This window comes from Abramis brama, assembly GCF_963993115.1.
Source record: "Abramis brama genome assembly, chromosome: 25".
NCBI lineage: Eukaryota > Metazoa > Chordata > Actinopteri > Cypriniformes > Leuciscidae > Abramis > Abramis brama.
Window position 1 is genome coordinate 16,579,828 of NC_139987.1, and position 121,284 is coordinate 16,701,111.

The 121,284-nt window shown below is 37.4% G+C and overlaps 3 protein-coding genes across 5 annotated transcripts; 1 reads left to right on the forward strand and 2 right to left on the reverse strand.

The window, feature by feature from the left end:
* Nucleotides 1–26,885: 26,885 nt before the first annotated feature.
* On the reverse strand, nt 26,886–32,296 carry LOC311076669 (pannexin-3-like). The gene is made up of 6 exons (XM_084105040.1): nt 32,206–32,296; nt 30,988–31,179; nt 29,345–29,487; nt 28,571–28,785; nt 27,726–28,459; nt 26,886–27,318 (listed from the first exon to the last, which is right to left on the reverse strand). The coding sequence occupies exons 2-6, from the start codon at nt 31,169–31,171 to the stop codon at nt 27,260–27,262; spliced, it is 1,335 nt and encodes a 444-aa protein (XP_083961166.1). The 5' UTR covers nt 31,172–31,179; nt 32,206–32,296; the 3' UTR covers nt 26,886–27,259.
* A 1,537-nt stretch (nt 32,297–33,833) lies between these two features.
* Nucleotides 33,834–111,140, reverse strand: LOC311076668 (homeobox protein PKNOX2-like). Of its 2 annotated transcripts, none has more exons than XM_084105038.1 (12): nt 111,064–111,140; nt 95,447–95,518; nt 62,382–62,490; nt 57,898–58,034; nt 43,716–43,887; nt 41,371–41,556; nt 39,760–39,895; nt 39,310–39,407; nt 37,158–37,277; nt 36,864–36,940; nt 36,510–36,688; nt 33,834–35,187 (listed from the first exon to the last, which is right to left on the reverse strand). In XM_084105038.1, exons 3-12 carry the CDS (start codon nt 62,466–62,468, stop codon nt 34,946–34,948), a joined length of 1,434 nt encoding a protein of 477 aa, XP_083961164.1. In that variant the 5' UTR covers nt 62,469–62,490; nt 95,447–95,518; nt 111,064–111,140; the 3' UTR covers nt 33,834–34,945. The 2 variants fall into 2 exon arrangements, with proteins under 2 accessions (XP_083961164.1, XP_083961165.1); XM_084105039.1 differs by lacking the exon at nt 111,064–111,140 and adding an exon at nt 110,716–110,787.
* Nucleotides 111,141–112,009: 869 nt separating this feature from the next.
* On the forward strand, nt 112,010–116,064 carry tmem218 (transmembrane protein 218). Of its 2 annotated transcripts, none has more exons than XM_084105467.1 (4): nt 112,010–112,139; nt 112,439–112,577; nt 112,677–112,779; nt 115,582–116,064. In XM_084105467.1, the coding sequence occupies exons 2-4, from the start codon at nt 112,468–112,470 to the stop codon at nt 115,714–115,716; spliced, it is 348 nt and encodes a 115-aa protein (XP_083961593.1). In that variant the 5' UTR covers nt 112,010–112,139; nt 112,439–112,467; the 3' UTR covers nt 115,717–116,064. The 2 variants fall into 2 exon arrangements, with proteins under 2 accessions (XP_083961593.1, XP_083961594.1); XM_084105468.1 differs by having other exon boundaries at nt 112,023–112,139; nt 112,444–112,577.
* The last annotated feature ends 5,220 nt before the right edge of the window (nt 116,065–121,284 follow it).

Consider the following 121,284-nt stretch of genomic DNA (forward strand, 5'->3'; position numbering starts at 1 on the left):
TCTTCTTCTTCTTCTTCTTCTTCTTCTTCTTCTTCTTCTTCTTCTTCTTCTTCTTCTTCTTCTTCTTCTTCTTCTTCTTCTTCTTCTTCTTCCCCCCATAGAACCGCTTGCGGGAAATTTGGCACACTGATAGAGGACAGTCTGAACAGTCACCATAGCAAATTTGGAGTCTCTAACTCAATCCCTCTAGCACCACCAACTGTCCAAAGTTTCACTCATGTTTATGCTAATAACTTTAGAACCGTAAAGGCTAAGACAAAAATCTTTCCGCCATTTTGAATTCTCAGAAAAAAATATAACTCATCCTAGACGGTTGCTCCGATTTTCACAAAAATTGAACCAGATCATCTCCAGACCATGCCGACAAAAAGTTATGGAATTCATGTTGATTCGTCAAACCGTTCTCGAATACTGCGCCAACTAATTTTACGTAACGCTTGCAAAAACAGACGTAAGGCTGTATCTCCGCAACGCTTTACCGTATTCAGACCAAACTTGGTATGTGTCATCACAAGCATGACCCGAGGCTACATGCTGCGTTTCGGCGCAGCGCCACCAACTGGTCTGGAGATACGAAAAATGGCTAGTTTTGCTAATAACTTCTGAACAGTTTGTCCAAAAACCCTAAAAGTGGTCTCGTTAGATTCAGGACGTCATGCCGAGTCGACTAATATCCAATTTTTCAATATCGACCATTTTAGGCGTCGGCCATTTTTAATTTTGTACCAAAATGCTGTATTTTATGAACGCATGATCGTATCGTTACGAAACTCGGTATGGGTCATCAGTACGATGCCCTGAAGGAGCCTGAGAAGTTTTGAACCAGCGCCACCTAGTGGTTAAATTAAATTTTCAAATGCTTATAACTCTGGGTGTGGTTGACTGATTTTCACGGGAGTCATCTCATTAGGTTCCTGAATCCTTGCCGAGACCAAACATGCTAGGTTTCGCCTTACAGTTTGTGTAGCGTTGTGATTTAGTGCTTAAAAAACATTTGCCAATATCTTCGAAACTGTTAGACCGATCAAGACGAAACCACCACCACAAGTTTGGAAACATAGGTCATTGGCTAAATATTAAAGCCTAAATGTCAAAATATTAATAGTAAGTGGGATAAAAATGCAAAGTCAGGTGTGGGTAATTTTGTATGTGTTTATACATATAAATGTCTATAACTCCAAAACGAAATGAGATATTTTCACCAAATTTGACACACAACTGTATGGGCTCACTATGAGGACACATAATAAAAATGGTAGGACTGTGCCACTTGTTGGCGCTATAATAGAACAAAACATGAAATTGCCAAAATAACTTCAGGCTTTATATCTGCAATGCCTTGACATATAAACACCAAACTTTGTATGTGTCATTGTCCCTTCACTCTGACCACATCACATTGATTTCATAACTGCGAAATTGATCGAAAATGATAAACCATTAAATCATATTTTTAGTTACTGTATGTGATTTTTCTGCCATTTTGCCTAAATTCATCTATAAATGTCTTTAATTGCTCCTTGCTGCAGTTGGTCTGACACTCAAAGCCATGTTGGCATGTCTTGTCGTCTGCTTGCGCTTGGCCCTGATAATTGCTGCTTGCAGCTATATTTCTCATTGCTACACTTATTTTTAATTAAAAACACCTAATATTAGGGGTGGAAAGAGTACTGAAAAAATATATATACTCAGGTAAAAGTACCATTACTTTCCAAAAAATGTAGTGTGAGTAGAGTAAAAAACTACTTGAGTAAGAGTAAAAAAGCAGCTTATTTAAAAGTACTCACAAGTAGCGAGTACTGAGCTGCGGATTCTACCCCTTATAATAAACACTGTACACTGCAATGCAAAAATGTCTAAAAGTATATATACAGTAATTCACATTATATTTTGTTGTTTGTCAGAAAGAATGAAGAATATCAATCATCCAACTGTTTTAATTTTGACCGCCAACTTTTTAAAATACATCAAAACAACACGGAAATACTATTACAGAGATGAAAAGATGAAAGAGATTTTCTCAGGACACTCATCACCATTTAAATCATAATGTAAGTAAAATTGATTTAGAATCAGTTGTAAGGCCACTGAGCCTGAGCATGCTATTGTTGCACATAAAATATCAATGTTCAAAACTGTACAAAGAATACAAAAACCTTTAGAAACTCATAAGTTTTCTTATGACACATTTTCTTTCTTTTATTTTGTGGATTAGGGCAGTTAGAGGTATATACAAATTATTTATTTTGTTAATTATTTGGGCTCTGTTGGCTCTGTTAAAACCCCAATTGTTTATAAATCTGTTATTTTCATTAAACCACTGTTTTTCTGCTTTCCAAAAGAACCTAACCATTTTGTTTTCAATGGGTTTTTTATGTTACGTCCATTGACCTAGATGGGGCATAACGCAAGGGATGGGATAAAAAGAGCCAATTTATCTCCAAAACTGTGCCAGTTTGGGCATTTAGTGATAAAGAAATGAGAAACTAATATTATCATAGAGTTATCTCACCTAATGCACATAACATGATCTACACTGTAATTCCATTCCATTGAATGTGCTACAATTTAAACGTAAATGTACCTTTTACACAGCATTTACTCAAATTGTTATGCTGATAATATAATTTGTAAGGAAGAAATTTAATTCAAAAGTATTTCTGGGGAAACTTTTTCTAAAGAAAAAAAACACAGAAACGCCCATCAAGAGTCAACGAGCTGCCGATTTCGACTGCTGCAGGACGCGCACAAGTCTCTCTATATACTGAAGTAAATGGGAGTGGGAATAGAGAAGTGCAGATATGAAGTCACTTTGTAGGCCAAAACATTAAAACAGCATTTTAGCACTTCTGGTTCCATAATTCCAAGGTCAGTGGGTTTTTTTGATGGGATTTTGGTTAAATGGCTGAAATAAGGTCCTTGGTTAACACAAGCTCAAGACACTTTCACGTTTTATTCTACGACATAAAATACATCAGTATTTCCCAACTGAACCATTCACATAACAGCTTAAAAAAAAATAAAAAAAAAAATTTTTGAAGCTGTTACATGAATGGTTCGAATAGAATGGTTCGGTAGCTCTTGGCACTGACGCCCATCAAGCACAGTAGGGAATGCCATGATATTGCAGCCCAAACCATCACTGATCCACCCCTGTGACTCGTTCACATCGTCCACAGCCCAAGATTTGCACTGTTGGCACCATTGAAACCGGTATTTGGCATTGTAACAAGTGACCAAAGTTTTGGCTATAGCAGCCCGACCATGTCATGAATATTGAGAGTTGAATTGTGCATTCAATTCTGATGTTAGTTGGGCAGCTGTGGTTTTAGGGTTAGTACATGGACATCCATTTCAGACAGCTCCCACTTGCATCGACAGTTATTCCTGTTGGATGTGGTTCGTCTTTTGTGGAGGTATGCCGATATTACCCTGAATACCATAGCTCTCAATACACCACAAAGACTTGCTGTCCTTGTCACAGATGAGCCAGTAAGACACGCACCAACAATTTGTCCTCTTTTGAACTATAATTTTTTTTTTCCATTATGTTGTGTGGAATGCAATATTTTACGTACAGCTGTGCTATTGCTCAGCTAATTCAACCTTCAGACTCTGTTCTTACTGATGAAATGTAAAATCAGTGAAGATTGGCCACCAAGCCATCCATATGTAGGCGTGAAATCTCCAACACTATATTAGCCAGTGTTTCAGTTTCATTGTCCAAGCCCTGTATATGTATGCATGACTCATCTAGTACTCAGAAACCCTGAAGTAGCCTCAAAGCCTAATTTTTTCTGTCGAGTTAAAGAAAAGAAAACATTTCGACAGTGTCTCTGTGATCTATACAGTGTGCCATACATTAATGAGATGATTGATTGTCTCCATTCAGAACAGTCCTTCAATACTCTAAAAAAATAACCAACCATGTTTTTACATTTCTTCATGTGTGCTGATCTAAGAAGAAAGGGTAGACCTAATGTAGAATGACAGAAATAGTTTCAGGGTCTTGACAACAGCACATTTGTCTCTTGAATTCAGACCACTGACTTTGAGTTTAATGGAGAAGGGGGAATAGTGTTCACAAATACACAAATTTGAGGGACACAAACACTGTCTGTTAAATCTCTTTTCTTTTTGAAAAGTGAAAACTTGAGATGAAAAGTGAAACTTGAGATTTCCTCAAAATGTATGATTTTGTTTGCCCAGAGAAACTGCTCAGAGTACCAGAGTATGATCTTAAAATAAAGAGTATTATAATATATTTATAGACTACTGCCATATAGGAAGAGCTAATCAAAAATGTTAGATAACTTATCACCATTATCCATACAATCACAAGAGCAGAAGTCTTATGTTCTCAAGTAAAGGTCACCAACTAAAGGTTTAATGTTTTGCTGCAAAACGTGTTTTACAAAGGAACAGATTCAGGATCCTAACTGGGTTTTGAACTTCAGGTGGACCTTTCTGCTGTCTCAAGATATTAGATCAAAAGATAAGACCCATCCGATGTCTCTGTGATGTGAAGGTCAGGGCTGAAGTCTACAATTTCCAGCATAATTTTCCAGAAAAACAAGACTTGTTGACCTGGAATAACAAAATGTTTGGGCAGACCTATTGTTGTTCTGTTTACGAGACTTTCATAATGCAATATTCGCTTCAATAACTTTCAGCACAATAGTTTTAGGATGCAAAATCAATCAAATAGGCTAATAGTTTAATTACACTGTTTATAATTACAAAAAAAATTCCAACTTCAGCAAGAAAACAGTCTTAATGATTTGTAATGAACATTGAGCCTAACGAAATCAAACCATTGTGCCTCCCAAACCTTTTCAAATACATTACATCATTTGGGAATTTAAAGACAAATTGAAAATTACTTTTTAAACTTGTTACAGGTATTTGAAGTTTCTGTGGAAGGAGCAGCTAAGCCTGCTGACAGGGAGACAGATGAGGCTTTCGAATCGAGCTGTAATGACATTTTCTGCTTGCTTAGTTTGCTCCCTATTGGCAAGAGTTCATCATGCCCACCCGGTGGGGAAGCTGTCATCCAATTTAGAAGAACATCCCGAGTAGAACAATTATTTTATAAGAACATGCGGAAAAGATTATCAAGTTTAACAAATCAAGCTGTGGATATGTAATCGTCCCAAACAATATTATAGACGAGAACATTTGGCTATGTGGCGAAGTGTCAGACAGGTACACAATTTGTCGTCTAGATAAATGGAAACGTGTAACTTCAGGCTGTGAATTTATATCTGTCTGCACAGTCAGACCTTTTTTGAGAAGTTTTTATTCAAACCTCTTCGTTTTTACTTGTCAGAATTGCACATTTATTTTTAAAGGGTTCAATTGCCTCACAGCATTTTTTGCAAAAACGCGTGTTTTATAACAAGAATGTGTTGACAATTATGAACCTGTGCAATGCAAGGAAACATGCCTGGAACAAAAATGCCTGGAATCAAAGCTTGTTATTTTCCCAGGTAAAAATGAGTTGAGATCTAAACTAAAGAATTATGAATCCCGCAGGGATCATAAAACATAAACAACTGATTTATATGCGTTATTTAGTCTGCACAAGATTTGCAATCCTTTAACCTGAATTAACATGCCTGACTTCAAGAGTTTGTTTTTGCAATAAAAAGTCAGCGTACATCAACTGCAAGTTAACATTAAAAAAAATAGGTCACCATTTCATTAACGCTGGTACATGATTGACAGACTGATTAGCATTTGCGTTCAAGGACGTATAACAAATGACAGCAGAAAAACATGTCGCAATAATAACAGTAACACTGATAATGACATTATTTTCATTATTATTAAAGGCACAAACATGGAAACATGAAGCTGCGGTGTCAGTGAAAGGTGAAACAATTGTCTGTGAAACAATCAACTTCTATTTTCCAGGACCAACAAAACACAAACGCTATTTTTGCCAGATATCATCTACTGTCATTCTCTTGAGAAATCTCACCTCATTTTCTGGACATGTGAAACAGGAAAAGAACAACAGAAAATTTAATTCAGATGGCTATAGGTTGGTTCACACTAACAGAGAGGTTTTATTGGTAGAACTGATGCTTGTCCTCTGGAGAAAAGGAGCTGAAAAAAAAAAACAGGAGCTGAAAACAAGAAAATTACTACAAGCTGTATGTCTGAGCTGAACAAGATGCTCTTTTGCCCTTTAGGGTGAGCTTAACAAAAATAGGACAAATATATTCATGATTAATTGCCTTTTAAATATCAGAATTTATTTATAGTGAAAAATATTTTATTTGCATGCCATCCTCATATTGGATGATTCAATAAATAGCAACTGTATGGTTAATAGTAACAAACCATACAATTGTTATTTAACTGTGATAATAATACAAGTTTCTTGAGCACCAAATCAGCATATTAAATAACTTCTGAAATCATTTGACACAGACTGAAGCTTTCCGATCAGGAATAAATTACATTTTAAAATAGAAATCTGCTATTTTAAAATTGAAGTAATATTACACATTTTTTGTCACGATCACCAGCTGGAGTGCCCTTGATAGTCACCAGACTATTGCCACTCAATCAACAACTACACTTCCCATAACCCACTGCCTGGATTCATTATTGTTTGATCACTTCCACTTGTGTGTGTCATTACCCTGGATAACTCGGTCTATATACCTGGTTTATTCAGTCATTCTCTACGAAGTCTTGTGTCATACTGCAATTCTGAGCATTCCCATGGATTCCTGTATCTTGTCTTCTGCCTGTTATTATTGGATTTCTGGTTTTGCCTGTGCCCTTTTGACCCTGTTATTATTTGGACTGTTTGCCATGTGTTTTGACCTATTGCCTGTCTTTGGATTATGTTTTTGGATTGCCCTTCATTAAAACTGCACTTGGATCCTCAACCCATGTGTCTCGGAGCAGTTCAATATTACTGTTTTACTGTATTTTTGAGAAAATAAAAGCAGCCTTGGTGAGCATAAGAGACTTCTTTCAAAAACTTTTTTTTTTAAACCTGCCGACCCGAAACTTATGTATTATTATTTAGGAGGGTTGTGGTATCATAATAAAAACAAAAGGCTGAGAAAGCTTTTATCAGTGCTCCATCACAAATGTTGTTAACTTGCAAACACTGGTAAACCACTATTTATCCAACTAATCAAAAACAATGGTTCTGTTTCCAATCTCATATATCGACAAAAAATACATAACTTGGTTAAAGAAAATGGCCCAATACTGTTGCGGTTCCAGTCTGTTGCTGTGTAAAATATCCTGACGCCCAGCATAACTTGTGTTCAACATTGTTTTTTACAGTTACTGGGTGACTGAGGAAATTCCGTTAAATTAAGTGGGGCGGGTGGAGGAAAAAGCAGCAAGATACATTGAGAGGCATTGGAAATTGTATAACCATTCCAAGTTGGAAAACAAAATTGCATTATTGGATGCTTTTCTCAGTTTCTGCACAGCTGGCTGATTGGGATTCAGTTTTTTGTGGCACACTTCCTCTTATATGCATAATTCACAAATAAATTTGCTCAGTTGTGCAGCCCTTCAGTTTGGGGCACTATCTGCTCGTACTCTCTCCAGATGAGCTTGGTGACATGCCACACATGCTCATTGACACCTGAGCACACCCAAAGTCTCTCCAAATCAGCGCTACCTCGGATGAATCATGAACGCGCTGAGCCATTCTCCAATTTTGGAGAGGAGAACAAAGTAGGAGACTGGAGCAGTGTGACAAACTCAATTTCTCTGAAGTTTCCTCTGGTTGAAGTATCTGAAAGTTTGAGCTAGCGAATTAAAAAAAAGAAAAAAACGTAAAACGTGATACGCTTTGATCCACCCTCAATGGCTAGGTTCAATGACACACCAGCACAGAGACATGTGACGTTGCGCTTTCAGGTTGGACAGATATAATCAACAGTGTCTAACCTACTAATTAAGAGCACAATAGGCAAAACTCAGAATGTGGTGTGATTACACTGAATGTCACTTTGGGTAAAGACGACTCGAATAATCATGTGTTCCAGGCTACAAAAAGCAGCAATGAGCACACAAGCACACACAAGAGACCCCCCATGAAAGCCAGCATTGCTAATAGATTTTTCAACGTGTGTTATGTTGAAAACTCCTGCTGTGATATCTCTAATGTACCATACTTGCTCTGCAGTTACAGTGCCTTTTTGCCACAGGGGAACATTGTAGGCTTAGGTAAATCAAAAGCAAAGAAAAAGTTGCACATATCTACAAATGCTCTACACCCTTACACAAGTAACATATTTTGTCAGTTGCTTATATTTCTGCAATGCCACGCTAGGTAGCCCCGCCCACACTGAAGACTCACTGGACCAAAATCCTGTTGCTCATGTTTATTATTACTTAATCATCAAATACGGACAAGGAGATATTGATGGTATGAAGCTGAGAATCACTGGATTATATATGATAAAAATATCAGGTTCACATCAATAAACAAGTTTGCAGTGGCATAACTAGTCTGTCCACAAGGAAAGCGAAGAGAAACAATCTCGACCAATCAGATGCTTGTCACGTCTTATCTGGGTTTGAGTTGTGTTTGATTTGCACTGTTTTCTGTTCAGTTTTCTGTGTTAGTTCATGTTTCCTTTGTCTTAGTTGCCAAGGTTTTTGATTTGCCCTCATGTGTTACACCTGTGTCTTGTTCATTCTTGTTTAGTCCCTACTAGTGTTTCCCTGTGTATTCATAGCCCTTTGTTTGTTACTTTCTTTGTCAGATCTCGTCTCATAATAGTGGTTGTTCTGTTTACTGTGTTTTTGTTAGTGATGGGAGAAATTAAGCTTTTCAAAGCTTCTAATAAATTTAACCAACTGCTTCGCAGAATGATTCACTGTTTCAAAGCATTCAAAACACCACACGCTGGTGCAAATGTTTTATTGAAAGTATTGTTGCTATCAAATGCAATTAACTAATCATCTAATAAGATTAAATATCAAGTGTCTGTGTAATATGTGTTCTTTCATCCATTTTCAGGGCTTGTTTTGTTTGTTTGGCTGTGATGCAATCGGCCTTTGAATGTGCCCTTCGAAGGATGCAGCCTCTGAATTGGGACGCAGCAAAGGTGTGGTTATGGAGTACATCAGATGAGTTTTCACCTGCATTTGGAACTCACAATAATGCTGATGCTTAGAAAATGTAAAAACAAGGGCTTTCCAACTGGCCTTGTTTTATGTTTATTTTACTTCATTAAGAAACTGGACCCTTTCACACAGCAGAGAATTTAAATGCTAAGTGAATTTGCAAACTTAGTTTAATGGATGTTCGGTAGATATTAGCATTCCTGTCAAAGAAACAGCAAGGAATGTGTTAGTCCCATAGATGAGATATTGATTTAAATTAATGCCAGTACTTTTGGGAACAAACCATAAAACAGCCCATCACAGAAGGTAATTGCTCATTAAAAATGTTAGATTTCTATCCTGTGGCCAGCACAAAAGTATCTGTAATACATTCAAGACTCAGATTTATGAACAGCTCAGCAAGCCAAAGGTCTTCCAGGGTGCTAGCGTAAATTAAAGAGGCATTTTAATTATAACAAGACATCCTGCTTCTGATGTACTGTTTTATGAATGCTAGAGTCAGTGGGAGTTTTACATATTTAAAGCCAACTGTTTTCCTTTCTCTTAAGTCCATCTTAAAGTTGAAGTGGGATTTTCTGTGCCATAACCAACACCAAATTGGACTACTAAATTGAGCCAATGTTGAGTCGTTACAGACTGGGATGTGCAAAAAAACAGCGTAATGTTTTCAATCTATAGTTCAATCCATATAGAATAGTTCACTCCAAAATAAAATCTATTACTCTCCAATATGTCGTTCCAAAATTCAAAAGGAGATCATTTAATAAATATCTGGTTGAGTTGAAGTCAATACATTTGCAGAATATCTTGACTCAAATGTATCAGCAAAAAGTGCATGCAGCTCGCTTCTGGGTGGTTGCTAGGCAGTTCTATGGTAATCTAGGGGTTGCTAGGGTGTTTCTAAGTGTTTGATGTTCAGACGGGCTGCTAGGGTGTTACTATGAATAGATCAATATAATAATACTTCAAAGTTTGCATTCTGCTTGGATTGATCAGGTGTAACCAGTTATTTTACAGATTAAAGCAACATTAAAAGGCACAGACTTACCTTGAAAATGGCAACTACAAGAGAGAGACTACAGGTGGTAGATCAGACAGTCTCAGCTCATCATTAGCCCAAACTGAAAGTTTCACAGCATGCCAAAAGGCACTCCTGAGCAGAAATCACTTCCTAAAACAAAACAAGAAAAGAAAATGATTAACAGTCCTGCAGTTAGAAAAAAATCAGACACAAATAAAATAAGCCCACAACATCAAGAAGCATGCCAACTGTCAAAAAGCAACAACAGGGGAATACAAGCATTTCACAGACTAATCTGTGATACTGCACAGCATTTTACAGTTCGTCCACAACCCCACAAAACACTCCAAGGCCGAAAATCGATTCGGCCAAATCGATTAATCGCGATTAATCACATCTAACATAAAAGTTTGTGTTTATATAATATGTATGTGTGGGTGTCTGTAGCCTATATGAAGAGTTCAGATGCAAAAGCCGCTAAACCCCACCTCGGTCAAAAATGATATAATTGTATTGATAAAATGCTCTCCACACATAGTATACATTCATCAAATGCTCTCTTACAAATCCGCTAAATCTTGGCGTCATCCCATTATGAAATACCGATTCGTTTGCAGAAACCGCTAGACGCCACTTCCCTTTGCCCGCGAAATCTTTTAAATCAACAGAAACCAATCAGAAGACGCAAATCGAATCATATGATTTCAAGATGAATGACAGTGTGCGTATGAGCCGGCTTTCAATTGCCGAGCTGCAAGTTATTATCATGTTTTGTCCATCGTTACAGTGACAATGACAGGATTTCGTGAGTAGCAACTTAAGTAAACACAACAGTGTAATTTGTGCTGTAAAACTCTTGACAGAAACGGATGCAGTCATTTCATTACAGCGGTCACTTCATCACAGCTCCCCCTACTGTGTGGATCAGTTTCTTCATTGTTACATTTTGAATTCTGCACTGTTTCCAGTTTCATCTTTATTGGTTTTGTAACCAATGTCTGTTTACCATTGTCTTGTTGTCCAAAGGTGGACTTAGATGTTTTTGCACAAAAAAAAAAAAACACACATGGACTTACACAAAAGACAGTTAAATTTGTTTAAACAGTGAATTGACTAAAGTGACATTTTTGAAAATAAGGCATTTCAATAACTGACTAATAACCTTTTCATTGCAATTAAAGTGAAATTACTGAACCTAAACATAGGAGCCTGATAAAAAAAACAAAAAAAAAAAACAAGCTAATTTAAAAGAAAACATGTCAAACGGACTTAGAGGTATATATATATATATTGAAGGGGGTGGACTGGAATCCACTGCTGCTTCAATGTATATGTAATGAGTGATTATAATCAAGGGATTAATCAATATTTTTCCTTCTAAATATCAAATGAGTTGAATGACTTCTCTGGAGATTTTACTTTGTTATAGAAGTTACCAGTGTGATTACTGAAATGTTCTTTTCATGTATTCTTTAATGTCTGTATTTGATATCTGAATGCAGTAACGGCGCTTGCTTATTTAGCCCGGCTTCCAGAAATGAAATAGGGACTTGTTTTGTGTTTGAGATAGACTTGTAGTCAAGACCGCCTAAACCGAGACCAAGACACTACCAAGACCAGAGGGTATCGAGACCAAGACAAGACCAAGACCAAGACCAAGACAGACCAAGTCAAGACCAAGACCAAGTCGAGACCAGGACAGAGACCAAGTCGAGACCGGAGGGGAAAAAAAACAGACTAGTGTTGAAGCTAAACAATAACTTGTATGAATTCAAGAACAGCAGCATACTAGGGTTCAGCCGCAGTTTACATTCAATACTAGACGGTATTAATTCAACTACACAGGCAGAACAATAGAGACAGACCATGTCATGTGTGTTACATGTGAGCTCACTGTAAATGTTTTTGCAGACTGGGTGAGATCAACTATGTGTAGCAATTGCATGATGGCTGTTACTGCACTCTTAGAGGATTGAGACTCCCTTAACTTTTGTGTACTGTTGAAGACTGACATGACTGGTACTGACTGGTTCATCTGACAAAACATCAAACACCTCCAACACCATCTTGCTCCTCCAACAACTGTCTAAAGAATGAGAAATATGTAACCAATTGAAATTATACTTAAAGGCACACTGTGGAGAAATTGTGTTTTTGTCAAACAGCGACCCCTAGAGTCGCTGTGGAATACTTGCACTGTCGTAAATACCCCTCCACCCCCCAACCCCCCAACCCAACCTCTACGTTAGACTTATTTATGTCTTGATATTTATGTGAGATATTGAAAACTGTTCTCATGATAATCGCAAGAATCAACGTCAACAGCGTCGTCTGATATCCCTCAGGACTACGTGATAAATACACCTCACAACACCTGAGTTCAGCTGGCAAACTAGTTTGTGATGCAAGCTAGGCAATAAAACATAACGCAAAAAACACGTAAGAGAAACGAGTGTTTGTTAGCAAGTCTGTTAACAGCTCTGATAATCGAAAGCTAGCTAGACATATGTGGAAATTATTGGACTGGTCTAATTATCAGCAATAAATGAATGAACAGCATGTAAAAAAATGACATACTACAAGCAAGCGCAACAACATACAACATAGAATGCAAACAAGTTTACAAATAAGAGATTTATTTACTGGCCACTTCATGCGTTTTCTCAGATCGGATTTCTGATTTATCAAAACGATTCCATTTACACCTGGTCACATAAATGTGTTTTTGCGAAACGGATTTAAATCCGATCTTCAATTCCCGCGCTATATGCAGATTTAATGGAGTGCACGTCACCGAAAGCAACAGATATGAGCTGCATTTTATTGATCATCAGCTAAAATTTCAAAATCAAAGACAGCAATAAGAGAGAGCAATAACAGCCCTGGTAAGATCATTTCGTTTCTTTACTTTTAATGATGATGATTGTGTGATAAGCGTCTGCGACTTACTTTCACTTTGATTTGCGATAGTTTGCACGTTGTCTTGATGAATCGATGCTCAGCTTCTCTGCGTGTTCCAGTAGCGTCGTCATATCTGGCAATAACATATAGCCTAGACTATAACACGCTCTCACACGTTTTTTTATTTATTTTTTTAACATTTTTGGGAGGGGTACAATTTACATATGTGGTTTCAACAACCAGATGCACACTTGTCCAGTTTCGTCTGGAATGCGGCACAGACCTCCTCCTGAAGTGGTTTGAGCGGTCGGATTCAAATCCGTCTTGAATGCGTTTTGTAGGACATTTACACCTGGTCTTTTCACGATCAGATAGCAGTATATAAACGCTCACGTCCAAATTTGAGGAAGTGTGGGGGAAGTGACGTATGCCGTAAAGCAGTCGAATTTTGTAGTTCTTTTTGTGCTCGGGTTACTACCCGAACCCCGAAGTTACGTAGTGGCAGTACAAGCGATACAGACCCCGTCAGGCTATGTCAGGCCCCGTCAGACGTGTCATTCAACCTATTGTAAGTCGATGTACCATCACAAGGGTCTTGGAAATATATTATGAAGGTTGAAAAGCTACATAGCGTTCCTTTAATGTGTAGATGAAATCGTAACATCAAATTAAAGATACACAATTATAAACTTGGATTAGGCCTAATGTTTAGTTAACACAACGGAGATATGCAGATGATATTTAAAAGACCATTTATTTAGTCTAACACCATCTTAAATACAATACTGAAATCAAACAACACACACACACACAGAGAGAGAAAGACAGAGAGATATCAAAGACACAAATTCATCTAAGCAAATGCCTGCCTATCTCTGCCGATTTCGGAGTCTCCAAATGAATCCATTCTGCAACTTTTAAACACATAATAAAATGTTTAAAAACAAAATTATAGGCTTAAGTGCAGGATCCGAAAGTTGGTCGTTTTGTCGCTATGGTTACACACACACACACACACACACACCATTGGCGGTGTGCTCAAAGTCATCTGTCAGTTGTGCAGTTACCCAAAATCTCCTGAATGAAGTTAAAACCAATCATGTCACTGATATGTGTTTTTTAATTCAAGTGATCAAAGTGCTCGTTGCCGCTGCGATCAGTGGCGCGGATAAAGTGTTTTCTCATGTGGCTCGCGCACACGCCGCACTGTCTTCACTCGGACGCGCGCTTCAATCCGTTCCGTTGCGGATAATAATGTTGCATTATCGAACGTTGTGTCGTCGTGGATATTGTAGTATTGTATTGCTAAATCCCCCGACCACTATGTCGGTCTGAGACAGCGAGACCTAGACAAGACCGAGAGGTCCGAGACCAAGACAAGACCAAGACCAAAGACCGTCAAGGCCGTGACAAGACGCGAGACCACCGGTCTCGAGACATACATCACTAGTTTGAGAAAGGTCTTCAACGTGTTAAAACATATAGGGGTCATTGAAGCCAATAGTTTAAGGGACCATTTCTTTGTTAAAGCCTTACTTTCCAGTTAGATTAAAGTGTTGCTCTCCTTGAGAGAAAGAACATTATCTTGATGTTTTGAGACGACTCTCCTGTTTATAGTTAGAGCCTGGCCAAATCCAAACTAGGAGAAGCTGTGTGTCGGTGTGTGTGTGCAAGTCTTCTTGGTTACAGGTTAAGGAACCACTGGCATTATTGGAGATTGACTGAGTTGTTGTTCTGGACATACTGGAGCTCAGCAACCCAAATTTGCGACCTGGAAGGTCACGATGTGCCTAACTTCAGGGTCTGAGTGTCAGCCGTATAATCGATGGAGATAGACCTCAGTCTATCTCCTCAGTCTAGATAGACCTCAGTCTATCTGCATATGTGTGGAAAATTACTATGTTTATCTATTTCTTAGCCAATCAGAAACTGCAACCTGAAGCAAGGACGTAACTTAGACCTTGGTGTAGGGTATAACTGCTGTGATCTTTGTAACTGTAAGCGGGGCGGCCTACGAACTGAGTCTTGAAGCTGACTTCTGCTGATGACACTACAAATTATATTAAGTAAATATTTCTTTAATATTATAATTCTATTATAATATTATAATAATAATATATATATATATTATTTGTAAGGGGTTTTACAGTCAAAGACCCAGAACCAGATATGATGAATGAAGACCCGGATATATATATATATATATATTCCTATTCAATCATCACAAGACAATTTGGACAGCACACAGCACAGAACATGTACATAATAGCTCAAGGTAAAACTGTTATTGATGACCATACATTATGTCCTCTTGCTCGTTAAAACACTTAATTAAAGATTACACTGCATGGCTGGCTCTTGCTGTTATTACTTATTGTGGTTTCACACAGCAGAACAAAATCAGTGCATATTTATATTGATTATGGAATATTTTCTTGAGAGGTCTGGGCACACAAAAAATTGACTGAGAAACAAATTGAATCAGCCCATTCTGTTCTGCCCTACTGAGCACAGTCTGGTGTTTTGTTAACTACAGAGAAGTTCCTAGCTGCTGTACATTTCAAACATTTAACACTCAGTCATAAGTTTTTCCCAACCTTTTTTGCCGTATGTACCCCCCCCATTTCATCAATAGGCTCAAGTAGCCTTTTATCAACACCAAATCAGAAATGTGATCCTGTTAACTCACATTAATACTATTACTGGCATTAATCACATTAAAGCCAAAAACAAGACTTACAAAGGAGCTTCCAATCAGACTCAAGAGAATTGAGGAATTTAGAATCTGTAATATACTGTAACTGCATTAAGTTTGACATTTATTTGAATGGCTGAGATGATTAAAATAAAGGGGGGAAACAATCCATGGTTGTGGAGAAGTGCAAATTAGATGTCTAAGTGTTATCCTGACTTCAGAACCCAACACTTTCACATCTTATATTGTTTTGTTTTCTTGAAAGTGTATTAAACTGAATGTGTGAATTAAAAAATAATTGAAATCTTTTGACAGCCCTAAAGTCGTAATTTCTGTTTTAGTTTGCTTTGGTAAAACAAACTAACAAACACGTTTGGGAATCATGGTCATATTAGGTCCTGATATCTCGCAGTTTCATCATAATATATTTGAAACTGACACAAATATTTAAAAAAAACTGCCTTGTGACTGACATCATTTATGAATAAATTTGAATTGTCATCCAATAGCTCCACTGTTCTACCTGACACGGCCTTGCAGTCTCACCTACTTACTTTCCCTGTTTTCCTAGTATGGATCTCATCTAGAATGTCTGCACACTGTTACCAAGGAGACTGCACACCCACATCCTATTGTATTTTGGGGAGCAATTAACGTACCAAAGACTTGTTATTCTGTTTTTTCTGTCTTGTCTTTTTTATTTTCTACATGATTTGATGTATTTACTGTGAGGGCAAAAGGTCTCAAACAAATAAGACTCAAAGCTTGTATCTACAAATTAAATAAACCATATGCAAGTTTTTCCACTATTTCGACTGTTTATACTAAAACAGGATGTTCTGTCTTAGCAAATACACTATCATTTGAGCAACTGCTCTGTCTGGTGGCTATTTCTGGTACTACAAGTGAAGATTATCCTGTTAAGCCATTTAAAGAGTGACCTAATGTGAACGTGTTGTTTTAGTGTTCACAGCACTATAGTTTGAGGTGGACATGTTTTATCTATCTTTATTCTTTTATCAGCATTAAGTCACGGACACACACACATACACACAAAACTCTACAGGCACTAGAAGTATATTGCCAAGCCTTATCTAACACGAGTGTGACACGTTTGACCCGCTTGACTGCATTTGGCCAGTCTGGGATTACCGCTTGGAGAAAAAATCAAATTTATATTTATGAATGTGTGTAGATAGTCAGTAAACAGTTTAAGGCCATAATAATGGAATCCTTTAAATGCATTCACTTCTTGATATACTGAATTTTCAAATGACATTATCCAAAACCATTTCTGACTTTTCAGAGAAAAGTCATTTATTTATAAATGCCACTTTAGGGAAATATTATTATCAAAGGACATCAAAACATGACATGCAGGTGCTTTTCTGCAGTTGCTGTGGTCGACTGGCCAATACTTTTAAGCGTAACTGCTTCAAGGGCTTACTGGCATTGCGGATTCAGTCCTTAACTAGTTTTCTAGAAAGAAAGAAAAAAGAAAGAAAGAAAGGCATTCCAAAAATTCAGCAAGGACACATTAAATTGATAAAAATACATTTGTAATGTTTCAAAGTATTTCTATTTCAGATAATTGATGGTCTTTTGAACTTTCTGTTCAAAAGCAGCACAGCTGTTTTTTAACATTGACAATAATAAGAAATCAAATCAGCATATTCGAATGATTTCTGACAGATCATGTGACACTGAAGACTGCAGTAATGATGCTGAAAAGTCAGCTTTTTGTCATCACAAAATATATTAAAATAGAAAACAATTATTTTAAATTGTAATAATTTTTCACAATATTACTATTTTACTGTATTTATTACGGCCATTTAAATGCATGAGACTTCTCAAGAATTTCTTCTTTTGTGTCCCACCAAAAATTACTATAATTATTTAATAACTATATATTACTATTATAATTATACTAACTATTTACAATTAAAGTATGAACAAGCAATGCTTGTTATTTTTCTACAAAAGAAAAAAAGGCATATCTGTGTTAATTGGGGCGTAACAATATATCGCAATAGAAAAATGCAACATGTATCGTGGATAATACTGTATATTGTTTATGAAAATGAAAATTACTGTGAGAAAAAAATAAAGTTTCAGTGTCAGTACTACAATAAACTGCTATATATACAATGTTGAATGTAATGTATAATAATGCAATGGGGGAATATTTGTGGGTCCTGATAATGCCAAATGTCTTATGTTACCAGTAAAAAGTGACCAACATTATTTTAAATATATCTAGTCAGTGACAGAGTGCAAGCATATTCATCTAAAATAATTCTGTTTTCAGCTTCAGAATCATTAATATTTTTATTCTGGTGTCACCATTGTCCTGTGAATTGTGTTATTATCAGCACCAAGTCCAAGCCTATTCATTTACACCCACAATGTCAAATTTAGCATTTTAATCAACTGTAAATTTTTTGTTAACCTTTTACCAAATGTCTTGGAGAATTGCAATAATATCGTATCGTGAGTTCAGTATCGTGATGTGTAGTGAATCATGACATGAGGGTATCATTACATCCCTAGTGTTAATACTTTTTTTTTTTTTTTTTTTACAGTATTTTAACCCTGGAAACATGATGTAGACTAAATATGAATTCTGTGAAATCTCAGAACCTTCCAGTTAGTGCTTTTGGTGATGACAGCTGTTCGCCACTTGTTGTTTTTTTTACCCAGCTGTACAGCACAAGGTTTTGCAGACGTGTTTTGTAAATCACAAGTGTATGCCTCTGAGCCCAGAGCAGCTGCTTTCTTCCAGGTGTCTGCTGGATATATGACCACATAAATATTCAGCTTTTATATATATATATATATATATATATATATATATATATATATATTAGGGGTGGGAATCTTTTACCATCTCACGATTCGATTCGATTCCGATTCTTGAGGCCACGATTCGATTCAAAATCGATTTTCGATTCAAAAAGATTTTCGATTCAAAACAATTCGATTTTATTCATAATGATTTCTAATCAGGTTTCTGATCATGATCTACTCTCATCTGCTTTGCTATACAGAATGACAAACATAATGACAGACATTAAAGTGTCTTTTTCACATTTATTAAGTTCAATTCTCAGGGAAGTGCCTTTTATCAAAAACATTGAAAAAATGTTTTTACTTGGTACTTTTAAAGCAAAGTATTTATGATGACCCATAACGAACTTACTTCCAATACTTCCTATATTAATTTTATTAATAAAACAAATGGAAGTGATTTGGCAAGTCAACTGTAAGGTTACATTTGCCAGCATATGTCCCAACATTGCTGAGAACCAACAGGAAAATAAATGTGTGCTTGTACTAGCAGCATTCTTGTAGTAAATTAATACAAACTTCAGCATATTCTGAATCTCTAGCATAGTAGCATTTAATAATAGACTTCTAACCAACATCCTCTTGTTATTTCCAATGAGCAATATAATCCTTCAGAGAAAAAAAAAAAAAAAACATTTTGCTGTAGCAAATTCACAAACAGTTTTCGTTCAAAAATATAGAATTATGTACCAGAAGCTATCATAACGTATAATGCTTGTGGACTTATGCATATTCTGAATAATTAGTAACATACAAAGTCGCTCTTGACTTATACACAACTAAATAATAAAGAGTTATGACTTGAAATGTTTGCTGTATACCACAATCAAAAACAGCTTATACAAAGAAAGTGAATGAACATCTGCAGAGAGTAACTTACAGTCAAAATGTAACTTTTTGTGACTGGCATTGCACATTTGGCGCTCAGCCATCATGCGTCCGTTATGTGCGCGTCTCTGTTATGTGCACGCCACAGACTGTCCGCGCACTGCACGTCCGCTTCAGAGTTCCGCCTTTTGCGTTCCGTCAATGTTACGTTATTAGAATTTTTTTTTTTTTTTGAAAATCGATTTTTGACATTTGTGAATCGATTCAGAATCGTCCACGTCCCGAATCGCGATTCATCTAAGAATCGATTTTTTCCCCCACCCCTAATATATATATATATATATATATATATTTACAGTCACGCTCATTAGCACACACTTGCAGAATCTCTTTGAGAACTATTGTGACTGCTGAGAGTCGGGCACTTGGCCAATCTCTCAACATGCACACTGCATCACAGCAACATCCTGCAGCTCTTGCAAAGTCGTCAGTTTCATTTCTGTTCTGCATTTGCAGCGAAATAGTGATGGAGGGCGAACAAGGACAACTTAGAAACATTACAGCATTGAAAATATGTGGTTCACTTCATTGAAAACTGTGTGGTTTGAAAAATGATAAGAGGAAATGTAACGGTTCTGCTTATTGTCTGCAGTTGAATGTCAAAAATGATAATTTTACACCTTCATGGTTCTATAAAAGTGAATTGTATTCTTATTAAACTTCTGTAAACGTTTGTTCCTGAGAAAATAAGAGTAATGCTATAGTGTTTTGTTTTCAGATCATTGGAAAGACATTTACTGTATATACTTTCCATCTCTGAGATAACACCTCAAAACCTGCTACACTGTAAAAGAAAATTACATGATCAATAAGTTATGACAAAATGTGGGGGTTTTTTTTACATTGCTTTAACTCATCAAAATAAGTTAAGCAATTTTCAAAAAGAAATATTTAAGTTATACAAGATAGTCATTTTTTAAAGTCAGTTTAATGTAATTTAAGTTTAAATGACTTAAACATCAAAGTTTATTGTATTTAATTTAAATAAAAAAATAAATAAAAAAATATATAGTGTAGAGAATATCAGTGATTTTATTGGGTCAATGACAAAAAGTATTTTGCAATAATGTTCTATATGTTTATTTTTTTATTTAACTAAATGGTTCATCAAAAACAATTTTTTACATTTATTAATCTTGGTTAATGATTATGAAAATGATGATAGTTCATAATATATATATTAGCAAATGCTAATATTTAATGGTAAAATTATATAGAAATCAAGGTAGATAATTAAAAAAGATTAATAAATGCTTTACATCAATACTGTAAAGCGTTACTGTTGTTTTTATTACAAATAACATTATATAATATATATCCTAACAAAAATATTTTAGCTTAAAAATTTATATATTCAACTGTAAAATGTATTTTTCATATTTTATGGTGCATAAATTAAAAACATTTATTACAAATAATAAATAGTGAAGAATATTTTATTATAAAAGTATTATTGTTTAAACAAATATAATCACTATTTAATATTTTAAGAAATATCAAAAAAATGTCACTTTATGTCCCATAAAAAATCTAATTTTGATTCATGTACTGAAAACATGGACATGTACAAGTGTTTTTTTTTTTTAGGTTTTTTTTTTTTTTTTTTTTTTTTTATTATCATCATTTAAATGAGCATCATGTCACATGGACATATGGTATACTGATACCACATCATATTGTGCTGTAGACTGAACAGGGTCTGCCAGGACCCCGATTATGCATTTTCAGCAGTTCTCAATGATTACCAGTTATGACTTTGGACCCAACCTTGCTCCTTCCTCTAGCTTTCACGTGACTCATGTGAACAGGTGTTCCTCTTCCCTGCCTATTATCAGCCTCCACACAGATGTGAGGCCGCTGGGAATAAACAGGGAATATCTTCACCTCGTACACAGCTCTAAGCAGCCTGTCATTCACCTTCCATTCTGCTTTGTTGAATGACTGCAAGGTCAGCTTCTCCCACCATGCAGGTTGACATTACACCACTCAGATAACACACATTCTTTGCGCTGTCACAGCTCAGAGGCTGGAATACACTGTTAACTTCTGGGTCTGTGTTTGAATTAAACTGCTATTTTCTTTCACTTTTCTTTTAGAAAAGACACTTTTAAGCTTTGATGTGGGCATCTGAACTGAGATGCTTGAAAAGATACTTGCTATGGGCATATTTATAGGGAGAGTGAGTGTGAGAGTGAGAGTGAGAGAGTGAGAGAGTGAAAGAGAGAGAGAGAGTGTGTGTGTGTGTGTGTGTGTGTGTGTGTGTGTGTGTGTGTGTGTGTGTGTGTGTACGATCTCCTTAGGAACATTTTGGGTGAATAGACTTTCAATGGAGGGACATTTGTGTTTTGAAGATGAACAAAAATCGTATGAGTTCGGAACAACATAAGAGGGAGTAACTGATGAGAGAATTTTCATTTTTAGGTGAACTATCCCTTTCAGGCAGCAGTTGTTAAAAACAAGGTCTGAGTTATCGATCTTGTCATCAGCTCATGCAGAGACCCAATAATGTGCGTCGTGCTACGGTCTAGTTACTTTTCACCTTTTATTTCAGCTGTGGCGAGCAGCTTTTAACAACAGTAATCAAGGTTTCCCAGGCAGCAGCAGAGCATGACAAAGGTCCTTGCTTATTGTTTTTTCTCTCAGCCTCTTTTCCCCCACAGCTCTCCTCTCTCAACAAGATTAGAGATCCATTACCGAATCATGTTGGGCCTAAACAAACAGAGTCCGGCTTCCAGCTCATCCCACATGGCATGCACAGCATCCATCATCACACCAGTTCACTTCCCTTGATACAGGCACAAAAAGCCCACATCAGTCTTAATTGGACATTAGCTAGAAATCACTAGCAACGGTCGACCTTTGGTTCAGAACGACAACAACAGATACAGGAAACAAACGAGCTGACGAAAGGAATAATTGGCTGTCGTTTTCCATCCCACCGTCTGTTTTCACCAAGCTCTCTGGAGAGAATAAATAAATAAATAAAAAATATCACTGAAACTAATGTCAGTAGACCACAAACGCAAGGAGTGAGAAAGATGGGAATTTGAAAGCCATAATGTGTCGGGCCTTAATTGGATAATGGGAACGAATCACTCAAGAAAGGTTTCAGATAAATGACTGCAAGTCTTAAGAAATTCTGTGTAATTAGAGGTGGGATGTCACTCGTCTTCTGTTTGACAAAAAAAGAGTAAAGGTGACATACTCAGTAATACTCTATTTTCACAGTGTTCCTCGTCATTTATCACACATTAAGTAGGCTAAGCGTTACATTTCTACACCACTAGCATCACCAAACCAAATAGGAAAAATTAAGGCTGTATCCGAAATTGCACCATATACCCTCATTCTCACTTGACATTATCGAGTGCACTCAATCCATCCCATAATGCACCTTAAAAACAAGTGTATAACTGATATAACTGTATAACTGAGCGTACAATCAAACACTATTGCCGCTAGAATAGCCTGTGAAGCATCAAAAGATGGCGTCCGCAGCACTTCTGGTGCATTCAGTGTCCAGATTCACTCAAACCTTATTTGTGACCCTGGATCACAAAACCAGTCACAAGTCGCACAGGTATATTTGTGGCAATAGCCATTGTATGGGTCAAAATAATCGATTTTTCTTTTAAGCCAAAAATCATTAGGATATTAAGTAAAGATCATGTTCCATGAAGATATTTTGTAAATTTCCAATCGTAAATATATAAAACAGTGAACTCAGCACAATCGCAAACATAAATGGAAAACTGTAAAGGTGATTTTCTCAATGTTTCGATTTTTTTGCACCCTCAGATTCCAGACTTTAGTTGCATAGCTGTATCTCGACCAAATACTTGTCCTAACAAACCATACATCAATGAAAAGCTTACTTATTCAGCTTTCAGATGATGTATACATCTCAATATTAAAAAAAAATGACCCATGTGACTGGTTTTGTGGTCCAGGGTCACATTTGTGGTCAAGTATGTTACTGGATCAACATTTTTGATGATCCTGGAACAACATTCCAATCAACCAATCAGATTTAAGGGACAAGTTAACAGTTTATGTCAAGTTTAGGTTTTAAACCAGGGTTGGGTGCTTCTACCTTAGTGTTAACAACAAAATATGTTGATCCAGGAACATACTTGGTGAAAACACGTTATTATATCATATTATTATACACCAAGTATGTTCCTGGATCAACATATTTTGTTGATAACACTGATGTAGAGTGTAGCCTACGTTCAATTATAATATGTTTTACGTTTTTATGTTTTTAGTAGGCTACATAAATTAGGAGTTTGCTTTTCTTTCAAGCAGTTTTGCTAAACACCATTTTCTACCAGTGGATGAACAACAAACGCATAGTAGGCTACCAACCCAAACTCAGCATAGGCCTAGCCCTAGTCTTTCTTGCTACTGAGTGTGCATCCAATATCCGTGTTCACATCCGCGATATTATGAATAAAATAACGATAATTAACATTTTTAATAAACTAAATAAGGTTTGTACAGTTTACTTAATGTACAGTTTACTTAACATATTCTCTAATTTTCCTTTTTTTCGTTTTAAGTCGTTAAAAACAGATGAACTTTCTAAAAAAGTGTCTTCAGCACGCACTCTTTATATGCGCCTTACCTTGAAGACGAAGCCCATAACGACTCCACGACTTTGCACCTCCAGACCTTCACTAGTCTTTCGATAACACAACTTGCGCAAACAAGCCATTTTAGAGCAGACGAACGATAACACGACTTGAAGCTTCTGACGCGAGCAGCGCCCTCTATGGGTCAAAACTAGTGATCAAAACTGCGATAGGACAAAATATACAACAACAATATAAAAATTTACAAATTTAATAATAATGCAGTGTACATAACCATTCATCAATCAAAACTATTCATGAAAAATATTACAAATCTTCTTTTCCAAGTATACTGTTCTTCAAACAGGCATGCTAGAAATAAATGGAATTTGGCTTGGACCCTGACAATCTTTTCTTGTGTACAGTATGTGGAATTTTCCCAAAACAATATGTATATATATATATATATATATATATATATACACATACATTGATTTAAATGAGTTATTATTTAAATGGAATAAAACTTAAAAACCAAATTATTCATATTGAATGTAATGGAACGTTCTTTTACGTTCTTTAATCATTATATAACATTTATTAGGCCTACATCTGGCTTTAAAGAGTTTATGAACAATGTTTAAAAAGTATAGTTTTTAGATAATGATGATATGCATATTCAATGATAGTTAAAGCAATAAATGTTTCCACGTCTAAGCAATCACTATGCTTCTCCATAAGCTATTTCTTCTCTATAGGTTCTGCCTTGAAATTGGTAATCTTCATTTGATATATAACTAAATTCTGCCCTCATGTGGACATAGTCGAAATGGTTTTTACTTTTACTGGGTGACATTGCCGAGTGAGTTTTCTCCTAAAATCCCTTTTAGAGTAGGCCTACATAATATCAACATCAATTATCAAGGTCTGATGAATCAAGGTCTTTTATGCTTTCCAGTCTTATCTGTTTCATATTAATGAGTGGGCTACAAATATACTTGTAGCATAAAGGCTACAGCATAATGGCTTTCTCCAGTTAGTGTTTTTGTATTTTTGCCCTTTCAGGCTTCTCTTCTCTAGAGCTGATTTACTATTTGCAGTTTCGTCCTCACCTCTGAGAAGACCATTATGAAATCCTCTGGGCAGATCTCCGCTTCAGTACTCCATCAAACTAATCGAGTTTCTCCTGGCTTTTAGCAGGCTCATTAACTCAACCCTGATCACAGGGCAAACCGGCTTGTGTCACAAAACATGCTATTGATGGTGTGTTACTTGAGTGACCCCTCCTCTCCGTCGGTACCACGGTAAATAACAAGTCCTCAAATTGTTGTACGAGTATATGATGCTGCAAAAATAGCATATCATGTAAGTCGTCGTTACTCATGATTGTGCGGACCTCTTGTTTATGCTACTGAGTGTGAGGAAAATATGAGCAGCTGTGACCCCCTTTCATGGTTGAGTTGAAATTGTTTATTAGATTTAAATGACCAGCATCTAATTTTCACTTGCTCAATAAGATCCAGACTGTTTTGCCTATTGCCCTCCTCGGGTTCTGTCTGCGGCCATACTGTGAGAATAAAGTGTCTTTGAGATCAAACATTGGTGCTGAGCAAATGGATCTCACGCAGAGAGGGCAGCAGATGGACTGGGCATGGGAACAAGGTAGCATCTCTCCAAACAGACTTTCAATGAGCCACAGAAAACAGGAAGAGGCCGTTGATAGTAAATGATATGAGGGACACTGGGCCTTTTCTCCACTGAATAAGTAGGGCTATTTTTGTGAAGTCAATGTCTATATATTTCTATAAGTGTGATAACTTACCCCAACCTGACATTTTTTAACAATACCCTCATCCTGATAACAAAGTTCAGCATTTTGGTTAAAATCTGCCTTTGTTTTATAACTCCTGTGTGGTTTTAATGTTTACTCCGGAGCTGTAGCAAAAATATCACACTGGAATTTTAGTTTGGAAGAAAGAGTTCACTAAAATGAGCTTTGTGACAACTTACCCATGTGACAACTAGCCCCAGTCATGTTTACTATAAAATACTGGATAATGGTGATTTGCTATAAATATTGTTCTAAAAAAAAAAAAAAAAAAAAAATGCTGTTGTCCTATATCTCCAAAATCTTGACTGGAATGTCTCGCAAACTTATTGTTATGTAGATGGATGTAGTTTTATTTTAGTGCTCCCAATATGTCAGGCCATCATTTCCAGTGCTTGGATGTGTGAAACTTTAAGTATGTAAAACTTCAAGTAGGGGGAAAGTAACATCTTTAAAACATAAGATACGGAGCTATGGTCCACTGATAGCTCTCATGGGAACAAAAACTTCAGAAAGTCTGGCAATTATGGGACAAGTTAATTCTCATAGGAGGAGGTGATATTTCTCTCTAAGGGACAGGATAAGCTGTACTATTCTGCAGGTATAAACACTTAAAATATGTTCACTTTATGTAGTCTTATTTAATTTTATGAAAGTTAATTATTTTAGAATATATATGCTACCATTTAAAAGTTTGGTGGTCGGTAAGATTTTTTAAAAATGTTTATATTACTGTTTTTGTAAAACAGCGATATTGTGAAATATTATTACAATATAAAATAACTTTTCTGTTTTAATATTTTTTTAAAATGTAATTTATTTTTGTAATGGGAATGCTGCATTTTCAGCAGTCATATTTTTATCACTGTTGAAAACAGCTGATTACCAGTAGTGCAATTTTTTAGTGTAAACTAAAGTACATTTTTTCCCTGCTGAATAAAGATCAAACTTTTGAATGTTAGTCTATACATCTGTGTATGTGTATAATGTAGAAATTAACAAAGAAAACACAAATATAAACAATTTTTATTTCGCCTACTTACAAAAGAAAACAAAAAGTCAAGTAAAGAATCCAGTTTTCAAAGAAGTATAGAATGCACTCACATCAGATAATCAGAATGAAAAGAATAAATTATAAAAAAAATCAAGTTTATGAAGGCTAGCTATTGGAGGCTTTTCAAATTGTCAATACAGACTTTGGGTTTTTATTCCTGAGGTGATTTGTTTAAGAGATCCATAGGGATTATATTAATGGACTATAAAAGAGGAGTTGTAGCTATTGGATGTTCTTGCACTGTCTTCATCTTTATTTGACCTCAGAGGTTTAGCTGTTCTACAGGGGCTCGAATATGACAGTGCTCATGGTTCAGTCCATTGCTGGTGCTTTAGGCAAAACAACATGTTGTAGTCTCCTTCAACTCATGGTACCCCTGGTGGTTAGGCTCTGTAAAGAGACAGAGAGTGCTGTTAGGGGCATCAATTTTGGGATGTTAAGTGCCAAAACATCTTTTGTCTAAAAATAAAGTGCACAATACGGATGCTAAAACTTTTGTTTTTCATTAAAGCCTCCTTTAGAACGAATAAAATAGTTTCATAAGTACAATTTTTGTAATAGACTTTCAAGAAAGTGGTATGTATTAGGCCTTTTTTTCACTTTTTTACCACATTATCTTCAGTTCACACAACATATAATGATGTTCGTAGACACAGTGGACACACAAATGTTCGGTGTCCAACATCCTATATAACATATTTATGTCACTTTGATGAATTTCTGAACGTCCCATATGACAGCCACGAAAATGCCAATGAGCACGATGCGTTTAAGGATATAGATGAGAGTGACTGTACCAAGCGTCATGTCTTGTTCCACAAGAGGGCGCTGCTCTGGACAGTTCACTGCGTTTCCTCTGGCTGCTCCCAGCACAGTCATGATGTCTACAAGATTGAGCTTTCCCTCCTCTCTGGCCTCTCTCATCTCCTCCTCGAGCTCCTCTCTGGCCTCCGCCACCTCCTCCGCCTGCTCCTCTGTCAGCCCACCCTTAGACCCCTTTAACCGAGGAGGCGCGAGGGAGCACACAGCCCTCAGGCGGCCGTACGATTGCAGCTGCGCTACGTTGGCGCGTAGAAAGAGGAGCAGCACGTTGAGATCGTTCAGTGGGCAGCCCAGTTTCTGACCGCTCATGAGCCCCAGTCCGGGCAGCACCTCGTAAAGAGAGAGGAAGGTTGTGTCCCAGCAGAACAAACGCAGCAGGCTAAAGAGAACAATAGGAGCTAGCAGCACATACACGGCACCGTTAGCTACGCTAATGACCTGGAACACAAGTAGGCCAGTCATTTTACACTGAACTAGCTCAGGCACCCAGGGCTGGTCACGGAGGAGGCCGGTGCGCACGTAGCAACTGAATTCGTCTTGCAGAAAGGCGGAGAGGTGGAAGTAGATTAGGTACAGGCACGAGGTGGACATGAAGGTCAGGAGCAGGAAGCCTCGCAGGAAGAGCATGCTGACCAGGAAGTAGGAGCCATGCTTGCACTGCATGTATCTCTCCAGCAGGGGGTACTCAAAGTACCGCTTGCGCTTGGCTCTAAGAAGACAAAAAATAAAATGATTTTTTGGTTTAATCTTTGGAAACACCAACAACAGAAAACAAAGAAAAGTGGAAATTATACACTTCACACTAAAAAACTGCATATACCTCTCAAGCTCAGCCTGAAACTGCAGTGGGTTTTCTGATTGTTCTTTTAGGTCCAGGATGCTCTGGGCCAGGCGGACAGAGCGGTTGTAAGACTTGTCCAGTTCGTCGATGATGAAAAACAGGTCAGAGGTCAGACTGGGCACGGCTAGATACCGCCATATCACAGCTGGCAGGTACATCATCATGGCCATGACCAATAAGGAGTATGGAAACATCTGCACAAGCAAGAGAACAATTGAGTACAGTAGAATCTATCTATCTATCTATCTATCTATCTATCTATCTATCTATCTATCTATCTATCTATCTATCTATCTATCTATCTAAAATCTGTCTGTCTGTCTGTGTGTCTGTCTATCTATATGTCTGTCTGTCATCTATTAATTTATTTGTAATATTAATATGTATTTACTTATTGTACTTATGCATTTTATTAACTTATTTAATACAAATAATGCATTTATTTATTAAAAATACATTTTCTCAGATTTATAATAGAATTAAAATGGACACAAAATAAAATTGTTGACAAAGTAAATATCAGATCTATAAACTACATTTAGGAAAATCAGTGATTTTGTTTGAGACAATGAGATATCTTCTGTAACTCCATATAAAATCACTTGTCTCTTGTTCAGGAGAAAAAGCAAGAGACTTGAGAAAATGTTTCTATTTGCTCTGAATTTGATATGACGTTTGTGGGTCTCATTTGTGATGTACTAAGATATTTAAAAGGTCTCATTTGTGATGTACTTTCTGAATGTTTTTACTCACTTTATGTACCCACAGTGAACGTTCCTCAAAGTTCCCATCTGTGTCAAACTCATGGTGCATGAGAGAGTCCCAGCAGTACGTATCCACATATGCTGCCTGCTTTACTGTGAAGTTGTTGGGAGGAAAGCAGCTAATCTGTGGGCCTGGGAGGGAAACCAGAGAAATGAACATGCTGAGATATAAATGACAGTGTGTTCTACAGAAGCATCACTTGTTGCTGTGTAAGTGGAGAGGCTGGGCAAGAGCTGGGTGGCAGCATGTCTGTAATAATGCTAGATCTTGTCCAGGGACACAGATGGTGAAACCACCGAGGCTGCCAGGAAACACCCTTCTGCGGGGAGTTTTGCTGCCTGGGTGAGAGGGTGTGACCCAGCTACTGAGAGGAGGCCTACTTTATATGGACCACTTAAACATCTGTGTCACTCTCCAAAACCTACAGTCAACCTCCAATTTACTGACTGAACACAACATGCCCCACACCCACGGGCCACGGCTATTATGGATAACTGAGCTCCACAGAACATCTCTGCAAATTATATGATATCAAAGTTCTTCAAACCAGGAGAGATATTAATAGACATCTGAGTTTCCTAAAAGTTTCAATCTTAATCTATTTATGTAGATATACACTGCCATTCAAAAGTTTTGGATCGGTAAGATTTGTAATGTTTTTAAAAGTCTCTTCTGCTCACCAAGGCTGCATTTATTTGATTAAATATAAAAATAAATAATAATAATAATCTTTTGTAACATTATAAATGTCTTTACTGTAACTTTTGATCAATTTAATTCATCTTGGATGAATAAAAGTATTGATTTCTTTTATTTCTTTCCCCCTTTCTATTTTAGAGCAGAAGAGACTTCTTTTAAAAACATAAAAAATCTTACCGATCCAAAACGTTTGTGTATATATATAATCCTGCATTCTTTTTTGCAACTGGCATGTGATGTAATTTTCTTTCCACTGTAAAGTTTGTGTTGATGTATCCTAACCAAATAACTTGAGTGTTGTCAGACCACGTTCAGAGCCAGAGAGGATCAGTCTGCTTGCCTTGCACGTCTCAGTTTAATTAGCATATCTTCTCGTTAGTCTGAAATAGAGAGCTGGGAAAGAGCAGACTGACTGTAATTACAGGCCCTTGTCATCTCTACACGTCTCTCTTAATCATCCTCATGCCAATTAACATCTGTGTGAGCTGATTGCAGACCAGCTCCAGAGGAACTGATTGCAACCTCAAAGTCAACTGCCTACACAAAACAGACAGTTCTCTCCAAAGCACTGTTGGCAGGAAAGCTCAAGTTGGTGGCATTTACAGCCAGCAATTGGCACCCATACCGTTCAAGTCACTAAAGATATCTCCCCTGAAAGCAATTCCAGTTGGTTTGCAATGTCATATAAATTGATAATAATCATTAGCAGATGCTTAATTCTCATATTTCACCAGTTTCCCTTCCCGAGCAGTGCAGATAGCGCTGTCACCTCAGATGAACACTAATTACATCCAGAGTTCCATCAGCCCAGCCCTCAAGCTAATGGTCAGTCAATTAACTCAAGGGTCTGGGAAATTACTGCAGTGCCAGTGTCGCTCTGATGTCCTGTGATTTGCGCACGGAACACTAGGGAGAGAAAAAGAGCTGCTAACCAATAGAAATCTCTCTGGCAAAAGCCATGGACACCAGGAGGAGCGGCAGGCCCACGGAAATGAACTTGATGACTTTATCCAATGGCAAATCCAGCTCCAGGTGTCGGATGCGACTGTCCCCATTACTATCCCTCAGCAGGGCATCAGAGAGCATCGCTTGGGCGGCCGCATTGGCGATAGACATCCTGCCAACTGTGGACGACAACAGAAAATCAAAAGGATATTTCTGGTAGGCCTAAGCAATTTCTTGGTTTAATTTATCACATGTGCTTTCATTCACACAAAACAAGTCTATTAACATCAATATGAATGCATAAGGGACAACTTAAGTTATCAAGAAGCACTTTGACTTTGATGATGTGGTTTAATAGCAAATGTGATACAAGAACACATGATGAGCCTTACTTGCATGATAAAGTATCAAATTAAGCCTTCCATGAAATTATTCCATTAAACAGTAATTATGTCTTCCATTAAATTCGTTAGCAGCTATCCTAGTTCTTATTAACCAAAACCTTTGATGCACTGCCACTTTAACACACAAGTGTTAACGATTATTAGATTGGGCTGTTGGCGCACAACCCAGCATTGTCGACTTTTTAAACAAGTTTTAACCCAGGTTAAGCGCCGTTTTTAGTCCTGAGATATGAAAAAATGCTGGAGCAATAAACAATCATAAGTGGAAATAGCGTGTAGCCTAACTCAGTAAATAGTGATGAGCTTTGTGGTCACAAAAATTGTCACGCGCCTTATTTTGATCGTTTGACGGGGGAAAAACAAACGGAAAACAAGTTATTTTGAGTGAAGAAGAGTTGTATTTTTACTTTTGTGGTCCGAAAGGTCAATTCAGTAGAAAAATGTTATGAACTTCTACTTTTAGGAATATAAGCGCAACAAGAGCGAGACACGCAGTTATTTAAACAAGTCACGTGCTGTATTAGCGCAAATGACACCGATGTCTCGAATATGCAAACAACTAGACTAATACGAACGTTAAACGGGTAGCGTCACATATTCGTCCAATCAATGATACAGACACGTTTGTGAAATGTGAAAAAAACATAATATGCAAATAAGATTAATTTTTAATTATTTAAATTAATTATGAAACCTGATTAATTTCTAACTCAGTATTAATGCTTTAGAATGACCTGGGATAAAAAATAAAAAAAAGAAGTGTGAAAAGCCCTTATTTGTGTACAGTTGCTCTTACAGTACCTTATGAGTTCTTGTCCAGTAGAGGAATGTATTGTGGATCAATCCAACAGTAAACTGGTCCTGAGACTGGAGAGGAGGGATGCTGGCGTGGATCTTAAATACTGGAGGAGGTCTGAGCAAAATGAGAGGCTGTACTGGGCTGGGTTACTGGGTAATTAAAAGAGCCAGAGAGGACCTTTTGAGCCTGCTGTGCTGGGGTAAAAGCAGAGAGAGAGGGTGGAGATGGCCTGCAGGTTTACTGAATTCCCTAACATGCTCATCAGCCCAGTGGCACCAATCCACTTCAAATGCACCCGGCTATGTGGTTTTTCTTGCCTCTGTCATTTCCCGGGTTATTAATACTCTCCGGCCCTGAACAGCCCTGCCTGTGCAGCCATGCTCAAGAGTGTGTACTGGACTGTCACAAACACTGCTATTTCAGATGCATACAGACCTTCACGACGTTTAGAGCTCACTGGAAGGCTGTTTAACCCATTCATGCCCAATAATGTTAAATTGAACACACTGTACAGCTTTTAAGTGGAACTTATTAGAAACAAAGATTTCGATGATTGAGATTGAGGTTGTTGGAAATCTGAGTAAACATTCTGAAATGGCAACATGAATTAAAAACTTCCATAGGACAGAATCCAGCAAGTTGTCTACGCCTATGGAAGGTGTTTAATAACATCTCAAGTCAGCCAAAAATATTGACCAATGAAATAAGAGCTGTATTTGCCAGTGGCCATGAATGGGTTTAAAAAAAAAGGTTTTAATTTTATTCCTTGTTTGGCAGCTAGAGATTTTTATAAAGCCTAACTTTGCCTTTTAGGTTATAGTTATTTAGGTTACAAAAACATAGCGATTTGAGGAACTTTACAGGAGGTCTTAAAGCTGAAATCTTTGTATTACTTCTACAGACCAAAAATACACTTTATTATTTATTAACATTATGATGCTTAAATTAAACAACAGTAAGCATTTCCAGAAATAAATAGTTCCAAGCAATACAATCCTACTGTGGGACTGTTTATCTTTTGTAAAAAAAAAGTTTAAAAAAAAATTAAAACAAATTTGTCACAACAAATGAGTATTTTCACGTTTATAGTTTTTATTAATATTTTCAGTTAGCTTTTTATTTAATTTTGTATGTGCTTTTGATATCAATATTTGTAAATAGCCTATCCTATCCTATTTCTTTTTTTCAGTTAGTAATTTAAGTGATTCAACTTGCCAAGGAAACATTTATAATTTTCTTTTTGTTTAAGTTTGTCTAATATTTCTAGTTTACTTTATTTCAGTTAACAAAAATGTTGGTAACACTTTACAATAAGGTCTTACTTGTTAACATTAGGTAATGTATTAACTAACATGAAATAACTATATCAATACATTTGTTACAGTATTTATTATTCTTCGCTAATGTTAGTTAATAAAAATACAGCTGTTCACTGTTTGCTCATGTAAGAACAAAGAATAATACATGCTGTAGAAGTCACCTTATTGTAAAGTGTTACCAACATGTTTTAATATGTTTAGCTTTAGGTCACAATAACAATCCAACAAAATGCTGAATATTATAATTTAGCAATAATTTGTGTGTGTTCATTTGTACTAGTAATACATTCGGTTCCAAAATGACACCCAGGTCCAGTAGAGTCATAGTTTTTAATTATCAAAAATGGTCTACTGAAACACAATAGATTATGACAACAATGTATACAAACAAATAATTAAAAAGCTCCCCTATCATCACTTGCTCTGGAAGAACAATTAAAAAAAACAACCAAGAAAAGGATAATGAGAAACATGTACTTCACAAAGACCAACTGCAATAACATTCAGAAACATCCTCTGTCTTTTCTAAACATCACATCAGACACAGGTGATTAAATCTGTAGACACAGTTAGCAGAAAAGCTCAGAAATATCTTCACAGTTTTTTGTTTCGTCCTTCACATAAAATAAAGAGGGGCGTTTCAGCCAGGGTGTGATACGCACCTGTAAATATGTCTTTTTTTTCCTGCAGTGTTCTTCAGTAAACTTCATTTGTAGGTCCTATACGGTTTCAGAAGGGCACGAGAGTTTTGTTCCTTGCGTGGAAGAGATGCTTGGCACTGAGTCTTTCAACATGCGTTTGTCTTAAACAAGGCTGATGTTTATTTGCTCAGCCGGCGAATCCAGCGGACAGCATCCTTGTTGATTGTGCCACTGCCTTTTGACAGTTTATAAAATAAATATGAAGTGTCCAGGTAAAATGCATCACTATCAAATGTACATACATTGTGCTGTCAGGCATTTAGATTGTTTGTTTCTTTTTTTTAAACCTCAAAGATTGAATATTTTTTGTTAAATCTACAAAAAGGAAAAAAAACATGCCTAAAACATCCACTCATTGCATGGTTATCAATATGACTGTAAGAGGGTAGACATTATGTCATGCTAAGACACCTGAGAACCAAAGAGACATAATAAACAAAGTAAGGCTTAAATGCATTATATGAATGTGAGTAGCATGACCAGTTGCTTGACGGCCCAATGTACAGTACGTTCTTTGCACAATGTTCTGTCCTCCCTCAAATTCTCACTTTAACATGAATTTTAGCTATTCATCAAGTCCATAGCAGTCCTCCTCTTCATTCCGATTGGATGATCCATGGCACTTAGTGTCCACTGGAAACCATTCAGGCAGTGTTGAGATGTGTTGCCATGGGGATGAGTAAGAGTTAAGTCAATTATGTCGTTTTCGTCGGTCTGATCCTTTATTCGAGTCCTTCGTTGTGATTGAGGCCCAGGTCTCTCCGAACCATCTGTCTGCCTCCCTCGCTTTCTTCATCCTCTTCTTCATCTTCCTCCTCATCGATTCCCTCTTCTTCCTCCTCTTCTTCGTCGTCCTCTTCCGTGCCGTCCATGGAGTCGTCAGTTCCTCCCAGCATGGCTTGCTGCATCGCCAGTGTGGCGGAATCAGAGGACAGAGGCTGCAGGCCGTCCATGCCCAGAGAATCTAACAAACACACGTAGAAACACAAAGAGTCAATTGCAAAAACGTATTACATATAGCTCGAGTTTCACAGACAAGACTTAAGTTAGTCTGATTTAAAACCGATCTGTTTTAATATGTCAATACATGTTAATAAAATATGTCATATGTAATATTTTTTTCTAATGAACGTTTATAAAAACTACTTAAATGTCCTAATTGAACTAAGGCCTAATCCTGGCATAATGTCAGCAACACACTTCCATATATACACAACTGTTCAAAAGTTTGGGATCGGTAAGATTTTTAAAATGTATTTAAAATAAGTATCTTATGTTCACCAAGGCTGCATTTATTTGATCCTGAATACAGTAACAACAGTAATAAAATTGTACAGTAATTAAATTTACAATTTAAAATAACTTTTCTATTTTAATATATTTTAAAATGTAATTTATTCCTGTGATGGCAAAGCTGATCCTTTAGAAATCACATGATCCTTCAGAAATTGATGGTGCTCAATAAACATTTGTTATAATTATCAGGGTTGAAACAGTTGTGCTGCTTAATATTTTCAGGATTATTTGATGAATAGAAAGTTTTAAAGAACAGCATTTAAAAAAACATATTTTATAAACATTATAAAGGCATTATAAACATAATTAGAAATGAAATAGAAATGATAAATATCTTTAACTTTACTGTCACTTTTGATCAATTTAATGCATCCTTGTTTTTATATATATATAAAAATACACTGTATTATTTGTATACATATACACACGCATATATTTATTTATTATGCATCATATACATGCATATGTATACAGTATATATATATATGATAAATTATACAAAATACAAAGATTTATATATATATATATGAAGAGTGCCATCTGAAATTTTCTTCTAGAATGATCATTTTTATAAAGCTTGTATATTTAAGTTAAGTAATTTCACTTAAATGACAATTGATAGGTAATTTGCATTGCCATTTAAGTGAAATTATTGAACTTAAATAAACAAGCTTGATAAAAATGGCACTTAGAGGCTTTTGCATCTGCACTCTTCATATATATATATATATGATTAATTATACAAAATACAAAGATATATATACTGTACATATAATTTCCATAGCTGCAGTGGGACACAGTGGGGATTTTAAGTCTGAGGATATACTCAACTCAGACAGAAATATAATAAACTAATTTCGTAAAATCACTAAATGTGTCCTTTAATGATTCATATTCTGTCATTTTTAATGTTTAGTATTCAGTTCAGTATATATAATATCTAGTATGTTCATAATATCTGCCATGAGATAATATGTTGATATTACTGACTGTCTGAATTGTTTGCCGAGTGGGATCCGTGTGTCTGCAGGACTCCAGCTACAATGGAGTCGGGCCAGAAGCGCTGTGTGGGTCTGTGCTGAGATTTCATCTTCTTGGCTTTGGGGGCAGGGTCAGGATTACTGGCATCCAACATGGGTTGCAGTATACGCCTGCGGGCATTGATAAACCTTTCAAAGAGAGATGAGAGAGAGAGAAAAAACGACACTGTTATAAGACATGTACCAGGATTTTTATTAGATACTATTTGCAAATCATAAACAAGGTTTGTGATTTTGTTCGTGACCATTAGATGGCGCCATTTTGCTGTGTATTACACTAATGCAACAAACTAGCCATTCTTACCAGTTGTTCACCTGTAATAAGGTAAGATTTGTTTGTGCTGCGATTTGTCTTTTCTCATCTTCTGTAGGATAAGGATGCTGGAAAACAAAATTGAGATACAAAAATGTTATACGGTAATATTTAAATGGTGTGCCTTTATTTTTAGTTTTCTGAGGTAACTGTATATGTTTGTCTTTATCTCTTTGGAGTGAGATCATGAAATCAAGAACCAGATATGATTGAAATGCAGTGCATTTTAAACTCCTCTTTGGCTTGTAGGGCAATAATGGGAGAGGAAAACTTCCTTTTTCTCACCATGAGATGCTGGAAGAGCCAGGAACGCATAATGTTTGTGGCATGTTTGGGAAGGACGCCTCGTTTGTTTTTTGATTTCTTGTCATCGGCGTCCAAGAGTGAGGACAAGTCCAGGTTCACCTTGGAAGAAAGAGAGAAGAGAGACGAGAAAGTGAGTGGGGGAGAGAAAGGGATAGTTGCCACGGAAACAAAGAGAGTCGCCAGTCACCATTTCTTTGGCAAGGGCAGGAATGCCTTCAGTCACCATAGCAACGCAATGGGTAATGATACCTAAAATTAAAGCCAAGGAGGGTGCATTTACAGAAGCCTTTCATCAACTCAAAGAGCTGCAGAAAATGTCGTCAATGTTTTTTCTTTTCATCAAACTTATGAAGTACGATTAATGTAAGGCGAGCGAAAATGCAAGAGTTTGAGAGTGACTATTTAAAGGATGCGTGCTAAATTAACTATTTATTTTCCTTTGGTTTACGGCATTCTGAGACTGGCACATTAACATTTCAGAGACGTTTAAGATGCATAATCTACGAGAGCTCTGTGTGCGAATAAATAAATTAATAAAAGAAGAAAAGGAAAAATTAACATTTCCACTTTGAAAATAGGGATAATTAATTTCATGCTACCATTGCCACTGAAAGCCATAAAAAGCAGCAGCTCCCCACTGATTTTAAATTTTTTAAATAAATAAATAATAATCAAGCTCTAAAAACAACCTCCTCATTACATTTGCAGCTGGGTGTCATGTGGTTCTTCCCCCATTCCTCTACTCAAAATACACACACACACAGACACATTGGGGGAGAGTGTGTGATTCAGGAAGCAGGGTGAATTAATTGGAGGCTTCATGCAGGGGTATTATTACTGAAAGCTTGTCGGAGAAGTAGCTACGGGCAGAACTCTATTCCCAGCTTGCGTGTAGTGAAGCACCTCGGCCCAATGTTGGGGATCCGCACAGGCTCCAGCTGTCTGTCAAACCCTGACTAACCTGACTCGTACTTGACAGCAAAGAAAATACTAACTAACAGCTCTAGATTTGCTAAATAAACTGCATCATGTCTATACTTGAAGCAACCAATGCATCATGAGGTTATCTATGAGCGTTAATGTGACACATCACCTTAGGGGTTTTGCTAACAAATGGACCAATCGGGTTTAGCTCTGACTAAGGCAACAGTTAAATGAAAATAACATTAATCATGAAAAGTCCATGCAAAAAAATCATGCAAAGTCCATTATTAATTTACATTGTGGGATAAATATATAAATTATATAATTAATTACTATATACATATTAGTAATTAATTATGGTTAATATGATTACTCTGATTTATTTAAAAAATATTTAATTATTTAATTTGTTTTAATTATATACAGAGTGTATGTATATATATATATATATATATATATATATTATAATTTAAATATATATATATATATATATATTAATATAAAATATAAAAATATAGGTAATGTATAAAACTTTATATATATATATATATATACATTTTTAAATAAAATGTTTATTTTAATTAATAATTAAATAATGTTTGACAAATAAGTTTTAAATTAATAAAACTTTTTTTATTAATTTAATAAACCCCCCCCCCCCCCCCCGCTTTTCTGGGTCTTATTTGTGAAGAGAAAGGCCAACTAAAAATCTGCATAATCTTATGTAAAACAATTATGTAAAACAATTTATAAATTGCATCCACTTCAATGGGGTTGAACGTATGAATGGAGTTATTAATTATTTACACCGAAATTTGTTCTGCTTGTGTTTTATGAATAAGGGCCAATGTTAAATTTAAATTAGTAGGCCATAGACATCATAAGCAGACATCAAAAATGATCAAAATATGCCACTGCAACTGTCTGAAGCCATGTAAATGCATAACAAATAATATTTATGTGTACATTTGTAAATAATTTAGTAATATTTCATATAGACAGACAAAAATATGAATGGAGTAGAATGTAAAAAAAAACTGAAAGGATCAGGCTATAGAATGCTTCTTTGCAACAGCAGTGATTCCGCGTAGACATGGTGTTGTAGTCTAGAAATAATTCACCAGAATTAGTTGTGAAGATACAGCCCTGCAGTTTCTCTGCATCAAAGCAGAACAGCAAGCGTTGTCTGTCAAGCGGTTTCCCTCACCTGATTGTTTTGGATTTGGATGGTTCCCTGTGGTAACCCCTGGGTTAACACCTGCCCCTGTGAGGTAAGCATTGCCACCGGTTGATACAGCGTCCCACCTGTGGGAATCAGTCACAGACACAGGACTGAGGTTATCACAGACTCTACCTGCCTGTTGTTGAAATACTGTAATGCCAATTCACCTCCCGTTCACTGCGCCAAATTAAAACAAAAGGGTATTCGGAACGGATCAAGAAGAGAACAAGGAGTTCTTGTTTTACTGCTAATTAGCTCGATTTCACAGTAATTAGACATTCTGTACTCACAATGGGAGTCAAATTAGTCAAAGAAAAAGCTATACAAATGAAGATAATGTGCATTACTTTCACGAATTTGGAAAGGAAAGCTGTTCCGAAAGCTGAGATCTCTGATTTTGGAGCGGGCAAACGGACTGATGATTGGCCTCCTCACCTGAGACCACCTGAGAGTTGATAGTGGTCATGGCAACGTTGTTCTGTTGCAGCGAACCGGCAGGGACTACGATCCCAGAGGGGTTTATCGTGCTGGAGACAGAGGTGAGGGATGGGGATGAGTTTTGAAGCAGGTCCTGTAAGAGGAGGAGGAAATAGAAATTAGCGTCCACATGTGAATTTCTTGGGGAATATGACTTTGGAAGAAATGTTGTGAACATTGTAAACATAATATTATTTAATATGTCATTATAATATGTTATTTATTATTTAAATATTATTTAAAAGAACCCAATATAAATGAACACACAATAAGTATGCCTGTAAATTCCATAATAAGGCATCAATGATATAACATGGAAATAAAACAAACAAAATATAATGGCCTAAATTATCTTCATTTGGGGGCTTTTCTCAAAAAATACAATACCATTTAACAGCTTGGGGTTGGTAAGATTGATATTAATGTTTCTGAAAAAAGTCTCTCTATTATACAGAACCCTGCACATGACATATATATAAAAATATGTATATCGTGGCCATGAATTAACCATTTGTTCCCACAAATTACTAATACGCCAGCAAGTTTTACTAATTCTTTCCCTCGTTTTAAGTAAATCATGCACACAATATAATAATTAATTGCCTTGTTTTACTAAATCTCGGCCATGTTCTAATAATTTGTTCCCTTTTTTTAGTTCAGTCAAAACGAGAGAACGAATTAGTTCAATATAGCTGGGATTTGCTAAAACAAGGAGATTAATTAAAACAAGGAAACGAAAGGCGCGTTCACACCAAGGATGATAACTATAAAGATATAGTTCTAAATTTTAAAGATTATCCCAAAGTCCACCCCACAGCTATAACGATAACGGCACAGAGAAACGATATCGCTGGAATCAATTTCAGAATGATTTCATCTAGCTGATGAACGATAAAAACATTAACAGCCAATCAGAATCCATCCTGCTGTAACACGCTCGAGCATTTAAAGTGACAGACAAGCATGCACTATTACTCTAGATTCTAGATAAAGTTTCATGCTTAAGAAACATTCATTATTAACATCTATTATGAAAACTGTTGTGCAGCTTAATATTGTTTTAATATAATTTTTTCAGGATTCTATAATGAATAGAAGTTCAAAAAACAGCATTTATTTGAAATAGAAATCTTTTGTAACATTATAAATGTCTTCAATGCTATTGTCTTTCGATCGGTTTAATGTATCCGAATTGTAAGTGTATACTTGTATTTTTGCTGAATAAAAGTATTCATTTCTTTTATTTTATTTTATCACTGACCCCAAACTTTTGAACAGTAGTGCGTATGTGATTAATTCCGATTGCCATTTTAATTCAGTTATAATTGATTGACAGTCCTAGATAAAACATCCAAAAGTGTGTGCTTTAAGTCTTCTCACGCAGAGGTCAGCAAAGTTCAGCAGGAGCAGCAAGGGCAAGCCAGATGTGACCTTTTGCATCCCCGGGAGAAGAGCTTGTGTTCGTGCAAGTGTAAATGTTACTGCTGTGAGAGTGTGTGCATTCATATGGCACTGTGTTTATGTGTTAGAAACAAGCTTTAGCCTTTAAACTGAAGGTCTGTCAGTCACCTGCTGCAGACCGAGGTTGGTCTGTGATGGTGAATACGGGCCGCCCAGGTCGTTCCGTAGCAGATTGTCACTGTGCATCTTGGTCTTGAGGCAGGTGATGTAACGGTTGCAGAAGTCTTTACAGAGCTCGTTCACCTTCTCCAGCTCCAGCAGGTGGATCCGCAACACCTGGATCGCCTTCACCATCTGTGTCACAGTTTTGGGGGTAACACATTACAAGTAACGTGAGTTATGTAATCAGATTACTGTTTTCAAGTAACTAGTAAAGTCCTTGTGTTGAAAGAAATGTTGTGTGCGCTTTGTAAACAAAGGGTTATTGTAGTTCTAGACTAAATGTGAGCATTTACTCATCTCACTTGCACAAAAACATATTCAGTATTTCTCAAAATAAATTAAAACTGTAATGCAAACTCGGGATATAACACAAAACTGCAATAATTTTGTTTTATATGTGTTAGGTAATAAAAATATACTTTATATAATATACTAATTTTGCTTTTCCTTCAGCCTGAGGTTTATTCATTTCACTTTTTCTAATGAGGGGCCTTTACATTAGCCAAAAACAGAACTTTTTTATTTTTATTTTAAAAAAACAAACAACCAAGCCAATCCCAGGTTAGAAAAAGTAACGCAAAAGTAAGGCAACGCATTTCTTTCCATGAAAAGTAACTAAGTAATCCAAAAAAGTAACACATTACTTTTAATAAAAGTAACTTTCCCCAATATTGCTATGTCAACACACAAAAATTGATACAGGAAGCAGTTTACAAAGGTGGTCTAAACCAGTGTTACAGGTATTTTACTGATATTTATGTATATACAGTACATACTATTATAGTATTTATTTGTGACTATTTTAAATTAGCTATTAATTTTATATTTTTAGTTTTCATTTTAAATTTTAGTTTAAGTTTTAGCTTAAATCTTTTGACTTTTTATTAGTTTTTTATTATATTTAGCTATAATTTATAATTATTTCAGTTTTAGTTCTTCAAATTCAACCTCAACATTTCAATTTTTTAATCAGTTTTTAATCAAATATTTATATTTAATTAATTTAATTTAGCAAGATGCCAGTACTGAAAATGAAATTTAAGATACAGCATCTAAACAGACAAAATGAGATGATACAACCTGAAATAAATAAATAAATGTAATAAATGTAAATAAATGTATTATTTTATTTATTTATTCATTCATTCATTTAAATACCAAAGGGAGGATTTTGGACTTGAAGTAACATCTGTTCCTCAAACTAAGCTATAATAGGAATTCAGGACACTTTGAATATACAGTATTGTCAAGTAACATTTATTTATATTGCGCTTTTTACAATACAGATTGTTTCAAAGCAGCTCAAACAATTTTGCACTATGATATGGGTCACTTTTTTACATTTTATGGATATTTTTTTTTACCATTTATTAAAAATAAAAATAAAAAAAGAGCAGCCAGGACACTCTGGAAAACAGATAAGTAAATAATAAAGGAATTTCATTTATTAAGGAAATTATTTGCATAACCTTTGAAAAAAAAAAAAATAATAATCTGAGCTAGCCAGGCCTCCCTGCCACTGCTTGCCTGGTTGCGTTGTTTAATGCTACAAACACTTACGAGTTCTGCTGATACAGTTGGACGGCACTGAACTTTCAGTTCCAACTACCCGGCATTCAAATAGTCACCGCCCAAAGTCAGAACTCAAGGACGACCAAATGGGCTAAAAAATGCTTTGCCAAGGAGGAGATAAATCTGCCAATTACTGCAGCTCGTTTAATCAGGGCTCAGTGCCATCTCTCTGAGGCGAGAACGAAGCGCAGCGCGGGCGCTATAACTGTCGCAATGAAGAGTTAGTGAACGGAAGACTCGTGTGTGTGACCAGTGTGTCGTAAAGCACACAGATGCAGAGTTAATTGACTGAGCAGCGCTAGTCGGCCGAGTGCCCCGGTAATGATGAACAGTGACCTTTTTCTTCCTCCTTCCCTTAATTTCTAATTACTGTTAACTGTCTTGCAGGGCACAGAAAAGAAGAGATGATGAATATGAGGGAGAGAGTTAGAGGAAACGAGAACAATAGAGGGGGAAAAAAGAGCTACGGACTAGAGGGGGGCGAGTGTCATTGTGACTAACACCCCTGACTTTATTTTCAGTAAAACATTGTTTATTCCTATTCGTTTTAATGATATTTTAAGCAACAAACTACCTCAGAATTTAAAGTACACAGTGCTAATATGCCAGCAGAGGGCAGTGCAAATATGACATTTAGGTACAGGAAGTAAACAAGTTTTTAAGAGCAGGTAACAGCTGAACTTGACACAGATAAAGCAACAAGAGACATGAGTGTTTACCAGGTTGTCTAGTTCAGGGTCCTCACTGAAGAAAGGCTTGTGGTCCTGCTCTTGCTGGTGGACGAAGTTCTCGATGTCGACGTCAAAGCTGGCGGAGGTGATGCATTCTGAGCCCTGTGTTGCTTGCTCACACTTCTCAAACAGCAACGCCAGAAGAGGGAAAAGAGGATGTCTGCCGGACACAGAAAGAGATCTTATTTAATTATATTACGGTATTTTTTATAGTATTCATCATTTACTGTATCATGCGTAAATTAATGCAGCCTTATGAGCATAATAATTCTTATTAACCCTAATCCTATCCTATTTTATTGTGTATATCTCTCTCCACAGATCATGTTTCACATATTCTGAAGGAATTAAAGAGTATATACTGTGGATTACACAGTAAGCCATACACCAGTATTTAATATAATAACCAGTTAAGAAGAAAATAACCAGTTTAATTGGTTCAGTCAGGACAGATGACATTACACAGCAGAATATATAATCTTTGTCATCTTCATTTGATTGTAGGCATAAGCTCTGTCTAAAGGTTTCTTCTAGCAAGTTGACATTTGTCATGTTAACAGCATTAACATTTCCTGTATCATCAGAGGATGAATATGTTTGCACTGGTTTAAGCCTGTCCAGAGAGAGGCTTCTGCTGAAGAGCAGACCTAATGAAAGCTCAAATTCACTCAGCTCAGCCTCTTGAAAGCTAAGCCTAGCCTGACACGCAGATTCAATTAAAAAGAAAACAACATCACCACAACAAATGATTAAGGGTCACGCTTTAAGTCAATAAGGACAGCATAAAAAAAAACAGTAGGGAGCAGTAGGATCCCAAAATGAAACATTTAGGAGATGCTTTAGTTGGCAAATTACAGAATTGTTCAGTGGTTTAAAAGTGGTTATGGTCCCATTTGATGTTGTCATTGTAGTGATCCTGATTGCATTTGTGTCTTATAAACTTATGTCACTGTTTCGGAACAATATTTATATATGCATGGTATTTTTTTTTAATGTATCTTTTAATACAAGTTTTTTTGGGGGGGAAATACTTTTTATACTCACCAAGGCTGCATTTATTTGAGCATAAATACAGTAAAAAATATTATTATGAAATATTATAAAATTTTTAAATATATTAAAACAGAAAAGTTATTTTAAATGTCATTTATTCCTGTGATGTCAAAGCTAAATTTTCGGCATCATTACTCGTCTTCAGTGTCACTTGATCCTTCAGAAATTATTATAATATGCTGATTTGCTGCTCAAGAAACATTTATTATTATTATCAATGTTGAAAATATTCCATACATTTTTTTCAAGATTGTTCAATGAACATTTTAGAAGATAAATATTTTATAAATCCTGATATCTGATGCTTTGTCTGTAAATTATGGTTTTATATGTATTTAAAAAATAACATTTCCAAAACACTTTCTCGCGTGCAATAGCGAGGGGGCGTTGATACTTTTTCCTATGCATTGACGTTAGCCAATCATAACAGTGGTTTATGGACAGCACTAAAAGGAGTCGCCCCTTAAAATTGGATCTTTCCAGACAGAGCCTCAGAATGAGGGTTAAAATAATAATTTTCCGCATATATATTCATAAGAATAATTTGCTCACAAATCGGACATCATAGCTTGTGTTCTGTTCGTTGTTGCATGCAAGAAACACTATGTCAAAATAGCATCCTATCCTGTCCTGTTCTGTTCCTATCCTATCCTGTCATATTCTATTCTATTCTATCCTATCCTATCCTTCCTATCCTATCCTACCCTCTCCTATCCTATCCTACATCCTATATCATATCCTATTCTATCCTAATTTGTACACAAATCGGACATCATAGCTTGTGCTCTATTTGTTGTTCCATGCAAGAAACACTATGTCAAAATATCCTATCCTGTTCTGTTCCTATCCTATCCTGTCCTATCCTATCCTATCCTATCCTATCCTATCCTATCCTATCCTATCCTATCCTGTCATATTCTATTCTATTCTATCATATCCTATCCTACCCTCTCCTACCCTCTCCTATCCTATCCTATCCTATCCTATCCTATCCTATCCTATCCTATCCTTCCTATCCTATCCTACCCTCTCCTATCCTATCCTACATCCTATATCATATCCTATTCTATCCTAATTTGTACACAAATCGGACATCATAGCTTGTGCTCTATTTGTTGTTCCATGCAAGAAACACTATGTCAAAATATCCTATCCTGTTCTGTTCCTATCCTATCCTGTCCTGTCCTATCCTATCCTATCCTATCCTATCCTATCCTATCCTATCCTATCCTGTCATATTCTATTCTATTCTATCATATCCTATCCTACTCTCTCCTACCCTCTCCTATCCTATCCTATCCTATCCTATCCTATCCTATCCTATCCTACATCCTATATCCTATATCCTATCCCACATCCTATCCTAATTTGTACACAAATCGGACATCATAGCTTGTGCTCTATTTGTTGTTGCCTGCAAGAAACACAATGTCAAAATAGCATCCTATCCTATCCTATCCTATCCCATATCCTATCCTATCTCATATCCTATCCTATCCTATCCATGTTCTTGCGTGTGTATATTTTTTTTCCCTCGCGGAGCCTGTTTGAGAGACTGAGAGAAGCTGTGAGACTGGGTGAGGGGCCCAGGCTCCGGCTGTAACCCACCACTCTCATTTGCAGCCTTTAATAGCTGGCTATATTAGACTCTAATCTGCCTGATCCCAATTTAATGCCGCTCCCTCCAGCTGACGTGACAGGAATACTAAACAGACTCGCAATGCTGAGCAGCGAGGCGATCTGCGCTCCCTCCGGGCTCGTCCCGCTCCCCTCCGCCGTGCCAGTCCCTCTTCCTCTCTCCCCTCCCCAGTCACAGTAAATCCTGGAGGGCATTGCTGGGTTATCTCTCTCCTTCTCTCTCTTCGCAGGCCTGGATCATAACCCGGACACAGCCCGAAAGGCCCAAAGCCAAAGGATGCTATCAATTTAGCTCTCTGAGGATTTGGCAAGTAGGCTGAGGAACAAACTACCCAGAAATTAGAGCATAAAATCGAATTGGGAAGTTAAGCCACAAGGTACAGGTTCATCTGAACACTCACATTCCCTGAAGTCTAATAAGGCTGCATTACCTTCATTAGGAGGTTACATTTCATAACATTTATCTGCAGCAGAAACTGTGAGCTTTTTGGAAACTTCAGTCAAGTCTTGAATACAAATGCGATGACGAGTAGCAGTAGCAGCTCTTATTCTGAAAAGAACATTGCATTATCTCAGATGACATGCCAATCGCAGTAAAATCTTTGTTACTAAAGATGGACAGAACACTTAGAGCAGTTACTCTATAAACTAATTGCCTCACTTGTTTCGAAGGCTAAATGAGGGTAGAAAAACTTTTAAATGTAATCTGATCTCTCTGAGCAACTCCAGACTTTTAAATCTCTTCATCTATGCGGTCTGGATGAGGCAGTGTGCCGCAAAGTGCAGAGCTAATCGGTTAATCTTTCAAAATGTGCCGGTTAAAATGAAACACTTAATGCTATTTGTCTTTAACCTTTAGTTATCACCTCTCAACTCTTGCGGGAGAGACTGTCCAGGCAGCCATCCTTCAAACGTAAAAGTGTTGGCTCATATAGTTGGAAACAGAGGGGCCATTAGAAGGACTTTTACATTCTATGATGGGCAAACTACTGATGTACTGATGTCATTAAAAAAGTAGCCAAAGCCTCTTTGAATTCAGATAATCCAGATCAAGACGTCTTTCTTTTGCATCCTTTGCTCTTCTGGCTAGGCATAAAAACAAATGATTGTACTAATGTAATTCAAATAACAAACAAATTATTCTCATGAGCAGGTTCTTGTAATGAAATACTGTTTTGGTTCCCACTGACTTCCATTGTATGGACGAAAAATACAATGGAAGTCAATGGGAACAGAAACTGTTATATTGTACAATGTATTCTGCAGAAAAAAATGAAAGTCAAACCAGTTTGGAATGACATGAGGGTGAGCAAATAATAACAGAATTTTCGTTTTTGGATGGACTATCACTTTAAGGTTTGAAAAAACAAACAAACAGAAAACAAAAGAAAAGCCTAACTTTAGCCACTCTGTGTTTAAGACCACTCCAAATCATGACGTCTTTCTTTTGCATATTCTGCTTTTGATGGCTAAGCATAAAAACAAACTAGTGTAATTCAATTCACAAACAAATGATTCGTATGAGCAGGATTTTATAATGAAATGAATTAGTAAAAAAGACTGACAAACTCCAAAGTTGACTAATTGAATCGCTGAATCTGTGAGTGGAAATTGAATTAACATCTCACTTATTTACTGAACTGTATGGCCTCAAAATATACAGAGAACTGCATAATTAATGTTGGTTTAAAATTATAAATTTGCAAAAACAAACACACCAGTAGTCTGATTCACAAACAAATGACTCTTTTGAAAAGGTGGTTTTAATGAAAAAAGAAAAACCAAACGTTAGCCATTTTAGACCTCTCATTAGATAATAAAAATCATGACGTGTCTTTTTTTTTTTTTGCATCTTTTGCTCTTCGGTGGCTAAGCATAAAAACTAAAGTAATTAAGTTCACAATGATTCGTATGAGCAGCTTATAATGAAATGAATCAGTCAATCGAGTTGTCTAATAATAATTGAGTTGCTGAACTCTTCCGCTGACTCTTATGACCAGGTGCTATAAATCAAATGAATCGTTAATGAAGTCTCACAAACTCCAGACTTTAAAAAAATAAACGCTACATTTATATAGCCAGATTTACAAATCCTGTAATCCTGCTAACGTATGTTGATACAGTCATCTTATATAGCACTGCGTCTGTACCTCCTCAAACATCATGAGGCACCTAGAGCTGGTAACGTGCCAGAACAGTGAGACGTTATCTGCAGTGCAGAGGTCTCAGGATGAATGCAGTTGGGGAACTATTAACCCATAAAAGTGTCATTTACTGAGGTAAGAGTCAGCAGAACTGACCCTGCGAACTGATGATTAAAGTCGGATATGGCGTTTTTATTTCCATTCAATGAATGGATTTCATCGTCTTAGCTAATGAGACATTTACGGCTTAGTCTAATTGGGCTTATACCTGTTTTTTGATACCAAGCTCAATATTTTAGCATAGAGGTTTCAAAGATTTAAGCCCTCGAAGATTAAAAAAATAAGTAAATAGCAAATAAATAAATCTTTTCCAAGAAACAAAAAAAAGCACATCAAAGCAATTCCGAGTCCAAAACTAAAGCTGGACACATTTTCATGCTAGCTCTAGCTGCATTTGTTTTGGTATCGTGGTGGGCCACCCACGGGCTGCTGGGGAGATGGGGGTGTGCTCTCTGTGTGCTCACCCAGTATGTTTGCCATCCTAATCAGGGCGAGCCAGTGGCTGCTGGCTTTATTAAACCCAGTCTGGGGTGCTCCCACGCTGAGACCGCTCCTCACACACACACACACACACACACACACACACACACACACACGTTCACATGAACACACACTCCCTCCTCCAGGCTGCATGTCTGGAGCTCAACCTGTATTGGGGGTGCGCACACACAAACATACCACTCGCCATCAGGGTTTATATGGGACCCCTACTGCTGCATTTCAATGAGTGGCGCTGCTCTTTTTCAACTGTTTTCCCCTCTCTCTCTCTCTCTTTCACCTGCAGGGTAAAGGGTAGCTGCGGCCTGTTGTTATACATAGTGATGGGTAGTTCGGTTCTTTTCCGCGAACCGGTTCTTTCGGACAGTTCGTTTCAATGAACCGGTTCAAAAAAACGGTTCACCAGCTCTTTTACATCCTCACGTAATGACGTCAATTCTATCATCCCGGCGGATAAAAATACATTAAAATAAAGGCATTTTTAATTATAACTTCAGTTAAATTATAATAATCATTGTCATAATCATCTTGGATAAGTTTCTTACATTTACGTCTTGCAAATGAACCCTGTGCAGGCGATGTGCAAACGCGGATGTTTTGCATGTCTTAAAGATATAAGTGAATAAACTGGTCTTCATCAATTTGATTTTATTTGTTATTAAATAAACGTACATTTCGCCTAATTCGCCCCCTCATTTAAGTCATCGGTTCACCCGTGCTCATGTATAGAGATGTTCCGATACCCTTTTTTCCTTCCCGATACCGATTCCGATACCTGGACTCAGGGTATCGGCCGATACCGAGTACTAATCCGATACCTGGGTGTGTATCTATACAGCTGCAATTCATACTAGCCCTGTATGAATTGATAGAATTATTTTATAAAAGGTATTTTAGTTTTACAATATAACTGTATAAAAAAGTGCAACAAATAAATCTAGGAATCTAAAAAATGATATATGAAAAAATAGGGTTGTAACGGTCCACAAAATTCACGGTTCGGTTCAATACGATACACTGGTGTCACGGTTCGGTACGTTTTCAATACAGCAAAAAGAAAGAAATGGCAGAGAAATTTCCTTGATTTACATTTTTTATTTTTTATTAAAACTAACATCATAAAGTATGATCATTTTTTACTTTGAGCAATGATGGAGCTATACTTGACATATAAAACAAAAACAGCTCCTTATAAAAAAAATGAAATGTAATATTGTAGTAACGTTAGTTATAAACAAAGGTTTATTTTATTTCAGATTAACATTTGAGGGCAGCAATTTTATTCATAATGTCAAAATAAAACCAACGTAACGTTACTTGAAAGCACAATGTTCCTGGTTTCCACATCAGCGTTGTTTGATCCGTTAATAACGGAGAATGTGAATGCTTCTCACTAGATCTCGCAGCGATGTTATTACTTCTGTGGCCAATTCAAATGTTTTCTGTACTGGATCTCTTAGCGCTGTGTAGCAACAGTGTAACAGTTAGCTTGATCAAGATCGGCTCGCGCTGCATTGGTCCAAACTGTTTAATGGTCCGTGAAGCACAAAATAACAAGTAGCGCAGTTTTGTTCCGTTTTCATTACGTTTGCCATTTGATGTTGGGCGCCAGCGTCTCTTACATTATGCGCTTGCCGCGCGCCTACATTTGAAAATTTGCGTTTTAATTTCTTCTTCGCTGCTCTAAACAGTGATTGCTTGTGGCAACAGCACAACTTCCTGTGTTGCCACAAGCAATCACTGTTTAGAGCAGCGAAGAAGAATTGGTCTCCGATTTGCAGCGTAAAGCAAAGCTAGCGTGCATAACTAGGTATTGTTTAATAAAATGGTATCGGATCGGTACATGGGTAGATGTACTCGCCGATACCGATGCCAGAATTTTTATTGGTATCGGCGGCATTTCCGATACTAGTATCGGAATCGGAACAACCCTACTCATGTATCAGCACAGCATGCAGTTCAAGTGAAAGTTCGGTTCAGAGACGGTGCTATCACGCATGCTCAGTATCTCCAGCTCATTGGTTATCGGTTCTGTACTGGTGATCCGAGAACCGCTGTGCCTGTACATTCAGTAGTACGCGCATGCTCAGTATCAGCTGCTCGTGCTCATCACATATCTCATTTCAGTGAACTGTTGGATTTATTGGAGTAAAATGTACTCCGGGATATTGGTTTATTTCGAGTCAGAGGGACTGTCAGGCATGTCTGAAAGTGAGTAACTTTAGCAACTTATGGATCAGCGCTGACTCAAGACGCGAACTGTTTTGAACGATTCAGTCCGATTTTAGTGTATTGGTTCGACCGGTTCACTATAAGAACCGGTTCAAAAGAATGATTCGTTCACGAACCGGACATCACTAGTTATACACAGCCGGGTCTTTTCATTGGACCATAGGTGCTAATATAGAGGTTAATAAATACAGAGATGCAAAGCAATCATAGGTTTTTAACCTGCTATGAATAATGCATGAGCAGTACTTAACAATGCAAAGGTAAGTACACTGTAAATACACGTAAACTGTAAAATAAAGTGCAACTGATTTTACTGTACAGTTGCTAGGGTGTTCTGGGTAGTGTCTAGGGCGTTGCTATGGCTGGTCAGGGTGATTTGTAGGGTTTTGCCAACGCTATCTCACAACCAATTCGTACGAATGATTAAATGGTGGCTAATTCGTACGAATTGTCTAAACCCACATGATGGGTAGGTTTAGGGGCCAGGTCAGGAATTCATACGAATTGGGCAACTCATAAAATATGTACGATTTAGCAAAAATCGTAATAATTCGTACAAGTGAGGTCGCATGAATTCGTAAGAATTAGCCACCTCGTAAAATTCGTTAGTTTCTAGGGCGATGGCTGGTCAGGGTGATTTGTAGGGTTTTGCTATACAGTTGTTGGGGTGTTTCTAGGTAGTTTCTAGGGCATTGCTATGGCTGGTCAGGGTGATTTGTAGGGTTTTGCTATACAGTTGTTAAACCTGTTGTTATATAGCTCTCTCAAACCAGTTTGAATGGTTGCTAGGGCACTGCTAGTGTATGTGGTTTCTAGGCTGGTCTGAGTGATTTGTAAGGTGTTGCTATGTAGTTGCTAGGTTGTTGTGAGTGGTTTCTAGTCTGTTGCTATGGCATTCTGGGTAATTGCTAGGGGGTTGGTATGTGGTTGCCAGGGTGTTGCTATACAGTTGTTAAGTATTTTTTTAAGTAAAGTATTTTTTTTTTATGTGGTTGCTAGGGTGTTTTGCATGGTTTCTAGGGCACTGCTACTGTATGCATTGCTAGGCTAGCCTGGAAGTTGTGAAGGGTGTTGCAATGTACTGTAGTTGCTAGGGTGTTTTGAGTTGTTTATAGAGTTGCTATGGTGATCTGAGTGGTTGTTAGGGCATTACTACTGTGTGTAGCTGCTAGTATGGTCAAATTGGGGTTTTAGACTGTTGCTATGTGGTTGCCAAGTCTCTATGAAATAATATCCAAAAGATATAGAGATTTGAGCAGTCCTCTAACCCTGAGCAATAACATTTCCTTAGCAAGCACAGCTAACAAGTATTAGATTCATTCAAAGACATTACTAGCTCTTGCTAACACGAACACACACGTTCAATCTTCAGACAATCAGATTGGGTTCGATCTTCAGACAGTCAGTCTGTGAAGTTCAGAACACTGTGCACCCTGGAGACACAAGAAAGGATAAAATGGAATAAAACTCGACGTCTACGGTTTTAAATTGAGGAACAAAATCTTACTCGGATATAAATGTGCCCTCAGAGATTTCCTGAGATACTTTGAGTTCTATTTACCATAATCTGCCAGTAACAATCTAAAAAAATACATCCTTTAAGCCGGGCTCAGACTACAGGAGTTTCAGGCTGATTTATGGCCGATTTACCTCTCCCGACATACAGTGAAAAAATCGTGTGCAGGGCATCGGTCGTTCCGATGTTTGACCCAGATTATCTGGTAATGTGAGGCATTTACAGGTCAAATCTTTAACCTCTCGATCTGCTCGTGGACACATTGGGGTCGACAATATCAAACATGTTTGATATTTAGGATTTTAAATCGGGATGATTACGACTGTGATTAAGTCAGTACTTCTACAATAGCCAACGAGAGACAAGTCTACAAGGAGAAGGATGTGACAGAACTTTTGAAATGGCGACTGTGAAACAACAAGCAGCTGTACAGGTCTGGTGGACAATGGAGATGGAGGAACGGCTGGTTGAACACGACTGCCTTTATAATGTCTCCTCATATAATGTCTACAGCAAGTTGCTGCGACACAGTATCCATTTCGTTTACATCCGGTTCCCCGTGAGATCACATGCTAAATCTTGCATGATAATCCTAAGAATATCTTGTTGTGTGACTAGTTGTGTGACTTTCAAATATTGTAGTGTGTGTAGGTTTGAGATTTGAAAGAAGAAAATGGGTGAATATTCTTCTTATGTGCGTGATACAACCGGATTTCACAATCGGTTAAGATTTAAAAACTCCTGTAGACTAAGACCGGCTTTAGCCTGATGCTCATGATTTAGGACTGACTCGCTCTCAGGATAAATCTATGGCTTGGATAAGATGACTTACTCTGGGTGGTATAGAAATCGCAGCACCATTAGTAAGAGAGAGAGAGTCGTTAAGATGTTGGGCACCAAATGACTGCAAGAGCTCCCCAACAGCGAATGTAAACAGAATTTATGGTGCATTACAGCGGCTGGGGAGAACTGGCTCACCATTTCCTCTCTGGCTGTCAAATTAAAAGCACTCCTGTTGGGACTGATATGCGCTGCTGCCACTGCTGGGTCTTCTAAAGCTGTTCTCCAACTCTCTAATTTCCTTTTCCTTTTCTGTTTTCTATTTCCTCCCTCATTCTCTCTCTTCCATCAGTCTATGACACCCCTGATCCACTGGAGCTCAATGAAGACAGCATGACTGTGCACCACAAGACTGAAATCCAGTATCAATGCAAATCCACTCAGCACCCGCCAGTCTGAGTCATGGCGAGAGGGGAAAGAAACACATAAACCCCATTCAGATGTTTCAATAACCTAATATAAGCACACCTATGGGGGTCTGGACACTATACATAAACATAAATACTTCAAAATATGGATGTTGAGAGGTGCGACGCATTCTGTACACACAAAACAGATTTTCAAAGAAATGTCTAATTTTGAAGGATTAAATCTTTCGGTGATAAAAATATTTGCTGGGTTTCTTTGTTTGGCACACTCATGAAACTCTCTGACTTCCCACCTGAGTTTCCTTTCCATTTTGCTTTTATCTTTGTGGAAGAGTGCTGAATTTTACACCCTCAGGAACTTCTTTGGATACATATTACAATTTCATCTCCTGAATTTTATTGGAGCTAATTTTGGATATGTCGCAAGTACCCCACAGGAAAGAGACCCCCTGCCTCGTTTCTAATAAGAAGAGAAGGTCTCGGATGCTTTAAAAGAGAGTGCAGTAACTCGTTAAGATAATTACTGTATCGCACATTTATTCTACTGTTAATAATTAAGCAACACATGCCAGAGCATAGACTCAACAACTCAAACTCGCAATACTGGCAATTAGAGAAACGAAAGGTGCGGAAATAAACACCAACCTGCCAAATTGAATCAAAACAATACATGAGGACGTAGTATAAACAAACAGCTATGAATTATTATTTTTTTGCTCTGTTAAGTGCCCATAATAGTTTGGGAGGTGAGATGCATGTTGCTTTATACTCTGCATAACAAAGTTAGGGGTCGGGAAAATGTTTTAATGCTCAACAATGCTGTATTTAAAGTATATTATCAAAGATCAGTAAAAAAATAATAATATGTTCCATTTAATTGTCAGATAGTATTGCACAAGCTTTTCTTGTCATTTGGAAGTTTTGTTTAAACAAAAAGAAAGAAAAAAATTGTTTCACAATCTGAACAAGTTTTTTTTTTAGTTAATGGGGATTTTATTTTTAACAAAAATGGAAAAGAAAAAAGGAATCACTGTCCCGAAAGAGCATATGCTGCTCCATTCTTCCTCATTTTTGATTGTGCAAATCCTTTTACACAAGTCATTATACAACATAACTCAATGATGCCACTAAATTTAGTTTTGCTACCTCTTAAAAAAATAAATAAAAACTTATAACATGAATAATTTATTAAAAGTTCCAAATATCAGTTATTATATATATTATATTATATATATTATATATAAAAAAAATTTTTATTGAAATTTATTCCTGTGATCATTACTCCAGTCTTCAGTGTCACATGATCGTTCAGAAATTATTCTAATATGCTGATTTGTTTTGTTTTTTATTATTAACAAATGTTAAAAACAGTTATGCTGCTTAATATTGTTTTGGTGGAAACTGTGCTACACTTTTTCATGGTTCTTTGATGAATATAAAGATCAAAAGAACAACATTTATTTGAAATATTTATATTTTTTGTTACAATGATCAATTTACTGCATCCTTTCTGGATAAAAGTATTAATTTCTTAATTTCAAAACAAATTAATTTCACCCCAAACTTTTGAACAGTAGTGCATATAGTAAACATAATGCATTTTTGGGGGCTACTTATATTTATGTATACATTTTATAAGTATGTTTTTCTGGGAATCAAACCCACAACCATGACACTGCCAGCAATCCTTTTCTGTTGTGCCTCAGCATGTACACGGTTACTTGGCCAATAAAAATGTATGTCCTGAATTTAAGAGATTGACTGGGCAATTATGAGTAATTACAATACATATATTTGCATCCATATTTTACATTTATTTTTCATTTAGCAGATATACTGTATGTAAAATGACTTATAAATGAGGAATAATGAAACATATAATGAAATATCTAAATAAATCCCTATTATTTAAGTAGCAAAAATGTATTATCTGATAAACATTACATTTCTTATTCCTTATTTGTATCATTCTTTTTTGCATAGTATACTTTCTGTATATGTTTACACAAAATGCATTATACACCTAACAGTACTAGACATCAGGTCTAATACAAATTCTCTTTGGTTTCTATTTCACCTGTGCGTTTTCATTGTGCCGGATAAGGATCAAAACAAGTTATAAGTGATGGCTCTCTGTTGCGCCTTTGAATATTAAGAGCACTTAAGATGTGTCATGTAGGATGAAACCAGAAGTCTGTGTGTGCGAGAGAGAGAGGAGGTGGTGAGATATATACGGTGAGTGAGAAGCTGAGTATATGTGACTAGGAACGAGAGGGAAGTAGGAGCAGACACTATGTGTGTGTTTGTGTACGTAGTGTGAATGTAGGCTGAGTCTAGGCTTTATTTTCACACCGCCTGCAGGCCGCCTCCGGCTGGCTGCTCACATCAAAGGCAGTTTTCTCTCTCTGAGGAGCTGAGAGACTGAGCCCCAGGCCTGCCCAGGCCTTCACAGACCTGCCTCAGGGGTTAGCGTCAAACCACGGGCCTCTGCCACGCCGCCGCGAGACACCGCTAATCATAGCCAGCGCAGAGCCGGTCGAACGAGCCCTCGCGGCTGCCTTCACACAGGACCCGGTGATGCTACGATATGCATGCGGCTCGCAAACAGCCGCGATGTGATCAACCGGGAAGGGGAGAATTGGGAATGAGTTTTTAAGTATTTAAAGTGTCAGTGCGCCATGTATTATTTACTTCATGAATAAACGAGAAAAATATGACTTATGCAGGCGTGTTGCTATCCAAATCAAGTGTCTAGTCTGTATGCTTGTATTTATATCAATATGTTATGAGGGTTTCAAATAACTATAAAACTGCATGATTTATATCTGATGGGAACAATGGCGTACAGGTACCTATATAATATTCACTGGAAAAATAAAGGAACACAAAAACTTTCATACTTTGTTAAATATTACACACATTACTGTTGAAAAGTTTGGGGTCAATATGATTTTTTTGTTTTGAAAGAAAGAAAGAAAGAAAGAAAGAAAGAAAGAAAGAAAGAAAGAAAGAAAGAAAGAAAGAAAGAAAGAAAGAAAGACTTGTATTCAGCAAGGACACAGAAAATCATTTAGAGATAGAGTAGAACATGTTAAATAGAATAAACATTTATAATGCTACAAATTATTTATTTTTCAAATAAATGGTGTTCTTTTGAACTTTCCATTCATAAATTAATCTTGAATAAAATATAGAATGGTTTCCACAAAAATATTAAGCAGCAAAATAATTTTCAACATTCATAATAAGAACCAAATCAGCAAACTGATTTCTGAAGGATCATGTGACACTGAAGACTGGAGTATTGGATGCTGAAAAATCAGATTTGCCATAAAACATTTTTTGTATATATATATACATATTCTTTTTTTTTGCTACATGCCATGGGATTAATCAATGCATGCTGATGAATAGTGGTCTTAATCTGCATACCCTAATTTTGCACTGATGTAAAAAGACTGACAGTGACACAAGACCTCATGTTAGCAAAATGAATATATATATATATATATTCAAATAGAAAACAGTTATTTAAAATTGTAATAGTATTTCACAATATTACTGTTTTTACTGTATATTTTATTATATAAAACAGGAATCCTTGGTGAGCATAAGAAATGTCTTTCAAAGACATTTAAAAAATCTTAGCAACGTTAAACTTTCTAATGGCAGTGTATGCCATCCAAAAACATCATTGCATCGTGTTGCCCATCATTGCATCATACAAGCACTACTCACATTTTCTTCAGAGAAAGTAAAAATCTTGATTTTCTTATAAATGATGTCCTTAATAAGAAGTTGCACTATTGCACAACACTCACCTGTAAACGGCTCGTTTGTCTGACTCCAGTTGGGCTTGAGGGTCGAGCGTCACGCTGACCGGGGCGGCCCCAGCCGCTGAGCCTGCAGAGAGGTGGACATGCTGGGCCTTCGAGTTTTGCTGCGTAGTGCCTGTCATCTGAAAAATACACAATACAGAAAATCAGAAGAACTGCAGAATATTCTGACCATATTACACTCAAACATTTTCATTTGGACCACTGCAGAAAACACATCACAGGGCTCCAGACTAACTTTTCCACTGGTTGCACTGGTGCTACCAACTTTCTCAGTTGGTCGCACCAGCATATGATTTGGTCGCACCTTTTTTTTCTTTTTTTTTTGCTACATGCCATGGGATTAATCAATGCATGCTGATGAATAGTGGTCTTAATCTGCATACCCTAATTTTGCACTGATGTAAAAAGACTGACAGTGACACAAGACCTCATGTTAGCAAAATGTTTTAATCTTTTAACTCTCAAAAAAACTATTAAAAAAACATGTATGTTCTTTAATGTTTGATTATAATTTTACTGTCTTCACATAGGGATGGGAATTGATAAGATATTATCAATAATAATGCCACTGACGATTCTGCTTATCGATCCGATTCTCTTATCGATTCTTGATAGCACTGTGTGGAAAAATGTAGTCATATGCTTTTCAAAAAAACAAGTGGTTTTATTTATTTTAAATCTTAAGCTTGAGTAAGCAAACTGTACTTTTTATGTAATTTATGTAATAAATAGAACCTTATTGTAAAGTGTTACTGATTAGTTATACACCGATTCAGACGTCTCCTGAGTTCACTGTTGGAAAGATCCGTTGTTTTAACCATTCATTAAAATGAATCGGTTCAAATGAGTCATTAGTTCGCGAATTGGACGTGTCATGCGCATTGTGTGATTATCCCAGCAGAAGGACATGGACATCCAAGATTTGTGTCAACACAGAAAACATTTCATCACTGGATAGTTTTTTTTCGTTTAAGTAAAGTGTTGTTTTATGTCAGCTGAATGTCCGGAACGCTTTTAAGAGAAGATAAGGCAACTTATTTAGCACAATTCACACCCAGCGGTAATTCAGGGGAAAAAAAAATCTCCGAATGCTCCACATGGAACTTTGGTTTTCCGACCTTTTACCATCGTGTCGATTTATTTTGATTAATATGTGCGAGGGAGAGAGAGCAAGACAGCGCTTAGTTTGGAGACGGTGAAGTCTTGTTTCACTTTCGCCTGGCTCCGAAGAGAGAGAGAGTGTGCGCGCGCGACCGGGTCTCTCTCTCTGCTCGTTCTTTCAGTTAAACATGCGCTCTGTCACAAGCGCAGCAGTTCATCTACATTACTCACCGATCAAATAAGACTTTGGCGGGACAAAAATTCACTTTGGCGGGTGCTAAAACAAGTTCAATGCAGGAAAATTCATGCGTGAATTTAATGACCATGCACTCGCACAAATGCGACCACATAAAACTTTAACTCGCACATTCTCAAAAAATGGTCGCAGTCTGGAACCCTGCATCACTGTTTTCTGCAGAGCTGCTTTATAGCTGAATTGAACATACTTCAATTACAATAATGTATTAACTTTACACAGTTATTGAACTGAACTGAATCAAAACTGAACTGACTTAAGCTGAACAATGACACAATTGTCTTTTTAGAGTTCGACTTTTTGAATTCTGTTTGCATTATTAATTAAATCATTATTATCCTGTTAATCAATATTGTATCAATGTAGCCATGGTCATTGAACCAGGTTTTGGTTCTTTTGGCAGTGTGGGCAGGTGCAAATCCTGCTGGAAAATGAAGTCAGCATCTCCATAAAGCTTGTCTGCTGAAGGAAGCATGAAGTGCTCTGAAAATGTCCTGGTAGACGGCTGCGTTGAGTGGACAGCACAGTGGACCAACACCAGCCGATGACATGGCTCCCCAAACCAACACAGACTGTGGAAACTTCACACTGGACTTCAAGCATCTTGGATTGTGTGCCTCTCCATTCTTCCTCCAGACTATGGGACCTTGGTTTCCAAATGAGATGCAAAATTTGCTCTCATCAGAAAAGAGGACTTTGGTCCACTGTGCTTTATTAAATCCAGAGTCAACGCAGCCGTCTACCAGGACATTTTCAGAGCACTTCATGCTTCCTACATTTTCCAGCAGGATTTGCACCTGCCCACACTGCCAAAAGAACCAATACCTGGTTCAATGACCATGGTATCACTGTGTAATTACTGTGTGATTTCATGTAATATTCTAATTTTTTGAAATCCTGTTTTTGTGGGTTTTATGAGCTGGAAGCCCAAATTATGTACAAATAAACAACTGAATACTTGAAATTGTTTAAGTTGTGGGCCCTGAATCTATAATCTATGGAAGTTTAACGTTTTGAATGGAATTATGGAAATAAATAAACTTTTCCATGATATAAGTGTATTACACAACAGTTAAAAACAGTACCAAACTAAACCATAAAACGTACATATATATTACATAAAACGTATAGTTCTAACTACAAATTCAACTACAACTGATTTTAATGTGGTAAAACTATGATGTTGTTTGGCAACCAAAAACAATTTCCCCTTTTGTGTTCCACTAAAGAAAGAAAAATCATGCAGGATTGGTATGTCATGCCAGTAAATATGACAATTAAACTATTAAAAAAATATTAAACTATTCATTTTGTCACAACGCTGTGTAGATGATCAAATTTGAACACGATGATGAAGAGAGAATGCAGTCTTTTAATAAATCCAAAGGCAGAAAGGTAAATCCAAACAGAGAGAGTGATACACACACCACACGTAACATAGACGATACCCGACAATGAAACACAAACAGAACTGAAATGAAGCACATGTGATAATGAGGGAGATAATGAGTGCGCAGCTGAACATAATGAGTGACCAAGACAACAAAAGACTAACTCAGGCAGAAACACAAAAAACCCAAACTAACAGAACCGTGACACCTTTAAGATTAGGTTTACTGTACAATGTTGGACACCAATCAGATTCTCTTTTTAATCAAATTCAGTTTTCTTTACAGAATTATAATGCATAAGAAATAACAGCTGATAATTCCTGACAAACATAAATAAAACTAAATAACATGCGTTTAAAGAGCATGCATGCAACCCATTCTGCTTTTACCCTCTCCACACTGATGAGCCAAACATGCTGTTCAACCTCATCTTGCTCATGTGCATGTTATTGGTGGCTCACAGCCAGGCACTGTCGTCTTATCAGATTTAGTTTATTAACGCTTTCCCTTTTTTAGCTTTTATAGCTGTAAGAGCGGAAATGTGCATGTAGTAATCTGGTTTGTTATCTTTTCTGCATTGGAGGAAAAATGGCACACATCCAGATGAAGTTCTAGAAAAACTTGAGGTAAAAGCTAGTAAGGAAGAAAAAAAAAAAAACCCTCTCAGCATACATATTCAGGAAGGCACTTCCAATGTGTCTGCAATCTCTTGGTTTGCCCATCTTGACAATGCAAGAACGTCAGCGGCTGCAGCATATGGTCTCATTAAAATCTGGAATCTAATTTGAGGCACTTGACCCCTAAATTTTTCCGTAGGTCACCTTCTGCAGGAATATGTTCCACCTAGTCATCAAATAAAACTCTGGCAGTCGAGGTGGGCAGAGGTCTTGCCCCCGCATTCGAAACATTGTCAGGATGCACAAATACCCTGTTTAGGATGCATTAGTGGGAGAGAGAGTACAACCCTCCTGTTTTCTACGTTTTCCCATCTCTCCCTGTCCTGTTTTTTTCTCTTTTGTGATGCAGCTTTGAAAGCAAGCCCCCTCCTGTCTTCCTCCCCAGAACAAAAATGTTTTAAGGGAGGAAGCTGGAAGTCTTAATCCCAGCCTCAAATAGGAAATAAATTAGCTTCTTCACACTTAACTAGCTCTCATTTGCATGTCTCCACCAGCGCGCTGCTCTCTTTTCCCCAGCGTCTAATCCTCAGGGCGGAGGGATACAGCATCTGGACAGGGAGAGGGGGACTCTGGGACAAAAATCTAGCTCTGTGTCCCTCTGATTACCTCAGGACAAGCACAATGAAGATTTCACACTAAATGTTGTACAGGACCACAGATGCACCTTTCTGACGTCCACATTTGGAGATTTGAAACAACAGACGATCTGATTCGTTGGTCTTATCATCTCCCAGTCTTGTTAGGCTTTTTATGCTTTGGTGGTTTTGGGCAGTTAAACAGCATGGCCAGGCTGGGAGACCATATTAAACCAGCTTACACCAGTAAACTATCTTAGGCTGGTTTAAGCTTTTTATTTCATTCAAGGATGAGCTGTATGTGCATCTTTTGTAACTGGACTGGATTATGCACGGTGCACCTACATCTAAGGTCGGTCTACGTATTTAATAATACATTAAAACCTTTCTTAAAAATAGGTTACCCAAATAAACAGAAAGTTTGTCACAGCCTTCCTCTTTTATTGTCGTTTGTTTGTTGACTGACCTGTTGGCTCTCCTGGTACGATGGTGGTGGGACGCTCTGTGTGGCCATCATGGTCAATGCTGGTGCTGGGGACACATGTTGCATCATGGGATAGCTTCACATGGAGACCCTGAAGGAAACAACAGTGACGTAAAGGATTATTGAGAGTGTTGTTGTATGACCAAATTTGTACCTACTGGCATATTTACCAAAAGGAAATTAATTCTATACTGTAATACAAAAATGACAACCAAATTATAAATAAATAAATAACTTCCTCAGTTATTTACTGAAACAATTCCAGGACCCACCACTAGGTGCTGCTGTACTTAAACTGAAACAAACTTTGATACATATGTTGAGTTGTTTTTAAACTAAACTAAAAAATCATTTTGAGGCCAGCGATTAAATCAAGATCTGCATACAAACACTATTTGTAATCGAAGTCTTTTGAATTACAAACCTAAAGGCAGAAAATGTAAAGTATAAAATACATAGTGTCCATTTAATGCAATTCTGTACACAAAAGAAGTGCATAAATTATATAATATATATGAATAATGTTACTGAATCCATTAAGGCATTAGTAACAAGTCAGAGCGAGTCTTACAATCCAACACAATCTAAGTTTGCAGTAGCCTACGTCTGTCCAGAAAACAAAATAAGCACCTTGAGGTGCAGGTACATGATGAGTTAGTGTTTTACTGAGATAAACATGACGACCCCAGCAGGCTAATCAGTGGCTCGTTAGTTCTGTTGTCAGAAGAGTAATTGACACTGAGCAAGAGAAGGCTGGACCCCAGGGATGGTGCACTGTGGGAAACCCTGACTACAGATAATTGGCCCCTTGTTACCACACAAAGACCCCTGAACCCCGTTTCTGAGTCAAGTATTATCAAGTATCACACAAATGCTCTTTACTCTTTCTGATCCATGTTAACTTGTCGGTACCAATAATTCTGGAGGTTTTCGTTCGCTCACATTTTGAAATGTCATATTTGAAATTTGAGTTGATTTTCGAAACTAAACCGGATAAAAAGTAGTCTTAAAGACATAAATAAATAAGCAAGAATAACTGCAACCCTAGCTTTCTTGTTATATATACACTTGTCTGTTACCATCAACATCTTTAAATGTTGGATATTATTTTTCACATCTGTCTAAGTGCATTCAAAATAAGATTTAGTGCCATCCAAACACATGAAGCATATAAAAGTATATTCAGTGTTAAACTCGTTGAGTCTTTTGTTACGGAAACTTATGAAATAACACCCGAATCATTAAAATGATCATTTCAGACAGTTTGACCCCACCAATTCACGGTCTTCAGCCCACCTTTGAGCTCCAGGCTTTTAGTAGCAGCCCACAGATGTAACAAGCAGAAGCTAACAATCGCAAAGAATACTAAAAATACATAAGAAATCATATATAATTACTCTGAAAGAACAGTACAATCACATCTGCAGAGTTAATGTGGGTGGGACCTCTGCTCCATTCGGTAATTACACGAGACATAAATCACTCATTTAAAACGTGACCTATAAAGTTCTTTCTGAGCTTTATAAATAGTAATTTTCTCTCCTGAGAACATCTTGTTAGCTCTGTCTATATCTTAACAGCTTGAAATCTAAAAGATACAGAATCATGTTTAAATGAGCACACATGCGTAAATAATTCTGTGGACAGCAGAACAAGAGGATTGTCAAGAGGATTGTGGGAAAATCAAGGAGACATAGAGCAGAATACAGTACAGAAGCCAAGTCTGTCAGATGGCAGACAGGATGTAACCTTCCTCAGACAGCAGACAGACAACAGTTTGTGCGGGAAAACAGGAAAGATCTTTTCTTTTTTTTTTTTTTCCTCACAGCTCATCTTCAGGTTGGCAGGAGCATGTGGAAAATGGAAGGGGCCAAAGCAAACCAAGCAGCTATTTTAAGGAGATCTCATAAACACACACACACACTCTCACTCTCTCTCTCTCTCTCTCTCTCTCTCTCTCTCACACACACGCACACAAACACACACACACACACACACACAGGGTTTTGGGTTATCAGCACATAAAAACCATCAGCACCTCTGCACTCGGACCATTTCGTGTTGGACTTCGTGGAAACGTGAGGAATTTTCCAAGCACAAATTAGATTCTAGCTTGGCGTTGCATATTTTATGAAGCTCGTCCAAATCATACAAATTGAGAACGTTGTGTGTGTGTGATTTGTATACTGATTACACACCGCGCTTGTGTTCTCATTCCAAGTGCTATCAGCCGAAAGGCATCTTCACTGTTATCTCGCCTCATTTTAATTACAAATTTTGAGAGCGAGTTGGTAATTAAATGGAAAATTGCACATTAATTGATGAGACTAAAGATAAAGCAATTCCAATTATTGCACGGTATTTTAAGGGGGCCTCTCAAGTCTTGGTCCCTGGAGTGGGGTGGTACCCACCGCAGCATCATAATAATAATGCATACACACCGTGTACACTAGGTAACAGCTCTATCCACAAACCTGTGTTTGCAGACATGGACACACACACACTTTATAATGAGCAAAGAAACCTCCGAAGTCTCTGCCGGCGAAGGGCGTGCACTGATTATGCCTTCTGGCCTGCTCTTTAAAACACATCATCACACCTTCTGACTTAACATACTGGGTATTGATTTCAATCCATCAGTCGATACAAACACATCGATCTGTTCATTGATATACAGTCGGAAATTCTTCCCGTCATGCTCCTGAACAGCTGCGTATACGTCTGGACATGCACTTTTAGCCTTGTGTGTAGTAAGGCAGAACACATGAAGCTATAAGAAAGACATGAAACCTTTGAATGAGAGATCAGGATTTGACTCTGTTTGAGTCTTATTCCCGTAAAAAGCTGCCTGGAAGTTGGAGAAGGCTATTCCATGCAAGTTCCTTTATACAGTATTTATGCAATTCTTGCTAATTTATTGACCAGTGATTTGTGATTAAAATGGTTAAGACCATTAAAAGACCAATAACCATTTTGCCATTTTTGGCTTGGTCCATTTTTTTCCGCCCCAGGAGTGTATGTCTGTATACTGTATGTTAGTTGCTTTAAAGTTTGAATGACCAGAAGCTATTGCTCTCTTGGGTATTAGTGCATTCATAAAGAGTGTTTTCCCGTTTAATAATACATTAGAGTTTGTTAAAGCCTTGGTAGAATTGCAGTGACACCAATTTAAAGAGAACATAGTTTAAATTACTATACAATAACATTTATATAACTACAAATGATCATTTGAATAGAATTTATACCTATACCAAACAAAAAATAACTTAAAGTTAGATTTTTATTTTTTTATCAAATATATTTTCAAAAGTGCATCAAGAAAGATAATAAAACTACATAAAAGATAAAGCTAAAAAACATGAGCGTTTAAAAAAACAATATTCTTGATAAAGCAGAAATGAATAGAACCAAGTTAATTGCCATAAAGAGTAGGAAGTTTTTAAATTACAGTGTTTCATGAGAAATGTGCAATTGTAAGTCATACAAAGCAGCAGCCTGTAACTTCCTGATTTGAACTCATAATTACAGCTGGCAGGGAGAGCATTAAAGGCTGGGGAAATGGAAAGTAAAGTGGGGATGTATTGAACATGTCTGGTGTGTGTCTGGGAAAAATGGAGAGTTTGAATGTTAGCCCTCTTCCCATCAATACTGCTTCACCAGACCCCTCACCCATAATCGTTTGACTGTTTGATCAGTTGATAATTAACACAGCCACCTGACAGAAAGCTGCTACTGACGAGGCTAATAGAACAATGTCGGAGAGGATGTTTAGTAATGACAAAGTCTGCATGCTAATTTGTGAACTGAAAGTAGCCTATATACTGAAATGAAGAAATTACAGCAGTATTGGGAAATTATCATGTCATTGTCACAAACTCTTTGTGTCAGCATGTAAGTGTTAGCAGCCAGGCGCGACGCAAGTGTTTTTTACTAGTTTCAGCCCGACGCAGTTATCATTTTTACGTTCTGCGCCACGTTGTTTAAATAGCAAATGCATTTGCGCCCACTTGTGCACCCATGGGCGTGCTGGTCTGAAAACGAGGTGTGTTCAGGCGCATTGTTGGCGCGTTGCTATTTTGAGGCAACTGAAATAGACTGCGCCATTTACCAACTAAAACCTGCTCTAAAGTCAATGGCGCAGTATTTTTAGTTTATTTAAAAAGCGTGTTAGTAATATGCACCTATAGGCGGGCCACAATGCTTGCAAATTCCGCCATGTAATAGCGAATCCGCCATGGCACGAGTGCAACTGGCTTTTAAAGGGAAAGGGAGATGAGACACTGATTGGTTTATTGCACGTTATGCTCAAAACAAACCCATTACTCATTAAGAGAATAGGGACAACCAACCATTTTTCCTGTCGTTAACCCTCTGAGGTCTGAGCTGTTTTCTGGGCCCTGGAGGTGTTCTGACATGCTCTGACATTTCTGGTTATTTCTGTTACTTGTGACATTTTCATGGCTAAAGTCTAATTACACTGTATTCAGCACAAACTCTGCTACAATAATATATCAGCAGCATGTATGTAAAAGTTTGTAGTTTTGAGATAATGACATTTATGCGTGGTTTTTGAAAATACAAAAAAAAATTCTCACTGAAATAAGGCCATGAAACCCATACTGATTATTTCTTCACAAGACTTTTGAAAATTGTATGACGTAGCCTAGAATATTTGCTGCAAAACTATGTGAAAATCACCCTGACTGCTCATTCAGATAAGACAATATATTGATTTAAAAATTTTACGACGTGTTTTGTGTGAAAAAGCCTTATGCGAGAGCTCATTAATATGTAAGCTTTTCTCACCTGAGAAAGACAAAGAACCTCCCCTAACGGCCCTATTAGGAGCTATCAGGCCCCTATCATTCTGAGCAACCTTGCACAATACTGTAAATGAGGAGATTTAAAAAATAATGGCTTTTAAATTGTTTGGATTTATTTACAACACAACATAATCCAAAGATACACAACAAATGCCAAAAAAGCACTTCAAAGACAGAGACCTTTGTGCCATTCCTAAAAACATTGTACATACCTTTCATTTCCAAGATTTTCACTTTACCATGTTCACGTACTGAGACTCATGTGAATGTTGAAGTCCTCAGTGGCATCTGGGACCTGAAAAAAAAAAAGTGAACATACTGATATCAAGAGAAAGGCCTGCACGATTTTGGAAATAAATATTAGATTTTTCTGGTTAAAATTGCTTTTTAAAATTCCTTTTTAAAATTCACAGAATACACACACACACACACGTTTCCAACGATATATAATATAATGAACACCAGGTTTGTTGTGCCTTGTAGGCATAAGGTATATGCACAGTGCGGATAAAATAATAATAACAATAAATAACCTATAGCAGCCTATAAATCTTCCAAAAGAAGCTAGAGAAAAATATATTGATTATCATGTTACTTCAAATGTTTCCATCCGTTATGATGATATGAAATGAGATAATAATAAAAACATGAAGCCGTTTGGTGCGTTTTGCTTTCATCCAAAATATGATACATTCAAACGCGATCGCTTGCAAAATATGATACATTCAAACGCGATCGCTTGCAAAATATGATACATTCAAACGCGATCACTCTCAAATATAAAACATTATGGTTACCATAAACATATCTATGTTTGAGCAGATATCCACAAACACAGTAAACACATATGATACATTCAAACGCGATCGCTTGCAAAATATGATACATTCAAACGCGATCGCTTGCAAAATATGATACATTCAAACGCGATCACTCTCAAATATAAAACATTATGGTTACCATAAACATATCTATGTTTGAGCAGATATCCACAAACACAGTAAACACGGGTCTAAATATTATAATATTCCCCATATATCTAGCAACAGTTCAGCTGCAACGTGACATTTATGCAACAATAACAAACTAGGCTATGTAAGAATTTCTTACCTTATCTTTCTTGTCTTCAAATCGCGTTCTTCTTCTTCTGAGGTAGCCTAAATCCAATGTAAGCTCAGGCACGTCTTTCAAACTCGACGAAAAGTGAAGTGAAGTGTTTTGTTGTTGAGGTAACGAGCGCGTTCGCGTTCCATGTGGAGATTTGCATGTGAATATCTTTTGCGCGAGTAGGCGTGGCCAAATTAACTGTAATGAGCAAGCGTTTGAGAAGCTGGACATCTTGTTGGTTTTATACAAATTACTTAAACAGAGAATATTTGTTTTCGTTTTGAATCCGATCATTTAAAAGTACACACTTAAATGTTTATAAAGGTATATGGCTCATAAATGTGTGACAAGTATTCGCTGAGTTTTGTTTCAGTTTATAGACGTGCTCAAGAAAAAAAAGTTCACCGCGACGGAGAGGCAGAAAGCACACCCTGTTTATTTTCTTTATTTTACAAAAGCACAATGTTTTGATTTGATTGTAAGTGGACACATACAAAAGGAGAAATATCACAGATTCTTTTTTTATATTTCTTTTTTCTGTATGACCATAAATGATGGAGTAATTTAAGTTTATAGTGCTACAATGTGGAGAAAATCCGGCAAAACGCGTCGGCGCGTTTGTCGACCTCAGAGGGTTAAACTAGCAAAAGTGGATTCGGACACGCCCTAAGTGCGCTTGCGCCATGCGCTTAGATCATTAAAAAAAAAAATTAAGACTTAAACATTACCGTATGTTTATATTAACATTAATAATTCATTACTTAACTTGTACTTAACACAGTTTATATATATTTAAAAACTCCAGCTTTAACTGTGCATTTCCAATTGTGTCATGGCATCTAGCCAAACATCTGCAACTACTCTTGCTATCAGCTACAAACAAATGGCGGGGAATGACTATGTATTGAATCTCTTGGTCCGGGACACGCATCCTTGTGCACAATGCAGAAGGATCAAAGATGTGTGACTTCCTCTTAGTTGGAAACATCCTTTGTGGACGGGCCACGGAGGACTCAGCGTGTGAGCCGGTGCAGAGAAAGAGCAGCAGTTTTTTTTTCCCACGTTAAGCAGAAACAGGTGAGCTCTGAAGTACAGGAGGAAGTGGTTCGTGGTTTATAGACCCCATTCATCATCATCCGCATAGTCTCCCCTTGCGTCTCACAGCTAGCCCTCACATCTGGGAAGAGGGTGTTTTATATATCTGTTTACCAGGCAAGCTGGCAGACTGAAGAAACAACAGATCTTCACTTTCTGCACGCCACTGGACGCCGTTTCGAAAACAACTACATAGATAGTTTCATTTACACTGTAGGTGAAGTGTTTTCTGTGCCACTGGTGTCACGAACCAAATATACATAGACTCAGTACACTAGTTTTTGTCTTTTGACAAAACTAACCTTTAAATGTAATCAATATTTCATGTCATATTCATATTTTTTTTGTCAGATTCACTAAAGTGGTATCTAATTTTACTCCACAAAAACATGTGTTATACATACTGACTAGCACATGATATAGTTAAGAAGTTCGAGGTTGGTAAGATGTTTTAATGTTTTTTGTTTTTTTTAAAGAAGACTCTGTGACTCAAAGAGTGAAATCATTTGATCAAAAATACAGTAAAACTGGATTGTGAAATATTACAATTTAAAATGCAATTTATACTGTGATGGCAAAGCTAAATTCTCAAACAGCCAATACTTCAGTCTCCAGTGTCACATGATCCTTCTAATATGTTGATTTGGTGCTCAAGAAACATCTTATCAGTGCTGAAAAGAGTTGTGCTACTTGATATTTTTGGAAACCATAATACTTTTTTAGGATTATATGATGAATAGATATTTTGAACAGAATTTATTTGAAAAAACAAAACAAAAAAACAGTTGTAACATTATAGCCTAAATGTCTTTACTGTCACTTTTGATGTATCTAATCCATGTTGAACTGACCCCAAATTTTGAATGCTAGTTTAACTTTGTGACTATGATTGGACTATGTGAAACAATTGTATTCTGTCATGTTAAAGGTCCTGTTCTTCGTGATCCCATGTTTCAAACTTTAGTTAGTGTGTAATGTTTTTGTTAGAGTATAAATAATATCTGTAAAATTATAAAGCTCAAAGTTCAATGCCAAGCGAGATATTTTATTTAACAGAAGTCGCCTACATTGAAATGCCTGTTTGGACTATATCCCTCTACTTCCTTCTTTAATGACATCACTAGAACAGTTTTTTGACTAACCTCCGCCCACAGGAATGCTCCCTCAACTCTACCGAAATTCGTTTATGTACTTGCGCACTTCTTATAACTTACTGTGTTTACTCAGCTCTTACGGTGATTTTCTGAAGTAAAACTGACGCTTCATCTTTTGTGTGATGTACAATAAACTTTATTAAACTCATCAGTATATGTTTGATCATCATTCAGACAGCAGACTTGTAGGCTATTAATAAATAATGGATACATACAAGCAGATGACAAATACGTTATAATAACCATAATTAAACTACTAAACTATACCTGTTCCATCTCTATACAGCACTCTCACTCTGTAGGCATTATTGTCCGACTCGAAATGAACACTGTTACTGAGAGTTTCTGATATTATCATCATTCCGTGAGATGAAATTGTCCTGAGAGACTGAGCGCGAGCTCATGAAGCTCCGCCCCCTGGGTCGTCCAGCAGCAGCTTATTTGCATTTAAAGGGCACACACTAAAACAGCGCGTTTTTCTGAGCCCCAAAATATGACAATTTAAACATGCTGTAAAAAATGATCTGTTGGGTATTTTGAGCTGAAACTTCACATACACACTCTGGGGACATCATAGACTTATTTTACATCTTGTGAAAAGGGGCATAATACGGGACATTTAACATTAGTGCTATTTTTTACTGTAATATTTTTGTTAACAGTATGTTTGAATTAAAATTGTAATTATCACTATGATGCACATTGTTCGTAAAAATGAACATTTTCATTAGTAATTTCGTCTATCAAAAGCGAGAGCCCCGCCCCAAACCCAAGCCATTGGTTGAATCAATGCTGTTGTTGTTGGGCAGGTCAGGCTCAAACAATGTTTTGAAAGTACACCAGTGTCTATACTTCTCAGGGGAATCAACCTGCGAATGACTTTCTTATAGTTGTCTCTGCATATTAAGCTTGTATATAAAGTATTTAACCATCAAAAATGGCACACTACAGCTGTAAAATGAATTAGTATGAATCAATAGCGAAAGACTTCGTTGTAAACTCCCGCACTGTCCTCTGTGCCTAAACTGAGGAATTGTTGATCTTCAAAGCAAGCGTGTGCCGGTGCCAAAAGTGTATCTGATTGAGATTTTCCTGGCTTTTTCTATGTATCCTGTGTGGAAGTTTGTCATTCACAGATGCTGCAGGGAATGCAATGAATAATTTTAAACAGTGCGCGTGTGTCGCAAATGCCCAAATATCATGAATCTTAATGTCCTGAGTCAGGGCTTCTCCAAAGTGAATATATAAAAGCGGCCCACCTGAATACATTTGCTACATTAGAGGTCCTTCCGTGGGTAGATTTGCAATGCGTTCTGAGCGCGTGCAAGTGTGCGCTGGGAAAGAAAAAGGATGGAGATATGGGGTTTGATTAATGAAGAAGGGAAAAGGGCAGTGTGTCGGAGCAGAACCCTAGCGTGGGGACGGAAAACTCCAGACCAGGTTCTCAGGCCACACACACACACGAATTTACAACATACAAACATACACCCCAGGGCTATACACCTTCAGGCAACACGCTGCTATTGCATACAGACACACACACACACACACACACACAACAGTGTAAAACAGCTTGGGAGACTCAGCTTCCCAGCACTGCTCATTAACCTGTAGGAACCACAGGTGGAGGATTCATCTCTGATATTCATGAGCTCAAATCTCTCTCTGCGTGTGTCTCATACATGTTCAAATTATGGCTTTCCATTTGGTTTAAACAGTTCACCCAAAAATGAAAATCATGGTCATCATTTACAAACCTGTTTGGCTTTCCTCTTATGAGAAACACAAAGGAAGATTATTTCCATGTAATGAACGTAAATGGGGTCCAATGTTGTTTTGGAGCCCATTGATTTATATTGTATGAAAAAAAAACAAAAAAACAATGAAATTGTTCATTGTTAATTGTTACTAATGAAATGGAAGGTCAAATCCAGCACATTGCATTACAGAATATAGTATTCCACAAAGTGCACACTGCTTGTACACCCGACAATTTTACAAAATTTAAAAGGTTATGCAGAGAAATTCTCAGAGAAAATTTGCATTCTGTGATTGTGTGTATGTGATTTGGAACACACCCTTTGTGTCTGAGACATTCAGAATCTTCATTCGCCATTCATCCAATCTATCTGCAATTTCACTTGCCTTTGTATTTATGGTAATGATTGTTTGGATATGGTAGATCTAGAAATAATTCCAAAGTGTCCTTCTTTTTAAAATTAGATTAAAGTCTTCGCTGAAATGGGTGTTGCGGAAACTTACCGTGTGGTGAAATTTTGCTATTCCCAGAGGCCTGATGGTTCGCATGCAAATGACCTCATTAGCATAGCTAAAAGCTTTTATTATAATTAGCATTTTCTCAATAGACTGCACAAGTACTGAAAGAATGGAACCTACAAGATTTGCACTATCACAATTGCATTTTCAATTCCAGATTTATAAAACATAGACATGACTTTTTGTGTAACTTTAGCAAGAGTTTAGATGGACAATATGTACGGAACCAAGGATATCCTTTGGCTTATTTTCAATACACTTCCTGGCTAACGGTTAAGATAAAGGAGAGGTGTGCACGTACAACACGTAGACCAGTTTTACTGTATGACAAGCTGAGAGGGACAATAGCTAATAGCACTCTTTTGAAAAGAATTCAGTACTGCTTGACTCCATCCATTTAATGTGATAACATGGCAATCTTTAGAAAATTGACCATAGCTTCATTTAAAGTGCTCTTAGATCATTCTAACTTTTATGTGCCTTGTGTGGGCGTGTGTATAATTCTGTCACCGTGTTGCGACGGCATAGGACGCAATCGCATCTTGATGGCTTTAGCGCACACAAGAGTGAGCGGTCGTTCCTGCCGATGACACGCCGTGGTTACAGTTCCTCACTGCGCTGATAAAAATCAGAATATTGAAGGCTGGAATTCTGCCGAAATTGGAACACCTGAGCTCATAGAGAGTGAAGGTAATCTTCAAGAGCTTGCTGTCAAATCGGTTTGGTTGCTCTCATGTTGAGCAGAGATACGGGTAAGGGGACAGTGTGTGCGTTATCTTGCTTTCCCAATCTGCAGGGCTGTTTAAATGGATACCTCCTAATCTTACCACAAGGCATCCAGCTCTGTTGCTTGGTGAGACTTTGGGTAGATGCGGCAAAAACCAGAGAACCTATCTGTGATAAATGTGTTGAGAGATCAGAAAGCAGTCTGTGCTAATACATCATTCTGCAGAAGTCATTTCAGTGGACGCTTGCTGAGTGATTCTTTGACCGATAGAAACAGTGGCCACTTATGCCTGTTTTTAACCCATTTAGCACGTCGTCCATCAATTTACACTCAGTTGCTGTTACTGGAATAGTATATGCCTTGGAAACAGGCCTGTTTTAGCCATCAAGCATAAAAGAAAAATCTGTAGGGCAATTGTATCATTGTTTACTCAGAAGCTCTTAATGAACTCAATAAATAAAGTGACTGAGGATTCTGTACAATATGTGAGTATATATATATATATATATATATATATATATATATATATATATATATATATATATATATGAAGAGTTCAGATGCAAAAGCCTCTAAGTGCCATCTGAAATTTTCTTCTAGAATGATCATTTTTATCAAGCTCGTATATTTAAGTTCAGTTACTTCACTTAAATGACAATTAGGTAATTTTTATTGCCATTTAAGTGAAATTACTGAATTTAAATATACAAGCTTGATAAAAATGATCATTCTAGAAGAAAATTTCAGATGGCACTTAGAGGCTTTTGCATCTGAACTCTTCATATATATATATATATATATATATATATATATATATATATATATATGTATATATAATTATTAGCAATTATAATTAATTATTATAATATTTATGAGCAATATTTGTAACATCCATTTTAGAAGGTTCCTTGCATAATTTATAGCAATAGCCAAGAGATAATATTTAAAGGCCCCCTGAAATCAAAATTTCAGTTTTTCAGCATTTAGAATGAATATGCTAGCCTTAAGGTTATGAATAAGCTGGTATGTTCAAAAACAAAGAAAAAATTTAGGAGATATAGACCTTATGCGCCAGAGAAACAAGCGCACAGCCATCTTTAGAATATTGTCTTTGAACTTCCGGTTTAGCAGTCGCTCTGTATATTTCTATGGCATCATTGTCGAAGAGTAATTAGCTAGTAAAATGGATTTACTTATTGTAGAGTTAACGAAAGTTATCACGAGCATTGTAATGTTTAAAGCAGATGTCTTAACAAATGTCAGTAGACCGGGAAGATTTTAAAACGGGCAGTTCATTCATAAATACGTAAGATCGCAGTGGAAATAGAAACCGGAAGACAAAAGACAACAAGCGCAGCGCTGAAAAGGGGCGGGGCTACATAAGGTCTATAAGCATTCAAAACTTACAGTCGCTCACTTCCTCTAAATAGATCACAGACATTTATGACATCATCACGGACTTCAGCTTGTCTTCACATCTTCTGCCCAATCAAATGCTCTCTACCACCTGGCCAAAGCGACCGGCGTTGACGCGTCACGGAGCAATATGGGTTGGAGATGTGCGTTTGGTTGCTCAAACGCTCGAGTTTTATTCCATTTTCCAACTGTACGTTAGTTAAGAATGAAATGGCTAGAATTGATTAACACCTCTACTATTGAATCCAACGTGTCATCAGCGCTCGGATTCAGGAGGAGCAATTCAATGCCCTGCCTTAGCTTCCTGTTTCAGTGGAAATTACATCAGCTTTGTAAGCATCTGCCATTCAAGGTTACTTTTAATTAATCCAAAATACGTAATAAAAATAATAATAATATTATATATATATATATACACATAATAAAAAAATCTAAAGGCATCCAAAATATAGACAGCAGCAGTTAGAAAATTAAAATGTAAAATAAAAAAAAATAAAAAAACTGCTGAAATGTTGAAAATTTAAACAAGAGTGCACTGTGACTTTGGTCTCCCCTACTACAGCTGCAGCGATGAGGATAATAAATAAGGTGCTATGCATGTGCTATGCTATGAGAGAGACACAGAGCATGAGAAGGCCTTGCCAGGAATGTGGCAGTAGGATTAGGGCAAGGGTGATCAGCATGCAGAGGATTCAAACCCCTTCCATTCCTTCCCTAAAAAAAAGAGAAAACCTCAGGAGCGCGTGTGTGTGTGTGCTCAAAGAGAGAGCCACGGGGGGTTAACGAGAGGGGGGATTATCACACACACTCTCTGACTGCTCTGATTGTCAGCAGATTCCTAATGAAGAGTTTAAGTTTCAGAAGAGCGCTGCAAGGAGACTCTGCTGCAGGCACGTATGTTCAGGCCAGCTATGAGGACCTGGCGGGGAGGGTCAGATGATCAGTGCATGCTGGACACTGATGAGACATATGGCTAAATGGTTAGAGTCATAATCTATCAGCTCCGATGAAATTTCACAGTGTCTTATCGTATTCGTGGAGATAAGTGAGTGAAATGCAGCTGTTTAAATCTAGTCTGAGGTAAAGACAAGCCACTGAGGTAATGTTAACCCAATAACAAGATGTTTCACTTGGCAAGAGGAGGTTGAAGAGAGTAGGTCAATTTAAGTCATGATTGAGGGAGAGAAAGAGAGGTAGGTCTATCTATCTATCTATCTATCTATCTATCTATCTATCTATCTATCTATCTATCTATCTATCTATCTATCTATTTACCCATCTATCGATCAGTCCACCTGTCTATCTTCTCTCTGTGTATTTGTATATCTCTTCTGTCTGTCTATCCATCCATCAATCCATCCATCCATTTATCGATATTTCTAACTGTCTATCCATCCATCAGTCTGTCTATCTATCCATCTGTCAATCAATCAATCAATCAATCACATCTACATGCCTATCCATCTATCTGTCCATTCATTTATCCATCTGTCTGTATTTCATGTCCAACAATTTTTCCTTAAAAAAAAACAAACTCTGCCACCAGAGGATCTGGAACACAGGGAGAGCAAGGTACCCATGGAGTATTAAGAATCAAACCATAGCGAGTTCTAGAATGTTTTATAAACTGTATAATGAGATTCTTTAAAATGTTTACAATGTTTCAACACTTTCTGAGTTTGACAGGAACAGTCAAAAAAGTCCTGAAGAGCAAGTTGAACGGAGAAAGATTCACTTAGAAAAGAGCAAGAGACAAGACCAGTGGAGCAAAAATGAGCATGGTGGGATAATGAGGCAATGTTTGCTGCTCTTGGCCCCAACAGCTGATGTTTGTCTTTGCGTAGTGCCCGGAGCTACGCCGAATGGAATCCTTGGAAACTCCAAACAATCCAATATTAAATTTCCTCTGCAATGCCACAGGGAGAGAGAATCATGCGTGGGGGGGTGGGGGGGGGGGGGGGGAGAAGGATGGTAGCGGGGAGAAGAGAGGAGTGAGAGAAAGAGAGACAGAGAAAGAGAGAGCAAGACAAAATACACTCATAGAGGGTGAGAAGATGAGATGTCAGGGGGGTGCGGAGAAAATGAAAGAATGAACAAGAGAGAGAGACCGATAATATTCAGAGATAAAATGACAGGCTATTTTGAGTGGAAAGATTCTCACTGGCCATCTCCAGGTCTGAGCCAAGTTTCGAACCCGCAGGTGCATCAACAACTGTGGCGGACCGATGGCTTCCATTAGATATAGTGTTACCATGAAAGCTTCCATGTGCGCCTCAGGGAGACAGACACATTCCTTGGTGTATCTATAACATTTCAAATAACCCTCAGTCCAATTTCTGACTGTTTATTTTACTAAAATGGTAGCGTTCTTCCACCTAAAGGGGCCATTATCTAAATCATCGGGGCTGGTATGCCATGACTAGACCCACATGGAATCTCTGCAAGAAACTCCACATTTTACCTTAAAATTAGAAGCATCCTTCATAAAGTTTGCTGAATTCCCCACCCCTAATTTGATTATGCTTTCAGTTTATACGAGTATAATACTTCATTATTTCACACGAGTATAATAATTCAGCAACATTTCAGCCATTTTTAAATCCACTCTGCAGAATCGGTGCATGAGGACACTTTAAAACTTTACTTTCTCCCATTTATATCTAATTTATATCTAATTCATTTGCATCCTTTGCTGTGTAAATTTAGATCTGTGTAAACAAATTAGATACATTAAACAGTTCACATTACTGTTGCTCAGCTAAACTTCACTAGCAAAATACACTCATTTCAATTGGAATCCATGCGATCTGAAGTTTCTTGTGAGATCAGATTTCGCTCGTGTTCAAGTTGATCATGCGAATTTGCCACGCTCACCAAGAGAAATCTGCTTAGTTTGAAAACGGTCTTTGAGTGAGCAGTGCTTCATACATCGCTACGGTATTGACAATGGACAATACCTTAATTTCCCGCCAAATTTCGCTAATGTGATCGCACATTAAGTTTTATCTGTCAAAAAAGATTTTTGTTAGGGTTTCGTGATGCTGTATATTAGTACCATATTGGTTGTCAGCTGATACTGGATATTTACCTGTTCATGTTAATTTCCTCGATTTTTACATTTAGATTACTGTTGGGACTTTAACAAATCTCAAAATGAATATAAATGTTTCATAATGTACATTAAACATTGTGATGCCTAAATTCACTTGTAGCATTGAAACTGATTGATTTTATTTTATTGCAGAATTTTATTTACATATTTTTTTTAGACAAAACAGTAAAAAATAATAATATATCAGTTATTTATCATACCATAATTTGATAGGTAGGTAGGTAGGGAGATGGATGGATGGATGGATGGATGGATGGATGGATGGATGGATGGATGGATGGAAGGATGGATGGATGGATGGATGGATGGATGGATGGATGGATGGATGGATGGATGGTTGGATGAACGGACAGACATAGACAGACAGACAGACAGACAGATAGATAAATAGATAGATAGATAGATAGATAGATAGATAGATAGACCTATCTCTCTTTCTCTCCCTCAATCATGACTTATATTGACCAACTTTTTTTAATTGATAATTATTTTAAATTTTATATATATTTATATAATATTAAAATTCATTATTGAGCAGAATTGTAATACAGTTGCATCCCTAATTTTGAAAATACATTGTAAATGACAGATTAATACAGTTTACAGCAACCTCTGTGTTTATCTACCACAAAATCCGCACCTCTGGAGCAACCCCTGTGGACATGTTGACTCCTTTCAAACCCCTTCTATGCTTCTACATGAGGCTCACGAAGGTGTTTTGTATGACACGTAGCGAGAGAATGTGTGTGTGCGTATACACCGCAAGTCCAGCAAACGCTCCCCAGTGGAACCCCACGGTCAGGACGTCTCCTCTCTAACGTACACACACCGCAGCTATGCAGACAGATCGCTCTACGCTCTCGCTCAGTCTCTCTGGAGGTGTACAGAGAGGCCCTGGCCGGCCCCAGAGCCCTGCCCTGGCCATCTGGAGTACATTAGGGCTGGGGGGGGGGGATATTGGATCCCCCTGCCGTGGCCCGGCTGAATGGGTGGCCCGGCCCAGCGCAGCCCTTTTCAGCAGCCCAGCATGATTGATAGGAGGCCTCACTCGCTGACTCCTGCTGCAGCCACCACACACTGTGACCAGAACACACACGCTACTACAAGCACTACCTCCAAAACTGTGACACGCTGATGCCTCAGGAGATCGGCATGAGCAGGCACACTATAATGGGTGGTACTGTATAAAGTTTTACAGATTACATAACAGCACTTCATCATAACACCAGACCTGGCTTGCGAAACAACAGATGCCGTCAATAAAACATGAAAGTTCATCACACGCAATAAATCAGAGAACTGGCTACAAAACTAAGGATTAACCTGACAAATTGGCAGCAAAGTGAGCTGTACTACATTTGTATTCTGTAGCTTGAGAAAAGCAAATCATCTCTCTGAAAGAGAACAATAATTCCTTATATTAGGAATGATAAACCAAAAGACTGACAATCGATTACACAACAACAAAAAATGTTCCAAAATGGGTTAATTATCATTTACTCCATTTGTTAACCTCTCCATTAATGTCTTATTTCATGATTTTATGATTATTTGAATGATAAAGTGTTTTAGTGCCACATTAAAATAAAAAGAAATCAATTTCTTATCTTGACATGAATGATATTGGAAAGATTTTTTAAATTAATTTTCAAATTAATTATACAATGTCTTAGTGCCATGTAAAAAAAAAAAAAAAAAAAAAACTGAAAATAAACTTTAACATTATGAGAACAAAAATGTAAATGTTAAGAGAATAAAGTCAGATTGCATTGAGATGAAAAATTGTAATGTAATGAGAATAAAGTTAAATTAAATAAAGTGAATAAAGTATAATATTTTAAGGAAAAAAATGGTTAGACTTTATTTTAAGGTGTCTTTGTTACACTGTATTTATATATTTAAGTAATGAGGAATATTAAGTAACTACAATAGGGTTAGGATTAGGGCTTGGTTTAGAGTTAGTTGCATGTAATTATGCATAATCTATAGTTATTACTATAGTAACTACATGTAACATGTAACAATGACACCGTAAAATAAAGTGCTAACAAAAAAAAAAAACATTATGCAAAGAAATGTGGTAATTCCAATAAGAACAGGCCACTTTATTTTATTTTTAAAATATTAAAACATTATTCCTGTAAAAGGCTTATTCTTTTCAAAATTTTGTCACTTATTTCATTTTTTATTTTACTTTAACACTAAAAGCACAAAAGCGCTGTTGTAGAATGATAATCAATTTTCAAAAAAATACATAAATATGCTGTATATATTTTTGGAGTCTTTAAAAAACGTATTTTTTAAGAGCGACGGGGAAAAAAATGTAAATGAAGTTTGCATGACTAATTGCCTGAGATTATAATATAGCCTATCATAAAAGGGTTACACTTTATTTTAAGGTGTCATTGTAACAGTGTAATTATATATTTAAGTACTGAGTAATATTAATTAACAACATGTACTTACTATAGGGTTAGGGTAGGATTAGGATTTGGTTGAGGGTTAGTTGCATTTAATTATGCATAATTTACTATGGTAACTACATATGTAACAAGGACACAAAATAAAGTGTTACCCATAAAAGTTCCTCCAAGTGCTCCAAAAATAGTAAGAACTAATTCTAAAAGCAAGTTAAAGAAAACGAATCTTCGCCCACAAAGTTGGCTAATAAATTGTCTTCCGTCTGTGAAGCACACCTGCACGACGCACACCTCAGGTTAATCCCTATCTCATAAACGACAAGAAGAGAGGGAGAAAATTAGTGAACGTGGCAGGGACGAGGAATTTAAAAAAAGGAAGGAAACAGGCGACATTTCGAGTAAATGGCATCCAAAACCCACTCCAATTATCTTTGGCAGCCATGCCAGGGAGGCTGACTTAATTAAAGTGAGTGGAAAGGGAAGGGGGGAGGAAGGAGAGAGAAAGAGAGGGAAGAAGTGATTGAGGGGGCAGAAGAGTGCGTATCAGCTCCAAGCACAAAGCCGAGCACCACCGCCGTCCACCACTCTTTCTCTTTTCAATTTCACTTCAAAGGACCAAGGCAAGAAATCATAAAAAAGGAGAGAGACGTTTTTTTGAGCAATATAATTGCACTATTCATATCCAGTGTTTTTATCGTCATTCAGATAGGACAGAAAAATACATAAAAAGAGAATAAAAAAAATGATTTTACTCGCCGCTAAATCCCCAATAATCCTCTTGTGCTTTTCCAAGTCTGCCTTCCACGTTGACCTTTTCACAGGAATCCTGTTGCCATGGAAACTCTCACTGCACCCCCCCACCCCCCCAAACGCACATCATTCTGTACATATTTCCGTCATCGCTCTCACAGAATACTCACAGGAAACGGTTGTTTAAGTGTAAATGTAGCTTGTTTTGTCCATTAAACTCTCGTCTAATCATATTCGTATTCATGTAGACTATGATTAACAATGCACGTTAAACTCACATATGATGTTTACATCAACTTCCATTAGCACTCAAATGAATATTAATACACAGACTTCTGCTGTCAATCTTACGGTAGCTGAACTTATTCGTGCCTGCTCGACCCAGCTAGGGTGATAATGCGTATCTCTCCTTAGTTCATCAACACTTTGTCAGCTCCTCATGTAAATGCAATCTTGAGTATGAAATATATAGACAATGCCAAGCAGGAGGCAGCTGGTTGCTGAGGGCCGTCCAGAAGGACTGTGGGTGGCAGATTTATAAATTCAGCTATAATGTGTGACTTCAAAAATAAACTGCCTTTAACAGAGGACAATGACTGTTTCATAACTGCAAGATTATGTGAGAAGCTGTGATTTCAAAGCAACTTTTTAATGCTGTGAACATGGTATAGATTATATAGACTATACGAATAAAACTAAACATTGTATTGCTCTTTTAAATGTCTTTCATAATACTACAGGGAATGCCATACCACATACTATACTATGTTATAAAAACATTCAAAAAAGTTGTAGACAATACATATTTTGCTGCAACTTCTGATTGATACAGATAAGGGAATAATTATATTAAGGTCCAATTCTCACTATTAACTAACTATTAACTACTGTTCGACTTTTGCCTCAATAAACTCCTAATTACTGCTCATTTATAGTTAGTAAGGTAGTTGTTAAGTTTGGGTATTGGGTAGGATTAAGGGATGAAGCATAAGGTCATGCAGAATAAAGCATTTATATGTGCTTTACAAGTACTAATAAATAAGTAATAAGTAATAATAACTAATAAGTAAGTACTAATAAACAGCCAATATCCTAGAAATATGCATGCTAATAAGCAACTTAATAGTGAATTGGACCCTAAACTAAAGTGTTACCAAAATAAGAATCTAAACTCATTAATTTTAAGTGAATTTAGGCATCACAATATTGTAATGCAAAGTATGAAATACAGATATTCCTTTAGAAATTGGCTTAAGATTATATTTAACAGTATTATTACAGTAAATGATCAGTGTTTTTAAAAATCAACTTTTAAGTGTTAGATGACGGCGAAGATAATCGTTATGTAAAAATAAATGGGCATGCTTAATGAAATATGATATCCAATATCAAGTGATACCAATAACTGTATATTTTAGGATTTTTGTGTCGAAATTCTGTGTGCAAATGTGTCACAACTGTTTAGTGATTAATGAATTCACTCCATTCATTGTTTGTTGAAATGAGCATTGCAGGTTTTTGGATACCTGTTTAATATATGTAATATCATTGTGGATGCTGCAGGATGATTTTTTTAATGAAGCTTCGGATTTAAAACGATGTTTTCAGGCTGAGGGAAGCTCTATGGGCCAGACTGCTGTGGGCCGGAGCTGGAGCCAGGAGATAAGACCGACTCCATCCACCTTGCTTTAGGGGACAGTGAAAGACCTGTTAACTTGACAACTACTATTCTGTTTGGCTGAGATCATATTGCTCTATTTCTCCTTTCTCTTTCTCAGACCAGACCACTCTTTTCGGTCTAACTTCCAATGTTTGACCCCTTCTGTGTCTCAGTTACATTTAAGTTCTACTTCCTGTTCTTTTTCTTCTCCTGCAGGTTATTTTCGACTTATTTCTCAAAAACGTATATTACCGGAAATATTATATATATAGCTATATATATATATATTTATTTATTTTTTTTGAGAAGGAGAGAGAAAGAAAACTGAAAAGTCGCATCCGTGTAGGTCACATTTTATTACATTCAGATAATGTTAATTTCTTCAGCTATTATTTAGTCTAAGTCCTGTATCAAATTTTCTTTATAGTTTTTATCACATTTAGGGTAAGTTTACACGACAACGATATGCTTACAACGGAGAAGTTTTTCCTTTGAGTTTTCCACGTACAGACGACACCATTGTCAAAACGATCCCCATTCACATGGATCTACGAAAACGACTGAAAACGCTGTATTCTTCTGCCAGGCCATTAGATGGCGATGAAACACAAAAGATTAAACATGTAATAGGCATGTGCATGACGTCATCGTCTTCAGAGGTTCACATTTTTGTTGTTTACACAGAGACTGTTTTCAAAAGCTTGTACTTTGAAACCCTTTTTCAAAAGTTTGTGTTTTCAGATACCCAAAACGCCATTGTTATGTAAACGAATGGCCAAAACGCATAACGTTTTTGGTTGAAAACGGTGTCGTGTAAACAGCCCCTTAATCAACCTTGTCATGTTTTTGTTTAGTCAAGTTGGGGCAATTTACACAACACCGTTTTAAACTAAAAACGTAAAACTTATTATGCGTTTTGGCCGTTCGTTCACACGTTTACAAGTTTTCGTTGGGTGCCTGAAAACGCAAATTTCTGTAAACTGTAAACACAATAATGTGTGTGTAAATCACAATAAGTGTCGAATTCCATAGCTTACATACAGCGCGCGTCTTCCTCTGCTTATAAACAGACCGTTTTGTGCTTCCGGCAATGTCGGGGCGTCATCTTGTACAGTAGATGGCGGTAATAGGAGTGAGCAGCCAGTAACAAGTAGGAGTAGAAGAAGAACACCGTAATCTCAGTTCTCGCGCATGCGTCCTGGCGCTCCCGTGAACTCTCGTCAGAGGCCCACATTGAAGAACACTAATAGTTGGATAAAGTCGATATTTTTGTTGTTTTTCCGCACAAAAAATATCGTCGTCGCATGATAAACATAATGTAGAGCCACTGTAGTCACTTGGACTATTTTAACGATGTTTTTATTAACTATTCTGGGACGGCGAGTTTGGGTCCCTCTGAAAGCCTATGGAGGAGTGAGAAAGCTGTCAGATTTCATCAAAAATATCTTAATTTGTGATCCGAAGATGAACGAAGGTCTTACATGGTTGGAACAACATGAGGGTGAGTAATTACTGACAGAATTTTCATTTTTGGGTGAACTAACCCTTTAAGTCCTTTTCGCAGATCTGTGTGAATGGGGATCGTTTTGACAATGGTGTCGTCTGTACGTGGAAAACTCAAAGGAAAAACTGCTCCGTTTTAAGCATATCTTGTCGTGTAAACATACCCTTAGTCGACTAAATGTCTAGGCATTTTAGTGTAGTTTTAGTCAATGAAAACTCAGTCACAATTTCATATCAGTTAGATTGATAATAACAATTATTTTGCTCAAAATTATAATCACGACTGTTGTCATTTGAGAATTTTTTTTTTTCTATTATATTAATGGAAATATCTTGTAACTTTCCTAAAGGGTCACTGATCTTTCTCAACCCCTCTTTCTCTCCCATCTGACTCATTTCTCTCTTTACCTCATCTCTGTTTCCATCCCTCACCCTCTTCCTCTGCTTCTTTTTCCCTCTCTTGGTGTAGAACATTCCGGTGTGTTGAGCTCAGAGCCCAGCGCTCGGCTCTCAGAGGCAGGATTGTTCCTGCCACACAGGCCCAAAGCCCGTTGCCACGGATACCGCCATACCACAGATCTGACCCTGGAGAATTGAGCTGCTCACCCTCAGCAGGAGCCACTAGCAGCTGCAACACAGCTGTTAGCACCGGGACAGGGTTACTTTCTTTCTTCCTCTCTCTGACTCACCCATTCATTCAGTCCCTCTCTCATTTCTTTATCACTATCTACGAAAAAATGGATCCATAGGAGCAGAGAATTAAATTTAAGGCCTGTTTCTGGTTAAAAACAACATAAAAGCAAAACTGACTCCATTTACTTTCTTAATAATGTTGCTGGTCTTGTGCATGATTCATCTGTGCATGTTACAGAGCAAAAACACTTGCTTTCATAATGTTTCATCCAAATGTAATAACTTTTTCTGCTGATGTAACCAAGGGGTAAGGGGAAAAGTAATATTACACAGTATTATTGCGCTTCTTTTTGGAATACTTGATTCTGATTAGTCAGTTGCAGTATTCTATAATCACATTTCTTTAAATAATGAACACTAAACTGTTTAATTGTCTTTTGGCCACCAATTACCTAGATCTCTCTCATATTATTCTATTATTATAAATCAAATCAAATAAATTGAAATCTATTTATTCACAATTTTGTGACTCTCACATCTCACATAGAATGCTATAACTTAACATCCATGATCCAATCAAGTCAGTCATGATTTAGAAAACATGTTTTGGTGTTTTTTTTTACCATGTAATATGTCAACATATATCATAGAAGTCGCTTTTATTCACTCACTGAGTCCATCTTTCACCAAAACTCTCACATTCACTCTTACTCTTTCCCTGAAAAATTTCCTGGCACACTATTTCCCGAAAAACCAGAGCAGTGACTCAAGCCATCCACATCAATCACAAACATCCCACGGTTGTTCACTCTATCCATAGCATGATCCATTAAACCGTCGTTATCCGACATTCAAATCAAAACAGATGTTCCCCTGTAAAATCTAAAATTACAGTAAATAAATAAAGAAACAGAGGATGACAAAAACAGAGCCCTCTTTTTCACATTGCCAGAGCCTATCCGATGTCATATTGGTTAGATGTTATGGCTGGAAGCTATGCCTTTTATCTAATCAGGGCATAGATTTTCCTCTCTTTTCCACCTCGGAGATAACCCGATTACACGGTAACACTGTCTCTGAGTCAGTTTAGCAGCTGCCCTGTGGATAAGCACACAAATCTGTATACAGCGGTCACAGGTAGAGCTAAAGTGCTCTTAAATACAGTACAATATATAGAATATTACTCCCTCTGACAAGACAGAAGTATCCCCAATATAAAAAATACGTTTTATGATTTACCTGAGTTGAACATTCTCATCAACTGTTAAAATTGAACTTTGTCAACTAGCAAGAATATTAATCCATGGGGTCCCTGATAAAAGTTATTGATTAGACCCCATAAAATCAAGATGAGAATACTGTTGTTTTTAGTCAATAAAGCTTTAATGCTAGTCTATATGCAAGTGTAATCCTAAAAGTAAAACAAAAACAAATAAAAAACAGCGTTTAGTGTAATAAATGTTGATGACTCATTCTGCACTACACAGCTTTTGTCCAATCAAATCGCTCTAGTATTTCCTGATCGAATAGCAAGAAGCAAATCATGTTCATGGCTGTGACTTAAATGAAGCCTGTGTGAATTAAATGAGTTCTGCCCAAACTTGCCAAAATGCTCACACAGGGGGAAAAACTGCATTCGTCATGCCATTTAATGGGGTCTTAAATGTATAATGTGAACAAAATAATAATAATAATAGTACATTCTATTTACATCATGTTGGGCATTACTGTAAATCAAATTTATGTTTATGGTCATATTTTAATTAACTGGAGTGGTATTTTTAAAGTAAAAGTGGCAGACATTAAGATAATAAAAAAAATGGTAAACGACAAATCCAAGTATGCACAGCTAAAGCTAAAAAGTTAGAAAAGCATCTGTTCTCAGTAAACATTCTGTAGAGCCAAACCCTGAAAACACTAACAGAGCAGTACGTTTGTTTTAAGCAGAACAGGATTACAAAAGACAGTTAAACCACCCACTATGTAACTGCTATCTATGTCAGGTTTTTCTATTAGTATTAGCAATCAAAAAGACTTTCTGTCACTCTCTTACACACACAGATGTTAATCAGCTGGAATGAAAGAGATAAACACAAGAGATAAACAAACACTTCAGTGTTTCATGGGTTAGTTTTAAATGAACAGTACGTCTTCCTTCTGATTTATAGATTGAGATTTCAAGAGCTGTTTTACATCTATATGACATTTGGCATCTATCATATCTAAACTACATCAAACAATTTACTCATGACATAACTGCTGCTATGAAAAACTAAGAACTGAAATCTGGGAAATGTGATTTTTTTTTTTTTTTTTTTTTTTCAGATTACAGTCAAGCAAATACTCTTTTTCAACCAGAAGTGATGCACACTTTAAAGCACAAAGTTTGGCACTCGATTTATGTTATCTAAGAAATCTGTGTAATCAGACTGACATGCACAGATTATCATCAAATCTTCACTGTAATTTCTTCTCTTTCATCTTTTCAAGCATGAATGTTATGTTGAATTTTAATGTGTTTATACATGTATCTATCTGTTATATGCGTGAGTGGATGTTTGCTTAGTGGAGCGTGTACGTCTTTGCGTGTATCTGTGTGATCGAGAGAAAGACAGATACATGCATATATGTGTGTGTGTGTGTGTGTGTGTGCCTGTGTTTCTAACAGTAAAACAGTAGGGTTGCACATTCCTGTCCGACATAACTTAAGACAAGCAGACACTGAAGAAAACGCCTATAAAACTCTCTCAGCCTCTTCTCCTCCATCTGTTTTGTTTTCCTTCCATCTCTCCTTTTTGATGAGCTGGGTCTTCAGTCCCCCCAATAAAATCCCATTAGCTCTTAATGAAGTCGAGCTCGCTGCCTCGCGCCTTCACCTCATTTAGCACAATTGTCTGGCAGCCATTAGCACGGAGGCAATTACAGCCGAACGGCGAGAGTAATTGGAAATGCCGACAGGGACCCCAAGAAAACGGGAATAAATAAAAAAAAAATATTCAAACTAATAAGCCTCCATTTGGTTGGTGGGGGCTGCTAGGCTAAATCAACATAATGCTAATCGAGGCTGATGAGGAACAGACTTGGGGTGAAGGCCAGGGGTGGTGGAGATGATGATGATGATGATGATGAGGTTGAGATTGTTATAGAAAGAGCAAAAGGAATTGCACTAATCAACTCCTCTATGACACAAGGTACTGTACTGTTAATGCCCATGTAAACTGATGCTATATTCATTTTTTTTTATATCCACTATTAAAAGGCAACATGAAATCAAAATGGACCTTCACCAAAACATTTTTTAATTATGTCATCAGTTGGATCATGTTGTTCCAAATCCACAAGACCTTCGTTCATCTTCGGAACACAAATGAAGATAATTTTAATGATATCTGAGAGCTTTCTGTCCCTCCATTGAACATTTATTCACCCAAAACTTAATTTAGTTTAACTTATGCTTTTATCCACATATAAACATTGATCAGCTTACAATGTTTACTGCATTTCATTTTAGTAAATGGAAGCTCAAGCGTGCTTGCTTGATGCCTGGGAACCAATGAGGTTCATTCTTGCGTGTTACGCAGGTTTGTTCTCACGCGGTAAGCAATGAGGTTGAAATACAAAGTTATTTCATGAAACTCTAGATGGCGCAGGCTAATAGGTCCTTAACTCAACCTGCTTGCAATCACATCATTTTCTTTTGGTTCTTGTCTCTTCAGTAGACCTGGATTAAACAGCTCAATTCATATGGATTTAATTTACAATCTCTTTATGGATATTTTGAAGTTTCAGAGTTCTAGTTAAATAGACTTTCAATGGAGGTACAGAGGTCTCTTAGATTTCATAAAAATATCTTAATATGTGTTCCAAAGATGAAAGTTTTTGGAACACATAAGACGAAAGTCTTATGGGTTTGGAACGACATTAGGGTGAGTAAATGATGACAGAATTTTCCTTTCTTGAATAATCCCTTTAATAAGTGTCCCAGGTCCTACTGTGCATGATTCATCAGAAAAAAAAAATATTAATCAATAATATATAATTGAATCCCAATAGATCAAATTGCTGTCTTAACAATAATAAATAATACAGCATTCCACTTACTGGTATTCCAATACTTCTCACTAATGAATTTCTGTGGCTTTCATACTTTTCCCCCCAGTGATAATACTGTATAAATATAATATTCATTATAATAATGTTCATGGCTTTTCATGAATTTTAGGTTTTGTTCATTTCAATGGCTTTAGAAATCTTTCCAGGCTTTTAGTATTTGAATCTTTTGACATAAAAGGTTTTATTTTAAGGTCTTCTGACAGGTAGAATTTAGTTTAATGTACCTTCATGAACAGTGGTGTAGTGGTAAAAAAAGAGGTGGGTAAACTATAAATTCTGGTGGACCACAACTTGGTCACCCAGTAAGGTTGGCCACTGCCTACCGGTGTATGTGTATCCTGATGACATCGCTATAGGTTATCATTTGATGGTACTACCAAGGGTATCACTGGTTGTTCCCTCATCATAGGTCACACAATCACTATTCAATTCATACATTAATCTAAGTTCTTGTTAAAGAGACTCAAGAAGGAATAATATGGTTGAAATCTATAAAGTTTACTAAATGACAAAACAGAGAGAACAAAAATATTTAAGAGAGATCGAGAGGGAGGCTTATATCCAGGGCTTCCAATGCAATGCACTTGTGCATAATGATTAGGGATTTGGGATTATTTTCATAGTCGATTAATCTGTTGAATATTTCCTCGATTAATTGATTAGTTGTTTGGTCTATCAGAAAAATGTGGATCAGTGTTTCCCTGTAGAGGGAAAAGTCTTTAACCTGGTGCATGCTTGATTCCCTCTGAATCTCCTGTACAGTTGGGTTTTGACATGCTCCCTACATTAAACCAGCTGCCTGTAATACATTTTTTTTTTTTAAATCACTTTTTTGCCTCGTTTTAATGATTTTCTATTGCGGAAGAGATCAAGTTTCATTTTCGCGCAGCTTGTTTAGTAACTTCACGAGCGTGTGTTTTCTGCTCCGTGTGTGCGCCGTTCTCTTTGTTCCGTGTGTGTATGTGTGTGTGTGTCGGCGCGCTGCGTTCTCTGCTCAATGTTCTGCTCCGTGTTTGCGCTGCGCGTTCTGCTCAGTCGTTAACGGCCCAAATGCTCGAATCATGTACCGATCGGCGATCACGCACTGGAAAAGCAAAGTCCGCTCAAATAACATGAAATTTAGAGGTGGATAAACGCAATTTAGAGGTGGATAAACGCACTTTGGAGGTGGATAAACGCACTTTGGAGGTGGGCAAACGCTATTTCCGAATTTTGGGAGGTGCGTAAACGGCGTTTACGTGCGTTTAGCCTCCACTACATCCCTGTTCATGAAGCCAAAAAATACATTTAAAGGTAATATGAAACTGTAATATGGCATACATTATTTCAACAAAAAAAAATTATTCCAGACATGAAGAAAATTATTACATTTTAAAGGAAAATGAATTAACAGAGCTTTCTGGAAAAAAAACAACAATTCAGTCTACAAACAACAGCAACATTCCTCGCAAACGATGCTTTGTCAAGTCAGTCCTTGAATAATGAATAACCGCACGGTGTTCTAGGTGTTGTGTGTGGCCTGCTGGTGCCAGATGCCAGGGCAACTCCCCTGGCTCCTCACCCTACTTACTCACATCAAACTGGGCAACTGGTGGCAGAAACCTGATCAGAGGGGGTAAAAATCAGAGGGCACCTTTCACAAGAACTGGGCAGAGTGCCCAACGGTCCACAGGAGGGGGCAAAGAATAGGGTCTGGTTGGAATGGTGTGTGTCTGTGATGTGTGTGAAGGCGTCTTGGCACTAGCTTTCCGGAGCCGGCACGGGAAACAGAAGGTCGAGTCCCACAATAGTCTCCCAGGGGGCATCCACAATACCAGCTCAATGACCGCAGTCAACAATACTCTCAAGGCCTTTTATTCAGAGAGTTCAATGGACCAGACACACCCAGTGGCACTTTCCTACACAAAACAAGACCCTGGCAGCCTGGCACACACACACACACACATACATATTCATACACCTTTATATAAATGACAATATTGCTACTATAAAAGAGGCTTTCAGTCCAGGATCACTCTTGAATCACTGCCATGGTTGTTGCCATTTCAGTGTTGAGGACGCTACTTTAAAACTTAGAAGTTAGCCCTTAAAAGTTTATTAAAAGTTCAAATTAGTACATTTTGAGTAGTTAATTCGGATACATTACAAATAAATACATACATATTTTTTTAAAGTGTTTATATAATATATTATTTTGTAAAATTGTACACAATATAATCAATATTAAACAAATAAACTGATTCATTTAAATGAATCATGTAGGTGAATCAGTTTAAATTAGTGATCACATCGATTTTTTAAAATTATTTTCCGATTGAACTCATTCACTAAAAAGAATTTGACTGATTCATTTTAGGCAAGTGTATTAGATTATAAGCTCAGTTTTGAAGGTAGCTGAGCTACTGTTATGCTACTTCAAATTGAATAGCATCACATGTAATTGGTTACTCGCCAACACTGCTTCCGGTTAAGATTTGGCATAATGTACAATAAGTTAATTCACTTCATCTTAGCTGTAAGATGAGACAAGAGGAACTAGTATTGATTATGGGAAGGTGAAGACTTAGGTGAATTAAGCAAAGCATGAATGTAGCACAGGCCGCTGCAGCAAAAACGAAAAGATGCAGGCTCCTTCCATTTCTCCTGCGCTGTGCTTTCACTCCAAAAATGTTTATTTGTCTAAAAAGATCTACAAACAATCACTTCACTCGACAGGAGAGAGAGAGCTTTCCAGTCAGGAGGAGATTTAATTAGGGAAATCTCATTAGGTTTAACAAAATTAAGCGTAAAACAATCCTCGGCAGGGCTCCGAGAGCGAGAGGGAGAGAAAGAAAGGGAGAATTTAGGGTTTTGAGCGATTAGAGTCGGGAGGATATTGAGATAGTCACTTCCATGCTGCTGTGGGTGAAAATGGCACTAGACACCCAGCTGTTTTCACACTCAATTAAAGAGACTTGCCTGGCTTTTACCCCCTCTGAAAAGCAAAGAGTTAACCATTCTGCATATTGCCGCACACACAAATGTCTCCCTCAGATTCGCCCTCTCTCACTCATCCACAACGTAATTCCACCCTGAGCCCACGAACCATTAAAGACACAAATTGTGTTTTCGAACAAATTCGCACTCTATAAGGACATAACAGAAAGTGCTATTAAAGTGTGGAAACAAACTCTTAAACAACACAGCTGGGGTAATTGCAGACGAACAGCAAGCATTGGAAAATTCATTTCAAACTTTATCTGTAAAGGCCCAATTCTGAATGAACCAGCAAGAAATAACTCTACGATTCCAGAAGAGCGATATCACTGCAGAGAAATCACAGGTTTGCGTATTCTAGGCAGCTTTTATTCTAACACTGCATATTTATCAGCCCTCCTCAATAAAGTGAGAGGACTTTATGTGCTATCAATGCTTTAAAGAAATCCATATATAGAAGACCATTTTATGCATGACTACAAAAGCTGTTATGTGAATTTGTGGAAACCGCAGTTTACATCAAAGTACAAGAAAAGTGTTTGGCAACCAAAATGGCTCTGTTCCAACACCTAGTGAGCTGCCTAGCTGCTAGCAACCTTACCGAAACTGAACCTCATAAATGACAGATTGAGAATGAGCAACATGCAGCAACTCTTTGCAAACCAAATGCCATTACACAAAATAGCATTCTTAATGTTAAGCGTATGGTTCACAATTGATTTCGATGGAGTTCGTCATTAGCATGTTGTTTAGCTAACAATGTGATATTCTAAAAGGCAGAACAACAGCACATACAAAAATTGTGTAAAATAGCATTTTTTACATTTAAATTTAAGTAGCCTAATTCACACTTTTCAGTATTAAAGGTCCCGTATTATGCCCCTTTTCACAAGATGTAAAATAAGTCTCTGATGTCCCCAGAGTGTGTATGTGAAGTTTCAGCTCAAAATACCCAACAGATCATTTTTTACAGCATGTTTAATTTGTCATTTTTTGGGGCTCAGAAAAACGCGCTGTTTTAGTGTGTGCCCTTTAAATGCAAATAAGCTGCTGCTGGACGACCCAGGGGGCGGAGCTTCATGAGCTCGCGCTCAGTCTCTCAGGACAATTTCATCTCACGGAATGATGATAATATCAGAAACTCTCAGTAACAGTGTTCATTTCGAGTCGGACAATAATGCCTACAGAGTCAGAGTGCTGTATAGAGATGGAACAGGTATAGTTTAGTAGTTTAATTACGGTTATTATAACGTATTTGTCATCTGCTTGTATGTAGGCTATCCATTATTTATTAATAGCCTACAAGTCTGCTGTCTGAATGATGATCAGACATAAACTGATGAGTTTAATAAAGTTTATTGTACATCATACAAAAGATGAAGCGTCAGTTTTACTTCAGAAAATCACCGTAAGAGCTGAGTAAACACAGTAAGTTATAAGAAGTGCGCAAGTACATAAACGAATTTCGGTAGAGTTGAGGGAGCATTCCTGTGGGCGGAGGTTAGTCAAAAAACGGTTCTAGTGACGTCATTAAAGAAGGAAGTAGAGGGATGTAGACGTAGTCCAAACGGGCCGTTCGATGTAGGCGACTTCTGTTAAAGAAAATATCTCGCTTGGCATTGAACTTTGAGCTTTATAATTTTACAGATATTATTTATGCTCTAACAGCAACATTACACACTTTAACTAAAGTTTGAAACATGGGATCACGAAGAACGGGACCTTTAAATGAACAATTTGTGTATGTAATATAAACATAGAATTTAGCAAAAAACATGGTATTTTTGACATGGATGTGTGCCACATTTAGAATTTAAAAGGATGGATTTAAATTTAATTTTAAATGTAGGTGCCAAATAGTGCAGATTTGCAATTTGAATGTAAGGAAGAACAATTAAAACAGACAGACAGACAGACAGACAAGCAGACAGATAGAAAGACAGATTGATAGAACGATAGAAGGAAAAAAATTTGAATTAATTGAAAAAACAATAATCAATAGAACGAACAACAGAATGAAAGACAAATAGACAGGCAGGCAGGCAGGCAGGCAGGCAGGCAGGCAGACAGTCAGACAGACAGACAGTCAGACAGACAGACAGACAGACAGACAGGCCAACAGTCAGTCAGACAGACAGACAGACAGACAGACAGACAGACAGGCAGGCAGGCAGGCAGACAGACAGAAAGACAGACAGACAGGCCAACAGACAGACAGACAGACAGACAGACAGACAGACAGACAGACAGACAGGCCAACAGTCAGACAGACAGACAGACAGACAGACAGGCAGGCAGGCAGGCAGGCAGACAGACAGACAGACAGACAGGCCAACAGTCAGTCAGACAGACAGACAGACAGACAGACAGGCAGGCAGACAGGCCGACAGACAGGCAGACAGACAAGCAGGCAGACAGACAGGCAGACAGACAGTCAGATAGACAGGCAGACATAAAGACAGGCAGGCAGGCAGGCAGATAGATAGACAGGTTGATAGAATGATAGAAGAGAAAAACAGTAGAATTAATTGTAAAATAAACGATAAAACAAACAACAGAATGACGGACAGACAGACATATAGATAGTAGATCTGCACGATTCTGGATAAATTGAGAATCACAATTTTTTGTTTAAAATAGAGATCACGATTCTCCTACGATTCTGAATTGACAACACAACAAAATAACATGTGCTACTGTCTATTAACAATTATTTCATTCTTTTGAATTGTTTTTTTTTTATGAATGAATGATTCAATGACTCAATCATAATAACTTGAATCAGCGTTTTTGAACGAATCTATTGAATGAATGATTCAATGACAAATACATTTTTTAACAGTTACTTGTTTAACTTTTATCCCAGTACTTCTGTGATAATTTGGATGTTTGTAACACATAAATAATGATACTGTGTGGTCGAAAAGACTGTTTGTGAAGTGGTTTCATACCTATAAATGCAACTTGCTTTCTCTGGGTCAGTGGTAGCGCCAACACAAATTTGAATGTTGGCTGTGATTGTACTAGTCAAAGGTTTAATAGACATTGCGTGAGTGGATCGAGATCTTTTAACGATTAATCGTGCAGCTCAAATAGATCGATCGATCTATAATTTTCAAAACCTTGATCTTAGATGGCTGCCTAAATTTCTGAACAGCTTTTGTGTCAGGGGTACGTCTATGACGCCTTAAAATACTGCCTACACAGGCAGCTCACTAGCTTTTGGAACAAAGCAAATGTGTTTTTGAATGAGCATGGAAAGTGTTGATTTAAGAACTTACAGTTTGCTTGTTCTCAGCATTGGAGCATCTGATGTTGGAGTCGGTCCAACGGCGCACAGCCCTCCAGACAGTCTACAACACAAGAGAAACCGTCTGAGTACATTTGTATCTAATGGTCTGTTCACCAACAGCTAACCTGAGATCATTACTCCGACGGCATTACAACACAACTTGTAAAATTACCAAATATGTTGATTTTGGTTTAGCCAGCACTACATGCGTTTTAGAATGGGGATCTTTTTATTGACGCTGCTTGATACCCGTGGGCCTGCTGACCCCACAATTCGAAAAGTAATTTGATATTGCGTGGGAAGGTATATTTATGTGTGGGCCCTGCTGTTCTGGCTTAATAGAGGCTGTATGTGTGTGTGTGTGAGCTCGGGTAGGTGGGCAAACAAAGATAAAGTCAGGGGCGGGAATGGCAGGCATGGCGGCCAGCCCCCCACGCTTCAGTCCGCCAGTATAGGTTTGTGCGAAACCTTTTCCGAGTTTCTTCCAAACTACAAAGAAAACATTTTAGGGTTCTTGTAATCCCTCCCGCCACCTCTCAAAGCCCCAAAGTCCTCCATAGCCATACAGTCCACAGCCCACCTCCCTCTCCCCCTCCTGAGACCTGATCTGCCTTCCTGTTGACGTCAAAGTGAATTAGAGCAAGGAGAGCGCAGCGGCTCCCCCCGGGGGGCTGGAGGGCTAATCATGCTGTTCCTCACTGGCCTCAGAGGAAGCATTAGCGTTCCTTTTGCAGCAGACCACCACATCTACACCTCAAGGCCCCTTCACAAACAACCAGGGCACCAAACACACACACACACACAAAAAAACAGCTTATTTACAGAAATAAACACTAATAAGTCTCTCATACACACCACAGTACCCTCCAAACCAGATGAACAGAAGATTTGTGGGTTTGCCCTTCCCACCCCTCATTCAAAACCCCAGAGAAAGTTGAACTTTAGGGTAAACCTCCTTTTCTAATACACAGAGCAGCTCTGTGAAATACCTAATCCCAGCCTCCCTCAGTCGCCACACCGACCTCTTGCACTCCCTCCAGCCGCTCTGAATAATGATTCCACATATAGAGAAGGAGACGGTTGAGGAGACTTTACACTCAGACTGTGTGACTGACCTGATTCCAACTGAGATGAATGCGGCTGGGCTACTCTCAAGTTTTGAGACTCTTAACATTTTGAATTCGATTTTATTATTATATTTTCAGTTTTCATTTTAATTTTCGTTTAAGTGTGCTTTTGTCATATTTGTTTATTTTGAAATGTCTATATAGCTTTAAATACATTTTATTTTAGTTTTAGTAATTTTAGTACTTCAACTTATTAATGGCCGTTCACACCAACGACAGTAACTATAAAGTTTTAATAATCTTTCTAATTCTATGCGAATAGAAAACAGCTATAACAATAACAACACAAAGGAACAATATTATTGTAATCACTTTCAGGATGATTTCTCAGAATCAGAATCCACCCATCTTTAAAGAGCTTGAGCTTTAAAAGCGGTGAGTTTTCTTCGCAGTGTGATGGAAAAGAGATTAGAACACCTCTGCATAAAAGAAAAAAGTATGTCGCACTGACGGCATGTGAATGTTCGTGTCAGTCTGAACAGATGCATTAACAGACGTTCATTCAAATTAAAGTGTTTATCGCACCGAACATTCGTCTTTGTGTGAACAGGCCTTTAGGTGATTATTCTAACACAATAAAACTTATATATTTCATTATATTGTATTAGATGATTTAATCAGAGCCTGATTTCTTTTTGGACGTCTCTTAAAAAGAAAGAAAGGAATTTAAGACAAATGTCAATTCTAATAGATAGCTTTCTCCAGTGTTATACTGTATAGCCCTCTTTTGGTCCTTTTGTCTCTTCAATCTTGTCTGTCCTATAAAAATAACCACAGTCTACAGTCATTAGATCGACACATTTAAAACACTGTCTATGACGCAACTCAAACTCCTTCTGATTTTGACCCAAGAAAAGCAAGAAATTTTGTCCCAAGAAATGCAAGGTGGTAATGACCCACAATGCCTTGCTAGTAACAGCCCCCCCAGCTGTTTAAAGTCCACAAGAACAACATTTGCTGCCGGGGGTTTAGAACTTCCTGTTACTATGACAACCACGGAACAATTCATATTCGTGTCTCTCCTCTAATAAAGTGTGTAACATTAGGGCGTAATTGTTTTTCTATGCAATATATGAAAATAGCCCTTTGCATTCAGGAACGCCTGATAGCAGTCGTCAAAAACGTCTGGAAGAATGACAGACTTTTTGTCTGTATCGGAAGATTGCTTCATGAGATTTGGCATCACAAAATCACTAAAACTGGATCAAAAATGTAACCTTAAAATATGAATGTCAAGCAAAACTGACCACAGTGCTGAAAACAGTGCAACTCTATAGGTATTTGATGCATATAAACCATAAATAGCTTTTAAAGGCATCATGGTGTCTTTAAGATCACTTATGGAAGTGTGGCAGGACCAAGGAGGTTTGATGAGTGGAATGATAGCAGAATTCCTGGGAATTAGAAGGGATTTAGCGGACAATAGCAGGTATTCCCACTAGTGTAACTAGACCCTAGTTGGCGTCATGAGAAGCTTAAACTTCACATTAAACCAGTGTGCAGCTGACACAAAAGGCCGCACTAGACACAACAAGGGGAATATGGAGCAAAACGCAGACGCATTAAGCTTATATATACACACTGAGAACAAAACAAACGCACATGCTGAATGAAGCAAAAGTTTATTTTGTTACCATTCAGACCAACACACAAACTCACAAAGCAATATTAGCGCTTAATGAAGTATACACTGTGCTCTCCATGTCGAAACAACACTTTCATACTCAGTGCATAATAGGCTACATTTCCCTTGATCTGAATCTTGGAATTTTTGCTGAAGTCTTCTCCACATTAGTGAGCTACGGAAATCCAAACAGGAAAAGGACTTAACTGCTAAAAATATCTCTAGGCGTAGCAATGAGACAGGTAGATCTGGGCTCTTATCCGAAACAAATCCTTCTAAATCTTTTAAATGGCACACCACCTCACCATGAAATTTTGATTTTCCTCAGACTTTTGGAGAAGAGTTTATGGGAACTTTTAAATCTGTAATATCTCCACCTTTGAAAGGCAGAATCTGTAATGATGACACATTATTATAAGCCCAGGTCATATTTTAATAAATGAATGTAAACTGATTTGTTTCATGATTGTTTTAAGAAAGACTGAATTTCAAAAATGAATTTTTAAACATTTTTACACAAAAGTATTCAAATATCAAATATTTGGAGTTTGTAAGATTTTTTTTAATTTTTTTTTTAAGTCTCTTATGCTCAGCAAGGCTGAATTTATTTGATCAAAAATACAGTAAAAACTTAATATTAGGAAATATTACAATTTTAATATATTTTAAAATGTAATTTAGTGAAGTAGCCATTACGCCAGTCTTCAGTGTCACATGATCCTTCAGAAATCATTCTATGATTTGGTGCTCAAATAATATTTCTTTTTATTATAACATTTAAAAACAGTGCTGCTTAATATTTTTTGTGTTAAAAAAAATTCAGAATTATTTAGTGAATAGAATTAATATTTGTTATTTGAAAATTTGAAAAATAAATATTTTTTAACAATGTAAAAGTATGTCTCTTTTGCTCAATTTAATGCATCCTTGCTGCATAAAAGTATTGTTTTCTTACTGACCCCAAACTTTTGAATGGTAGTGTAAGCAGTGTTTACATGCTTAATGCTACGGTGTTGTCAGTGGTTGCTAGTGTGCGAGGATTTTTAGACCATTGCTATGCAGTTGCTAGATCATTGTGGGATGTCAGGGTGGTTGCTAGGGCGTGCTAAGTTGTCTAAATCAAACAATTCAATTTTGTTTGACTCAAATCCCTCCTTCTAATCTAATTTTTTTTTTACCAAAGAAAATTGGTCAATATTTTACAAATTAACATTATTAGTACTACAACTAAAATGACAAAAGCTGATGGTCACCTTGTGGAAAATCCATCCCTGAGCTCATATGCTCTTTCATTCCTATCTGCTCACCGGAGATCTCTGGCCCTCAGCCAAACTTCATCTCCCATCTGCCCAAACTCAGACACTCTCTGAGGCCTGCAGCTCGCTCTGCTTCCTGTCCTGGGACTTAAGGAATGAGTGCTGGGACACGGGAAAGTCAGACACTGAGCTTTCATCAGATTCCCTGGCTCATGATGGTTTTCATGAGTCTGTCGCATACGCACAAGATGAGACACACACTCAGGCTCATGGAAACGCATATGTGCATATTAAGGCCAGAAACTCGAGTACGCAAACTGCAGTGCTTAGCTAATACATTAAGTGTGCACTACTATTGTACATACTTAATGTGAGCTTTTGCATTACTGTGATAGTAACAAACTTTAACATTCTGTCGATGCTATTATACCAGATGTGTTAGTCCCTTTAAAGACCCCCTGAAATCAAAATGTAAGTTTTTTAGCTTTTAGTACGAATATGTTAGCCTTAAGGTTATGAATAAGCTGGTGTGTTCCAAAACAATGACAAAATTCGCATTTAGGAGATATAAGCATTCAAAACTTACAGTCTCTCACTTCTGCTAAAATGGATCACGGATTTTTATGACAGCTTAATTTCATTCAGCTTCTCATCACATCTTCTGTCCAATCAAATGCTCTCTATAAAGCGTCCCGCCCCCTATGCTATAAATACCACTTGGCCAAAGCGACCATTGACACGTCACGGAGCAATATGGGTTGGAAATGTGAGTTTGGTTGCTCAAACGCTCGAGTTTTATTCCATTTTCCAACTGTACGTTGGTTAAGAATGAAATGGCTAGAATTTATTCACACATCTACTATTGAATCCAACGTATCATCAGTGCTCGGATTCGCTTCCATGGTGCTGTCAAGTATGACTTGCAGTCTGGGAGGTAAACTAAACGCTATTGGCTATTTGAAAAGGGGGAGGAGTGCGTTCCAAGGCACATCAGTGGGCCTTTAAGGAAAGTCAGCTCACTCAGCGGCCATCTTGGTAACATCCCCGAGGCAGATATTGTGTATGTAGGTAAAAGGCATACAGTACAGCTCCTATATGCCTAATATGGAAAGAGAAAAATCTCCAAACCAGTGTTGTCATCAAATAAATAAATAATAAATAATACATTTAGAAAGTTGAAACTATTTACAAATATTTTTACATAAAAAATTACTCAAAAAATAATTAAACATAAAAACTGAAAATATAAAATAAAAGCAAATTCAAAATATCAATAAAAAAAGAATAGTATAAAAATACCAAAATAACACAGCTCCAATCAATTAAATCAATTAAATCTGCAATCAAACAAACAAATCATAAATAAAAATGTTCACTAACTTGCTCAGTAAAGCTATCTTCAAAGTATTGCCCTGGCATTAGTTGACCTGAAAAAGAGAAAACTGAGCGTAGATGACAGTTTATGCTAATTACCGCTACAGCGTCCCTAGTGGCAACATTGAGAATGCAATGGCTACTTTGTGTATTGTGTTCTGACACATGTCAGAAACAAAATCCTTCCACCACAACGACAACGATATCCTCAGTAACCTTTTTTACCACACTTTGGCTTGAGAGTCTTTAATCTAGCTTTTGCTTTAGTCTAAGGTTTTCCACTCTTGCACTCTGATAACATTGGCAGGTTTAGGAAAGACAGCAAGGAATTCCCCTACACTATATATATTCACCATGACCTCTCACTCTGTTTTTCCACCCTCCTTTTCTAACGGGAAGGAAAAGGTTAACCCTTTCGCTCTTCCTCTGCCCAGTTGTGTTGATCGCTAGAGTCAGCTGAGCTAAAAGGTGTGATGAGCTGTATTAAATGTCTATGGTGGTTTATAAATACCTCTGGAGTGCATACGACCACCAGAATGGTGGCCCACGTTACGGCCGAGATAAAAAAGGCAGGTGTACGCCATATTTTGCATTGCTGCCACCTTCTGCACATTGCTTCGCACTTCTGTTCCAAATCCGCCAAGGATGTACGAGTCACCTGGGTGCACGGGCCTGGCTTCTCTCCTTAACAGCGAGGGCATTTGCTGTCCTCGCTCTCCCCAAAAACTTGTGTCATCCTACCCTGGCTATGGCAGAGCGCCACATGCATGCGTCTACATTTCCCCCACACTCTGGGGCAGCAGCTGTTTATGTTTCACTTTTAGCTCAGAGCTGTCATCAGTCCTTTCTGAAGGGCAACGTTATAAAGTTCTAACAGTCAGGGAGCACGAGATTGTTTTCCACGCAGTTGTGGTCGATAAATGGCTGATGCATCGCTGATCAGTCTCCTGGCTGTTATCGCACCCAGTGTTTGCGGGCTCGCATTAATATCATCCCCCGTATGGCAAGTGATGATTTCTCTGAAGACCATAAGTTTCTAGAGTTTCACACAAAGCGGGACACAATTTCATCTGCTATATTTATCTCCCTCTAAGTTTTCAATTGAACAGCCTCCAGAAGTCGCACGACTAGCAGCTGGAGAAAACCAAAGTGCAGGCGTCTGTCCGTAAGATCATCAACTAGTCAATTTAGTAAGGTCACCTAAACAGTAGAGTTTACACTGCATCAGACAATGCTGAATTTCAATGGGGAAGGTGCACTGCAAAGACAATATAATATAATATAATATAATGAATATATTGAAGTATATTTTAATATAATACTGGATGTAATTTTGCATTAACATTAACATTATTAGTAGGCAAATTATTCACTTTTTAAGCTTGTCTTGCATGTAAATATTAAATAAACACACACGCACATTGTGGCTGACCATTAGACCAAAACTGTTAGGAAACACTGCAGCAATGTGCTAATTTATTGTGAAGAAACTGCTCTGGGAATAAAAGATTGTTTAATGTTCTGCGATATTTCCAAACACTAGAGCGAGAAGAACACACTCAATCTGCAACCTTTTATATGTTTACACTCCAGTTGAAAGGCAACAACTTTATATCTTATGGGGCCCCTAAAACAAACCAGAGCGAGAGGGAGAGGAATGCGGTTCAGCGTGGTTGGAACATCCATTAGAACCTCAAAATATGTTGTTGAGGCCTTTTGTTGGCGATTGAAACCACCTCTTAAATTTGAAATGACATGAGGTTTTCCCAAAACTGTCGGCACATACTGTACGAACGCAATAAAGCAGCTGATGCGTGTGAAATCTCTCATGTGCTCGAGGAAGGCGAAGCACCCCACGGCCTGAAATCATGCTGCTTATACTGATGTATCAAATACAACCCACCAGCAGCGCTAAACAGCACAGAGCTCTGAGGAATTTAGATATAATGATGAACGCTCGCACTGTTGGACTGATAAAAACAAGTACACATTTAAATAGATAAATAATAGACAAATTAGCGACTTTTTCAACACTACAGTGCAGAGTGATTGTGGAAATCGCTTTTAACTTACTAGAATAAATCATTTAGATACGTACAACGCTTTACAAGCCAATTTGACTCTACTGCAACCGGTATGGTACAATAGCACTAAGATCCACCCTTGAAAAAAAGTATTTTTTTATTAAGAACTACCGTATAATTTTTCTCATAAAAGCTACTTTGAGCAACAATATTAGTACAAAAATGAATCTCCATTGTGATCGGAGTAGTCACTATGATTCCGCTTTCCACACATTACCAAATCCATTTCCCCTCACTTATGGAAAACAATTTATTGCAGTTTGTCTGCATTCTGCATGTTCCTAGAAGCCTTTTTTGACCACAGTGGGTCTGTTCGAGGGGGAATGGGGCCTAGTTTTTCAGCAGCTGTCAAAAAGTGAAAGGATACACGTTTTGACAGCTACTGAAAAACTAATCATTTTATCACTTTGAATAAAATACGTCTTTTGTCTTAAAATATATACAATTTCTGTGATTCTTTTTAACTACAACATTAAATGAATATATGATGAATGTTTCCTTATCAAGCACATTTTTGCAGTGCTGGTGTTCAGTTCTGTACTTTTGGTTACTTTTGATGATGAATTACATTATCTAAAAAGTCTTTTCTCAAAAATATGAAAAGACAGATCAAGTCAAGCAGCAAGAAAATGTAATATATATATATATATATATATATATATATATATATATATATATTGAAGACTTCAGATGCAAAAGCCTCTAAGTACCAACTGAAATTTTCTTCTAGAATGATCATTTTTATCAAGCTTGTATGTTTATGTTCAGTTATTTCACTTAAATGGCAATGAAAATTACCTGTTAATTGTCATTGAAGTGAAATTACTGACTCTATATATACGAGCTTGATAAAAATGCTAATTTTAGAAGAAAATTTCAGATGGCACTTAGAGGCTTTTGCATCTGAAGTCTTCATATATATACACACACATATATACTGTATATACAGTCATGGTCAAAAGTTTACACACACCTTGCAGAATCTGCAAAATGTTCATTATATTTAACAAAATCTGAGGGATCATACAAAAATGCATGTTATTTTTTTATTTAGTACTGTCCTGATTAAGATATTTTACAAAAAAGATGTTTACATAAGACAAAATAAAAGTTGAATTTACAAAAATGACCACGTTCAAAAGTCTACATACCCTTGATTCTTAATACTGTGTGGATGATCCACGACTGTTTGTGTTTGTGATAGTTGTTCATGAGTCCCTTGTTTGTCCTGAGCAGTTAAACTGCCCAATGTTCTTCAGAAAAATACTCCAGTTTTCCAGCATCTTTTGCATATCTGAACCCTGTCCAGCAGTGACAGTATGATTTTGAGATCCATCTTTTCACATTGAGGACAACTGAGGGACTCATACGCAACTATTACAAAATAGTAAATGCTCCAGAAGGAAACATGATATATATATATATCGTGATATAAACATGATATATACTGAGACCACTAATATATATATATATTATTTATTAGTGGTCTCAGTAAAAAAAGAAAAAAAAGAAAAAAAGAGAGTTTTCAAGCAGAAACTTCTGCAAGCTGTAAATCATAAATTATGGCCAAAGCCACAGGGAAGCCAGGTGCTTTATGACATCCCAGAGGCTGCTGTGTCCCAATGCATTTTATTAGAAAGCAACAAAAAAAGCTCCTAATGGTATTTGCAAAGCTACTGGCCAATAAAACTAGCTGAGATCCACCACTTTGCAAATAAAACTCAGATCCATTTATCTGGATTGATATGCATTTATAATCTTTTTAAAAAGAGAGAATTAGCCGCCATTCAGGAGTCACTCATGATCAATATAAAGAAAGTCGTTCGGATGCATTAATAAAAGGAAAAATAACTGTCATGTACTGACGCCATTACAGGCATTTTGCACACATACAGCTACCAATCAATGTCTTTCAATGGCTCTGAGCTTGAAAGAGGATGATGGAAACGTGGGGGGTTCTGTTCGAAACACAACAAAAGATGCACAAATAGATCAGCGGGAGAGGAAGCTCCGATATAGCCCAGTGTCAAAGGTCCAAATGAAATCAGGTGGTTGGAATCAATGGTGGTCTGTGTTTGAATGCTCCAGAGGACAGAGCAGGAAGTGTGAATGGGAGAAAAACATGCCTTTATGAATTATGTCATTGAAACGGGACGAAGCGAGATGCCACTTTCGGAGAAGATGGCTTTTGCAGTAATAGATGAGCATTCAATGCACTATTTCAGCTCTAATAAAACACGCCACACTCCAAAAGACAGGAGAGTGAAATGCACACAATGCACCGGTGGAGAACATCTATCTCTCTCCAGTCACGCCAAATGACACCAACATATGAAATGTGTAAAACATGTGAGAACTACAATTCACATGCTCGCCCTAATAGAGAAAATATGAAAACATCATTCTCTCTCAACCTTAGTCAAGCACTCTCCTGCCTCTAGCACATTATTTTAATTTGACTAGTTATTGTACTCATGCATATATTTATATATTTAGAAGGGGGGAAGAAATATGAATTGGTCCTGGGTAGGGTTTTTTCCTACTTTGATCTCAAAAAGAATTCTAATAAAATATTTTCAACCTTCGTCTGTTCTGAGAAACTACTATTCAGAATTTGGTAGAAGTGTTTGTATTTCCCTCAGTGACGCCGAGTACATTTATTTGGATTATCAGCATTCCACTAGAGATAAGAACAAAGGCACTCAGAGGTTTACAGTCTTGTTCAAGGTTTTTAAATTCAGAATTAATAATAAGCTGCTGCTAATTTGACTCTGCTTTTGATCCTGGTGAAGTAATTATTTCTGTTATGAACAACTTTGACTGTCATTTGCATGAGATAATAATAATATTATACACACACACATATATATATATACAGTGAGGAAAATAAGTATTTGAACACCCTGCTATTTTGCAAGTTCTCCCACTTAGAAATCATGGAGGGGTCTGAAATTGTCATCGTAGGTGCATGTCCACTGTGAGAGACAAAATCTAAAAAAAAAAATCCAGAAATCACAATGTATGATTTTTTAACTATTTATTTGTATGATACAGCTGCAAATAAGTATTTGCAGTAATAAGTAAAAAAAAAAAAAACCAAAGCATGATGCTTCCACCCCCATGCTTCACAGTAGGGATGGTGTTCTTGGGATGGTACTCATCATTCTTCTTCCTCCAAACACGTTTAGTGGAATTATGACCAAAAAGTTCTATTTTGGTCTCATCTGACCATATGACTTTCTCCCATGACTCCTCTGGATCATCCAAATGGTCATTGGCAAACTTAAGACGGGCCTTGACATGTGCTGGGTTAAGCAGGGGAACCTTCCGTGCCATGCATGATTTCAAACCATGACGTCTTAGTGTATTACCAACAGTAACCTTGGAAACGGTGGTCCCAGCTCTTTTCAGGTCATTGACCAGCTCCTCCCGTGTAGTTCTGGGCTGATTTCTCACCTTTCTTAGGATCATTGAGACCCCACGAGGTGAGATCTTGCATGGAGCCCCAGTCCGAGGGAGATTGACAGTCATGTTTAGCTTCTTCCATTTTCTAATGATTGCTCCAACAGTGGACCTTTTTTCACCAAGCTGCTTGGCAATTTCCCCGTAGCCCTTTCCAGCCTTGTGGAGGTGTACAATTTTGTCTCTAGTGTCTTTGGACAGCTCTTTGGTCTTGGCCTTGGATTCTTACTGATTGTATGGGGTGGACAGGTGTCTTTATGCAGCTAACGACCTCAAACAGGTGCATCTAATTTAGGATAATAAATGGAGTGGAGGTGGACATTTTAAAGGCAGACTAACAGGTCTTTGAGGGTCAGAATTCTAGCTGATAGACAGGTGTTCAAATACTTATTTGCAGCTGTATCATACAAATAAATAGTTAAAAAATCATATATTGTGATTTATTTATTTTTTTAGATTATGTCTCTCACAGTGGACATGCACCTACGATGACAATTTCAGACCCCTCCATGATTTCCAAGTGGGAGAACTTGCAAAATAGCAGGGTGTTCAAATACTTATTTTCCTCACTGTATATATATATATATATATATATATATATATATATATATATATGCGCGGTGCAAAAGTCACTGGGTTGTTACCAGGACATTGGACTGCAGTTGCTACTTTCTAGGGTGTTGCACACTGGTCAAATTCAAAAGATCCCAACCCCAAATCAAAATATGAGATTCTGATTTATAGAAATGGCTTGGGTTACTCCTGCAATGTAAGTCTATGGGAATTTTTTTAGCTTTTTGATGAGCCACCAGATCCACTAAAAATCACCTAGAAATGAATTAGCACAGTTCTCCTCAATAAGCCATACAATTTGAGGTTTGTGTATCACAAACTGTGTGGGACGAGTACTTTTTTTTTTTTTACTTCCAATGCAGTGTTGTTTTAGCATCTATATATAATATATCTTTAGCATATATATATAAACTAAAAGAAAATTAGAAATGTTGCTTTGGCAACTAGCTGAACTAAAATATTTTTTTATACATTTTATTGTATTTCAATAATGTTAATGTCTATTTTTCCATTCAAGTAATGAAAATGTTTTTTATGATTTTAGTTTTTATTTCAGTTAACAATAATAATCTTGTTCCATAGACTTATTATAATACATTTTTATCTAGATGATTTAAATGTTGCAGATATAGAGGATAGTCAAGGACAGATTTTCAAGTCACTTGTCATTCAGCTACATCTAAAAGTGCATGACAAGTGCTGACAAGCACACCAAAGGACGACTTCATCGCATTTGTTAACATCAGATCATAATTTCTTTTTGGAGACTGTCGATTTCGAGCCTGTGTTTTCTCGTAAATCAAATCAACGTCAGCTCCAAGGCCAGGGTGACATGAAAACAGCACGGGCTGTGATGTGAGTGCTACGCTACGGGTGACTGTTAAGTGCCTCTACACGTGTAAATCAAGCAAATCTTCCTCTACCTCTAGGTCCCAGGAGAGGAGTTTGACCGTCTTGCCTGGCAGTATGTGAGCAGCATAGCGAGGTCGTTTGGACGCACAGCCGTCCAACGCAATAACAGGCCCGCGCTCCTCAGAGAGCCATCAGGATCAGCAAAGGCTTAGCGGTGGAAGCCTGTAACAACAGAGCTCTGTCTCTGTGTTGCCCCTTATGGTTTCACCTTGAACACACAAGACCCCAGAAGACTACAGGCTGATGAATAATTCTCATTTGAGGCAAAGATAAAAACTCTATCTCATTAACTGTCAACAGACAAACAACATGTGTAAGAGTTGAAAATCCAAATGAGACCTGTACAAAAATAGGCATTTCAATTATTAGCACTGTGAATTGTATATGGTTGGCATCAAAAGTGACACATTAGAAAGGAAGACAATTAGCTTTATGGAAGTCTAGAAGCATCACAATTGGTTTACAATCTTCTTTTTGCACAGTTTACTCCCTTCATTTAGGGTGACGGAGTCTTTTTTTATTAGCGATTAGACCAAAAGAGCTCCGGGTCCTGCAGCATTGAACCTCAGATTGTAATTTGCTCATAATGTGGAGAAGGGGAATATGCAAATAAAGTCTGAGTATTTTGTGTTTGCAGTTTTGCCCGTGGGCAGCTTGTCCCGCGACACAAATCATCAATTAAGATCCCAGCAGGGATCTCGGCATTTAAATTAGCCCCATCCAACAACTTTTATCTTTCAGACAAAACATGCAGCCTTGTGATCGCTTGCACCACAGAAATAAAACAGCTGATTAAATGAGATCCATCTTTGAGATCCAAAAATGGACATGCAATGTCACCTCTCGGCTGAAATTATTCTATATTTGACACTAAAGAAATTCAAATCTACAACTCTTTAAGAACTTTGTTGAGGGTTTGGAAAGACTAAGCTGATCATGTCTAAAATATTTGTAGAGAGAAAAAGTGTTATTTACTTAAATACATTTAGAATTTAGCTTTTTTTTCCCTTGAATAGTATTTTAGCATATTGTGAAAGGTGTTATGTCTGTGTATACTTCAGCTACATATTAAATTAAGTCAGTCAGAAAGAGGATTTGAGACTATGCTTTCTCATTTCTGCAGAGTTTGGAACTACACCATTTCAAATGATCTAATTATTGTTTCATTTATGAAGCAGTTATTCTGATATAAACCTGACATGAAGAACATAAACTGAGCATTTTAGATTTCCAGAAAAAGTATTAAAAATTACTTTGTACAAATTTGCTTCATAAGCTTGCAAACAGTTTAAAACAACCCTTAAATATCCAAATTTCCTGTCAACTGCCATTTAGCCCTTTATTTCACCTGACGTCTTTACAATTTGAAAAAGACTCTTTTGTTGCATGTTTCTTACTTTACGAAGTACCTTTAAGATGTTCCCTATTTTTCCAAACGTCAGCTTGCTAGTTTAGGTTGAAAATCCAAATTTGCAGAAAAACACACAGCCCCAAGTGCAAGGGCGTTTAAGTCACTAAACTTTTTACAAAAAGTTTTACCATACAATTATGACTTTCTAATTCGCAATAATTACTTTTTTTCCTCACAAATGCACGTTTATTTCACGCAATTCTGAGAAAAAAAGTCAGATAAAAAGTCACAATTATCTTGCAATTCTGACTTTTTTTCTCGCAATTCTGACTTCATAACACGCAATTGCAACTTTATATCACACAATTCAGACTTTATAACACGCAATTGCAACTTTTTATCTCGCAATTCGGACTTTAACTCGCAATTGTGAGTTTATTTCAAGCAATTCTGAGAAAAAAAAGTCACAATTACCTTTTATATTTTTAATTCAATGGCAGAAACAAGCTTCCATACAGGACAAATCTTAGAATACAAAAGAGAGTAATAAATACTAAACCACATGATTTGCTATCTAAAAAATAAATGAATAAATAGGTAGCCTACACAGTATGCATCAGACATAGAGCCAACAGTAGGCTGATTAGACTGACGGCTTAAAAATGTAATCCTTAATAGTTTAACTATGATAACTGTACTAAAAACAACATGAGCATGTTTCCAGTATAGTATTTCTTATTTCTTTAGGCTACATGTGGCGCCAAATACGCTTGAGAACAGAGTACAAACGTCGCGTTTGAAGGTGGTAACCATAACAACAGTACGCTGCTCGAACACTTGCAGTTTTTGTGTCAATATCATACGGTTCATAAACAAAACATAAAACATGACAGTATTAATACAAACTTTATTACAGATTTACATACCACAAAACGTTTGTTTAAAATATATATTTAAAATATTGCGTCATTGGAGAAAGACAAAAAAAGGGATGTAGGCTAGTCTATTCGCAACCAAAAAAATTTAGGCCTAGGCCTACTATATTCTTAAAACAAAAAGTTGACTCCGCGGAAAGTCGTCATTGTGCTATAATTTAACACTGCAGGCAAATCTGTTTTTATTTTCCTAAACTCTGCTCTGATAATGTGCGATAATCTTAATAATAGGCTAAACAGAAATAACAAACTGGAAAAAGTTCAGAATACCAGATAAAACATTTACTGAGCAATATATTGTTTCAAAACTGACCAGTTATAATGTAAAATACATGGGCTAGGATCTACTCATTAAACGATGTAATACTCATTAAAAGACATTGCTTTGCTCAACAAAACATTTGCGATAGCAAAATATACCCCAATTAAAATTCTAAACATTAATTTTACATGCGTATATTTTGTGCGTTATGAATATGAAGAATTAGTCAAGTATCGCTACAAAATTGCAAAACGCCCTTTAAATCCCAACAACAAAAAAATATCGACACAAAAATTACCACCACATTTCACAAGTCCAAACGCATCATCCACCATAAATGCATCCACAAAGACGCGCTCCCCAAACAGCACGGCATCTTCTACAGTCTTTCCTCTCTTCCTCCCTCCTTCTATCGCACTCGTTCTCTTCCTCCTCCTCCCTCCCTCCCGCTCACTCACGCGCTCTCTCTCTCTCTCTCTTTCCCTCACTTTCTCTCTCCCTCTCTGTCTATCATTCTCTCCCCTCAGCCCTCGGCCAGTCTGTATGAATAATGTCCTGCCTTTTGTAATGAGAGCGAGAGGGGGAAAAACAGGCTGGAGTGTTCGCCCGCTCCGCGCTCTGACATTGAAAATGAATGACAGCTTACCTGAATGCCAATCTTCATCAGACTGACACCAGGCTGACAACACAAGCCTATACTCCCCTACACAAGCCGTGACGTCTGCCATATCAGACCCCTCCCACCATCTCCCCCCTCCTCTCTCCCTCTCTCTCTCCCCGTACCCCTCTCTACCGAGTGTAGACCTGCTCCGCGCCGCGGTTCCTCTTCCACTGGCATTATTCCGTGCAGTAGCCTATACCGAACACCCCGGGCCCTGCACGCGCATCTCCGGTTCATTAACGGTGGAGCCCGCTGGCCCCCTATCGACATCAAATGAGACCTACATTCGGCTGCAGGTCCCCTTGGCTGTTAGTAGTTGGAAAGCAGAGGAAAAATAGCCTACACTGTTAATTCAAATTTTAAGTTATAGGCTACGAGATTCAACTCATATTTTAAGTCAGTTCAATGTAATTTAAGTTTAAATGACTTACACAGCCAAGTTGATTGTAGCCAACTTAAACATTTAAGACAGCAATTTTTGTCACAGTGTTATTTGTGCAAGAAGAAGAAAAGCCGTTTGGTCAAATCCTAAATGTATATTTAGTTATTCTCCTAGAAATTTAACCCATAGTCTATGAGCTAAATTGCAGCTGAGAAAGGCTACTCTGGATAAATTATGCCATATGAATTCCCATAGGCTAAAGGGAGCTAGCCTAGGCTATATATTTCCTGTATAGAGACAACAGTGTGATATTACCAAGAGAACGTGTGTCATCAATACTACATAAGCGTACAAGTTAACAATTGTAAACATTCATTTGCAAGGAGATTATTGAGAAACAGACACAGATAGAGAGAGAGAGAGAGAGCTTGTGAGGCAACGTAAATGTGTACTTTTTGGTACTAGTATGTATGCCCAATATTCAGAAAAACTACATCTCCCAGCATACTGCTCGCCAGATACTACAACCTGATTGGTCCATTTATGACACAGGAAGTGTAGAGATAAACAGAAGCGACTGGGTTTCCATGGAAATATTTTAGACTTTCTGCAGCTGGGCGTAAATCAGTATATTATTTAGAATTACTTAGCTGGTTTCATCATTTGGTGGTTTTATTAGGTAAATATACAAACTGCTTAGCCGTAAAATGTTTATAATGGATTAGTGTGCTAGTTTAAGCACGTGATTTTGATGAACTGCAGGTTTTCCACCGTTTACTTCGTAATATGCTAACGTTAGTGGAACTGATTAAAAACAGCAAACTAACCGTATATTTCTGCTAATAGCAGTTTGAAGAAGTACGCGCCACATGGTTTGCTTTCATAACATCGACTTGATATACTTCCAGACTTTGCGGATTTAGCGCGCGCAGCCACCATAAACGCTGCCTAAAAGCAAAATATACTTCTCTCGCCCAGGGCAGGCACACGCAGCGTGAGAGGTGAGGATGGCCGATGTGGTGTTGGGCGTTGGGACAGGTGTGTTTATCATTGCTTTAACCTGGATAGTGACTCTCGTGCTCGCCATCGTTCTGTCGCGCGCAACCGGCCCAACGAAGTAAGAACATATTACTTTTATGTTTTCGACACAGAACTTGCATCAGCATTGCTCTGTAGTGTTATATCATGAATAATCACTATGTTATTGCCTCACCAGGTTAGGGATCATCCCTATATTTCTTCTGGCGCTCACCATCACACTGGTTTTAGTCTTTTTCCCTCGCGCATCTGAAGTTCCCTCGCCCGAGAGAGCAGTTCAGGTGAGTGCCTCGTAGATTTATCAGTCATTAATATACTCAGGCCACTTTATTGGGTACATCTTTATTGTACCGGGTTGGACCCCTTTTGCCTTCAGAACTACCATAAATATACGTGGCATAGATTCAGTAAGGTCCTGGAAACTTTCCTCAGAGATTTTGGTCCATATTGACATGATAGCATCAGTTTCATGAATCTCCTGTTCCACCACATCCCAAAGGTGCTCTATTGGAGATCTGGTGACTGTGGTAGACATTTGAGTATAGTGAACTTAATTAATAGTGAGATTAATTGAGCTTCGTGACATGGTGCGTTATCCTGCTGGAAGTAGCCATCAGAAGATGGGTCATAAAGGGATGGACATGGTCAGCAACAATACTCAGGTAGGCTGTGGTGTTTAAATGATACTCAGCTGGTAGTTACGGGCCTAAAGTGTGGCAAGAAAATATTCCCCACACCATCAGCAGCAGACTGAACTGATGATTCAAGGCAGGATGGATCCATGTTTTCATGCTGTTAATGACAAATTCAGCCCCCTACTTCTACTGTCCCTATTTGGTGAGCCCGTGCAAATTGTCGCTCGCTGGATATTTTCTCTTTTCCGGACCATTCTCTGTAAACCCTAGAGATGGTTGTGTGTGAAATTCCCAGTAGATCAGCAGTTTCTGAAATACTCAGACCAGCCCGTCTGGCATCAACAACCATGCCACGTTTAAAGTCACTGTTTTTCCCCATTCTGATGCTCAGTTTGAGCTTCAGCAGATCGGCTTGACCATGTCTACATGCCTAAATGCAGTTGCTGCCATGTGATTGGCTGCTTAGATATTTGCGTTAACAAGCAGTTGAACAGGCGTACCTATAATAAAGTGACCGTACAATATTTCCGGAATTCTCCTATACTTGCTAATTTTTTTAAATGAAAAATTCATGTACGAGCGATTTGATAATTTTGTAAGCTTATTGAATTCTGATATTCATGCTTGAATAGTGTTAGGTGCACTGTACAGCTCTTTGTGTGAGTTATATTTGAAAAAAAGACATGTGCTAGTTTATCTCTCCTCAACAGCAGACAAGCACAAACACAACAGTTTTTTCCTAAAGTCTGTCTTTGCCAAAACCAGCGCTCTGAGCTGCCAAGCCACCCTCTTGTCTGCACAAACAAAAACCGAACCATTTACCTTTCAGTCTTCAACAGCAGAACGGAAACATGTTGACTGAATCAAACATTCTCTTGTTTTCAACCTAAAATTATTGTATTACCCCCTGCTCTCAGCTTGAAAAAGATTACATTTGTTTTGATTCATAGACTTGAGATCTCACAGGTTGCATTGTGTAGTTAAATTCTGCAATGTCTTGCAAAAGATGTTCTCAGATTTCCAAATCAGGTTTGAGGTGTTAGGTTATATGATGTCAACAAGCACCTTTTTTAAATCATGTATGTTTGTGTGTACGTTAGTTTTAATCAATTTAGTAATGAATATAAGGTCTGGTAGTTGCCTAATAATAATGGAACAACAGAAAGATAAATTGAAAAACAAAACATGATACAATCTCCATCATTGTGCCACAGTGGCTTCCTGTTGTAACCAAGTCTCTCATTTAGTTAGTTCTCTATAAGCATGCATGTAGTATCGTTCGTTGTGCTAGACTCTGATTTGTGCATAATGCCAAATCCATGTTACACCCATTGCTGATTTGCTTGCAGCGGGTATGACTAGATAATAGTTTTTTCCTTGATAGGTGACAGTGTGTTGTATGAGAAACGGGTAACCCCTCGCTGTTGTACAAAGGAATAATATCACAGTGCCAATTAGGCCGGCCCCAAACAGGAGCTCACTGTCGCACATTCGATACCACATTAATAAAACATGGCCTCTGCTCTGTGCTTCGCTAGCCAGCTAATTGGCAAATTAGAAAGTGAGATGCGTTAAACGAGAGAACACTGCATTCGCTGGAGACAGAGCCCCCTCCCACATACACATGCATAGACACACACAAAGACATCTCTCTGTCTGTAGTTTAATGTAGGTTGTGGCCTCTCCCATGATGTAGGCCTCGTACTCTAGTTTAGGTCCGTAGGGATGTAGAGTGTCATTAGTATTCAACACTATCACCCTGTTCAGCTTTAATTCTAATGGAGGAAAAACAGACAGCAGAGTAAGAACTAATGGCAAGAAAAAAGTTATAGTTTTATGAGAGTATGCTAAAATAAGGGTGAATCAAAAACTATTAAATTAAATTACGGATACTGATTTATATCTTTAGACTATTAATAGTGTATATTAAATATAACATATAATGTTTATCAGGTATTACCATAGATAGATTTAGTTTGCATGCATTAAATGTTTTATATTTCTAGTTTATATTAGATAATAGTTTCATATTTTAATATATATTTTTATGCCTGTGATGACAAAGCAAGCAAGTACTACAGTTTTCAGTCACATGATCCTTCAGACATCCTTCTAATATTTCTTATATTAAAATCAATGTTTAAAACAGTTGTATTTTTAGTTTCACACTGTTCTCAAGATCATTTTGGTAAAAATGCTGTCTTTATGGCACTTTAATAGTGTCTTGTTCTGTGTTAAATGGTCTAGTGAGATGCCTCAGGTTGCAGTCAGAATTTCTTAAAAGAACCCTGATGACCTCTAGTGGAGAAAAGCAGAACATACTAAATGTATTTCATGTTAATTAAAAAATATTAATGGACACATCAAAGCCCTCATGGCTTTAATTACTTTCCAGTAACTGTATAATATGTTGAATAATTCACAACTTAAGCCTGTGATGTTTTTCAGATAGTGGATATGTTCTTCATTGGCCGTTACGTGCTCCTGTCCTTGGTGAGTGTGGTCTTCTTGGCAGCTCTGTTCATGTTGCTGCCCTTACATTTCCTGGAGCCCGTGTATGCCAAGCCCCTGAGAACACACTAGACCGTGAGGCTTCATGTGCCAAACTCCTACAGATATCCCAAAGCAGGGCGGCCAACCTGGCAGCGCCGTCGATCAACGAGCCCCGCTTGAGATGAGAGGACAACAGAAGGTTCCAGAGCTTTTGTCTTTCTGTCCAAATCAGAGACGTCCACATCTCTCTGAGAGCACAACATAGACTGGCCTGCATGCAGCATGTGCATTGCAAGTGTTTTTAGGAGGGCGTGGTTGGGTAGAGTTTTTGATGTACAGTTTCAATGTTCAATGTGTAATCGAAGAACTTTTTTCCTGTGTGTTGCAATTTCGTAATTATGTGTATTTTACTGTTAAATACAATCTGTTTTTCTCAAACTTCCAGTTTGTTCATTTCTTCAATTATTGGAGTTTGCTTAGGAAGCATCACTATTACTATTGCTCATAGGATTACGTTTTTTCGAAAAACCCATAACCTTGAGTATTAAGCTGTGATTGGATCGAGTCAATGGGTAGCAAACAAGAACCAGATCTGTCAAATTCGTGAATGAATCCTTCATGAGTCTGAATTAACTTGATCAAATGATTCATCAAGTGAAGTGACGAGACGTGACGTGAAGGCCAAGTATTGTGACTCAGGCTACTCGGAATTTGTCGAAATATGCTTTTGCTTTCTATCACAAATGTTTTTGTGTTTCCCCAAGACTCTTTGCATTCGCTTGCAAAATATTAGCATTTTCCTAAGAAACCTTGGGATTTTAGATTTTCAGGGGAACACAAACGTTTTTCCACGACAGACCGATGAAAATGCTACATGAAATCTATCTATGCAACTTTTATTAAGTAAAAACACTAAAAGCCTTCCTTCCGCTGGAAAAAATAGTCCCTGACCGTAAACAGCAACAAAAGTTACATACATTATTTCGCCAATAGATGGCGGCAAAGACCGTCTTTATGAGTGAGTCAGTCAGTAGAGAAGACTTTTACATTGAAAGGAATCAAACTTGTGAACACGGAGAAGGAAGACGCAACTGACAGATGACTATGGGCACGGAAAAACCCCTTAACTGTTAAAAGGACAAGATATTGCAGCGGACATTTTTATTAGGAATATGACTGACCTGAAGGAAAATGCTATATCTACTGTAAATGCAGGTACATTCGCTTACTCGTTCTCTCACAATACTCTACTATAGCTTCAATGAACAATATCAATGAGATCAAACATTAAGTTACTAAGAGTGGTTGCTAGGGGTGTTGTGTAGTGATACATAGAACAGTAATTTATATTATAATATATAATATTTTAAGATACATAAGGACTTGGCATTACACAATAAGTTAGTCTAGTTGGTAAACTGCCCTTAAGGCCGTGTGTCCACCAAAGCGTTTTCCCAGCTGAAAACGCTAGACGCTCTGCTGAAAACGCCTGGCTGTGGGCGCTTGAGAGCGTTTTGGCAGCGCAGTGTTTTTTCAGTTGAGACGCTTCGTTGCTATGATACAGAATATCCGCAGCACAGTTTACTTGTAACTGAGTTCGCAGATAATTTGTTTCATACTAAAAATTTATTTTTCATTCATTTTGTTTGGTTAGCTCTGCTGGTTGATGTCGTTGTACAGAAAGAATGTTGTGACAGTTGGTCGGTGTGGTTTTAGTCCCGCCCCTCCTCCACTGTGATTGGTCGGTTGGGTAAAAAGTGACAGTGATGAGCGCAGCGTTTTACCCAAAGTTGAACATTCTTCAACTCTCGGCGACCTGTAAAAAACGCCGAACGCTCAACGCTTCAGCGTGAAAAAGACGCTCAGCGCCTCGTTACGCTCATGGCGTTTAAAAAACGCGGCGTTCCCATTGAAAACAATTGAAAAAACACGACAGCCGCGTGGAAAAAGGCTTTGGTGGACACACGGCCTTAGGGTGAAGCGGTCATAGCCGTGTTTTATCGTGAATAAAGCACAGCTATTAACCAATCAGAATCAAGGATTGGAACTAACCGTTTTATAATATTTAATATGAATCAGATGTATCTTAGAAATATTATTGGATGATTTGGACATATAATTGACCTAGTCTGTCTAACTGCATCACAACGGCATAAATTTTACACTGCAGAAGGCACTTGAGCCATTTTTAAGTCACAATCACAGTGAATATTTTTGGTGCCTTCAATGCACTGAATTCACATTCTAATCCATTAATTGATAATCTGCAAACTCGAATTTCACTCATTCACGGCTCAAACCAGACAAATTTCATTTTCTTGGTCCCATATTGACATGCTAATTTTGGCCTTATGGAAGCATTCTTTAAGACACTGTCTCACTCTCCGCACAATACCACAAAGACGAAGGGAGCAAAGTTGGGCGGTCCAACAAAGCTTCAAGCTGTGAAAGTTGATTATTTTGTTCTTAACAAGGCGAATACTCCGTGTGGGCCCTCTGTTGCCTCAGACGTTTACTTTCATTTTCATAAATCTCTCTGGGAGGCAAACTTCACAAGGGAGATGGACGTCGATATTGCTTATTATTTTCACAGGCGTGTTGTATGTGCTGTGATCCTTACAGCATGAAGACAAAAAATAACAAGCTCCAAACCTGATGTAATACACGTTAGTTGATCAAATGTGCGTGTCAAATCAAACATGACAATAATAGTCCACAGTAGAACCTACACATTTGTCCATTACAAAGCAAAGAAAAGCAGCAAGTTGAATTAGCGGTCATGCTGAAAAACTTGAAATATCCTGGAAACATCCCATATACTCATATATCCGGAGGTTCTTATACAGGGAGATTGTGGGAATGTGAGCAAGAAGCGAGGCGAGGCCGTGTCTCAGTTGCGCTAGCTCTCACCCTTAAGGTCTTCGTGCGATCCTCATTTAAAAGTGGGGAGTCCGGCAGGACGTGCAGTGAAATTCCAACCAGTGCGATGAAAGAGAATCTAATGAATCAAATCCAATCCTATTAGTTCCGGCCCACATCGCAACACTGAGGCCTTTCTGCAAGCTGATCGCCGGAGATCTACCAGAGCTTGAGAAACAGGGTACCGGACGGATGGACTGGTACATGAAATGGTTTGTGTAATCAAACCAAAGGATCAAAAACACACTGAATGCCTTCAACAAGTGTGATATAATAACATACAAGATGCTTAACCTTGAGAAACTGATTTTCTCAGAAAATAATCATTTTGAAAGGTGCCATTTTAAAAGCTCTTCTAAAAACCAATGTGTTTATAGAAGGTTTCCAAAAGATAATCAGTTTGAAGTCATGTAAATACTGCATCATTTATGATAATCAATGTTATAGTTATCATATGAACTAGGGACAATGGAAACGAGGAAGCTCTGAGCGCTCTGCGTGGAAGAAATGACATTGCATAACAGATTCGCTAATGTACCGCTCTGTAATCGCTGACTGCAACCACACTTGACTTATTTTTGTTTCTTTTCAATTTCTTCCTGTCCTTCTCTCTGTCATTTTCCTCATCCCTTCTTGTTGTCCGTGCTGGTAAGTGACTCTCTCTCTCCAGGGAGTGGGAAAAACGGCAGAACAAAGCATCGAAGGGAGCAGGGCTCATTGGGAGTCTGAGCTGGAGGCTTTGTAGGGCAGCCAGCTGGACATACAAAGAGAGTAAGAACGAGGGAGAGAGAAAGAAAGCAAAAGGGGGATGCAGAGCCGGAGAGGTGTAAGAGCGGCCCAGGATATGGGTGTGGGTGCTACCGAGGTTCGCGAGAAAGGGGGAGGGATGAGGAGGGGAGCGGGGTGAACACTAGATCCTGCTTTGTGATCCATTCAAGCAGAACTTTTGCCCTCACACCCCTGGCCTTCTATTCTCCATCTCCGTGCTCCACAAGCCCACCCTTCACCCCCGACTCCATCCCTGAGAATTTTTCATCTAAACGGTGTTGGATAAATGTTTCTCGTATAATTTGTTCCACTTTGGAATCTGTGAAGGAAAATTGTGCAAGTTTATCAACACAATTCCTGTTGGTTGTTGTGGGATGCAAAATGTCTCAGCTAAAGTCATACTGTAGGCGTGGGGTCAGGTGAGGTCAAATGTGGAAGCTAAAGTGGAGGTCAAACTAAATAAGATGACTTTGATTAACTTACAGTAAACTAAAATATTAGAATTGTGTTTTATGGATGTGCAAGGGGTTGGAAAATAAAGCCATTTAATTATTATTATTACTAATATCTTTATATTTATATATTTTTTTATATTTAAAAAAAATAACTTTATAATTTACATTTTTTAATTCACAACAATAGCAAATATTTTCCTGAAATTTCTCATTTAAATTTGTATGTTGTATTGTTACTCAAGTGAATAAATGAAATAATTAAAAGAACATTTCAGCAAAGATGCATTGAACTGATAATAAGTGACAATAAAGACATTTTTAGTGTTACAAAAGATTTTTAAATAAATGCGGTTCTTTTGAAACTATAAATCAGCAAAACCTGCTTCTATCTGAGAACCAAATCAGCATATCAGAATGATTTCTGAAAGTTCATGTGACACAGAAGACTTAAGTTTTTACCCGTCAAATGACTCCTCAAAGACTTATTTTTTTTTCGTCTCGATCTCTCTCTTTAGGAAGATTAGTGCAGTCTCCATCCTCTTGCACTGAAAATTAAGGCACAGTTTAAGGGTCAGCGTGAGCTGGAATAGCCCTTTGTGGGGACATTCTGACACCCCATGGAGGGCTGAAGCGTGGCCTCTTTTGGGCACTGACCAGGGTCACTTGACATGACCCGCTACCTGGTAGGGGGTACAGTGAGAAGTGATCACTGAATGAACAATTGACTAGTCTTTGATTCCAAGGTCATATTCCAAGGTTTGCAATATGGGTGGTCAGTGAAATCTGAAAATGGTAAATTTGGTTTAGGAACTTGTTCCACATAAAATTCAGTGCTCATTCATTCAAGATTCATTCATTCTGAGAAGCAGCTGAATTACAGTAATGCACTCACAATGTAAGTCTATGGGGACTTTCGTTTTATGTTTATTTTTAGGTATAACTTTATTTTTTTCTGCCCTCAAATAGTGAGTTTTGATGAATATTCTTTCCATTCTTTACAATATAATGAAAGTGAATAGGACTGTATCATAAAAGAGACTTGTGTACTACAATTAAGTCTTCTGAAGTCATGACAGCTTTGTCTTGTCAACAGATTAAAATTTTAATTGTTATTCACAACATCCGCTCTAGCTCTCCTTGGCATGTTCAAGAGAGAAGTAGTGATGTCATTCTTTTTAAACAGACATTTTCAATTAATCGATTGACCTGGTTCACAATACCGTTCTGAATGATTCGTTCACAAATTACGACTGATCATACTGCAATATGGTTGCACTGGTTAACAGCTCATATGAGTGAATAACGACTTCAATTTTGGTCCACACACAAATCAATTGTATGACTTCAGAATATCTGAAATGGAGCGCAGTGCATAAGTTGTCTGGAACACTTTTTTAGGCTACTTTTTTAAAGGGATAGTTCACTCAAAAATTGTAATTCTGTCATTAATTACTCACCCTCATGTCATTCCAAACCCGTAAGACTTTCGTTCCTCTTTGGAACAGAAACGAAGATA

Coding starts and splice junctions, on each gene's coding strand:
- LOC311076669 (XM_084105040.1), bottom strand. CDS start 31,171: ATGTCTATCGCCAATGCGGCCGCCCAAGCGATGCTCTCTGATGCCCTG. Junction 29,488..30,987: donor TGCCAGAGAGATTTCTATTG/GTTAGCAGCTCT, acceptor TTTCCCTCCCAG/GCCCACAGATTAGCTGCTTT. Junction 27,319..27,725: donor GGAACAAGACATGACGCTTG/GTACAGTCACTC, acceptor GTCTCTTTACAG/AGCCTAACCACCAGGGGTAC.
- LOC311076668 (XM_084105038.1), bottom strand. CDS start 62,468: ATGATGCAACATGTGTCCCCAGCACCAGCATTGACCATGATGGCCACA. Junction 39,896..41,370: donor CCAACCTCGGTCTGCAGCAG/GTGACTGACAGA, acceptor CTCCTCTTACAG/GACCTGCTTCAAAACTCATC. Junction 37,278..39,309: donor TCCAAATCCAAAACAATCAG/GTGAGGGAAACC, acceptor CTTTCTTCCAAG/GTGAACCTGGACTTGTCCTC.
- tmem218 (XM_084105467.1), top strand. CDS start 112,468: ATGGCCGATGTGGTGTTGGGCGTTGGGACAGGTGTGTTTATCATTGCT. Junction 112,578..112,676: donor CGCGCAACCGGCCCAACGAA/GTAAGAACATAT, acceptor TTGCCTCACCAG/GTTAGGGATCATCCCTATAT. Junction 112,780..115,581: donor CGCCCGAGAGAGCAGTTCAG/GTGAGTGCCTCG, acceptor GATGTTTTTCAG/ATAGTGGATATGTTCTTCAT.